The sequence below is a fragment of the Sturnira hondurensis genome, unplaced genomic scaffold (assembly GCF_014824575.4).
Source record: "Sturnira hondurensis isolate 20B ecotype Veracruz unplaced genomic scaffold, ASM1482457v3 Scaffold0014384, whole genome shotgun sequence".
In the NCBI taxonomy this organism is placed as follows: domain Eukaryota; kingdom Metazoa; phylum Chordata; class Mammalia; order Chiroptera; family Phyllostomidae; genus Sturnira; species Sturnira hondurensis.
Window position 1 is genome coordinate 11810594 of NW_028087015.1, and position 144179 is coordinate 11954772.

General features: G+C 42.4%; 1 protein-coding gene across 1 annotated transcript; it reads left to right on the forward strand.

Annotated features, from left to right (window-relative positions):
* Nucleotides 1-17835: 17835 nt before the first annotated feature.
* Nucleotides 17836-68762, forward strand: ICE1 (interactor of little elongation complex ELL subunit 1). Its single transcript, XM_037062972.1, has 19 exons — nucleotides 17836-18152; nucleotides 28246-28304; nucleotides 28842-28876; nucleotides 31192-31210; nucleotides 32185-32296; nucleotides 33755-33831; nucleotides 34760-34797; nucleotides 37043-37125; nucleotides 37339-37378; nucleotides 37463-37519; nucleotides 44490-44576; nucleotides 47438-47832; nucleotides 49243-53979; nucleotides 55149-55317; nucleotides 58063-58223; nucleotides 61155-61345; nucleotides 63340-63446; nucleotides 66447-66545; nucleotides 67698-68762. Exons 1-19 carry the CDS (start codon nucleotides 18069-18071, stop codon nucleotides 67877-67879), a joined length of 6732 nt encoding a protein of 2243 aa, XP_036918867.1. The 5' UTR covers nucleotides 17836-18068; the 3' UTR covers nucleotides 67880-68762.
* The last annotated feature ends 75417 nt before the right edge of the window (nucleotides 68763-144179 follow it).

Sequence of the window (144179 nt, forward strand, 5' to 3'; positions counted from 1 at the left end):
ATGGGTTTTGAGGGCCACACTGTCACATGTGCCTTAGGAACACATCCTGGTAACTCATGGTCTGCACACGCCATTCATGTTGAAATTTCCAAACCACCATAATAACAATACCAAATGCTGCTGCCCATCGTAATGGGTTTAGTCATCAAATAAAGGAAAAATAGCTCCATCTTCCCCATAAAAGGAGAGTGATGTGAAGTTTTGTCAGTTAGCACCTCATTGGATTTTATTCTCTCTCTGTGTGTGTGTGGCTGAAAACAACATAAATGTATTATCTTACAGTTCTTCAGGCTAGAAGTCCAGAATGGGGTTCACTGAGCTAGAATCAAGAAGAGCCATGTTCCTTCTGGAAGTTCTAGGGAAGAATTCCTTTCTTTGCCCTTTTTAGTTTCTAGAGGCTGCAAGCATTATTTGGCTCATGCCTCTCTTCTATCTTTAAAGCCAGCAATAACCAAACATTTTTCATGATGTCATGCTTCTGGCTTACTTTCAAAATCTCACCTTCTGCAGCCTAAATACTAAATTAAGCAATTAACCACTGCCAACTCACCACGTGTGAAATAAAAAGAGAAAGGGAAAAAGTGAAAGAAAGAACTTGGCTTATTTACTTTTACAGAACAGGAGAAGAAACTATAGGTAGTTACTATAACCCTTATTTTTACAAGTAGTCCCAAAGTCATAGATAATATTTATATTTACATAATTATAGTTATTTACAATTTATTTCATATTTTTTCATCTAGGAAATATCTCTGCTATTTACCTGGCAACTCAAATCTTGGTACACTTGAATCTTTTGGGTCCTGTCCGTATTGACTTGTTGAATCTTCTATTAGTCTTTGCCATTGGCTTGGCAGTACTAAGAAAGGTCCCTGAGAATGATCTGGATTTCGGCATGTCTCTCCTGGAGATCACAAAGTTGGAGAAATCACAAAGTTGGAGAAACAGGAAGCACAGTTTTTGTTAGGCGTTTGGTATAATAACAAAGGGGGCCACTTCCACTTGTATGAGTCCAGTGCTCATATATTTTGGCCACTGGGAAAATAGTTCCAGTTTTGGTCACCACTTCCAAGGCACATACTGCCTTCTATAGTATGTACTCCATTCTCACATGATGTCTCCTGATGGATGTCTCATATATATATTCAATAAGCCTGTCCCACCATTTTTAAAGGCCAGTGGCATCTGAATGATGGGGTAAAAAGAAAGAACACAGAATCCCATGGGAAGACACCCTCACTATATTTCTGTTCCTATAAAATGGATTCCTTGGTCAGAAGCAAGGGCACATGGGACACCATGGTAATCAATAACACACTCAGTCAATGGCAGTGAAGGCAGAGGCATTTCATACTCAACGTTTCTATTGCAATAAGGCAAATCACTGTTCCTGTCACAGTGGAAGGGTCTGATGTAATTACCTTCCCCTGGGTGTCTGTCTGATCTCCCATTCAATGACACGGTTTCTGACACTCGGTACTGTCACTGCTCGACAAGACAAGAACACAGAAAGGTTGATGGATTGGCCTTATGAAGAAAAGCCAGTGCTGTTGGACACATCCTTTATTCATCCACAGCTCGATGGCCATCTTGCTCCTGGGCCACTGGAAAAACTTAAGGTGACATGGAAAAGGGCTAGGTGGCTCTCATAGGTTGGCTCATCTTGTCTACTTAGTTGCTACAAAACTTCTCAGAAGTTGCTGCCCTTTGGTGAGCATTCCTTAGGACATAAATATCTTGGGCCTATACCTTTGTGCCAGATATCCTTATCACCAGTTCTCCAATCTTATCCCTTCCAAGTCCCTGAGCATCCAAACTCTATCAGCTTCCCATGAATCATTAAGGGTCTACACCTCTGGCCTTATCACCTTCCAAGTGAGACTTTGTATGAACTGCTTGATTTCTGCCCCTGGGAGAAATTTCCTTCTCTACTTGTCTACAGAGGCTAGCCTGAGAAGAGCTGTGATACACAGAAATCCATTGGGGGCTGTTCTCAGTACACCATGCAGAACTCTCTGTGAACAAGGCTCAGTGTTTTTCTTCCTCTGACAACTGGGCATAGGACAAGCCTAGAGATGTGGGCTGGTTAGCAGAAATACAGCATAGCATTAGTGGGGACACTGAGTGGGGAAGTCTTCTGCTCCAGCAATTGCACTGGCCTTCAAGACCTACTTATGTAACCCACGCCACCATTCTTCTAACATTGTTTCTGCAACTGCTAACTCTGACTAATTTGTAGCTTGCAGATGGATAGCATATTTGAAAAGGAATTCTAAGAACTAACTTCAAAAGAAGCAGACCCCAACCTTCAGGCATCCAGCTAACGGAGATTTGCTGACCTTCAGCAGCAGTACCAGGATGACACACACCTGACCACCGCTTGACCAGTTTCAAGATCCTTATGAGAATGGATAGTGCTGGTCTGCCCATGGAGAACTTTTCAGACTCCTCCCCTCGATCTCTTCTGTTTTTGCTATAAAAACACTCCTTCTCCCTCCTATAAAAACGTCTGCCTGCACTGAGATACTAAGGTGGGCTTTGGGATGAGAGTCCTCCATCTTCTTGGTTCGCCGACACTTGAATAAACCGCTGTCCTTCTCACCAGCGCCTTTCTTATAAGCTTGGCTTTTGTTGTGGCGGCAACGGAACCCGGGTTTTGCTCTCACTTATGCTCATTCTCACATGTCACTTCCATTCGACTGGGTGCTGCTAAGGAAGTCAAACTCTATGACTCCATGAGTTAGATCACACAGTCACACCATGTCCCACGGTTAGGCATTCGATCTCTGCTGATGCCCAGTAGCAACCAAAGCCATTTAAAAAATTGTTGTATTTTCCCAAGAAAGCATTACTTTGGGCCAGACGCCTAAGGGACATTATCTATCCCCTCTTAGAGCTCGTAATAGGTTCTAGGTGCCATGTGGTTTGTCCCACTGCGTGTGCTGGAAGACCACATGACTGAACTTCTTCCCTGCCTTCCCTTTTAAAGAAATTGGTAGACTTTTCAAGTTACTGGATAAATTGTTCAGAGAAGAATACCCAAATATGGTACATTCTGCCTTAAAAAAACAAGGAAGGAAGGAAGGGAAGGAGGGAGGGAGGGAGGGAGGAAGGAAGGGAAAAGAAGAGAAGAGAAGGAGGGAGAAAAGGAAGGAGGAAAGAAGGGAGATCAGCATCACAGCACTGAGTCAGTGGTGGGGCCTTAAAGACNTCTTCCCTGCCTTCCCTTTTAAAGAAATTGGTAGACTTTCAAGTTACTGGATAAATTGTTCAGAGAAGAATACCCAAATATGGTACATTCTGCCTTAAAAAAACAAGGAAGGAAGGAAGGGAGGGAGGGAGGGAGGGAGGGAGGAAGGAAGGGAAAAGAAGAGAAGAGAAGGAGGGAGAAAAGGAAGGAGGAAAGAAGGGAGATCAGCATCACAGCACTGAGTCAGTGGTGGGGCCTTAAAGACCAACAAATTGTCTTTCATTCTTCAATGTTGGGACCTATCTGGACCTGCAGAAACTTCACTAGCAATGGTAGCTCTGTATACTTTTGTAGGTTTTATCTTACCTGCTCTATCAAGCAGGTAATAGGGCAGTTCTTGTTCATCAAGTTCAATAAGCATGATGGTGCCTACAAATTGAACCAATGTGGTGCCCTATTATAGGGTGGTAGAATAACCAAATTTCTGATGACCAAATTGAGAATAAAAAGATTGATGTATATAAGAAGTAAGAGTCCAGAATATCTGATACATTTTGCCCAAACTAAAATTAACTTCCTTTCATCTTAGTTTAGCATGTTTGTAATCCATTCCAAAAGGTAATGTCCAGGTTTATTCTAATGTAATTAAGTATAAATAAATTAGAATTATTTTGAAGAGCAAATCTTCTCTTCCTGGGTCAGATTCTGTACTTATCCTTTTAGGCATGTAGGCATTGGACTTTGTGTGTCTAGAGGATATGGGGGGAGGGTAGGAACGGGCTCAGGGAGAACTAGCCTTTCTCCCCAGGTAACTAGGTCAGAGATGGATACCACTGACCTCACCGGTCAGAGGAGGAACTTCTGTTAACAAAGTAATCTCCCCATTCCCACTCTCCCATTCCCATTCTTAACTAAAGCATTCCTTGTATTTTATAAAGCTGAGCTAGTGATACTTCGAAATCAAGCTATTCAGCAACATGTATGACTACATTCCTATGATATTTTTGGCTTTGTCTGGCCTGCAGCCAGTAGAGCTAGGCAACAATTTTAGGACTAAGGAGGTCCTCTTCTGATTGTACCTGGAGTTGATAATGCAAGGCTTCAAGCTTAACATTTCCTTTCTTTGCAACCTCAATTCAGTCACCAGAGCCAGCACACCCCCATTTGTACTCGTACTCTTGTCCCAGTGCTCTTTATTCCCAGTGACTTCAGGTGACAATTTAAGTAGTCATTGTTCAATAGTGTGTCACCTACACCATTTCTCATTTTCAAATGGTAATTTGATCCTTGTTGCCCTCCAGTTCAACCAAGACACAGTTTCACGGGCTCATCCTTAAGGGTCTGCTGACCACAGACACACCTGCTGCTGAACTAATATGAGTACATTTAAAAAAATAAAATATGTGCTACATTTTAAGAAATAAAAACAATTTCAACCATCTTACGTAGTGTTGTGGACTGCTCTGCCTGGTTTCAGGAATTGTAACTCGACCCCCCTGTGGCTAAGGGCAGGCGACGACCTTTGGAATGTGAGCTACAGGAGATAAAGCTTGTCTCTGGTAGCAAATGCTGCCTCAGTTTCCTCTCCCTGCCCCCAAAACTTGGTCAGAAGTCAATGACGGGTAAGACCCCTCATGGTGGGGGGCAACCTAAGCCAGACTTGATTACGTGGGAGGCCATCATGGAAGGACTCGGGGGGCTGCACACAAAGAGGGAGCAATGGACTCTCACCAACCCCCCCAACCTCTGGCTTTGACATAGCCTGAGTCCCCATGTTCTCTGGGAGAAGCACTTCCTGCCTCTAATCCCCTTAAGCCTGAATACCCGTGATGGGGAATGCGGTGCAGCCCTGTGCTGGAAAGGGTGGGTATCGAGGGTACATCAGGCATAAGAAAGAATATGTTAAAATCCTGTGAAACTTGCTTTGTTTAGAATGCTGTCATTTAAATGATAAGGGTCCATGCAAGAAGTTTGTTCCTCAAAGTTCAATGGCTTGTTAGCTATCTGACCCTAACTGAGAATAAGCCCTCATACTTCTTTGAATGCTATCTATTGTTTGACCCTTACCTGTATTCTTGTACAGACAAACCCAATAAAAGCCCCTCAAGGAAGGGGCTCTTGGCCCTTCCCCTTTGAGGGATCGGCCACCTTTCCTCCCCAAGCAGATCAGATCATGTCTCAGTCATGTTTACTTTCATCTGTGGCACATGGGGGGATTTGTGAGGAAAGTCAGCCCCACAAAGTAGAAAGGCATTTAAAACAGAAAGTCCACAGAACTGTTGGACCCTGGTTGGCAAAGCGGCTCCAGGCTCCGGGACGCTGAAGGACAAAGCAGATCAGAAGTGGCGACCTGTGCCAAGTTGGGAAGGCGCAGAGTCAGAAGGACAGCATCAACCTGTGACTTTCAGTGCCCTTCTTTCCTGGCCATGCAGAGAAGCTCTAGGCATCATGGCTGCCAAGAACTCCCAACATCTAAACAATCTAGTGATGGCACAGGGAACACCCCTGGGGGAAAAGTCCCATCAGCAGAAACATGGCCTCCTTCTTCCATTACTTTTGTGAGTGCATCTAATTGGCAGAGGCTAATTCACCCCCATCATTCTAGCTACTATGAGCATGGTGGTGATAGCTTTCCACACTGTCTAGTGTGTAAAAGATACACGAGAGATGAAAGGAGGCTGCTGTTGCCAATCATCTCCACCCACCACACTAAGCCATGTTTAAACAATGAGAAATTATTTGCTTTAATTTTACACAATTTGGTCTATTGCATGTGGTTTGCATTTATTCACCATGTGTCCTTTCTGTCCCAAGTACAGATAAAGGCTTGCAAATTCAGTACCACTGGAAAAAGTCTGTTGTTTTCACCTATAATATTTTGTCTACACTTTGATTTAATTGCAATGAGTTAAGTTTTGATGTCCTAGTTATAGTTACTTAATCTGAACAACTAATCATCAGTTGGGCGGTTAAGTAGATGAGTGTCTTGCTCATTCCTTTAAAACAATTACTTGCATAGGGCTAAACCCTTTGTTTTTATATGTTATCTACATAAAGTTCTTGAAATAAGTATCCAGGTATAACTCAATTTCCCAGTGATATCTGACCACTAGGTGTTTTTAGGATGTCCCCATTTCTCTTTTATGACTTAAACAACAGTTTCTCTTTGCTCCTAACTCTAAGTTACATGACTCCGAAGTGAGCTCCTGGTGACATGGCAAGCTCGTGCCTGCATGCCCTTGCACAGGAACTGGCAAGGAGAAAAGTGGCCCATAAAATATGTCCCATGAGTGAACACATTAAAGAAATCTGGCTTTAAAACCACCCTCCTGAATCTGGTTTTATTTTACTGTTAAAGTCTCTAACACCATCAGTCACCTTAGCCATAAAGTGAGCCATTAGCCACCATGTCGCTCCTCTGAGCTCTGCATAAAGTGGGAACACAAGTGGGCAGGACAGTCACAGAGTCCACTGGATCACTGCTTGGGTGCCAGGGACATCCAGCATCCAGTCTTCCACCTTGAATAAAAGCACCTGATTCCATGTAGGTACCTGTCCCTCACCCACAAAGTCCTTGGGGCAAGGCTGTGCTGCCTGTGCTCCTTTCTGGCTGTGGGCAGGACCTGTGACCCAGATCTAAGCTTCTCCCAACTGCAGAGACTGGTTCAGGTATGGACACCTGACTTATGTGACGCAGGATTTTGGCATTGAGGCTAGGAGCAGGTACAGACAGCATTTCTTCCTAGCGCAATGAGAACCCACAGAAATGCAGAATAAGGAGCTGCCATCAACCACCACGTGGGGGTGCAGAGAGGGCCTTTCTGATCACTGAAACAGAGTTAAAAGGTCAAATCCACTGAGCCCTGAACCCCACAAGTCACATGAGCCAACACGCTCCTTTAAAATCAAATGCTCTCATTTAAATGAGGTTGGATTCTCTGTTAACTACAACTGAGTCATTTCTAAGTGATATAGCTACCTGGCATCAGCAGAAACGTGAGTTATTTTGTCTACTCAAGAGTGTCCACAGTTGCTTAACTTTTTGCAAAGAAGAAGAAAGCATTATCATCATTTCCTCACCCCTCTTCCTTTCCACATACCCTTTTAATTTGTTAGTTCTTGAAAACAAAGTTAGACTTGACAAGCTGCAATTCACACCTTCAGAGTTGGACGGGGATGTGATCCGTTTCACAAAAGTCCTCCTCAGATCTTAGTGCTGAATTTTCAAAGAGATTTCAATCTATGCTTAACAGGTATTTGAATTTGTTTTCTTAACATCTATAAAGTTTCTCAGTGGATAAAACAAATCTTCTCTGAGTAGAAATTCAGAATATAACAAGCATTCAACACGATGCATCCAAGAGATGTTTGGGGTCATACTTCCCTATCTTGTTTTTTTAATGGAAAACATTAAGTTAAGCAATTTTTTTAGCTCTAGTATATGTTGAATGATTGTCTACAAATCTTGGAGTTTCCACCATGTATGTGGAATGCACTGTTAGGGTTGAGCACCATTTTTCTTTATGTCAGAACTTGAGGATGAGGCCAAAGGAAAATTTCTGGCTGAAGATGTTTGGTATCATTTTATCTAAAATTCAAACAATTGCTAGACATTTATTTTAAATGAAAAGCAGTTTTTTTCCTTTTTGGCAACCATTTCCTGCCTGGATAAATTACTAAATGTGCCATATTCTCATGATCTTAGAATAAAACCATCCCAACTAATAATCTGAACCCTCAATTTCAGATTTAGGGAAGTTTTGAAAATTACATCTTTCCAAGGTAAGAAACTCAAAACATTACTTTTCCAGGTAACTGTATTGTGTGATTTTCCCTTGTACAATGCAGAAAGGAAGAAAACAACCTCTCAGTTATACGTGTCTTTGAAGCAGCACATCCTTGATTTCCGGCCTCAAGCTGGTTTCTTCTTTCCCAGCTTGGGACACGACACCCAGTCCCCCAGCCTATTTCCAGACTGCAGCACTAATGAAATCAAACAATGCCACTCCACTCTGAAAACTATTTAGTAGCTGCCCCTCGCACCTAACAACCTTGCAACCCTTCTTCCCTGGCTTCCAAGCTCCTGTCTGATGTGGTCTGTGCTCACCCCCTCACCCCAGTTCGTTGTGCTCTCCAGGCTCTGAGCTGGTGTCTGGTGCCTCGCCTCACCACGCCGCACTACTTACTCCTGGTGCGAAGAGTTGCTACTGCTGTTCCCACTGCTGGCAACTTTTCGTCCTCAGTGGGATTTTTGTTGCTATTGTTGTTGATGGAAATTATTTTTTAGAACACAGAGATCTCCCATTTACCTCCTGCTTTCACGAAGGTATAGCTGCTCTTACTACCAGCATCCCTTACCAGACTGTGTATTTGTTACAACTGATGAGCCTGCATTACAGTCACACCCTGTCCATAGTTCACTCTGTGGTTCACTCTTGGTGCTGTACATTCTATAAGTTTGGACAGATGTGTAATGACACGAACACACCATTACAGTATCCGAGTTGTTTCGCTGTCCTAAAAAACCCTCTGTGCTTCCTTAATTTATATACATCCTTCTATCCTACACCCTGGCCGCCACTAACTTTTTACCATCTCCATAGTTTCACATTTTCCAGAAGGTCATGTAGTATGTAGGCTTTTCAGATTGTTGTCTTTCACTTAGTAACATGCATTTAAGTTTCCTCCATGTCTTCTCATGGCTTGAAAGCTCAATCCCTTTTAGGGCTGAGTAATACTGTATTATCTGGGTATATCACAGTTTACTTATTCCCCTACTGAAGGACCTCCTGGTTGCTTTTGTGTTTTGGCAATTTTGAATGAAGGTGTTATACAGTTGCATGCAGGCTTTTGTGTGGATATAGTTTTCAATTCATTTGAGTAAATAGCAAGAAGTGAGATTGCTGGAGCTCTTGGTTTTTAACCTCACTGGGTTATGCTTTTATCCAGATAAATATTTATACAGATAAACTTCAACAACCACTTGTTAAATAATTGCCATGTGTGAGACATGACCTAGGTACTGGGGACACAGAAGAAAAAAAATGTGGGTCTCTCCTCCATGAAACATTTCTTCTATAGACAAAGCCATCAATAAGCAAGTAGATAATTTCAGGTGAGAACTGGGAGGACAAGGAAGCAGGAAAAGGAACAGAGATTGACCAAAATTGCTGCTCTGGGTAGATTTGTCAGGCAGGCCCTACGGCTGGGTGACACTGGAGCAGAGACATGAATGGGGTGAAGGAGAAAGGCCAGCAGACGGACGCTGGGGAGAAGAGTGCCTTCAGAAAGGAAAAGCACCACAAAGACCTGGAGGAGGTGGTGCCGACCCCAGGCTGCAGGTCGGAACCCCAGCGCCAGACTGAGGTGAGGAGGAGAGAGAGGTGGGGAAAACAGGGAGGTAACACATTTCCAAGGCTGGGGTTTTACTCTTTCTGGTCCAAGAGAAATCTGACCTGGCTTATGTCGAATGCATCCTTTAGATGAGCACATGGAACAGATAGGGGCACACAAGGATGGGAGGGAGGCCGCTGCGCATGATGTGGAGCTGCGGGTGCTCTGACTGCTCACAAACCTATGTGGGGAGACAGAGAGTAGAGTGTGAATGATCTGCCTTGGCCTTGGGAGGACGTGGGTTGTTAACTGGAATGGAGATGCTTAGGATGCCTCTCATACGTTCAGGGAGACAGCACACAGACCGGTGAGCGTACACCTATACTGTTCAGGCCAGAAACCCAGGCTGGATTATGTTGGCTGGTGTTTAAAGCTCCATGGCCAGAGGAAATCACACAGTGGGTGACTGGGAGAGAAAAGGAAGTGCAGGATAGAGCTCTGGGCACACCCAAGCTCACAAGTACATATAAATATGTCCTCAGGTGTGATTCATGACACCAGTGGGTCGTTTGTACCAAGCTTTGAATGAGGTTACCAGATCTCCCATTTAATCACCATCAAAAATGGTGGTGAAATGCTGTTCTCTACAGATGTCAGTGTAGATGTTTTGGTTAAGTAAGCAAGGACGGCCTTTTAGAGGATGATGAGCAGCGGATTCTAAGACAGAGGTGGGATCCTGGGAATTAGAGGCATCATAGAATCAGGTTATTTGCAGAGTGGGTCCAGAGAGTGTGAGGACAGGATGTGGGACACACCAGAAGAGGCTGCAGAGCCCAAGCCTTTTGGCTCAGAGGGCCAGAGCCTGGAGTGGTTGGGGAAGGATGGCCAGGAAGGCAATGACCAAAAGAAAGATGTGAAATAGTTGTTGTCTGCAGAAAACAGTAGCACAGAGAATGAAACTCTTGTGAAAATCACAGGAGAGGTTAGCAGAGGGTTTTGAGTGTCTGCTGGACTGAATGACATGGTGATGGGCACCCTGGGGGTGGGGACTCAGCCCCCAGTTCAGCTCTGCAAGGGCTGCCTGGGCGCTGAAGGATGTGAGTCCCAGCAGGTAGTACAGCCACCCTGGGTGCTGGTGGTGCTGCTTCACAGTGGCCTTCATTACCACGGAGTGGAACAGAGGCGCCCATCTCAAAAGGAGAACCACCTTCCTTGAACAGTGTCCATTAAAGACCCCTTCCTGCAGACTTGCCAAAGAGGAACGGCACCAGAAGAGTTAAACCTCCAGGCAGGTGCCAGGGGACTGGCCTTTGAGGCATCGGTGCTGGGTCTCTCACCATGAATCCTTCGTGGAGGCCTGCCTTGCTCCTGTCACCCTGTGCTGAAACCCTCTGTCTCTGCCTGGAGTGCTAACAGTGGACGTTTATATAAAAGCTTCTGTTCGGAAATGCCCTGGTGGATTTCCTAGAGCTGAGCCCCGCCTGGGCAGGCCTTCCCTCAAACTATGCTTGAGTCATGGCTCTGAGAAAGATGACCCCACACTTCTTTTAAAGGTAAAATCCTTGTGTTAGATGATGCCTTGGAGGATCCTCGGCAGCAGTGAAGTGAGGACAAGGGACAAGAGTGCCCTGAGAGTAGCTGCCTCTTTTTTTTGACAGTCTCTCTCCTTGACCAAACTCCTCAGAACTCTCTTCTCAATGAGACTCTCACTCCTGGGCCTCCATGGTCATCGCTGCATTGACGGATATGAGCCAGAATCCTGGTGCGTTAGTGTAACCAGAGTCCCCCACCCACAGTATGTGATTACTCTTGAAACCTGATCAGGTTCCTCCCCCTCCATTTCCAGGTGGTCACTGACCCTCTTGCACGACTTCAGCAAGAATCCTGCTAAGTCTGTTTAGCCAGAACCCTCTTACCCCTGATGTTGCATCTCAGAAACGTTCCATCCACTGACCCCACCAGCTCCTTGGCTACACACTCCCACTTGCCCTTGTTATATGTGGCATGGAGCCAATCTCTCCGTCTGCTGTTGCAAACCCCACGGCAGTGTGCCCTGCACCTAGCGTGGCAATCCTGAATTGTCTCCCTTACCATTTCCATCATATGCCATACTTTCTTTTCTCCTTTAACAGTTAGAATACTACTTTATCTTTAGCAGCCCTGCGGAATATTTGTGGACTCATCCCGAAGTTATCTGAGGGCTCCCTGGGCTCTTAAGAATCAGGGCCTCAAAGAGAGGAGTAATGTACAATAGGTGTGGGTGAGGTCGGGGTGTACCCACATGGTGAATGGCCTGGAGAGACAGGCAGGCAGACAGACAAAAAGGAGAGATAGGAGACCTGGTAGAGTAGAACCTGGTGAAAGGGAGAAATCAACCCATCAAAGCTGTGGGATGCCAAATGGTGGTGGCTTCTCAGAAGTAGGAGGGAAAAAATGAGTATAGGGAAGAGGTGGTCCTTCCAGCATGCTGAGTCTGAAAATGGTGAGGAATTAGCCCTGTGACTCTGGCTTGGGACCACTCAGTGTGGGGGCGGGGGGGCGGGGGAGCTAGGAGCAGACCTAGTTAGAAAGAAGGTGGCTGGCAGGTCACACATTTCAACAGGGCTCTAACCTTAGAGACTCATTAGAAAAGGGCATTTCTTTCCATGTCATTAATACCTTTTGCAAGCCCCCAGTGTGCAAAGCAATCTGCCGATTTCAGACAAGTACTAATAATATAAGGTGGAGACCAAGACTGGACACTGAGTGTGCCTTGGCCACAGCATGTCACTGGGGCTTCCATCTAAGTCCCAGCACTGTCACTTCCTCCCTGTGACATGTGAGACAAGCCACTTCATCCCACTGGGCCTGCTACTCATTTGTAAATTAACATGCACTCCTAGAGTTGTTCAAAGAAGCACATTCATCCATTTCCGGAACAAATGCTCACTGTTGCCTGCAATGTGCTAAGTGCTGCCTTAGGCTCCAAGTTTCCAGAAGGACAAGCGAGCCAAGTGCCTGCTCTCTATGCTCACCTTCTAGAGGGGTTAAGCGGGAAGTCAAGTCGTAGATAAAATAAGACCACCTCAGATCATTTACATTGGTTTTATTTTCTTCCTAGACTAATGGGATGCTCTTCTGAAGACAGTGAAAGAATACTGTCTGGGCAGCCCGTGCCTGGAAGGGCTGACGAGGTAATATTTAGGCTGAGACCTGAGTGATGAGAAAGCACCTGTCTAGAAGATTTGAAGGATGAGCAGGCGGCATGGGGTACAAGGCATGGACCACATCCAGCGGAACCTTATTGTCTGTGGGAGTCTGGATTTGGTTTCTGCTGTGTGGGGAGGCAATACAGTTTAATTCAGAGCCTGTCTGCCTCGCTCCTCTCCATTGTGTCACCTTTGTGCACAGCCAGATGCCACTCAAAACTGGGTGGCCAAGGGCAGAGGCTGAGCAGGAGCACACGTTTACTGCAGTGGGAGACTCCTTAGAGCTTCTCGGGAGGAGCTGGCAGTCCTGGGATAACAGTGACTGCTGTGGAGGGAGCAGTGGACAGATGTGAGGAGAGGCATCACCGACAGGACTCGATGCTGACATTCAACCAGTGGAACCTACTCTCATGTCAGTTGCAAGGGAGGCTGGGGAATTCTTGAGTGCCCAGGAAAAACCGAAACAGATGCTGGTGAGCAGCTGCCATGGTCTGCCATGGGTTTGGGACGCAGGAGGTGGCCAAAGCAGGCTGTGGGCATCCAGCTGCAGGTCCTTTGATGGTGGGTACAGCAGCAACATTTTACTCCAGGCTGCCCGCTTTCACTCTGCCTGGGTGCGGGGCACCAGGAACGCCTGCTAGGTGTCTGTCCTCCCTTTTGGTTGTCCTCATGGGTCCCTGGACAGCTCTTATTGAGAAGCTTATATATTTACTGCACAGAAAACCCCCACCTTTGTCTGAGGCTAGTAAAAGTGTGGCTCACTTCCAGTTGCCCTTTTCCCACAGCCCCAGGAATCTCCCACTACCTTTCACCTTTCCACGTGTGCCACCAATCACTGCAGGTACACATGGAACTCCATGAGATTCATTCCATGACCCCTCACTGGCCTAAGATGAAAGGACACACTTCTCTTCCCTCTCCAATACCCTTCTCTGGGTAAGGGGGACCTACCCCGGCATAGCCACTCCCCTTGACAGAATCCTTTCACCTGTCACCCTCTCTGAGCCCTACTTTTCTTCTTAAAATCCTGAAGGCCATCAGAAGCTCTCACGTGACAAGCTGTCCCAGCTGTCTGACGTTCACAAAATACTGTACAAGGCAGACTGAGCCTGCACTTCTGGAGAGAAGGTATTGCAAGTGTAAAAGGCCTTTAACATTGTGCTTCATCTTTAACTGTCTTGTCAGTTTTGCATTCTATTCCAACTAAGCTTGTTTTAAAATAAAAAGTCAGGATTCTTCTGACTTCTGAGTAAACTTAATCTTACAGGAAGAAACAATGTTTACCCTCCCCCTAGACTTGCATCTCTTGGAGGTGAGGGCAGGGGCTGTATGCAAAAGCGAGGGACATATTCTTGATCTCAGGGGACAAAGCAAACTGGCACCATCACCCGGGGGAGAGAGAAACACCGGGGCAGGGTAGTTCAGCCCCGAGCTTTGGTGGGCTGTGAATGGCAGGTGGTTCTCACAAAATGTCTCCTGTCATGGGATGCCCCAGAGGTGGCCCCTCCACTGACACATAAAGGGGCCTGATATGTCACCAGTAGGGCAGGAAATTAAATTTGGGTCTATACTACAGACAGGGAAAGATAGACATCTTGTGGGCACATGGTAGCATTGCCTCACAGATCTGGAAATTAATCTAACATAATCAGATAATATCCCTGAATTTGCAGACTGCTAGTATGGCAAACTACTTCACAAAACATCTCCTGAGGATGTACAAGAAAAAAAGAAGATGCATTAAATTAAAGGGCAGGTCTTCATAAAGCTAAGAAGAGATAGCTATCCACTTTGAATTATGACAAAACAAAAACACCCCCTTGGCTTCTATACCAAATCTATGAGCCATTTCAGTGAAAGCATATATTAATAAATTAAATATTCAGTCACTTCACAACTGTGTTATAGTCTAAAGAATTTCTTTCATGAAGTTGCCAAGGACCTGGAAGGTGATGATGTGGGTGTGGGGCAAGAACTGGACTTTTACAGACACTAGAGGCACAGGGAAGCCCCCAAATCAGAGTCCAAAATCTAGACATCCCTCTAGGTCTTGGAGCACTTTGACAGAAAAGCACAAAGTTCTGTTTTCCAAAAATAAAATAAAAATGCCATGAACAAATTGTTAACGACTACTCTCTCTTTGGTAGATGCTCAGAATTCAGCCCTGTCCTCATCACTTCTTAGCTAAATTACAGCTGATCCTCTGTAAGAAACTACCAGCTCACATGCGTCACCAGCTTAAGAATTTAAAGCCAGGCATGTTGTTCCAGAACCATTGTTCATCACTTTCTTTGGTATAGACATGTGTTTGTTTCCATCAAGATGACAAAACAGGTGTGGCCCACCATGTGGGAAAGAGGAACAATGTAGCTTTCAGCAATCCTCAGCTAGTGACCTACTCAGTTTCCTTTACTTCCTATAATTACACGTGTTTTTGTACAGACTAGAGGGTTGGAATGATGTTTACATTTTAAAAGGTTCTTCCAAAAAAAATGACAAAGTCAAATATGCAACAGAGCCTGTATGACTCCCAAAGCCTAAAATATAATACTTACTATGTGGTCCTTTACATAGAGTTTGTCCACCCTGCATTACACAAATACTTTCATTTCTTTCTTTAAACGTCTTAGAACTGATTTTGAGAAAGGTAGAAATAGAAACAAATGCACTTTCATTTTTGAACAGAAGTGTTCGTTCTTATTTACCTGTCATTTAATTGTGACAAATCTGATTCACTCTAATACTCATTGAGCACCTACTATGTACAGAACTTTGCAGGATTTAAAAGGAAAATTCTGCCCTACAACATAAAAACTTGCTCTACTCCAAGTCAAAATGTAGTGTTATAAAATATCACTCAGGGCTAAGGGGTGAAAAGGAGGCAGGCCTTATGTGGAGATGTGGAGGAAAAACATGGGCTCTAGAATACATGGACCACCACATATAGAGCTGGGAGCAAGGTATTCCGGGCAAAGGGAAGAGAAGGACAGGTTGTGCAAAAGCAGGAAGGCAGCAGTGGTAGGTGTATAGTGGGTGTAGGTGGATGGAGGAGAGGGGGATAAAGCTGTACAGTAAGCTGGTGCCTCCCCCACTGAGGTACTCCAGAAAAAAATTACTAATGTAGGAAAACTTAAATAAAAAGGAAGTTACTCTGAAACTCCCTGGGACCAGAAGTTAGAAATATAAAGTCATCAGGACCCACACAGGTCTCCTCTCCCCTGTCTCTAATGAGTCATGTGAACCCTGAGAAAGAAAACACCTACTAAAATGGGCTCTTGGTGGGTAACCAGGCCAAAAAAAAAAAAAGCAAAAAAGTCTAGCAGCCATTTCTACACAAAGGCCTTTCGCACAATCAGCACTTCAGGGGAAAGACTGCACTGAATTCCTGCCTACACTGTCTCTCCCATCTGAGCCAGCCTTTATAAAGGAGTTCCTGGGATCCTATTTGCACCAATAGGACTGAGGCTTTCCCCATCCAACCCAAGCTGCACACCACTGCCTTTGGACCAATCACAATGGGAGAATTTGGACTCCTCATTTACATGACAGGTCAATCAGGGGCTAAGGGTGGGGACTTCTGGCCTTAAAACCCTCAGAGCGCAACTTTCCTTCCCTCAGAGTGGGTTTCCTTGGCTGAGGTTAAATGCCCACGTGTCCCTAAGATGCAATGGGGAGTAGAGAGAGCAAACTACCAAACCAGTATAGCAGACCAATGCATCGTGGAGCAGAGCTGTCTAGCTGGAGAAAGGCCTGGCCCCAGAGCTGCCTCAGCTTGCGGTTTTCACAGCCAGGCGGTATCACAATTTAGCTGTTCTGCAGTGAGTATCACTCCTCACTACACCCAAAATTGAAGATTCCTGTTGGTGTCGGTCTTCCAACGTGTATCGGCATCCCCCTGCTCTACATCTGTTCATTTCTCATTTCCTGTTTAATCCCACTCTTGTTTTCTGCTCATCTGGATCAGTCAGTAAACTTCCTCAGTCAGGTACTGGGCTATCTTAGGTGTCAGTAAGAACTCTAGCTGTCAACCAGAGTGTAGGCAAGGGAAGAACTCCTGGCTGCTTTCACGGAAGGGGAGTTTCCAGTTGCAATTTCCATACTAAAGATTTAGGAAGAAGCTGGTAAGGTCAGCAAATCTACTTAGCACATAAAATGCTTGTAATGACTACTAACAGTTTAGACTATAACTAGACATCAGGGAAGCCAGGTTGGTTTCTGATATTAAGGATGGTAACTCCCTGTGATTATTGAGATTCTGGTGGCGGTGGATAAAGAATTGGAGAAACGAAAAACTGCGGTTCAAGTAAAAGGATCGGGGTCCTGAAGTTACCCAATAATTGTGGCCAGGGGAAAAATGCTTTTTGTTACCCCGATCCAGGAGGTATTAAGATGACACTTGACATAGGCTGGCTATTCACCATGAGCGGTGTCGGGGTCGCCAAGGACTAGGCCAGGCGCCGCTGCCTTCCGCACCCGGTGGGTGGCAGTGCCCACAGCGAGAGCTTCACGGGGGGTGCAGCAGGGATGGGCCTGTGAACCACATCCGGGAGCGACGATTGCGGGCGTGGGGGTAGGGTTGGACCACCGCAGGAGTGGGTAGCTGCCGGGAGGAAAAACATTCCTGGAGGAGGCAAAGGCCAACGACTGGGAAGGCCGAGATTACGCGATAAAGCCCACTGGGCGCGGCCAAAGAACTGCTCAGGTCCGCCAGTCGCGCGGAGCGTCGGGAACTGTAGTCCTCCGAGCTCCACCCAGACGGGCAGGACTCGGACAGCGCGGCTGCCTCCAGTTATAAATCGCGCACTTACCAGTTGAGGGTAAGGTCCTCACAGCGCAGGAGACGCCTTATATGACATCATCACGGGTCACCTCCCCTTAGTTGAAGATTTAGGTGCCTATAGAAAGTCTGTCATACACCAAGCCGGCAATAACACATTAACTCGTAAACAGTGGAGGGAGTGCACCTCAGATGCTCTGATTTCCCTGAATTTTCTTTTGTGGACGTGGCCCCCACCCCATCAGTACGGCTCTGTTCCCTATTTTGCTCCGGCGCAACCTTAGGCCACCCCAAGGAGAGGGGAGGGGCGGGGCCAGCTAGGGCGGGGCGGGGCCCTGGCTGGGCTGCGTCGCGTTCGGGGGCCGCGCCGGGTAGCGTTTCTGTCTAGTGCCCGAGGCAGCTCTGGCTCAGGGAGCCTTTAGTCTGCTCCACGGGGACTTCTGTGCACGGATGGACCCGCCCGGATACGGCGGGAAGCGGCCTGGCAGGCGGCGGCCCCGGCGGCGTCAGCAGAGGCGGTACTGGGCTGAGGCCGCGGGTCCCTGAGGCGTGCGGGTCCATCGGGCCCGGCGGCGACACCATGATGCCGGGCGAGACCCACTCGGCGGCTCCCGGAGCTGCGGCGGATCTCTCACGATGTCAGGGCTGCGCCTCCCTGCAGCAGGTGCGGCGTCTTCCCGGGGCCAAGGGCGCGGAGCCACTCGGTGGGCCCCTCTGGACGCGGGGCTGGGGAGTCTGGCCGCGGGGGTGCGTCTCTGCTCGCTGCTCCAGCTTCTTGGCGGAAGCTTTCCTCCCTTTCCCCCTGCCCGCAGGTTTTCCCTCATCTTTCTACGGTGGTTGCTTTGAGATCAACTTCCTTTGGCTTGTTTAGGATTGGAACCCAGGATTCATTTACGGGGTTGCGGTGGTGGGGTGGAGTAAGGGAATTCTTGGAGAGCCTTCTCATACACTTACCCAACCTCATGGCTCCCCAGGGCTTATACTTAGGTTGGTGAGTGATAGGTGAAATGCTGAAGGAATATTTTCTTCCGAGGCTTTTACTTGTCCTGGCTTGTTTTAAAATATTTACCTGGAGGCAGGTTCTCCTGCGACAGTTGGGTTGGCTGGGAGGGTCTTTTATCAAATAAAGGCATGCAGATGCTGGGAGTTTCTGGCTGTTACGTGGACTGTTCTGTGTACTGACTGAAGAGGGGTTACTAGTGTCTGGCTCCAGATCTTGTGAGGTTGTAAAACCAGTGCCAAGTGTTCGTTTCTAGCTAGAACCTTCTAGCTGTCTGATGTCAGGAGTCTTGTAACTTTTTAATATTAGTGTCTTTAATGTTAAATCGGAGCTGTCCACCCTCATACCTACTAGAACTAATTAAACGATTGTTTATTTTGTATAGTGTTCTAGGCAAGCGGGACACATAGTGGGGAACAAATATAGGTAAGATCTGTTGTCATAAGTAAGATACATGTATGCAAATAAGACTTTAGGTGGTCTTAAGTCTTAGGAAGAAAATAGAGAAGGAGTTGAAATAGTGGTCTTGTTTCTTGGCTGCGGTGGCAGGCAGGGTGTTTTTGAGGGAGTGACATTGGAGATCGTGGTGAGAAGGAGCAGACTGGAATAGGTGTGGGGGTGCTTTCCAGATAGAGGGATTAACAGGTGGAAAGGTTACTGAAGTGAGAAGGAGCACAGTGTCTTTGAGGAGGACAGGGTCTGGCTGGTGTGAGCGCATGTTGCAGAGGGGAAGATGGCTGATGAAATGGGACCAGAAAGGAATGTAGGATTGATGGGCCACCAAGAACAGCTTGTATGTGTGTGCGCGCACGCAGGTGTTATCTATGAACTGATCTCAAACATTTTAATCGTTGAGAGCAGGAGAAGGAGAAAAGGGACTCCTATACTGATACTCTGGAGTAGAAGGAGAACTAGTAGTAAAATCATTGAGTTAAGCTGCATATAAAGCGTTTACAATGTGGTTTTCTTTTTTATCTCTCCCAAACCTGGGAACATGAATGAAATTATCATGAGCCTTTGACAAATTATATTTATTATTTGGGCCAGTTTATTCAACAAGTATTTATTGAGCATGTGCTGTTTCAGACTGTATGATTACAGCAGTGAGGGGAAAAGACAAATATCCTTGCTCTCTTGGGCCTTCCATTCTTAGGAGGTGGGGGGAAGAGACAAGTTATGTGAGAAGGTAATAAATACATTGAAGGTAAATAGAGTAGAGAAGAGGGGCAAAAAAGTGGGGGAAGAAGGGACCAATAGCCAGAAAGAAACCACACAGAGAAGGTTATGTTTAAATGGGATTGAGGGGTGGGGCAGGGATAGAGAATAAGCTCTGTAGATTTCTTGGGAGAAAAGCATCCCAGACAGTGAAAAAACAGGTACGGAGGCCTGACACAGGAGCCTGCTCAGTGGGGAAGAGAAAGGAGGCTATGGGGTAGAGTGAATGTCGGTGTCTTCATCTGCTTCATTGGCCTGTAGTAATAGAAATTTACTTTGTCATAGTTCTGGTGGCTGGGAAGTCCCAAGATTAAGGCACCAGCAGATCTGGTGGTGGTGAGGGCCTGATTTCTGGTTTAGGACTGCCTTCTGGCTGTGTCCTCAGGGCAGGAGAGGGAAGACAGCGCTGAGCGTCTTATAAGGACGTTACTCTATTCATGAGGGCTTTGCTCTTAGGACCTACCTAACTAATCACCTCCCAAAGGCCTCAAGTCCAAATTCCATCACATTGAGGATTAGGTTTCAACATACTAATTTTTGGAAGGTGGTGGGGGGCACAATCTATAGCAGTTGGAGGATCTGAAGTTCCATAATGGAGGAACTGATCATTCAGGCTCTTGTAATCATTGTGAGGATTTTGACTTTCAATCTGAAAGAATAGTGAGCCATTGGACACTTTTGTTTAGGAGACAAACCCATGTGAATTATTCTGTTCAGCAGTGGATCTGACCTTCCTTCAAATCCTATTCTCACCATAGTAGGCCCCATTTTGCTTTAAAAGTAGCAACTGTAGCCTTCTTGTTGCTTAGGCCAGAAACTATGTCATCCTTAATTCCTCTCTCTCAAACCTGCTTCCAATCCATCAGTTGATTCTATTCACTCTGTCTTTGGTACCCATTCACTTCTCACCATCCCCACCACTTCCACTCTTGTGTGAATGACTATAATCTATTGCCTGGAGATTATTCCAGTAGCCTCCTAAGGAGTGTGCCGCCTTCCACCCTTGCGGTATTCCCACAGTTGGTTCTCAAAACAGCAATAGGAGTAATCCTGTTAAACCTCTAACCGCAGGCGTCTGCAGACTTTTTCTGTAAGGAGCAAGTTCATAAGTATGTGGTGCTGTGGTGCTCGTGTTCATTACTACTCAACTCTGCCATTGTCTAAAAGTAGTCACATGCCATGTTAAAGGAATGAGCAGGATGTGGTACATCAAAATGTTGTTTACAAAAAACAGGCTAAAGGCCTTAGTTTGCAGGCCTCTTCTTTATCTGTGGACACACCATTGCATTTGGATTTTCTGTTATGTGAATTTTTTTTTGGTGTGTGGGGGGGGAGGGTGAATAGAGTCTCTGGAACAAATCTTTATATTACAGAGTAAGGCTGTAAAAATAGATTTATGGCAGATTATAGGGGACTTTGATGGTTAACACCTTACCATTTTTGTTCTTAATTTCTGTCAGCATTATGGAGCCGTGAAGGGTTCTGCATAGTTACCACATAAGAACTGTTCTTACCATAGGAAAGCAGAGTGGATTGGAGGAGGTGCAACTACCTCTGGTAAATTACCTTATTAATGCATACTAGTGATAATAAAAGCCTGGACTAATTGAAATTTCCTAGGCCTGGGAGTGGAGGAGAGAAAGGTTCTGATTGTGAGAAACTGCGGAGTGGACAGATCTCGAGTCAGGGAGATAGAAGGGGCAGAGATTTAAAATCTGAGCAGCCGTGAGAACTGTGGCAGAGGCAAGAGAAAGCAAAACCAGGTCAGTAGAGGCATTGGAAGTGTGGGGCTGAGGATTTTCACCTGTTTTCACATTTGTTGCTTGTGAAGCACAGTGCTTCAGGGTACAGTAGCATACTTCCAAGGAATTAGATAAGAGGCCACATCGATGAGTGCTGAGTTCGTGGTAAGATTTTATTTGGTGAGTGGTGGGAATAGGAGAATGGAGGAGTATGTTCTTGTCACTTAAAAGAAACTTTGAAAACCTTTGTGGCAATTCGTGGGACTACATGTCATCCTGAGGAGTCAGTGAACGAAGACCAGCTGGACAATGAGGAAGGCGAGCATGGAATGGTGAGAAGGAGAAACAGATGTACAAGTAGTGTGTAGGAAATCAGCTTAGGAAAGCATGAGAGTTGAGAACAGGCAATTGGATTTGTCAGTGAAAGGTCAATTCACCACCTTAGGAAAGACATTTCTGCAGTGTTCCATAGTAGAACATCAAGTTCTGTGCTCCAGTTAACAGTGCAAGAGAGAAACCGAAGAGGTTCTATACAGAGAGAGATTAGTACCCTGCCGTGTAGTTTTAACACGCTGAAACTTCTGGATTTTGCAGAAAATGTGCAGGCATATTACAGGCACCTTCTCTGCAGAAGGCATGCACATTAGTGCTGTGACTTCATTCTGAGCTGTGCTGGGAGTCTGACTGTCGCTGTCCTGATTGAATAGTTGTTACTCCCACTGGAAATCTCATTTCATGTCTTACCCCTCCCTGCCCTCTTTTCCTTGCTGGTTGAAGAGATACAGTGTGTTTCGGAGATCATGCCTTGACTCAGAAGTGTATAGACGACCCCGTTGATGCACCTTTTTAACTTGGAGTCCAATACATCATCTCCCCTCTGTTTTCTCACCCTAACTGATCGCAGTGGCTCACGGGAGATCTACAAGTTAAGGTCCATACGGGTTGCCAAAATTTGGTGGTTATAAACCAGTGTGGACACTACTCTGGTGATCTGTACAATCAACAACAGGCTTAAATTGACTGGTTTCAAGTTGAGCTGCCATAAGTCATGTTGTTCCTGTGAAGGAGGGGCACTACCCGCACCCCCCTTTTTTTACCAGTTTAATTTGTTGTTGCAGAGCTAACCATTTTATCTCCTGGGGATCCAGATGAGAATTTGAAGCACATGGTTATACTGTTTAGCTAATGTAACTAGAACAGTTTTAGAATAGATGGCGTTTGGCTGTTTTTGGAGCAGATTTGAGCCTGTAATTTACATAAACTGGTCCTGGACTCACATTGATAATTTCCAGTAGTTTGACCTTCATCATTTGGAACTTAACACGTATGTCCCCATAGACATTGATTTGCAAATCAAGAGACAATGGTTATGTTACAGGGATGCTCGCAGAATTGTGTTTTACTCATTTAGCAAACATTTATTGAGGATCACTGTGTTTGTGATGCCGTGGTGTGTTTTGAACGGTCAAGAACAGAGGAGGCTCAGAGCTCATGTTCTGCGTGGGGTTACGCAGATGCGTGAGAAAGCATCCAGACATAATGCATAAGTACTTTGTTGGGTGATGTACAGGGTACCCTGAGCATCCAGACGGGACATCTGAAGGCTTCATAAGAGGAAGTGAACCTACATTGAGTTCTGAAGGACGATTTATAGTTAAGTAAAAGGGAAGAGATGTAAGGAGATTGTGTGGATGGGGACATGTCATGTTCGGAGTCATGGAGGGGAGAAAGTCCTTTGTGATGGATGGATTAGGCACGAAGTCAAAGGTAAAGGCAACAGAAAAGTCCAGGCTGGAGAGACTGGGGTGGGAAGACTCCACCCATGGGCCTGCCTTGCAAGCAAACCTTTCTAAGGATAGCAGTCTTCGTCCTTCTGTGGCAACTCTTTTGCACACAACTTGGGGCTGCTCTGGCCAGCTAGTGAGTAGAGACTAGGAAGGGGTGCTGCCAAACACCCCAGAATGCACTGGACAGCTCCCACAAATAAGGATCTTCAAGCCCAGAATGATAGTGTTAGAGGAGTAGTAACTCAGGCAATTTACTTTTGCCCAGATTATCTTTTTACTTATTTGCTGTGTGTCTACAGATTGTATTTATTTATTTAGTATTACCATTTCATAAACTACTCTAGCCAGTTCGCTGGCTTGCGGTTTGCCAGTGACTGTCCTGCTGCCCCCTTCCCTCGGCCGATGGGCGCGGCCACTGTGTTGATTCTACTTCCCCGAGAAGGGAAGGAAAGATGGGAAGCTTGGAGTGGCTTTCTTTTTCTCCAGTGCTGCATATTCACAGTGACACTTAGGAAGGATTGTGGATCAGATTTAAACAGTGACAGAAAGTCTGAGTAATGGGCTCCTTTGAGCATTGTGGTAGTGGCCCAGTGAGTAAGTGTGCAGCATAGCTTGAGGAACTCAACCCGAGGGAAAAGATAAAGAGAAGACGGGAGGAGAGGAGAGAATCCGGAGTAAATCTGAACCTTCTGATAGGTGTTGTAATAGAAATTCAAAGAAGAAAGCAGGGCTGCTGGGAGGAAAGCAGTAACCAAAGACACCAGACCACCTTAACCTTTTCCTTGAGAGAAGGGGTATGCCGGCCGAACCTCACTTCCTCTCCTGGAGACCAGGCAGCATTAGGGCACTGTGCTCGTGCCTGACGTGAATGTAGGTTGGAAGGGCCTCCAGGGGTCCTTTGAGTAGATATGGACTGCTCAGCATTCACAACTGTGAGATTCATTATTTAGAGATCTTTGTTGCGAATAATGTAAGTGACATTTGAATCAGATTGGAGAAAATAGAATGCTTTTTTAGGACACTCCAGTATCTGACCAAATTTGTACTGCCACCTAACCAGGCCTTAGGAAAAAAGTTAGTCAGGGACTAGATTAGAATGCTGTAGGAAACCGAGAAGTCATCTTCGTTTAGTGGGGTTATATTTCCTTGTATAATGCTATGTTTTGTGAATTTAGGGTATTTTAAAAAAGATTTTATGTATTTATTTTTAGAGAGGGGGGAAGGGAAGGAGAGAGAGAGGGAAATGTCAGTGTATGGTTGCCTTTCACATGCCCCTCCTGGGGACCTGGGCCGCACCCCAGGCCTGTGCCCTGACTGAGAATTGAACCAGTGACCCTTCGGTTTGTAGGCCCATGCTCAATCCACTGAGCTATAGCAGCCAGGGCTAGGTTTTTATTTTTATTAGTTACACATGAACATAGTTTAGAGAGACAGCTTGATATACAAAATTTGTTGCGATAGCCCCAGCCCCACTCATTCTTCCTTCCAAACAGACAGTGCTTTTAATTGTTTGCACAGTGTGTGTTTCATAATGAACTTACATGTTGTTAAAGAATAGACTCGTGTGACTACTTCTTGGTTTTCATTTTTAGGCTTGTCATTTGATTTCTGACTTCGGAAGGTGAGAATTGAGCTCCCTTTCTGCCCTTTGTCCCACTCTATCTGTCAAGCAGCCTTTCTCTGCTGTCCAAGTCTTAAGTGTAGTTAAGATTTCAGGTAGGGCACTAAGGCAGCTGACCTAACTATATGTTATTCACAGCTAAGCTCTCAGGTAAATTACGATTACTTTTCCTTTCCTGTTTTTTCTTGTTTCCCCCCGGTATTGATTATATCCTTAATCCAGTGTACTTATCTTAAACATGTTAAGAAGTGCTTACTTTATGCTGAGGGCTGGATTAAGCATTTTGTCTCATCCTATTTAATCCTGACAGCAAACCAGTTTTGTGGCCTCCTAGTGTTTGTCTCCTTATCTCTGCAGTTAGAAATAGCTCTGAAACAGGGAAAAGTCAAGTAAATTTGCCTGAGGTCACGCTGCCAAAAAGTGGAGGAACAGGAATTTGAATCCAGCTGTGTGTGACTCTGCAGTCTGAGGTCCCTGGAATGTCTCTGGCATAGTACTTTACGTTACAGATGGCATCTGGAAGCAAGGTGGGGAGGATGAGATCGACTAGAACTTGAAACAGAATGGAAAAAGGAAGAATCGGTTTTCCAAAAACACCATGACTTAAATGCATGGTAGAAAGCAGCTCCATACACTTGCTTGCACTTCTCTGACAGTTAGGTCTAAATATCCTTTTAAATGCTTCCATTCCGGCACATAATTCTGTTGTTTTCTTCTTAGGGGAAAAATTCCCTCCTGAGCCTTCAGCTCTAATCTGGCACTCAGCTGCCTTCTTAGATTCTCTTTACCTCTGCTCTGTGCCCCGCATTGTCCCCTGTTTATTGATCCATGATTTTGGTGGAGCCTGTTCATAACCTCCAGTACCTCTCTGAGCAAGGATGTCAGGGAAGTAAGTTTATGGAGATTTTGCAGATTTGGAAATATGTATCTTACTATCACTATTGACTGATAGTTCGTATAGAATTTTACTTGGGATTCATTTGTGTTCAGAATTTTGAAGGCTTGCTTTCTGGTCTCTAGATTGCTGTTGAAGTCTGAAGACATTCTGATTCCACATTCTTTGTATATGACTTGTATCATTGTCTTTTTCTCTTAGGATACTTAGAGGCTCTTTGCTTTGTCTCTGATGTTCTGAAATTGTATACTAATGTGTCATGGTTTGGATCCTATTTGTATCCGAGTGTTAGGTCCTTTAATTTGGAAACTTCTGGCTTCATTTCTGGGATTTTTTTTTTCTTGAACGTCAGTATTTTGATTATCTCTGCATCTTTTCTATTATTCTCTCTCTTTGGAATTCTTATCATTGGGTATGTGGGACCTCTTACCCTGACACTCAATAAAATTGTTTTTATTTTTCTTTATCATTTTCCATGTCTGTGGTTTGTTTTATTTTTTTTTTTAAGATTGTATATATTTACTTTTAGAGAGGGGAAGGGAAGGAGAAAGAGAGGGAGAGAAACATCAGTGTGTTGTTGCCTCTCACGTACCCCTTGTTGGGCACCTGGCCCGCAACCCAGGCATGTGCCCTGACTGGGAATTGAACCAGGGACCCTTAGCTTCGTAAGCCCAGAAGCCCATGCTCAATCCACTGAGCTGCACCAGCCAGGGCTGTGATTTGTTTTATTTTGGGGGACAGTTTTTTCAACTTTATCATCAAATCTTTTATTTTGTTTCCTGCTTTTAATTAATTATAATAATTTTATTGAGATACTTATTTACCATAACAGTCATCCTTTTAATGTCTATAATTCAGTGGTTTTTAGTATGTTCACAGTTATCTCATCTTGTCACCACTATGTATTGTGAAATAGGCTCATCAACACACCCCTGTGTCCTTGCCAAGGAACTTCTTAAATTTTGGGTGGTGCAGAAGTAGGTTCACAGTTGTGGGTACGTGAACACAAAGTTTATTCTTGTATTATTACTTATTAATTGTTGTATTTTTTCATACAAACAAGGAAACCTACTTCGGCCCCACCCTGTAGTAGCAGTCACTCTCTGTCCTCCATTACCTGCCACCCCCACATCCCACGACCACTAATCTGTCTCTGGAGTTGCCTGTTACGAACGATTTATGTGAGTGGAATCATACAGCATATAACCTTTTGTGTGTCGTTTCTTTCACTTAGCAAAATGTTTCCAAGGTTCATCCGTGTGGTAGCAGGTGTCATTCATTCTTTTTCATCGCCCAGTAATCACACTGTATGTCTGTATGCCATCTTGTGTATTCATTCTTCAGTTGATGGGCGTCGAGTTTATTTTTACTTTCTGGCCAGTGTGAATAATACTGCTATAAATAAGAGTGTACAAGTTTGGCCTGGACATGTGTTTTCAATTCTCTTGGGTATATACCTAGGAGTGAAATTGCTAGATCATATGGTTAACTGTGTTTAACATTTTGAGGAACTGCCAAACTATTTTCCATAGCAGCTGCACCATGTTATATTCCACCAGCAATGTATGAGGGTTCCAATTTCTCTACATCCTCTCCAGCACTTGTTATTGCCTGTCATTTTGATTTTAGCCATGCTAGTGGATGTTTATAATCTTAATTTAAAGAGCTTTTTCTTTCAGTTTCTAAGAGCTCTGATTATTTCGTTTAAGAACAGCTTCTTGTTTCATGAATTTAATTTATCTCATCGTATTAATTTTTTTCAAAGCTTTCTTCTCAGCTTTTGCTTACTCCAAGGTTTTTTTTTTGGCTTCTTGTGTTAGAAATTTTTCTCTTGAGCTTTATTGCAATAGGTCGGGGTGGGCCATTTATGGATTAAGTAATATCTGATGTCAGTACCAATAGATCCTATCTTCAGACTGGTTAGAGTTCCTCAGATCCTCAGAGAAATTGTTTCTAGTCTCTGCCTGGAGAACGTAAAGATTGGCTGCCACTGTCTGGGAACTTAACGGGGAGAAGAAGCGGGTAGCCAGTGTGCGTAGGTGTACCCTGTCCCTCTGTTCCTGTTCTAGTCCACCTGCTCCAGGTGTTCATGGTGTTCCAGGAAGGGAATTCTTCAGAAAGCAGAGCTCCTGCTAGATGGGGGAGGACGAGTTTCTGTGAGGCGTAGCTGGGAGGGAACCGGCGTTACTGATTTCCAAGCTTTCTGGTGTTACGCATTGTAAACTGGGTGCACCACACTGAAATCAGGTGCGCACCACACATCTGTACAGCTGCTTCGCTCTCGAGTTCATCGTTCAGATAAAAGAGATTCATAGAGACAGTGTGGGCTCAGCATATGTCTCTGTGTTACACACAATGGAAATAATATTGACATATTTCTGTGTTTATGTAAGTACAGTAAGCAATATGTTTATAATAAATGACGTTACAGTAAAATCATATTTAAAGTAATTTGCATGAAAACAAGGAGCTGACTATAGTGTTTTTTTTCTTTCAGAATTTAAATGAATATGTTGAAGCACTAATTACCTTGAAGCAAAAAATTATTAACACAGAGTGAGTATGTTTCATGTGTTTGGCTGAGCTGTATGGGCCTGGCAGACAGGCTGAGCAGAGGCACTGTCAGACCTCTGGGTCTGGAAGGCGAGCTGAGGTTTCTCTCCCCAGGCCTCATGGTCTGATTGTAATTCCACTGCTCTCCTCATTGTTGACCTTCTGTTAGTGGCTTCTGCAGGACTCGTGGCTTGGGAAATGATTTTTGCTAAACTGGACATTTTATAAAAGTTCTTTTCTGTCTTCAAAGCCTTCTTAGCTTTAGGATACAGTCTCAGATTTCCTCCCAGTATTTCACAGCTGTAATGTGAGATTTAATTTTATTTTAATTCTGTAGAAGTCACATAATTCATAGGCTCAGATGTTAGATCAGAGGGATTTGAAGTGAAAAGCTCATATATCAGTGCACTGTTCTTAAGAAATTTAGGGTAATGCATGTATATATAATTAAACAAATTCATTGCATAGGAAGAAAGGTACCATGCATGTTTTAAAACATAGTTTTAACATAACAATTCTTTTTTGTTGTTGTTGTTGCAGTAATTTGTTAACAGAATATCAGAAGAAATGTGATGATATCCTTTCATTGTTTTTTCCTTTGAATTTTTAAATTTACTTATTGGTGACTTTTTTAAAGAAATGTAAGGTATTGGCACTATCTTTTGGAGGGCAGTATTTACAGGCTTAAAGTAGGAAGTATTTCTAACAAGCATAGTAAACAGCTGGTATTTTACTGTTATTACATCTTTCATGATAAAGACTGCTGGTCTCTTTATTTTAGCATTTATTTTATTTTTGTTACTGATTTCGATTTTCTTACGGTGTCATAAGCCTTTTACTGAGTGGGTCTTTTCCACTTGTACCAAGTGCGTGCCATGTGCTCTTGGGCTTACGGTCACCCTTTGCTCAGGCACTCGTAGGGCACCTGTGGCGCGGTTGGCCTCTGCTTGGAGAATTCCCTAGCAACGTGGAAATAGTGTGTAGACTTGATCCTTCCTCATCTTGTGTGAGGGCGCTTACCCTGAATTACTTCTCTCCCATAAAAATAAAATTTCTCATAAAAACACATACGTATTTTCAGAAGGTCACTGAAGTACAGCTTCAGCTCCAGTGTTGGGCAGGTTCTGCTGTTCACCTTCGGCAGTCCCTTGAGGCCAGCTTCAGTGTCGCTTCTGGTACCCTGAACCCTGTCTGTGTTGTTGCCGTCATCCCTGCCTTGTGTGATGAGGGAATAAAGTCAAGGCATGATACTGAGATCTGCTTTTCATGCTTGATTTTTTTTTACATTAAGAAATATGTCATTGAACTTTCTTGTGCCTTATTTGTCGAAACTACCAGTCTGTTTACCTACGAATGTGCATTACTGCAAGAGTAATATCTTGCTTATAAAAACTGCACAGAAATTTACTACAAATACTTCTAATTAGCTGCATAGGAAAATAGGCAATCACTTCTATGTACTGACCATGTTGCCACTGAGATGCTCATTACTGTATGTGTTTATTATGTCATTTTTGGAAGAAATGGCATAATCTTTTTGAGGCAAATTACACAAATAAGCAGAAAAATCATTTAATTTTCTAAAATTTGCAGAACTTTAAAATCAGAATTGTTAGAATAAGTTACTAAAATTTGGTAAAACTTTAAATTCTTGAATTTCTGTTCTATGATGTGGTACTCAGCTTCTGTCTCAACTGTAGGAAAGTAGGGATTTAAAAATATATATATTTGGCATTCACCCAAAATATGTATTTGTTGAACCTCAAGTATGTAGTAATTTGTTGTACACCTTGAAATACTAGTGTTGCAGAGTTAGTTTGGCTTTCTAACTTGATTTCTTACTTTTTTATAGTTCTGACCATTTCGTTGTTCATTAGTTCCTCTTCCTAAAGGGCAGAGTGTGTTTTATATCAGCAGATGTTTTTTGAGCTTTTTTTCAGAGGCCGCAGTAGTTTCGGATGAATTCAGTATACTCCTTAGTCTTGAGAAGCTTGTACTCTGCTGGGGGAGGATGCATACTTACTACAAGCAGATGTGCTGCATTGGGGTACGAGCAGGAGTCGATGGGAGATGAAAACTTGAAGGAATTATTTTTTGCTATGAGCAGGAAATACTGGCAGCCTGAGATGGAAAATGAAGTTTTCAAGTTGTGTAAATGTGAGGGAGTTTGTAGATTTTATGTCCTCCCTGTCTTCTTTCCTTATTACTCATTGAATGTAGTTTCATATCATTTTAGTAAGAACTTAACTCTTGTTTGATGGATTGAAAGTCTGGACTGTTTGAGAAGTAAAGACGGGTTGTTTAGGGTTCTGATATATGCAGGATTCAAGGTATTTTTGACTAGTTTCATACTGTCTTTATTCTTAGAATTCAATTTTTGCATAATTTTTAAAAGTAATTAATCAATTAATTTATTTGTAGAGGGAGTAGGAGGGAGGAAGAAAGAGGGAGAGAAACATTGATGTGAGAAAGAAACATCAGTCGGTTGCTTCCCGTATGTGCCCTGACCAGGGACCAAACCTGAAACCTAGCCATGTGCCCTGACCGGGAATCTAACCAGGGTGACCTTTTGCTTTGCAGGGTGACACCCAACCAACTGAGCCACACTGGTCAGGGCTTTAAATTTAATATTAATCATATATTTAATCAGCTACCTTTTTTATTTAGAGAAGTGAATATTTTGACTCTTGGTACATGTTATAAATAGGAGTAACAGCAAAACTCTTTATCACGGTTATATGTATGTTGTAGATGAGACTTTGAATGTTGTATTTTAGGAATTATGATCTTGCCTATATGTACATTGAATACTCATTATTTTTGAGTGAGTTTTGTTTTCAGCCAAGTATCACTAGATAAAATGGTCAGAGTTTTCTTTAACAAGTTCTACAGCTGCAGTTTGCCAGAAGGTAAGCTATCTGTTTTCATTGTTTTTAACAAAGAAGGAGAGGCTCCCCTGCCTTCTTTTTTAAAAAAAATATTTTATTTATTTTTAGAGAGAGGGGAAGGGAGGGAGAAAGAGAAACATCAATGTGTGGTTACCTCTCACGTAGCCCCCACTGGGGACCTGGCCCACAGCCCAGGCATGTGCCCTGACTAGGAATTGAACTGGCGACCCTTTGGTTCGCAGCCCGCGCTCAATCCACTGAGCTACACCAGCCAGGCTGTTTTCACTGTTGATTTCGGTGAGACATTCATCAGCCTAGATTTTTAAGCAGATTCGAACAGAGTGCTATATAAGATTGATGTGTTATTTGGAATGTTGCTTTGATGGTCATGATAAAAGAAGATTCATGTTTTCTTTACTACTGTCCAAATTGAAGGTCTTAAATTATCGCCTGGTTTGACCTTTCAATAACTTACTGATTGTGTTGCCATTGAGATGAAGCTTATTAGTGTATGATTATTGTCATCTACATGAATTGGACTGTTTAATGGGGTTATCTTGTGTATTTGAAACACTTTAAAATAGACTTTTGTAAAGATTTAGCAATATTTCATACTCTGTGTTGATCACTTAGGAGAAGACGAAAAATCATGGCTATAAACCGAACCACAAAATCGCCTGTCATTTAACTTGAATAAAGAGGGGTGAGTTCAGTATTGGAACAGCCAACTTGCTTGGCGGATTGCCGTTTAATACGTTCTCCAGCAGGTTGAGAATCTGCTGTTTTCTGCTTCTCAAGTGGCTTTTTGATGTACTTTTATTAGAACTAGACTACAGTGCCAAAGAAATAAAGAGCAACATGAGGATCATTTTGATATTGATAGAAAGAATACATTTAAAAAGAGAGTCTTTTATTCTTTTTTTGTTTCAGTTTAGAAAATAATTGAAAATCACCAATGGGTATATTTAATAATCCACCGCCTTGTCCATTTTTAGAGAGAATAGTACTCTGCATCACCAGGTGGAACAGATGCTTCAAAAAATCTCTCCTCTGCAGAAGTGTCAGGAAGAATTGGGATCTTTAAAAGCTGAGCTAGAAGAGAAAAAGGTACCTGAAGTAATTTTCCTCCGAAGCTTTGTCTTCAATTAATTAAGAGCTAATAATTCACTGTTATTGGGGTAAGGGAACATTTTCTGTGCTAACAAAGGATATAAATGCTAGTTAGGATTCTCTAAGTGTATTATTGTACTTAGTAAACATTGAACTAGCTGATTTATGGCTTGGTCCTCGTACTCATCATTAAATGTGTAATTCTGTGTCATTATGTTTTTTGAAAGGGGTTCTAGCTGTGAACTTGTGGTTCCACATGTCCTGCATTGCCTTTTCATTTTTTCTTTATGTAAAATAGCATGCATAGAAATTAAAGATAGCAAAATCATGTTCTCCATTTCAAGATTAGATTGCAGTAAGTTTATTTAAAATGGTATAAGCTTGTTTTTCTTCAGACATTGTGGTTTCCTCTTTATAGGAGTCTTACAAGAGAATTCATGGCTTTTACAGTTAAGAAAAATAGAAAGCAATAAAGTGAGGGGGTTTGCCTAAGAACAGCTATAGCCAAGCTGGGATGAGTCTGGGCTTCTCTACCTCTTTTCTCAGCTTGTCACAGGTAGTATTGTGCCTCTGAGCCCTCAAATTGTGGCATTTTAGTAATGCCACGCACCCATTTGAGGTCTTACATACTTTAACAGGATTGATTTTCTATTTTTGTAGAAATTCTTTATTATGTATTTGACTGTGCAATGAAAGTTTAAAAAAAAAACCACAACTGTGATGTTGAGCTTGTCTACCTCCCCTTGTATGACAATCCCATCAGCCCCATCCGAGAGGAAGCAGGAACTGGAGTCAGAGCTGAATGATGTGATAAGCCCTCCTCACTCACTCGCTCGCTCGCTTGCTCGCTGTGACTTTGGAAGTCAGTCATCTTATGGACCCTCAGACCCCTCCTCTGTGGAGGAGGTCATAGAGCCCGTCTCAGAGCTATGGGGACGAAAGAAATGAGTATCCTATACACGTTATGTTATGATACAAAGCTATTCAATAACCATTTCTCATTCCAGTGTAGCCATCAGGGTGTATGTATTGATTGATGGCAACACATTTTTTCCAGTTACTGTTGAATATAACAACATATTTTATAGTTTTAAATAGTAGTAACAGTTGTTTACAGTAGTAAACAGTTGTTTATATTAAGCTCTAAAACTTCTTTCGGTTTTGTTGAATTTTGGTTGAGGTAAAAATATTAGCTATTCAATATGAAGATTTGGAACTGCCTTAAGATTAATATATTTTCAATTTTATAGTTTTGATTAGATTATTAAACACACTGATAAGGATCTGCTTATATCCTTTAAAATGTTCAATGAATTGTACTTTGGTTTCCCAACATATTATTCATTTGGTTAATTTCATACCTTGAAATAATTTAGCTTTTCAAGCTCAAAATAAGTTATTCTGATAGTCATGACTTTCAAATTGACAGTATATATCGATTTCCTTTTTTTTTAGAGTTCCCTAAAGTTGTATCAGGATACTCATCAGGAATATGCTCGTGTAAAAGAAGAATGCTTGAAAACTGATGCTCAGTAAGTAGTTTGCAAATGGCTGGAAATAGGAATTTCATCTTTGAAAATTCTTAAATGAGTGTTTCTCATCTGCGTTTGGGTTTGTTGGCTGTTATTAACTTTGTGTTATCTTGAACGTCTCTTAGCCTCAGTGCCCACATCTGCCAAATGGACATTATAACTGTCCTAAGGGTTATAAAGAATTAAATAAGCCATCCCGTGTCAGAGAGCTACACAGAGAAAGAACTCTGTAAACGTGTTTATGCCTGTGTGTGGTGTGTTTGCCTGTGTGTCTGTGTGAACATTGTCCACTCCTTTCCTCGTGCCAGCACTTGAACAGGTATCGTGCAGAATGGGCGTCTTTGTTACCATTCATAGAACAGGAGCATCCTATTTGATGATTTTAAGTTTAATACTGTATTCACATTATCCAACGAACTTCTGAGCTACACGTAAAGTAGTTTAATGTTGATGTAGCAGTACCTCAGAGATTCTTTCTCAGAGGCTTACCTCCCTTCCCTGATTCAAATTCATCCTAAAGTGAGCACATGTCCCCAGCCACGCCTCTCCCACGGTGAGCACTCCTGCCGTCCGTGCCTGGAAGTCATGTCGTTGGTTAGAGGCCGCACCGATTCTAGGGATCGTCAGACTCGTCAGCTCAGTGGATAGATGAGACCACTGTGGTTCAAAGAGAAGAATACAGATTTCTTTAATCCATTTTAGAACTGTTACACACTGAACAGCATACTGTTTTTTCTTCAGTTTGATCTACCTTCAGAACCGTCACTGGTAATTTTGGTGATTGATGTGTGATACTTGTTGTGACTGTCTTACTTTGTTATATAAATTTCAGTGGTTAAAATTAAATGTAGCACAAATTGTAGTGTATATATCTTTTTCTGCTACATATATATTTTTTACCATTTTAAAATACGAAATCTTATTTCAGGAAGAAGAAACTAGAAGCCAAGGTGAAGAAGCTGGAAGGTAATTGGCACTCTTGTTGTCTAGCTGCTCACAGTAACTAGAAGAGGTTGTAGTATTTGGCTAAGCAGTTGAGTCATCGCGGTTTCTTCGATGGTGCATCCCTGGGTGACTTTGTTAAGGGCACCATAAGGGAAGAAGTTTGAGTGCCGTATTCCTTTCAGTTGCTGGATAGTAGCATGAACGTGGAATGTGGCAAATCCTTGAAATGTTGTTGCACTCAATATAATAGCAGCCTATTTAGTTGCTCTTAGGTCATGCATGTTGGGTTCTTGCTTGACTAGCGGGGTTGGGTTAGCTTGTGCTGGTTTACTTTTACTGTAAAGAGCAGTGATTAATAAAAGGACTTAATTTTGAAATTTGAGTCTCATGGGGCTTTCTCACTTTTTCCTAATGAAATCAGTGGTTAGTAGAGAAGGTCACTACTTTCAGTCCCAAGAAGGTAGTTATGACAACATCCATGGGGAGGTGGCCGTGAAGTTCCCTGCTTTGAGGATTGTCACTTTGTCCTTGGCAGGCAGAGTGCAGAGGCGCCATGTGAGGATCTGGTCAGTTCTCCTGGGGCAGCTAATAATTCCTTTCAGGAATTGAATGCGAAATCTTTTCTTCTGTTTTCTCCCTCTTTCACTGGGGTGGTTGGGACGTGGAAATAAGTCTCATCCAGTAGAAGCGAGGAGCACTCGGTCAGGCCCCTGCCCGGTACGTGCTTCTTTCATTCCCACGTGGGCACTAGCAGTCCTCCTGACCTTCTGTGGCTTACTGCCCCTGCCGTTTGCTCTTTCTCACGCTTAACAGGGCTCCGCCTCAGAGAACGGAGTGGTTCGCGTTTAGAGTATGAAGTGGGGGTTTGAGTGTGGTTGGATCAGGGCATGAAGATAAAGAAAATAGTCATCAGTTTACCTAGATTGAACCTGATTTTTTTAGGCCATAACTCTTATCAATATTTTGGTAACAATTTTTTCTTTGATTTGCTTGTTGCACAAACAGTAGTATGGCAGCAACTACAACAGCACTGTGTTCTTTCTAAATATTGCCTCTCTTGCTAGTATGTGAAGGTAAGTGTCTGTTCAAGGAGATGTTTTTAAAGAGGTCTGAAATGCCTCTTTTGCAGCTTTTAGAACAGAAATTCCTTTAAGGCAATAGTGTAACCTTTATTTTCTACGTGACAAAAATAGTTTTTGTAGTAAATGACAGGGCATAATAATCGGGTAAACTGATACCCAGCCTTATCAAAATGAACGGGGTAAGGATTGTTACTCCGGTGTTTTATGGGATGCTCCTTTTCGTGATGATTGTGTCTGAACGATCTCAGGTGAAGCCAGCACTGCTCAGACCCTTACAGTGCTCTTGGACTTGCAGCACCTCGGAACCTGAAAACAGGAATGAACGAGGGCTTCAGATGCAGAGGCCTGCTACAAAAATGCCTTAAAAGTACAGTTGAACCTTGAATGACTCGAGTTTTAACTGAGTGGGTCCACTTGCACTCAGATTTTTTTCATTATATACTGTAAATACATTTGCTCTTTTTTATGATTTTTAATAACATTTTCTGTAATATACATATATAACATATAAAGTATGTGTTAAATGACACTTTATACTGTTGGTAAGGCCTCTAATCAATAGTAGGCTATTAGTAGTTACATTTTGGGGTATTGAGAAGTTTTATGAAAATTTCCCCTACTAGGTGGTCGGTGCCCCTGACCCCAGTGCCAACTGTAGATCTCTGATAAAGGTATTAGCAGTCACAACTGTTAGCCCAGGAAGGAGTAACAATATAGTAAGCATAGAGAGGTTTGTCCATTTGCCCAAATAAAGAGAATTGTATTAACAGTATTTTAAAATCTGTAAACCTTGAATATCACTGATTGTTGAAGAATAAGGAGTGAGGGGGCCGTGGCATCTCCCTCTGTGAAGGGCATGCATGTTGGGTTCTTGCCTGGCTAGAGGGTTTGGGTTGGCTTGTGCTGGAATTGCAAAGGATTTTTAGGGCCTGTGCCAATGTTATGGTTTTGTAGCTAATAGAGATGATATTTAAAGCTAAAAGTATTTCTGCATTTATCCCTGATTGATAAAATACTGAAGAAAGTGATTTTTACAGAAATTTTTTCGAAGTTTTAAGAAATGAGAAAAACTCTCAGTATTTACAGCTTTGAATGTTTTAATGGTAGCTGTAAAGTTTTTTAGTGGTAGTTGTAAAGTTCATACATTCTGTTTCTTCTTACTTCCATGCATTCTTTAAATAAAGAGGCTGCTCTCAAGCAAACTCAGGACTTCAAGCAACTAAGGAATGAAAAGAAAATACTTGAAAAGGAATTTAAGAAGACGCAGGTAAGAGATACCAGTGCACACACATGTTAAATTTCTGGCCTCAGGGCTCCTTAGTGTCCTTTGTAAAAATGCAGTTTCCCAATCACGCAGGAGGCAGGAATGAGGCCCCTGAGGAAAGTAGTGGCTGTGCCGGTCAGGTTGCCTCCCCTGCATTAGGGCCAGGATGGCGGCACGACTGGTCAGTGCCAGCTCTTTCAGTGTTTGTTTTCACAGGAACGGCTGGATGAGTTTTCTAAGCAGAAAAATGAAAAGGGTGAGTATTCAGTTAATGGCCTACAGAAAAATTCTGTTTTGATATCCAGTATTCTTTTTAACCATTGTTCCCCCACATTTTTAGAGTTGAAACACATTGGAACACAAATTTCAAGTGATTCTTATGGAAGCATAGATAAAAGTGAGTATATTCCAAGTTCTGTTTTTATTTCTGTTCACTACTTTCAGTGGTTTGGGAGCTTCTTTGTTGCTCTTAACCTGTGGCTGTGAAAGTTCCAGGGCTCATTAGATGTTTTATGGAAGAAGAAGTCCTGTCCTATCTCATGTCTCCATTGGATTCCTGTATATTATCACCCTGCTGTTTGATGAAATAACACAGGGAAAGTAAACATGAACAAGCAGTATTGTTTGGGAAATGACAACTAGTTAGAGATATAATTTCCACACTTTTCAGAAAATAAAAACTAAAGGATTTGGGTTGGCTTATACTGGAATTCATTTACAATTTATCAAGTTAATTTCTTAGGTGCCAGATATATAAAAATTTTTACTGTCAGGCAAGAAAACTGGAGTCAAAGCCATATAAGTGTATTGTCGGAAGACAGAACTTTAAAGAAGGGCACAAGTTACAAGGACAAGGGAGGTGACAGATGGACAGGTGTGTCTTTTATCCCAGAGTGGTCTTGTAGATGAGGAGGCGTGACCCTGAAGTTAGAAATTAGGGGCTTCCCTTTAGTATTTCTGTTCATTCACTGGGTCACCATTAACCTACCTTCCTTTGTGTTTTTGTTTTTCTTTTTTAAAAGGGAGATTATGAATTTCTGCTCTGTCATCTCTTGCTTTTTTGGTAGGGATACATTTAAAATGTAAATATTGGTGTTTTCATGTCACTATTTTGCTTTTTTTTTCCAAGATGGATATTATTTAAACCACTTACATTGTTTTGTACAATAAAAAGTGTCTCTTTAGAAGTCTTCATCTTTTTTCTTCGTTTAATTTTTTTTTTCCAATTCAGAGCACAAGATCATTTTTTTCTGTGTGGTTTAAGGCTTAACAGTTAACACATTTCAGTTATCTGGGCACTGATTTATCACTGTCAGTGACGTATAATTCATGTGCTTTTTGACTCTTCTGCCTGCTCTTTGGTGTGGAAAGTGAAAGTCTTAGTAATAGATGTTGCTGAGAGAAGTAGAAGTCTGGACAGCACTTGGCTTTCCCAAGTAACAGTCAGATGTTCAATTAAATGTTCTCTCTTGGACTAACAGATTTGCTCTAGGATCCGGCTATTCTTAGGCCTTACTATTTCAAACCGAACCCTCCTACCCCTTACTGTTGTTGACCTGTGTCCGTACACTCTGTTTCACTTTCCTCAAAGAACTTGGTACTATCTCCAAGTAAAATTTTGGTTTGTTTTGATCTTCTCTTCCTGTGGGGACTGGGATGTTGTTTGTTGTACATTTTACTTTTTCTGAATAAGTGAAGTCTTTAGGAGTCTGCTGATAATTAAGTTGTAGACTTGGATGGGTTTAATTCCTAATACTCAAATGTAAATTTAATACTTTAATGCTTCTGACAGAGATTTACAAGTTAGGCAGAAAGAGTGTTGCTTTCACTTTTGAAAAGGCTGCTTGAGTGCTGCATTTGCCTTTCCTTCCTTTCGAATCCCAGTAAAAATGGCAGAAAATAAAATACAGCTCTTTATGTAAAGTAGTTGGTATCAGTTGGTGATGAAGCCCCAAAGTACAGAGAAAATAGCAGCTCTCAGAAAGCAAGTTTCTATGGCAGAAGCCCTGTGTTTCCTGGAAGCAAAGCTGGCAGGGAGAGGGAGAAGGAGCAGGACACCAGCATTTTGCCAGGCCATTGACTAATGTGTGAAGAATGTACAACCTTCTGGGTTCAGAAACAGTTTCTGACATTTGTCCACAGGCTATGGCATGAAGTTCAGCTGTCTAAAGTGTTAGTTATGCCATGTGAGGCACCCAGGGTATGTGCAAAAATTGGGATTGTGGCTGCTTTGAAGGATAGCTGCTTCTGGTCCCAGAAAATGAGATGTTTACATATTCCATGGAAGTCCTGAACAACTGCATTCATCTGTCCCCCTTCCCTTTAAAGGCAGCGTCCTATATGCCAGGGGTCCCCAACACCCGGGCAATGGACTGGTACTGTCTACGGCCCCATTAGGAACAGGCTGCACAGCAGGAGGTGGGCAGCTGGTGAAAGAACAAGAGCTGCATCTGTATTTACAGCCAGTTCCCATCACTTGCATCACTGCCTGAGCTCCGTATCTTGTCAGGATCAGTGGCAGCATTAGATTCTTACAGGAGCCCAGCCCCTACTGTGAACTGTGCCTGTGAGGGATCTAGTTGTGTGCTCCTTAGGAGAATCTAATGCCTGGTGATCTCAGGTTGAGCTGAGATGCTGCTGCAAATACCGATTATCATTAGCAGAGAGGTTTGACTGCACAGAGAGCATGATAAATCAATTGCTTGCAGATGCGTATCAAAACCCTATCAGGGATATAGGTCAAAACAAAACAAAACTAAACCAAAAGAACCCTATCAGTGAGTGTGAAGTGACAGTTAAGTTGCATCTGGTGGCAGGTTAGAAAGCCATCCCCTTCCACCACCACCCTGCCCCAACCCCCAGTCCATGGAAAAATTGTCTTCCCTGAAACTGGTCCCTGGTGCCAAAAAAGTTGGGTACTGTTGCTGTGGGCTTATGATGTAGGAACCTATATTTATTGTGAGCATAGGACTAAATAATGTAGGCTGAAGAAATGTACTCTGGCTATTAAAGATGTCCTGCCTAAACTTCCATCCAAAACAGAGAAGAGGCAGTGGCAAAAAAGAAAGGCACCAAAGCTCAAGAAGACGTAGTACCTGAGGAGACAGTATGAAACCATGAACCATGTTCAATGTTAAAAACTGAGTTGTATCCTTAGAGGAAAGGCTGCTGCTATGAAATTAGAATTGGGGTTCTGGAAAACTAAAATTACAATTGTAGAAGTATACTCACTAGAAAAGCTGGATTGTTAAATGGACAAATATAAGTGTCTCTGAGACCTATCGCAGGTGTCTCTGACAACGTGGTGCAGAAGAACAAAGGAATAAGAGGTATTAGGGGAAATGTAAGAATCTGAATAATAGAGCAGAATGTTGTGATAGCCATCTGTTAGAACTTCTCAGGGGAGACAGCCTAAGGAGAAAAGGTGATCAAGAAATACCAGAAGGAAACTTCCCAGAGCTTGGCACAGATGCAATATTTATATTGGAAAGGCATGCCAAATGCTGAGCATGCCCTTTGTGAATGATCTTTATCTCTGATGTATTTATAGGAAGTATATTTAACATCGAATGAAATAACAGAAAAAGTAATATACAGAGATGGATAAAGAAATTCCAAACAAACCCTAACTTGTAAGCTGTAATCTAAGACAAAATAGTTTAAGCCTGGAAATGACTTCACATGGGTTAAGAGGGAGTATCTGGATTGATGAAATGTGCAGTTCACCAAGGAGAGACCACTGTCATGGATGAAAAAGCATGGAATGGTCGAACTAAGTGCTTGGAAATTCTAGGGACAGTTGCCAGGTCTGTTTCCATGGGAGACCTTCGTCTGTTTCTCAGTAATAGAAAATCATAAAAAATAGGTAGAATTGGAATCATAATTGCAAAAGTGCTGATTTACATATGATTCTTTTAAACCACAGGTTTATAATTTAAAATACTTTTAAAACATGTAAAAGCTGACTGTTTACTAATAACTCATCTAATCCGGTATATTAAGATATTGAAGTTTAATAAGATACTACTAAAAATACTCTTCCATGCCCCCCAGAAGTCTTTCAAAACCTACCTGGTAACTGCAAACACATAAACACAAACAAATCCCTTTTGGGTAACAGAAGATAAAAATGGAAATACAAAACTGTTTGGAAATAAACAACAATAGGGCGGCATTTATTAAATTTTTGAGATATTGCAAGTATGGTATTCAAAGGAATGATTTGTGGTCTTCAGTGATTATTTTAGAAAGCAAGAATTACAGAAAATGAATGGCTAAGAAGGCAGGAAAATACAAGGAAGCAATTGATGAAGGTGAAAACAAGTTAATGAAATGGGAAACAAACAATTGCTTTGAGACCATTAAAAACCAATTGCTGGATCTTTGTAATGCTGGTGAAATTGACAGGTCTTTGCAAGTGTGATTAATAAAGGGAGGAACAAAAAATCTGACAGTACCAGGACTGAGAAACCTATAAAACTGTAGCTGGAGAATCTTAATTCACAAATTTATATTCATCTTTGATCATGTTGAGGATAGGACTGTTTTCTAGGAAAACATACCAATGTTGACTCAAGAGTAGTTACTGCAAACCTGAACAGAAAAAGAAACCCAGAAGAAATTGAAAAATTAGTTAAAGCTCTAATGCCATAGAAGATTCAGGTAGCTTACCATTACACTCTATAAAGCCTTCAGTGCAAACTAAAGTCTTTATTATTTATTTTAAAACTTAGAAAAATATGCAGTGCTTTCTGTCTCATTCTCTTAGACTGGCAAAACCCTATACCAAAGTCAGTTGAGAATAACATGCGCACATCCTGAAGACTCAGAGCTTTGCCACTTAGGAATATAAGTCAAATTTTAAGGACTCAAATCTAATAATTGCGAATATAGACAAATTATGACTTAAGGATTTCTCTGAGGAATATTGCAACAACTGGGTAAGAGAAAAATGATATCTCAAGCACACATTCCTCATAAAAATAATGGTGAGGTAATAATAGAATAAAAACATTTGCGCTTGAGAAAGGGGAAATGTACAGAGCAAGGTCGTGGCAAGCATGCTTCCATTCTTTATGGGAGGCCTCTAAGAGCTGTGAATACTAATAAAGAAGAGTCAACATTGTCCAATTTCAAAAGATATGACTAGATAGTTGGAAAGTCTCAGCTGGAAAATACAATACAGTAAAAGTGTAGGAGCTCAGGAAAGTGGTGATACACAGTGGTGGTACACAACATGTCATTAATGAATCTTTTAGAACAGGGATTGAATAAGAACAACCCATTCTCAAATGGCAACAGAACCCTGAGAGGTCTAGGAAAAGACCTAAAAGCAGTGTGCTGTGCCTCCAAGAGGAAAATTATAAAGCACTGCTGAATTGTGTTAAAGTAAATAAACATGATGTTTTCAGATTGAAAACTTCAATATCAAGGAAGGTTAAGGATGTGAGTTTTCCCAAAATGTATTTGTAGATATATGGCCTCACTCAAAATCTCATTGAGGTTTTATATGGGAAAGGACAGGCAGGTGCTGAAGTTTTATCTGGAATCAATAGATGTTTGGAATAATGTTTTTGAAAAAAAAATCTGAGCAGATACTGAAACAATGACAGTAAAACTTGTGACTAAAGAAGTGTGGTATTCATGTGGAAACTGACAAGTCAGTGAAATAGAAAAGTCCAGAAATAGTGACAGATGCTTTAAAATACTGGGTAAAGGTGTGTGGTTCGGTTTAATGAGGGTTTCTCTCCCCACCTGAGTAATGAAGCCACAATAAGCCCCCCCCCCCTTTTTTTGCTTTTGCTTTGCTGGGAATGGATAGCTCTTTTATTTGTGGATAGACGTAATGAAAGAGTGCTCAAATAGAATAGGCGTAGCTCTGGTTAATAGCCTCCATAAGAATAGAAAAGTAACTTTTTTTCTTTTTTTTTAAGGTTCCCTGTTTGCTGCTTTGGGTATACGTAATAAGCAGGGATCCTGGTCAGGTCATTTAAGCAAAGGGGATTACAGTGTTTGGAAGCAGGCTTTGGGGTAGGTTAAACCACAATGTAGATAAGCTGCTTGATCACAGAATTTGGAACTCGAAAATGGGTGTGTCTTGCACAGGGTGACCATCAGAGGTTGACTGGCTCAGGGGAGGTTGGAAGTGTCCAGCTTTTCAAACCCACCCTGCGCGTCTGTCCTCCTCTGTCCTCCTCTCCTGCCCTGGACCCTCTGTCTGAACCTCATTATTTGGTGTGATGTGGTTTGCCAGCTTCCATAGATCTGACCTCTTCAGAATTTGTGATTCCTTGGAGACATTTTGGTTTAAAAGGTTTGTCTTTTAGCCTTTTGAAACTGGGCTAAAGATTTCAGTATTTTTAATAAATGCTTCAGCTTAATTGAAAAACATGTTCAAGGAAACAACAGAACTTGGAAGTGACCTGAAGTTGCCTAATGTTTATAGCTTGTTTTTAGGTGAGTTTTAATTTGTGTGGGATGTCATTTTATGCAGATTTGACCACAAACTATTGATATTTTTATGAATACTCTTTGCTTTGGAAGTTTTTTTTAAATTTGTATATTTACTAATGTTAAACTCACTTTAAAACCATAGTTGATATTCCTGGTTTATATGAGTTTTATTGGCCATGTATTAGTTACAACTACTGTTGGCCTTTCAACTTGAAACAGTGGTTCTTAACCATTTTAGGGATCCAGACAAACCCCTTTGAAAATTTATAAAAATTCCAAAGCTTTTGCTTTGCTCATGAGAGCGTATGCTTCTCTGTGTGCTTATCTTGTCCTGCCCATGTGCTTACATGCACACGTTTTTGTCTCTCACCTCACTCTTCCTTGAGACCACTAATGGCTTTCCTGTGATCCCTGAGGCCCCCAAGTTAGTTACAGCACGGTCGACTTTGAGGCATTTCAGTTAACTTCATGTAACTGAGGAGATAGCACTCTCCTGTTCTTTGCAGAATATGTAGAGTCCAAACCTCTAATATCAGTCATTATACCTGCCTCCTTCCCCAGTCACGTACCACTCTCTGTTGAAAACTTACAGGCCAAAGGTTGATTTGTGTCACACCAGCATAAAGGTGATAGAAGCCATTAACAACAGGTGTATTTGGCCTTTTGACTCCCATTCTCCCTCCTCTCGCAAATAAAACCGAAGTCTGTATTCAGTCGTCAGTATTGGGCTAGAGCATTGCAGACCTTTCCATCAGAGGCTGACTTAGTTGTGCACAATGGTTGAATTTGGGGAAGATGTTTAAGTTACTTAGTTTTCTAAATTCCTAATAAGCCCTGATTTCACAAGACTATATTTTGACCTTGCATAGATTGAGCCAAATAACGTATCTTCAATACTTTATTCTTTTTCCTAGGAAAAGTAAAACTACTTCTGAAAGAACTCTGGCTCTGTATAAACACAACACACAGAGTACCTGGTGAAAGCAGTAGATGTCTCCCAGGTGAGATATAGAAGCTTCCAGAAGTACGTGTTATACATGAAAGTAGAAATGTTTACCTTGAGTATTATGTGCCTTTGGTTTTTAATTTCTTAACTCCCATTGAAGAATGAACTAAGCTAGAATGGGTACTCTTAATTATATAAAACTTCTTTCCTTGCCGTGTTACTTCTGCCAATCTCAGTAAATGCATTTGAGTTTTAATTTTTAATAGCAACTTTCGTTAGAGAACATACAAAGAAGTTGGCAGGACCTACAGTGGAGGCATATTTAACAGGTGTATGCAAAAACAGGACAAACAGCTTTTCCAATCATACGGATTCCTTTCATCCACCAGCAATTTAGCTTAATTTGTTTTTCATGTAATTTACCAGTTACTTTGGTTGAAATTTTAGTTATAGTCTATTCTGCATTTGTATTCTCTTAGGATACAGATACACAAAGAGGGATGGGTAAAAACTGTCACATGAGGTTGTTATTGTACAGCACACATAGCTAATGCGTTTTCAGAGATTTGACTTAATCTGTGGTGTATCTTGATTTGCAGTAAAAAGCCACGGAGGCTTTCTACCACATTCTGTTACACTGTATGCAAAGATTTGGAAATAGATATTAGTCACCTGGAGTGGATGGGGAGAAGATTGCTGTCTTACATAAGATTGAAATGTTTTTTAACTATTTTTTTGTACAAGTGTTTTCAATCAGCTTGAATTTACAGGTATTCAAGATCTAAAATCTGTAGAAACTTGCACCTAGTTTTTCTTCTCAGGCTCTCAAGGTGATGTTCCCTAAGAAAAACGTGCATAGGCAAGTTCCTGATTCTTATTTATGTGTGGGTTCCTAACTTATGAGGCCTACAGACACATATTTGTTGGGATCACCTCCTGGATAAAACTCTGATAATATGACCGTGTAGAGCCTGCAGCTGCTAAATTAGTCTCTCCAGTTTAGAATTTATTCATCTGTTCAGACAAAAGCAGCCTGAGATTCATTTTAGTCTTCTGTGTTAGTAAGTTGTTCTACTTTATTATAAACACTTGATTTTATGTTGTTAAAGATGTTTTTAAAAGGGATGTTTTTAAAGATGTTTTTATCTTTCATTTAATAATTTTATGTTTATTTAAAAACATTATTTAAAGGGGTAAGTCTGTTCCTTAATGTTAGCTTTTTCAAATAGAAGGGAAAACATGCTATCTTTAGAATTTTATACATATATATATACGTATATATATATGTATATGTATATACACACACACATACACACACACACACACTTTTCTTTTCATATGAGAAAGGTTGTAAAAATAGTGCAGAAAATTTCACTTGTTACTCCAAAGTTTAACATTTTCCATCACCAGTAATCAAAACCAGAACATTTAGTACAATACTGTTAACAAAAATAAACCATATATGACTTTCATCTGTTTTCTCATCGGGGTCATTTTTCCTTTCCAAGATACCTCATTACATTTAGCCATTATTCTTTCTTCCATCTCCCCCAGAAGGACAGCACATCTATTTTTCCTTGTCTCTCGTGTTTTTTTACTTTCGGAGAGTACGAATGATTTTGTGGGAAGCCTATCAGTTTGGGCAGTCTGATGTCTTCTCACATTAAATTAAGACTTGTACCTGTGGGAAGAACCCCCACAGTGGTCATACTGCCCTCTGCCTTGGCTGCTGTGCCCAGAGAGAGGGGATGTAGAATTGCATTGTCACTGGGGATATTAACCTTGGTCAGTTACTTAAAGTGGCCTCTGCCAAATTTCTTCATTGTCAAGTTACTATTAGTTATCTTTTAGAGAGATACTTTGACACTGCAAATACTCTGTTTCTCTCCAACCGTAGTGTACTGATTTATAAGCCTTCCATGGATGTCACTTGCCATATTGACTCTTTTGTCCAGTGAGTTTTATTGTATTTCCTTTGTTTCTTTTGTATTTATTAATTGGGATTCTTCTGTAAAAAAGAGCTGTTCTTTTCACTTACCAGTATAGTTGTATGGGTATTTATGTTATGCATTATAATTCAGTTCTGTCATTATGTATTGTTCAGATTACCCTGGGTATGGGATCATCTTCTTCCGGTTGGCTGGGCCCCTTTTGCGTACCCCACCCCATTCTGAGTACCTCTTTACTTTCTGGCACTGCAAGATGTTTCAGGTTCGGCTTGTGTTTCCCTTCCCTAGCTTTGTGATCAGCCACTTCTCCCAGTACCCCAGAGTCCTTCTGTAAAACATATTTCCAAAGCTTTCAAATATGACAAATAGATGCTTCTAATTATTTCCTAGAACACTAATTAGCACCATTGCAGTTCACCAAAATCAAGACTCAAAGGCATTGGCTTCTTATAGTGATTTTTCCATTGCTTAGAATAAAAAGCCCCAGTTCCTTAATTAGAGCATTGTATAACTGTGGTCATGGGGTAGGTTTGATATCAGTGGATATTAGATCTCTTGTCTGACAGAGAATATTGTGTTCCCTGTCAGCCTGCATGCACAAAGCTATTTTCCCCCCAGAACCACTGTTCGTTAGGGTCGTCAAGAAGAGTGAGCAGGTAGGTCATCAAGGCCCAGGGCGCTTAGATGGCCGAGGGTGCTTTTGCACCCTGCACCCTGCTGTGGAGGGTCATGGACATACCACCCACACGTCTACCTGCCTTATCCTACGGGTCGTGAACAAAGCATACCTAACGGGTGTGTTCAGGTTGTATAGGACAGTTTTCAGGAAGGGCTTTTTAAAAATATGTGTTTATTTGGACTTAATATTGCAAGCATTTTAAACTGTTAGAGTAAGTTGGGATTTTTTTAAAGTCTTCTCAATATCGTAAATATTGGATATTTACTTTGTTTATTTTTCCCCCCACAGCAAAACCTGCCGAGGAAAAGCCTAGATCCAGAGAGCCTGGGGAAGATGGTGTGCCCACTCGGGTTGGAGGCAGTCCTCCCAGAGCCTCTGCAGTGCAGACGTGTCTGGCGGAGTTGTCCATGGAGATAGAGGGTGACTTCTCCCCATGTAAAAATGTGGGACAAGAGAGGCCCAGTGAAGCAGCTCATCCTAATGAGGACCGGCCTCCTGAAGTTGTAATGCCAAGGAATGATGAGGACAGTACTGAGTTTTTGCATGGCAGTCGCTTTTTTGATGAAGATCTTCAAGCTGCAGTTGACTTCTTCAAGCTTCCCCCTCCTCTTTTGTCTCCTGTGCCATCACCCCCTCTGGGGTCCTTACCGCACCTGGGCACCTTACCTTCTTCTCTTGCACCTGTGAGTTTGCGTCTTGAGCTTGACTTACCAAATGGGCATAGTGTTAATCTTACTATGTTGGCCATACTCAAAGAACATTTGTGGTACTCCGATTAGATTTTATCGGGGAGTGTTAAGAGAATATAAAAAGGCCTGTCAGTGCCCTTAGGATCAACATATATTTTTTGTTCTTTATGTTATGGTTGATTTTTTGTCTATCCACAACCAAATTATAAGTCTCCTGTAGAAGGACTGAGTCTTAATTGTTTCTTCTTATGTCTCATGATGGGCTTTTAGCCAATATGGGATGAATGAATTAAATACATGTTTGTAGCCATAGATTTTTTTAAAATATTTTATTTATTTATCTTTTTTAGAGGGGAAGGGAAGGAGAGAGGAAAGAAACATCAATGTATGGTTGCTTCTCGTGCATCCCCTGCCGGGAACTGGCCCCTGCCAGAAACTGGCTTGCAACCCAAGCATGTGCCCTGACTGGGAATCGAACCGCGATCGTCTGGTTCGCAGGCCTGCGCTCAATCCACTGAGCTACACCAGCCAGAGCTGTAGCCATAGATTTTTTTCAGAGATGGTAAATCCATGTGTATAGCATACATTAATGTAGGTTACTAAATTCCCCACTTTGACTTCATGAACTCATCCTCTTTGTGTGTTTGCAGAATGGTTTATCGTAATTTATTAGGAAGTTTTAATAAAATGGATTTATATACTTTTTGACTTAAGGAGCAAGTAAATAACTTTCAATTAGTTCCTTCATTCAGGAAACACAATGCAATTCTATTGTGTTTCAAACATTGTGCTAGGCTCCAGGAATGCAGAGGTGATGTAGGGAATGGTTGCCACTTAGTTGGATCTTGTGTGGTGGTCAGACCATACAAGACCATGTGCGGAAATGTGTGGCAAGAGTTGTCCATGGGTAGGCACCCGGAGTGATGGCCCAGTTGGTGCGTAGAGGGTAGTGCTTTGGGCTCGAGTCAGGTGCGAGTCAAACGACGTGGAGCAGTGACTAGGAGGTGGAGATAAAGAGAGGGTTGTACTCTCTAATATCAGAAGTCTTTTTGACCAGAAGATGGAGAAGTAGTTGAGAAATAGAATTTTTAGAGGTTAGGAGAACAAACTGCACAGGAGGCCACATGTGGACTAGAACTTGGAAGAACCCATTATGGGAGAAGAGGTGTGAATGAGGATAACTCTCGGGGAAAGATGGGCTCTTTGGAAAGGACAGATGAGTGTCATACTTGTGATTGAGACTTTCCTACCTGTTAACAGTGGTTCTAGAGAGTAAACTGCCTGTCTTCACATATGTTAAAGGGTCTTCGGGAAGCATGTACTTTTTTTTTTAATGCATTTAATTGATATTTTAGTTGGTTGAATTAGTATTTAATTAACTAGTATAACTCATTTATTTTTAAGGAAACCTACTTTGGAGAGTACACAGATTCCAGTGATAATGACTCAACCCAACACAGAAATCCTGCCGAGTCTAATTCAGAAGATGATACATCTGACACACAGGACTGTTTTGGCTCACCCAGGAAGAATAAAGGAAGTGGTACATGGGAGGAAAAGCCCAATTCGCAGGAAGCCACCTGCGAAGCTCTGAACACATTGGAAATAAATGAAGTGACAGCTGTTGGGTTTGGGGCACTTACAGCAACATTGAGAGAACCTTCAGCCACATTCACCTTAGCTCATGAGGAGCACTGGGCATTGTCATCTCAACTCGTTAGTGGTAGAAAAAGAGGCATTTTAGGTGAGGCAAAAGGACAAAGAGAGGTTAGGGAGATGCATAAATCAGTGCAAACTGAGGAAACACTTTGTAAACCCACCAGAAGTGTGAGTGTTGAGAGGTTGTCTGGCAGCCTAACACAAGGAGGGGAGGCAGCCCTTGGGAAGTCAGACCTGTGTTATTCTCCCCTTGGCAAGAGGCCATTGAATGAATTTACAGGATCTGAAGGAAAAACTCCGTTATCCAGAATGATAGGATCACCCAAATCAGACTTTACTAAGTGGACACCAACTAATGAACTCACGCATGAATCAGATCATATGTCAGTTTCTGACCATCTTCAGGGAATATCCAGAGAACTGGAAAAAGACAGAGAAGGGCAAGGTTTTGTTTTAGGAGAATCACCCGAACCTGAAGAAGATTCAGATGATGTAATGGATGCAACAGAGCTTGATGTCGAAGCCAAATTTTCTTCCTCTTCTACCTCAGGAGCGTTATCTGTCTACAGCAATTCCCAGTCTTCCTCTGGGTTGAAGTGTGGTCATGATAAACATATCCCTACTGAACTGTGTCGTTCAGAACAGAAGTTACTAGCTAGAACTTCAAACATGTCAGGTCTGCAGTCTGAGCCACTAGAATGTTCTGCAGGAGCGAACGACCTGGAGAATAGCTTCCATGCTCTGAACCCTGAGTTGGGAGCATCCGATTTTCATGATCAGAGTAGCAGTGGCAAAGAATGTACAAAAGTTGCAAAAGGCATGACCAAAGTATGTGCCCTTCCTCAGTCAGTATTTATGAAAGCCATGAAAGGTGGACAGTGTGAAAGTCAAGGTCCGGGAGGTGAGCTCACACCACGTCAGTCAGATTTTGCACCCTTAGTAGAGTCTCAGTCTGGCTCGATTAAGAGTGGTTTTGGTTTTGTTAAAAGCACTTCTTGGCACCATAGTGATCTGTTAAGGAGAAGTAGTGAAGAAAGGCTGAGAGCTGAATCAGAACATGAACAAGAAACCAACCATCAGTTACAAAAGGCAATGCTGTCCTTAGAAAAAAGAGGGTCAGCATCATTGTTGTCTAACCAAGTGTCGGTTATCACCAAGCAGGCCAGGCCTGAAAGGACGCAGAGTGCTAGATCGGGAGCTTTGAGACTGCATAGGGGTGAACCTGCCTTAGCAACAGATAACGTGGATAGCGTGTCATCCCTAGCAAGATGTGGAGAAAGGGAGGAGCCGACCCCGATCATCAAGGGGGTGGCTGCTACAAAAAGGTCTTCACCAGAAATTTCCAAGTCTTGGAGAAAATTGGATTCTGATTCTCCAAGTGGTTCTTTATCAGTAGAAAATTCTCATTGTTTCACAAAGAGTAAATTATCTCTTTTTCCGGAAACTATCCCAGTCCCAAACCAAAACGTGACAGAACCTGCAGTGCAGGCAGAGCTACAGGAGCGGCGTACGTCTCTGAATGCCGCTGGTCTGGACTCACCTGGGATGGGTGCAGGGAAACTTCCTCCAGCTGCAGAAATGGCAGTGTCCGGAAGTTTTTCTGTTGAAGAACTACCCTGTGGGGAGACGGTCAGATCTGGTGGTAAAGCCCTGGCCATTTCAAAGGACTCGCCTAGTAGAGAGCAAAGCCCAGAGGGGTCTCTGGAGCAGACCTCGCCAACTCCTGGTGGTGCTTCTCCTGAAGGTTCAGGCACCACAGGTACTGCCTTTTTACCAGAAATCAGCAGAAAGGATGAAGAGACACATGCCCTCCCACAAAGTAGCCATCCAGGTCCTCTGCATTGTTACACAGGCATTCGGGAGGTGGGGGGTGTTGACACTGAGGTGGAAGAGAGTGAGGCCCCCAGCTGCAGTGAGGGTGAGAATGAGCCCGAAGCCGGGACAGGAAACCAGCAGTGGGGTGCTGCCGAGTCCTCCAGAGATGTGGGGGCTGCACGCACTGCCGCTCCCGAGACCAGGCCTTCCACGGAGTTGGGCTGTCTGACCTCAGCACTGCAGGACTTCAACATCTGCACTCTCTCTGAGATAGACAGACTGTCCACGTCAGATGTCGTCATGTTTCTTGAAAGTTGTCAGTTAAGAGATTATAGTTCAGGGGACTCTGTTTCAGAATATTCTAACAAAGAAAGCCTAAACAAAGGAATGAACAAAGAGTCAAAGCAAAGTGAAACATCAGGAGAAAAGTACAGAAAGCAGCTCTGTGATGATGAAGAAACACTCAAAACCTGTGAAGAGTGGATTGAATCTGAGGAAGATGATTGTGCTTTAAGGGATGCGAGTCAGCTCACCCAGTGTTCCCTGGAAACGCTGTCAGAGGTGCTAACCAAGATTGGGCAGGAACTTCAGTCCAATTGTGAGGACTCAGATGGAAAAGATGCTGGTAATTTACTGCTCTTCAGTATACACGACAGCCTGACAACCGAGCACTCAAAAGAACGAGTCTCACCTCAGCAAATAAGCAGCTCCTCATTGCACCCTTCAGATCCACCCCCACCAATAGCTGGCTTGGGTGCTAAGGGCAGTTCTCCCCCCAGTGGGGTATCTACTGTCAAAAGCACTCAGGACAGGCTTGAGGGTAACTCAGTTGTGACTGGGCTGATGGGCAGTGGAGGTGAGGTCCTGTCAGAACTGGTGGAGCTCCCACCCCAGTGCTCTGACTCAGGAGCTGGGCAGACAGCTGAGCCCAGTGCTGGTTGTGAGACAGAAGGATCATTTCAGTGTCAGATATCTACGGTGACTTCTGAAGTTATAAATGTGCTGGTAAATAAGGACCAAAATTTAGTCATCGAAAAGGGAGACAACTGGACCATCATAAATGGGGTAGCCCTCATGCCAAATGTGGACCAGGTCATCCTTTGTGACACTCCTGGAGACAACCCTGCTTCCCCAGATGGAGAAGAGACGGGAACTGGTTTCATCTCCCTTACTTCTGTGGAGAAGTCCCCAGAGACCAGCCACCCTGGCTCTCCACTTCAGGAGCCCCCGTGTGGCAGTAATCTTCCATGTACCCCAGAAGATATTTCCAACAGTGGTCAGAGTTCCAACTTCGATAAAAGTCGTTTGCGGAATAGACCTGTTAAACCTAGCGTAAGGATTAGTTCTGAAATTTATGATCAGATCTTTGAGTCTCAGATTGTTGCATCGGATCACACATATTATAACTCAAAATTGGAGCCATTTGTCAAAAACAAGAATCGATCAAAGATTGCCAACAAAGACCAGTCAAACAAACTGGTAAAGACTTCATCATCCGGCAGGGTTGAAAGTAACCCAAGTGAAGTTTCTCAGTCACCTTCAGCGGACAGTGTTAACACAAAAGCCCAGAGACCCCAAACTCAGACCATTCTGGCCAATGCTGACACCTCAACCCCTATGGATTGTTCCGCTGACACTCTGAATAAAATACGGCAGGAGGTGGGGCCCCCTTTGCCACCCCTGCTTGCTCCTTTGATTGCCACACCTCCAAGGACCTCACACCCAATTTCTCCTCTAATATCAAGTTCCAGTCCCTCATCACCCACCTCCCCTATTGGCCAGCTTTCTCCATTATGTGAGATCCCAGTGCCACCCGTGATGTCTCCTTTGCTGGACGATGCAAGGCGTGCCTCCCCTTCGTGCACATCTCCATCCCCATCCGCTGTATCCACTGGGGGGAGGATACTGTCATCTCCTCTGCAGTTCTGTGCCACCACCCCAAAGCATGCCCTTCCTGTGCCTGGCAGACTGCCTCCCTGTGCATCAGCCCACACTACTGTGGCTGGGCCCCAAGAGAATTCCGTTAAAATCCTTGACACCATGTACCCAGAGTTATCTGCCAGAGCCCGTACTCTCAACATCCTCAAGGGGAATATTCAGCTCACGCGAGGGCCATCCACTGACCGGCAGAATCTGCCGGGGCCCGTCAGCGCCATAACAGGTTTCAAAGCAATCAGCTCCATGTCAACTGCCTTTGTCAAAACGGGGGGCAGCTCTGGTGGTGATTGTAATCAGGATAAGTCCAGAGATTTGGGTACTCAGCAGGATTCAAGTGGGAAAAGAACATTGTCAGCATGTATACTGAGGAGTGCTAAAAGATTGCGCCTGGACAGTGGGTCTTCGGAATCAGAAGGTGGGAGCACCACTACAGAAGGAGTCCTTAAGCCCCCCTGCAGGAACCTCCCTCAAGCTGAAGTTGCAATAACAGATGAGGAACCAAGTTCTGTTTCAGCTGCCAGTTCAGGTTCACAGTTGCCTCTGAACCCCAAAGAAACTGTGGAGTCCCACGATAAAGCCATAGCTGATGCTCTGAAGAAGATTGCAGAGTCCTCCTTTGACCTGTTGCCTGTCATTCGGAGTCATGTGTATGTGGGAAATATCTCCAAAAAGCCTGTGATGAGAGATCAAGAGAAAGAAGTTGTCTATGACTTCAGCACAACAAAGAAGGTAGGTGGTGGCTTAGGGATTGCTCATCTTCAGGGGCAGGCTGTCTGCTGTCGGCAGGATGGCAGAGTACGCCAACAAAAGTTTCAGTTCAGCTGTTGACAGTTATGCATACAAACATCGAGACCTGTACTTTTATTTCCAGCCAGAATTTTAAACATTTGAGATGTGATTTGACACTAGAGATTTGAAAATATTTGTTCATCAAATAACATTTTAAAGAAAGAGTATCTGTCAGAACTACAGTAGCATATTTTTCATTGATTCTGACATGTTTAAAGGCTTGAAATTATTTACTTGAAAGTATCAAATGATTATCACATAACAGCATTTCATTCCAACAAATTGTGTTATAAACACACTTGCAAGTTCAAGAGTCTTTCAGATAGCCAGAATGTAGATCTGGTTTCCCCTTCTCCCTCCGTTAGTGTATTTTGCAAATCAAATGGGAGCACATGTTCAGTTTTAAGATGAGGGTTGTGCCTATCTACTGCAGTTTCTTAGGACTGGTATAGGCTTACAGTTTCTAAATAACTATGTTGACACCTTGTGTAGAAGGCTTCAGTGCTACACGATTGTACTACATTGGTTACCTGCACAATTTCCTAGTCAAAGTGGTATAAATACTTTTTTTAGACCACTTACATTCGGAAAGCATACAGAGCAGTGTAAGTAAGTTTGAAAAGATACTTATTTTCAAATAGATGCATATATCAAATTAATGCTTCTCTTCCTGAACAAGGAAAATGTTACCTGATGTTTGACGATCTAAGCAGGGTAAATGTGTAGAGTGCACTGGAGTTGAGAAAACAAGAAGGGAGTAGGATAGTATGGGTTTACTATACTTGCACACACACAAATTGCAGCAAAAACCAAGACACTAATTGTCTAGAGTGGTGGTAATGACAGCCAAGTGTGCTCAGATCTGCCTTGTAGCACGTGCAGCTCCGCTGACCACAGGCAGCTGACAGATGTGGACTTTCTCCCCAGAGCCCCTTGGCTTACCTGCTAAGCAAGTCATTACCAGTTACTGCCTTCTGCTACCTTCTCCGATAGAGTGCATGTCGTGTTTTTCTAGTAGGTACTAAATTTTGTGACTTTAGGCTTTTCTTTAGTAGGCTAAGGATAAATATCAGGCTGCATTGCCTCTTCCTTTTTTCCCCTCACTCCAGCATTTAGCAGAGTGCTTGCTTCACTCTATTCTCTCCGAACTAAAACTTCAGAAGACCTCTCTGGAGCACAATTACATCCATGCGCTCTGCAGAGTGTACGTGGGTATTTGCCGGCAACTCGGAGACGTAGAAAGAGCTCGCTTGTTCTGCTACAGCCTACTTAAGGAAGGTATGTTCGCATGGCGGCTTATTTGTATTGAACATATATTGTTGCCTTTTCACCTCATTATACTTGAATCTGTATTTTGAGCTGAGCAGCAGTTGCTGTGTATTTTTTTTTAATTGTGCATTTACCAGAGGGCATGTAGAGCCGTAGGTATACCTGTCTATTCCTGATTTCCAGTAGGAGAAGGTCTTCCTTAAACTTGTGTCAGCATTTCACTTATGTAAGATATGGGATCTCTCATTACTGTATACTTGTCCTATTCCTTGTACAGCTACTTTAGAATCAGATGTAGTTGACACAAGATAAAGGAACGATTAAAGTAAGAGACAAACTACGGTGCTGTGTCATCACCTGGAAAGGACAGAAAATATCAGATGGATTCATTAGCTCATGAAAAGAAGATCATTAGAAGTGGAAAGGCGGGCTGTCCTATGATTCTCTTTTTCCCTTTTCTGCTGTTTCTTCAGTCTCTACTGATAATCAGATTAGGAGTCATTCTTCATTATGTCAGATCATCATTTTAAATAGTAAAGTGATATAAAAATGCAATTCAGTATTATATCAGAAAGTCTTAGGTTGCAAACATTTACAATTTTTTATTACCATGTTTGTGGGGCATATAAATCAGGATAATTGAATATAGCCGTCACTTCTAGAGTCATGAACAAGGCTGCTGTGTTTATTGCCCACTTCCTTTCTTTGTTTAGTCTTTCAGTCACTGATTTATTCAGCAAATATTATGGGTCAGGGCTCCAGTGGCAACCAAAGCCAGATGTGACCATTCAGTGGGGCCAGTACATGGAAACAGTACACAAGCAGACATTGGGTTTTATCAGCAGTGGGTGGCAGAACGGAGAGGGCGTGACTCTGCTCAGCACCAGCTGGATTTCTGACTTTTCCTTAAACACAACCAGCTCCTCACCTCGGGTTCTTGTGTTACAGGTTTCTCTCTTGATAAGCTTTCTGTACAACTTTGTTATGTCTTGCTTTGTGATTTCACATACGTTCTCAGTCTTTCTTTATCCCTTCGTCTCCTTTTCCTTCAGGGCACTTACCCCGCTTACATTATTTGCTGTCTCACTCCTCCATTAGCGTGAGTAGTGTATAAGAACAGGAATTTTGTTGGTCATGTTTCTGCCATATTCGTACCCCAGAAAAAATGCATTGTGTGTGATCATTATCTGTTGAATGAATGGATTGTCCTGTGGGAGACTGATTCGAGAGCACCTGAGGGTTTCGGGGAAGCTTTCCTTGTCAAAGTGACTTTTAAACTTGAGATGCAAAGATGCAAAAGAATACTTACGAGAAAAGTGAGGGAGAGAATTCCAGGCAGAGGGAACAACATGTAGAAAAAGTTCTGGGACAGGAAGAAGTATAACCAGACAACCCAAGATTTCAAAATTAACAGACCAAAAATTCTAGCCCTGGCTGGCGTAGCTCAGTGGATTGAGCGCGGGCCTGCGAACCAGACGATCGCGGTTTGATTCCCAGTCAGGGCACATGCCTGGGTTGCAAACCGGTTCCTTGCGGGCTAACTACCAGCAGGGGATGCACAAAAGGCAACCATACATTGATGTTTCTCTCCCTCCCCTCTAAAAAAATAAATAAATAAATAAAAATCTTAAAAAAAAATTGTATTTTATGCCCTGAGTTACCCACTCTTTAAACACATTTTAATGTTAGCTGCAATAGAACAGAGAATCAAAAAGATGTGACTTCGTGCCAAACAGGATAAACATCTTCATGTTATCTGGGTATAGCTGTGTTTCAAAACATGTCGACTTTCTTATAAAATATTAGTTCATCATATGACCTAGAAATTTCACTCTTAGGCACTTATCCAACAGGAGCAGAGACCAGTCTTCAAATGGACTAGTGCGCAGATACTCAGAGTATCTTCATCATGTCCCATAACCAGAAACAGATGTCCATCCATCGGTTAATGGAAAGCAGTGGAGTACTGCTCTCCTGAACAAAGGAGCAGACTGCTGATGCGTAAAGCAGCATGGCGGAACCACAGGAACATTACGCTAAGGGGAAGCCAGGCAGAAAGGGGAACATGTGCCCTGTGTAAGTTAGGCAGACTAATTTAAGATGACAGCAAACAGATCAGGGTTGTCTGTATCTGGGATGAAGTGATCCACTGGAAAGGCCAGTCCTTGGGAATTTGGCATGATGTCAGTGTTTTCGATATTGATTATGGTGGGGATTATGTGGGTGTATTTATTTGTCAGAATCCATCTGTCTACTTAAAGAGTATATTTTATTGTATGTACATTATACTCAGTTAATTGAACAAAGGCCAAGCCACAGTGTGGGGAGAGGTATTTACAAAAAAGGATTATCATCCACAATTTATTAAAAAAAGATCTCTTCATATCAAAATCTCTGTATGTTCTACAAGAGAGTTTTTTTATAAATGCACAAAAATATGGCCCAAAATGATACTAACCAAGTGGAAGGGTTCTGGGACTTGGGCAGGCTGAAGAGAGGGTAGTTGCCCTGTCTTCAAGATTTAGAGTTTATTACTCTTTTCATACAATGGTTTATACACACATGTATTATGTTTCAAATTTAAAGAAAGTTTGCCAAAGGGAAGGAAGGAAAGGAGAAGCAGAATTTTAAACTGAGACTGGGCCTCATCGGGTTGGAAGCCTTGCAAGGCACAAGTGAAATTACTAACATGTATTCTTAGTTTACTGATTTGATCAGACATAAAGGTGTACTATCTTATTTTCTTTCTTACAGATTTCCCAGAGTCAGAAAAACTGACTTTGTTCATTGCAAACATGTGGCATGATATATTTATCTCTCAATCAGTGATTAATAAGGCAATGCAGCTAGTTGCCAGGCAACGTGCTAAAGGAGAGGTTCTGAATTGTTTGAGAGCATTTCTCAATTGGGAAAAGGTGAGATTTATTTTTACTTCTTGTAATACCATACGTTGTAGGTCTCACATAAATGTTACTTGGCTTTGTATTCGGTTTTGTATTAGTTGATAGAGCCTTTTAGAAATAATACATTTCTTGCATTAGATCTTTTAAAATATCGTTTTAGCCTTTTGCATTTTGTTCATTAAGTATGCATGAGACCCTTAGGGAAGAATTGTAGACCTGTGTTTTACGGGAATTTAAGTTTATTTTGTGCACTAATTTATATGACTGATGAGACGGTATGTATGTGTGTGTAAGAGCTCCTAAGAGAGCTGAAAATAATTTGCTTCTACAAAGCAAATTATTTGCTTCTAGGTACTAAGAAGGGTGAAAAAATTGGTATCTCGGCTTTTTTTGGTTGAGATTATTCTGAATTTGATATTTTTATTTTTCTTTGTACTTAATAGAATTTGTATTTGTTGTTAAGTATTTTATTCCCATGTTTACTTTTACTACTTTATTTCCTTAGTAATTGATGTGCTCTAATGTAGCATCTAGATTTTTGTTTCAGTAGTTTCTGATGTTAACGTGTATTAAGAAAAAGGCCACTCTCCCCAGGCTGCCTGCAGGACCACTTGGCCCCTGTGTCGTCCTCCACTGTGCAAAGGAGCCTTCTCCTTTGGCCTGTTCAGGATGAAGCCAGGTGTGATGATTTGATAATAAGACACATTTGTGAATAAGGTAGAATTTTAATAAATGTATTTACCCTGTATCAGATTAAATAAAACATAAAGTCAAAGCCTGAAAAAAGGGATATTTGGGGAGAAAATACTATTTTAGTGCAACACTTCCAAATTCTCTTAAAGAATTCAACATATCTAATAGACAAAAATCAGTAAAGACATAGTGGAATTCAATAACATAAAAGGGAAATTTGAATGAAGAATATGTATTTTTTCATATGCCTGTGAGACATTTACAAAAACCATTTATGAGTTTGTTCACCTGAAAACCTTAATTTTTAACAAAGTGAAGATTATACACTCACAATTCTCTAGTAATCAATAAAATTAGACAAAAATAATTCAAAAAATTTTATAAAAATGACTTGGAAATTTTAAATACGTAGTCCTGGAAAATGGAAAAGTGAAATCACAATTTTTTAAAGTCACTGAAAAGAAAAACTTTTGTAACAAAGATGCTTGGTTTTTGAAAGCCTATTAACATAGTTTAAAGGTGTTATTAAACAAATAAAGTTGGCTGGTAATCATCTTAAAAACTAAAAGGCTAAGACAGAATCTAGAAAAAATGAGTATAGTTTAAGAGGTAATAAAAGTAATCAAGTAGAGAACAAAAAAATACATAGAAGAAAAATGTTGCTTTTAAAAATACAAAACTGGTAGCTCAGAGTTCAGATTAATGGAAAAAGAGAAAAGCAAAAATATTCAAGATTTTTGATGAAGAAGAAATTTAAATTTAAAGGATAATGACTGAGAGGAATACCACTTGCAACCCCAGAGCAACAGATTTGGAAACCTAGGATGATTTCTTAGCAAAATAAAACTGACCAAAATTGGTTGTAGGGATAGAACATTTAAATAAACCTGTTGTTTTTGGTGATCATACAGGAGGTAGAAAAGGTGATTAAAAGTGTACCGTGCAGTCCTGGCTGGGTGGCTCAGTCGGTCAGTGTCCTGTACCCCGAAAGCTTTTGGGTTGGAGCCCTGGTCGGGGCACGTGTGGTGGGCAGCCCGTAGGTGTTTTCCACATCAATGTGTGTCTGTCTGTCTGTCTGTCTAACTATCTCTCTTTCTTTTTCTTTCCACTCCCTCTCTCCCTCCCCCTTCCTGTCTCTGTATAATCAATTAAAAAAAAAATCCTTTAGTGAGGATTTAAAAAAAAATAAAAAAGCACTATACAGAAAGCATGTGTAGGTTACACCTGAATTTTATGTCATCTTTATTTTTTTAAGATTTTATTTATTTTCAGAGAGAGGGGAAGGAAGGGAGAGAGGGTAAGAAACATCAGTTTATTGTCTCTTGCACATCCTTAACGGGGGCCTGGCCAGCAATCCAGGCATGTGCCCTGATAGGGAACCGACTGGCAACGCTTCAGTTCGAAGGCTGGTGATCAATCCACAAAGCCACACCAGCCAGGGCTTTAGTTCATCTTTAAAGAACCAGGTAATCCCATTCCTTTAGGAATAAGAAAAGATTGAAAGGCCCCTGTTCATTTTAAATAAAAACCTAATGACACAAGAAAACAATTATCATTCTATTGCTGGTATTTACCTAAGAGAAGTCAAATTTATGTCTACACAAAGACTTGTGTGTGAATGCTCATAGTAGTATCAGCTGTAGCCTAAAGCTAGAAGTAACCTGGATGTCTGTCGGCTGGTGAATGAGTCAGCTGCGGTTTATCTGTAGAATGGATTACTCCTCAGCAATAAAAAGGAGCATTCAGACTAGTACATGGAAAACTTGGATAAATATTAAAAACATGCACAGGTGTGAAAGAATACAGGTAACAAGTGTCTAGTACTGTCATTCAATTTTATGACTTTCTGGATAAAGCAGGCTATTCAGAGTCAGCAAAATGACAGAATTTATAGTATTCTTTAAAGTTTTAAAATTCTTAGTATAACTTTATAACTTTAAATCTCAGATTAGAGTTTCTGAAAATTTGCATTCCAGTCTGGATTGCGCCTGATCTCTTTTCTACGTGACTGTTTTCTGTCTCGTGCTTGGAGCTTTCTGTCTGGCCGGTCAGCCACCATTCCAGCATTATTTTAGGACACATGCCATAACTAAGATGAACATTTCCTTCTTCAAAATACAACTTTCAGAATGTCTTTTTTAAAATGGAATGATTATCTGATGTCTATTTTGCTCTGAGGTTACGTAAAATGTGTTACACTTGAATGAAACTCTTAATAAATTTTATTTTTAAATTGTTTTTTGTTGCTAGAATTCTCCTGCAGATGTTGGCTTCATGGTTTCTAAGTTGCTTCTGACCATACAGTTATGTCCAAAAACAGAATTTCAGTCCAGTGAAAGATTTGGTGAAGACCTAAGTGACAACACTTGGGAGTACATATTTGCCATTGACCTGCTCTGCTGCCATCAGAAATGGGTTTGGACACATGATAACATTATAAGGTACGGAGCTGTTTTCTAACTTCCAGTGAAGTTGGGTTATTTGAATTGTAGGGCAGTGTATGGAATAGTTGCTGACATGTGGTTTGCATAATTTTTGCTGTGTGAGGCAGCTGAAACATTTCCAAATGACATTGTGATCTGGATAAGAGATAATAAAACTACCCTTAAAGTACCTGTGTCGCTATTGCATCTCTTCATTTTATTCTTCTGTGGTAACTGTTACTGCTGTTCATTACAGTCTCTTCCTCCTGTCTCTCCCAAGGAGCGGGACTCCTGCAGGAGGCCCTTTGGTTCACTGGCAAACTGCAGCGTGTGGGACAGCACCAGCAAACGCGTAGCCTGGAACGTAATGACCATTATGTTAACATACAGATACTCTGAAAACCCCACATGAACAGAGGTGTTCAAAATTCCAGGTTAACAGCTCTTCTCACCTGGGGTTTCAGGAGAGAAATAAGTGACGAATTAACTTCTCTCTCTACGTCTAGAATTCTGACACTGGCTATGTACCATCTTCGGGAAAATGAAGAAGATAGTCAAAGTTCTGTTCTGTAGTTTAATTTTCTTGGAACTCTGATTGAGGAGAGCTGGTTCGAAGGCAGTTATGACATTGTAAGGGATTCACCAAGGACTGATAGTCCATATCCTTGAGATACTGGAGGAGTTTATTCTATGGAAATTGGTTCCCTTTTTTCCTCCTTAATGGTAGGGAATGATTAGATGTCTAAATGTCAGCAATAAGGAATTGAATTATATAATGAAATACAGCCATATTGGAAGAGCTATAAATGGATTCGTAGGTATTGACATGGACGTATTTCATAGTCTGTTGCTAAGAAAGTAACCGAAGTCCTTCCATTTCTTCTGTGGAATGATGTGTGAGTGCCTACCAGGGCCTTTCTATTCCGGTGACTGGATGGAGGAGACCATCAGGGGTGGTGCCAGTCAGAGGTGTTTTGTTGAAGGTCCTGCCACAGGTGGTGAGGACAGAGTGTTGAAAGTCAGGACATCTGTGGGAGTGACTCCAGATGCTGATTCCCGAACACTGGTTACTTCCACCATGTCTTTTGCATACACGCACGTACAAGTGCATGGAAACGAAGCCCAGAATCAGAAGAGTGATTACTGAGATGTGTCAGTGGGGGTGCTTTTGGTTTACATTTTTCTTCTGTTTGTCTGCATTTAACTTTTTTGATACAAATACTGTCTAAGAAGTAAACACATTTTTGAAAGAGAAAGTAGAAAGGAATTGGCACTGATTTTTGAGATTAGAAAGTTTCTTTAATTCATCGAAAGCAGGTTTTTTTTAATTATTATTTCTGATGGTTTAGTTCTTTTTACAAAATAGCCTGTTTCACCTTGCTCCTCCCATGGAAGCTGTTGGCTATTAGAACATAGGAGCTGCTTTGATGCCTGGAAGGCCAAAGTGAAAATCAAGATTCCTCTCTTCCAGTTCTGTAACTTGGGGACATTGTTCAGCCTCTCTGTGCAAAGTCTTATAAAAAAAGGGGGGGGGCGGCGGTTAAAACAGAACAAAGATGCAAACATGGTTGTTTATAGCCTCTTTCAAGTCAGTGTGGGCACAAATCTCCTGAATACTTGCAGAGTTTGTGACCTTCCAGTGTCTGTTCTCATTTTAATTTAAAAAGTGACACCTTCAGAAGTTTCTCTTGTTCACTAATTGTCTATCTCTTACAGACCATTTTTAAGATAAGTTCTTTTTTTTTAAGATTTTATTTATCTTTAGAGAGGAAGGGAAGGAGACAAGAAGAGAAATATCAATGTATGGTTGCCTCTCATGAGTTCCCTGCTGGGAACTGGCCTGCAACCCAGGCAAGTGCCCTGACTGGGAATCCAACTGCGATCGTGTGGTTCACAGGCCCGCTCTCAATCCACTGAGCTACACCAGCCAGGGCTTAAGATAAGTTCTTAATATTTGGTGATGGTGAGCATGCATACTTTCATATGCATGTGGTATTGTTGTTACTTTACAGCAAGGAGCTGTGGCCTGTAATGGACAAGTGGATAAAACACAGAAAAGGACATGCGAACATTGCGTATATTCCTGATGTTATCATCGCATCAATACTGAGGCTGATTGGTGAGTTTCTCCCTGATTAGATTTTTTCTTGTTATTGATGATATTCTCAGTGAGGGAACCGAGTATATGATAATGTATGTTAACTGAAACTTCACCATAATGATTGATTTTGTGATCATTAGAGTAGATACTTTTGCACTTAATCTATTCTCCTTACTCATAGTCTTTCTTTGTAAATAATTGTTTTTATCTATCTTTGTCAGAGATAAAGGTTTTTAATGTTAGAACATTTTTTTATAATTGAACTCTTGCTTCTAAAATACTAATATTAATATAAACACATGTACACACTTGAATATACACACCAGAATAAATAAATTGTTATAAATTGTACTGTATTCTCATTTGGTTTCTAAAATAAGGCTATTTCTCCTATTGTTCTCACACCGTATTTTTTTCATACTTGCCCGGTAAGGATCTCTTTGTGTACTTCCATAAGTGGGAACTAGCTTTGTTTTCCTCTAGGCTGAATATACAGAAATTAAACCATTGTTTAAATGGGATACACTCTTTCATCTCAGATCTAATAAGGAGGGACCTCAGTGAGCATTTGGTTCTTTTTCTCCCTAAAACCACAGATCTTTATTTTAAAGTTTTACCTATTTTTTTTCCTTTTTGCTTCTCTAGCTGCTCTCTAGGCTGTGCAGAATTATTAGAGATGAGGTCTGTTCGTTGTTAGCAGACTCTGTACTTCAGTTGGCTTCTCTCTCTGCAGCGTACATTCATTGGTCCTGAGCACACAGCACAAGGTTCATCTGCCTTCTGCCTTACGGCCCCTAGGTACTTGGTGATAGTTACCGTGATTTTCAGGTTGCTTTGGGGTTTTATTTAATTAAAGCTTCAAGATAATACCATTTGAAGTAAAGTTTGAGAATATTTATGTAAGTCTTAGAAATAGATCACAGTAGGAAATGTACTATCTCTGGTTAGTTTTGTCACTATTTCAGCAAATATGCATTTCTACTCTGCATATTTTACATTGAGGCATAGGAACATAGTGCTAAATAAATAAATGATTTACAACAACAACCTAGTTACAAGGCAGACATCCAGTTCTCACTTGTAAGTAAGTTATTAAACAAGACAGTGTGAGAATCAAAGGCTTGCTAAAGACTTCTTTGGAATTAGAAGATAAAGGCACAAAAGCTGAAATGAATATACTGCTCAGTGAATTAATGTCTCAAAACACATTTTGCTGGACTCCTCAGTTCGAGAGGCCCTGAAGGACAGTTTCAGTCCCCGGTGACATCAGTGGGACACAGAGGAGCCCCCCTGGTGGCGTTTGCAGCAGTCGGCGTCTGTGCGTCCAGGAGTTCTGGTGTCAACAGCACCTGCTCTTGTGGATTCAGGAATGTTCTCACTTTGAACTAATTCATCTTAAATTACAGAACCTTTCTGAGAATTTTTGAAAGTAGGAGAGATGTTAAGTCTATAACACATGTGTTGACTGAGGTGAAGTATCTATAGAACTTTAAAAAGAACGTGGTGCTTCTTGAAGTCGCACTTACAAAATATGGTACGGTTTTTCCAGTAACTCTCGCGGTGCTTGTGTTCTGTACTCGTTGATTATAATGCGAGGAAGTGAGTGGAGGCCTGTGTTTCTGGTGGTCGGCTGTTTTGCTGCGTGGAAGCAGCTTCTCTCGGTCGGCTCTGGCAGAGGGGCAGCCCCACGTGTGGTTCTCCTTCAGGCGGCTCGTGTGAGTCTGTGCTTACCAGGCTTGGCTCATTGTCCACGTTGCCTGAGGAGCTTTTTTAGAATACAGATTCTCTGGCTCCACACGTAACTGTACAAGATTATGTAAATACTTTCGATTATATATCTTAAAAAGTAACCTATATGAGAATGAAGAAGACTGTGTCGGTAGCTTATCGAAAAATGAGAATGTGTAATTGTGGGGAGAAAACCTGACTTGTAGTTTTAGTCAAACTCAGACTAGTTTATTCTTTTAAATCACTAAATTCTGCCTTTTGAGAAAATAATTTGTAAAATGTAATAGTATGTGTTATGTAGAGTAATATATATATAATTACATAATTAAGAGTTGCATATATTTAATACACTTATATGAGAATTATCGGTAGTGTATAAATATAAACATGTGGTTCAAAGGATGGATAAATAGAAAGGAAGCGTAGTGCCGAAAATAAGAGCAGAATCGGGACTAGTGAATCCTGCGTAGGCCTGCAGGTGGGCCGGAGCAGACCGAGCTGATGTGCCCGGGAAAAAGAGGTGTGGAGAGGGCTAGAGGGGCAGCTGGGTTGTTCTAGTTGTGGCTAAGCTTTGCTTGCCCTGGTTATCTGTTGGCGTTGAAGGCTGACCCTGACAGAGCATTTGATAGGTGCTGAGAGCATAGCGTTGGGCAAATGGCCGAGGGGAAGGGCAAATACAGGTGAGGCAAACTCTTTAGACCTGGTGGAGTCCTGAGAAGTGGTGTTAGGGTTGGATGTACCCTCCCACACGTGCCTAATGAACTTGGAATTTGAACTGATTCTAAGGAGAAAGTTCTAGAGAACCTTCTTGTCTTGGAGTTTCTGAAGCCAACATTAACAGAAGAATTTAGTGAATAATTTAATTGATAGACCATGATTTAGTAAAATCAACAAGTCACAGTGATTATTCATAAGATAAAAGAATTGTACCTTCCTCCCATCTAAGTTCTATCTAGCTGAAACCATTCATTCTTCTAAATTCCCTTTATTTATTGTAACTTCACTGAGAAAGTAAAGTATCACCTATTACCTATAAGTGTGAGTAAAAGAGATGACTGTTCCTTTTGATCACTCCTGTAAGACAGATGTTATTTTATCGAGTTCTGATCCATTACTGTTTAACCTGTTTTCACTTCAGAACAGGGGTACCCGTTTTAACTTCAGTTCAAGGTCATTAAACCTAATGTACATAATCTTTTACGAAAGAACAAATTTTAAATTCGTATGAAAGCTTAATCTACACTGAACCAAAGGTTATTTAGATTTTGTTTTCTTTTTCTTTTCCCCTAGGTCGTTTAGGTCAGCTGGGTTTGAAGGAAGGGTTTCCATCTGCTGTGAAAAACATTAGTTCGGTTATTGGTATGTTCATACAGCATGCCCAGGATGAAGGTAACACTCCTGTGAACACGAATCGCGCGCATGCCTCTCACTGCACCTGACTGCGTGCTCACTGGGTCTGGGCGCCGTGGCCCGCCTCTCTCAGTGCGGGGCAGCTGAGGTCAGGGCTGTTTTAACAGCTACAGTCTGGCTGCACTTTCGCATTGACATTTCCTTCAGAGTCCCAGCTCTTCACCCAGTGCCACAACTTCCTGCTTACTGAAATTATTAAAACGTTTTTTTAGTCACTGTCTTTCTTTTATCTTTAGACCTTTTTTGTTGTTGTTAGATCTTTCTACGATCCCCACTCTGTTTCTCTAATTGCTTTGTAGATTGGGGGGAAGTAATTTTAAAGCTGCAGTACTATCTACATTTTCAGCATTAACATGTGAATGTGTGGGTTTTGTGATTTTTTGTTTATTTTAAATAGTAGAAGTTTGCCCTGTTGGGCATCAGTCCTATCCATGATAGAAATCTGAAATATATAGTTAATAATAAATTTTAATGAAATAACTCCTGAATTTTTCACCTAAAGTCTTTCAGTGAAATAGACTTTAGCTAAAATTTAAATTAAATTGCAATTAAATAACTCCTAAATAAACTTATATTAAATGAGAACTCTGATATACCTTAACCTATAACCTAGCTATAATTTGCAGTTGCAAGGTATAATTTATAATCCTATACTATAACCCAGTATGGAAAAGCATGGTACAAGGTAGTTTTTCATTTGTTCTCATTTCACTGTTTTTCATTTCCAAAGTCCCTACCTAAATATGTCCAGTGGATAGTAAATGGAGTCATTTATTTGATGAGTGCTTTGGGATTCACATTTTCTTAAAAGATAAACATTGGAGTTTGGTGCTTCCAGAACTGCTTTGGGAAGCATAGCCGATGTTGGTGGAGAGAGGCCAGGCCAGTGCTGGGCCCTCCAGTAGCACGCCGGCCAGCCCTGGGGACCTGCACAGAGCTGCTTTTGTTCTGTTTGTTCCCTGCTTGTGGACAGGTCTTCATTTTTTCATTATGGGTCTTGTCTTTTATATTTAGTTTTCAGTGCTGGCAGGAAGTATTCAGATTTTGAATAATATTCAGTAGAGCACACCATTACATTTTTGAATAAAAAATGCGTTTTTATGTGATGATGGATGTGAAAATTCTTTTCAGATATTCCATGGGGTATACAGCTAGCAGCCGTGTACGCCCTTTGTGACTTGAGCCCCAGCAATCCAGCAGAGATATCCAAGATCCTGGAAGCCTGGCGCAAAGACACCTCGCACAGCGTCCCCTCTGCAGTGGTCAGCTCCCTGGAGGAAGTCAGTGCATTGTGTGCAGGGGAGCTCGGCTAAATCGCCGCCCACCACTGCACCTAGAGAAGTGCCTTCACATATCTTGAGTATAAACAGATTAATGAGATTTCCGAATGTAAACGAAGGTTTCACAGGAAAGATGCAGAAGAGAAAATGCCAAGAGGCTCTCCTCACTGTGTGGCAAGGAGACCGGAAAAATGCGCAGCGGCACAGCTGTGTTTCCCTAAACCACATGCTTAAATCACGTAAGGCTGTTGTGAGTACATGACAGATGGATTGTGTTGCGTCCTGGTCAAACAACAAAAACTTGAATTTAGCCCTTTTTGCTGCAGAAAGTGTCCTTTCAGTCGCTTTTTGAAATTGAGTGGCATTTTATAATGAATTTAATACGAAAGCATTGATTTGGTTCCTGAGTTAATTCTGGCCTTTGTGCTCAAATGACTGACGAGGAAAAACTGTATTGGCTGAAAAAGAACTAGAAGACTCTTCCAGGATCTCAGCTGGAAGTGGGCTACAGAAGTTTTTCTCAACGTGTGGTGTGCAGCTGATCCAAGTAAACGGGGGGCCTCTAGAAACTCACTGTGATGCGTTTCCTTCACAGGAATTCCTTAACGGAGTTCTTTAAACTGGTTAACTCTGTCGGGAGAAGGAGAGTGAGGAGCAGAAGGCGCTGCGGGCCCCGCCTCCACGGCGCGCACCTAGGGGCTCGGAGTTGGGCGCTCAGAGCTCCCCGCCTCGGGCCGCGGACAGTGCAGTGCGATGATGTGTGTCACATTCGATGATGTTCCGCTTTCGGAATTTTAGTATTTGTACAGAGGGAAGGGGTTCAACAACTCCCCGTGGTTCTGACTTGTCTTATATTCATCATTTCCTAAATTTCTTGTATGTGTTTTTTTTTATAATAAAAAATAAAAGGAAGCCATGTACATTGTTCTGATCGGTAAAGGTGATACTTGGTGTTACTTCCACTTTCACTGCAGATGGAAGAAGACGGCCGTTCCAAAGGAGACGCCACTTCAGGGTAGACACGCTGCTTTGCCAGTGTGTCAGAGATGCTCTTGGTGATCTCAGATGCCAGATAGTTAAGTGTTGATCAGCTCTTATGATTGGATGTTTATTGAATTACAGTTGCTGCCCTTTTCAAATTATATTTGACAAGTATTTTACATCTTTGTGTTTTTAAAGTAATAGCAAAAACCTGAGATGTGTGAACAACTCTGTAATTCTTTGCAAGCTTTTGGTTGGTGCCTTCATCCAGTATTCATTGAGCGTGTGCTCTGCCCTGGCCCCTCACGCAGAGGAGCTGGTGAGCAGGCCACGAGCAGCAAGTCCCAGAAAAACCCTAAGCAATTACCCCAGTAAGTCAACAGTTGGGAATTTTGGTGAGTTCGGTGAGAAAGCGTGGAGGTTTGCAGTAGAAAAGCGGGGTAGTAGACGCTGCTCTTTCTAGGTGTTGATGGAGGAGGGGCCCTTTCGGGAGGTAACACTTGAAACACTTGAGCGAGGAGCAGAGAAAAGGAAGCCAGCTTTGAGAGTAGGGGACACGTGTCCCTCCCGGACAGGTAAGTGAGGCTTTTTAGAAGGAAAGAGCCTTTTGTGTACAAGAAGGTGGCTGGCTGATACATCCAGAACACACCGTTCAAGTGTCATTCGTCTGATGGTACAGATTATGCCAGTCCCTGGGACTGCGGCAGCCTTGGGCTTATTCACAGATTGAGCAGAGATGTCATGTATGAGATTACAGTTCACTGGGGCTGCTCTGTGGCAAAGGGGTGAGAGAAGGACGAGGGCGAAGCAGAGGGACCTGTCAGGAGGTAAGGGAGAGAGTATGGTGTTACATGAATTTCGTATGTCTCTTGGAGGTAGAATCAATGCTAAGTTCTTGAACTTGGATGAGGGACAGGTAGGAATCAAGAGTCAAGGTTACTGAGTTGGGTTCCATGGGGTGGACAGGTGCACAGGTAAGTGGTAGGAAATAAAAATCCTAGGTGCTGGTTTGGGACTTGGACATTGTAAGACATCCAAGTGGAGGCAACAGGCAGCCTGTACAGGTCAGTTTGGAGTACAGGCAAGATGGGGCAGAAGTTAGGAAGGCGATAATGTATGGAGGCTATTTAAAGCTATGTGTGTGCATGAGAGAGTGAGTGTGCTTGCCTAAGAAGGAAAGGACAGTAACTTCCCAGAGGGCAGAGGAGGAAACAGCATTGGGCCAGGAGGCAGTGGTGTAGTGGCACCCCGGCAACTGTTTCCTTGCAGGAGCCAGAAAGATAGTCCTTAGTTATGCTTGAAGCTGGGAGGTCAGGTGAGGCACGCCTGCCAGGTGATGGCTGTGTTTTGCATCCTGTGGATGTAGTGACCTCAGTGAGCATCTCCCGTAACAGTTGGCCTAGAGCGGTGCCAAGTGAAAGGGAAGTCGGGAAGAGCAGAGCCGGTCAGCAGGCAGTTTTTAGAAAATTTGCCTAGTGGACGGATCTGTCAAAACTTCAAAATATTTCTTTTAGCCTCAGCAGTTTTGTTTGGTTTTGGTGGAGGGTAGGTAACACCTGACATTTTCTATTGGTTGCCATTCTTTGGGCCCTCTGGTGTGTGGACTTTGTTGTCATCTGCTGTGTTTTGTGGCCTGATGGTGCATAGGCCTGAGCTCACCTTTGGCACTGTGTCATTCTCAGAGGGTGAAGCAGTTTTAAGCTGTTCGTAAATTGAATTCCTGGTGTCCAAGCAGAATGTTGTGGGGTTTTCTCATTTAAAAAACTTGTGGATGAGCATTTGGACCTGGAGTTGGGTGCTGCTTTAGGCTAGCATAGGAGTCTGTGCACCAGGAAGCACGTGGGTTCTCGGGCCAGCTCTGGTCTGACCACGCGTGGTGGTAGCAGCCCGGGAGCCTGAAGAACTGTTCCGAATGAGGTAGTGCCTCTGAGGGAGAACAGGGGACGTGTGGTCAGTGATCTTTATAGACATTTGAACCTTCCCCACGCATGTGCCTGGGACGTCCGACTTCTCTTCATGAGCACAGAGTTGGCCCCTAGAAGGTATTTCATGCTGTAATTTCCCACCCTGAGGCAGCTTGTGTGACATCCCTTGTTTAAGAGAGGATGTACCAACAGGGAGCAGGAGCTGCTTGTGGGGGTGGGAAGAGCTGCTCCGTGGCCATTAGAGGGCACTGCAGACTCGCCTGTGAACTACAGTGGCCAGAAAAGCGGTGCACACACCTAGGTGTGCAGTTTACAACCTGAGAGCCTTGCTGTCAGGGAGCCGTTTCCATTTATACTTGGGGTATTGAGTGGAGTCACTGCCAACATCTTGGCCCAGTATCTCCAGAAGTAAATGTTAAAGGAATGCATGTCAAATAATGGTATTTGAGAGAATATGCCCCTCCACCCCCCCTAAAAAAGAAATACTCTGCCCATTTGTTCAGATTCTTTCCTGGATATTTATTTAATGATCCTAAGCAAAATGCTTTCACCAGAAAACCAGCAGTGTCAAGTGGGTAAGTGATACTGGGAGGGAAGCCCGTATGAGCACCGTGACCGGCCATGTGCTAGAGCAGTTAAATCAGCGTGCCCACATTGAACACACTCAGTTTTTCCCAGGTACCATTTCCAGTACATTCTCCTGTAGAATCATATTATAAAGAATCTATAGTGTGAATCCAGCTTATAATGTGAGTTCAGTCAACCTAAGACTACAGATGCAAGAAAGGGTTCATTGAGGAGTGTGTGAGTGATTTCGGGGAGTTTGGGAGTTTCGAAGTTAAGGCAGCTGTAAACAGTTGTCTGCTTGCTGGATACCTGCTTAGAAAAATTTATTGTTCTCAGTTTTCATTGTGAAACAGGAAGCTCTTTTTCCTGCCCCTGGGGAGCATTTTAAGGAAGACATACTTTTATACCATGACATTTCTGTCTTAATAAGGGTGTGTGTGTGTGTGTGTGTGTGTGTGCAGCTCAGTTAAAGTGTTCCATGTAAACAAAGAATTGTGGGCAAGGCGTCATTGAGAGATGCTACAACTCAATTTTATGAAAATGAAAATGTCTGCTTTCCTTTATGGACTTTGGTTTTTTGTGAACAATGTTTGGGCCTTGGGGGCCCTGCTTGGGCTTCCCCTGCCTCCCAGTCCCCTTGGAGCCAGGGTTTACAGTTGAGGCCAGGTGGGCCTCTGATTTCCCTGCTGGGGGAGGCCTGGGTGGTGGTCCCCAGACCAACATTTCTCAAAGGGCACATAGCCTCACCGCAGACCCACCGACTTCCAAACTGAAGTCGTGTCGTGGAGGGAGCCCCCCACAGTTGGGAAACCTGAGAGCTGCTGCTGCCCTGTTCTGCCCAGGCATCTGCCCCTGCTCCAGGCTCTGCCCTCCCAGCCACTCCTGGCAAAGGGTCTCCCATTGTTCCCCTTCTTTGTTAATTTCTGGCAATTTGGGAGGAAGTGGGGGAGGGCTTGGTAACCGCCTCCCACCGTCTCAGACTGAATCTAGTCCCTGTTTTTACTTCTTTGGTGTGTTGTCTGTAAGAATATTTTTTTTCTTAACAAGTAGTCGTTAAATGCTGCTCTGAGGAAATAGTCACCCTAAATCATGAGTGTACAACTGGCAGAACTCGAGAGAACAGGGTGCCGGATTGCACACCCTGAACCTAGCACACCTTTGGCACTCAGAGTAACTGTCCCTTTTGATTGTCATGATTTTATATGTAAATTTGTATTATTACATATTCATTTTAATAGTTTAAATTGTAATCCAATGTATTTTATTACCTAATCTTTTCATGTTAATCATGTGTTGTATGCGAGTAGTAAATTAAAAATTAAAACAGGTCACACACTGGAATGTCAGTTTCTATCCCTGTCACTCAGGCCCTGCTCTCAGGGGCCAGCTCTGTGTCCAGGCTCTTGGCAGTAGCTTCCGCCTGCCCCACCCTCTCCCCTGTGCAGGGTGGCGTGGGTGGATGGGGATGCTGCTCACTCCTGACTACTCCTGATGTATCAGGAACAGCAGGCCCACGCCCACTCTCCACCCCTTTTAATCCCTGGGGTCGACAAAACATGAGGCGGTTTGTGCTCATCTCCCTTCTCTGCTTCACCTTCCAGTGTGGAATTGGGTCCTACATGCCCATGTGTCCCTTTGGAAGTTGTCCCCTAGGGTGGAAACATGAGGTGTCCCCTGATGAAGGGAAGGCTTCAGGTTATCTGAGGAGCTGAATCATATTTAGCTGTCCAAAGTGAGTTCCCCTCAGAAGCCGAAAGTGCCAGGAAGTCAAGTACGGAAGGCTGTTCTTTGGCCTCAGGATCCTAGATGCTGGAGGAAGGAGAAGGATACCTGACCTCCAGTCAGCCCTGTGCACCTGCCCCACAGGGCTCTGTGTCCCGCTGGTGGGGCTCACAGTTCTGGACTGAAGGGTTGGCCAGCAGGTGGCGTGTCGTGGGGTCTGAGGCCACTTTCTCCACACAGCTTTCACCCCACGGTGGCTTGTGTACCTCAGCTCCTAACTCAGGCCCGTTTTACGGTTCCCTGAACACCAGTTAGAGTCTTAAAACCAACCCTAATAAAAGTGCACCAAAACCTCAAATGAAGTAACCATTCGAATTGTTGAAGAATAATCACATTTAAAGTTTTGTTAATAGCTCTGTAAGAAAAAAGCATCTAGTAATGTTTCAGGGGTTGGAATTTAGAGGCAGTGAGTGTGTGATTTATGATGAGGCGACCTCAGAGGGGTGCCCCACCTTTTGGCATCTCTGGGTCACCCTGGAAGAAGAGTTGTTTTGGGCCACACGATAGATATGCAAACAAAAACTGATGAGCAAAAAAAAAGTTTTAAGTAAATTTATGATTTTGTGCTGGGCCACGTGGTGAACACCCCTGAGTGTGCCAGGTAACTGCATCACTATTTTTATTCCAGACTGTATTTAAAGCCGCTTTGATTATTCGGACTAGTGCAAGGGTCCTCACAATCAAGGTGGTCTGAAATATAGTGGAAGTTGGCGAAACAGTTGTCAAACGGGGAGACCGAAAGCAGAGTTCCCCTCCCCGGGGCACCTCTCACATACAGTAGGGAAAGCCTCACCTTGCCCTGCCCTTCAACCACTAGCAGATAACCAAGATCTCACTTAATATTAATAGAAAATGACAGTCATGTTGCCAATGTTTGGACAAAGCAAATCTGGCCTCCATAAACTTTCTCCATAGAAAGACTGTTGGTAAATAAATCCTCATTGTTTCTGTGGGGCGATAGGCCTTCTGACCTGTATCCCTCCCTAGATATTTTTTTGCTGCTTCATCTGCCAGGGCGGGGAGTGTTTCTGGAGAAAGGAAAACATTTTTGCAGAAGAGGCACTTGGCCTACCAGGGTTTATGCTGCTAAGTGGAGCACCCTGTCAGCCCCCGCACCTGGCCTGGGCAGGGGGCAGGTTGGGAGAAGGCTGGGACAGCCGTGTGCAAGCCACACTGTGATTTCGGGAAGCTCCAGTCAAGAATTCAGAAGCTGGCACTGTTTGTCTCCAGGTTCTGCTTTGATCGCACTCTGGGGACATTGAGGAAATGAGGAAAGGGATTTCGAGGTGGGGGAGAACCTGCTATTTGTAGGGTGTTAACTTCCTCCAGAATCTTGTTAATGTGGAAATATCTAGAATAGCAAGAGTTGGGATCCCTTGTGACAGGACTCTAGGGTCAGGTCTCTTCTGGAGCTGTGCGATCAGCTGAGGGAGAGATGCTGGAGAAAACTAAACACAGTCCTGGTCCTCACCGTAAAATGCAAAAAGAAGTGCATTATAAAAGGTCAGGAGCACCTTTTGCAGGTTAGCTTTCCCAATGGCAATTTCACAGTGACACATTCAAGAAGCAAGGGTACTGGGGAGCCTCGTTCACGGAAGACAGGAAAGCAGGACACGCACAGCCCGTCGTGCAGGGCACTCAAGCCCCCACTGTGGCTCTGCCCCTCTGAGTGCCTGCCACCAAGGGCCAGCTTTTATCTGCATATAGAAAATCTGTTTGTTCAGTTGGCAGTGGAGCAGAAAATAGAATTGGTAAGACACTTGCTCTTGACCTTTCCCACTTTGTATTTTTTAAGAGAATGGAATTTAACTCCAGTCATCTTGGCCATCACCCGGAATAATATTTTTAATGCACCTTTTTCTTTATAAAACTTCTTTGCATGAGGAAATAAGTTTTCTGGATTTAGATGCAATTTTGAAATGCTTAACTAATTTCTATATAGAAACATAGGCATGAGAAAAATTAAGATAAATACAGTTTCATAAACTGTCAGTTCATCTTGCCTTTTTTTTTTTTCCTTTCTGGCTTTCCTTAGCAGTGTATTCCCATGTTATAATGAATTCAAAATAATGTTGCAAATGGTTTGTTTTTACTCACAGATTGAGCTTTGTATTTGTCCTTTACCTGGCATCCTTTTCTCTCAAATTTCACAAAACCCTTATGCCCGATTCCAAGTGTGTCGTTGTTGATTGTTTTGTTTTTTAATTCCCTGTGTTTTCAGTGGGAAATGCATCTGGAAATACTAGCGGTCCCCTAGCTCCTCCACTCTCCTGAGGCCTGCAGTTCCCTACTTGCCTTCCCAGTAGGGGGCGCCTACACCTTGGTCATGAGCCCCCAACCATCCACCCATCCTTCCACACCCATGTGTGGAAACACTTTTAGGAAAGAAAAGAAACCAAAGGACATCGAGGTGTATTTCAGATTAACCCAATGCCCTCTTTTTCCCAAATGTGTTCCTGGTGTGTTTTAAGGAGGAAATTTTCATGAAAGTAAAGGCTATGTAAGCTGGTGGGAGTTTCCAAAGTGTGGGAAAGGGCTTCCAGCAGAGACTTTTCAAAGAAGTTGAATTTCTTTTCTTCCTTTTTAGCATAATGACATTGCAGTTTACTTGGAATTCTTGTGGCAAAAACAAGATTGTATGCACATCTCAGATGCAAGTCAAGTGGGAAGCATCTGTATTCTTTCGTAACTTCACATAGCTCTTTGCATCCTGGGACTTGGCTTTTGTCTTACGTAGCTTTGATGAAGCAGGACACTTACACTATAAGTGCCATTTTCCTGAGTCATCCAAGAAGTTCTGATGAAGACAAAAACATTTTTTCTATAGAAAATACAGACAATACCCCTGAAAAGTGCTCATTCAGGTCATGAGATTTAGAACTCGAGTCATTTTAGCCCAGGACATGTTTCTTTGCATTAGCAGAGACCACACAGCACATTGACTTATTCTGGTAGAATTCTGGTGGTTTGTTAGTTGACCACTGAAACGGAATTATTTTGATTGCTTTCTTTTGCCTGTTGTTTATGGGCTTTTTCGGGGCGGGGGGAGATTTGCTTTATTTTTTACATTTTCAAGTGTATTAGAATAATACTTTTAATGATATAGAATCTGTAGAGAGATTTCCTTTTTACTGGTGTTGGTAATGTTTTGCTTTTCTCATAAGTCAGTCTCGTGTTGCTTCTTTCTATCTTTAGTTATTTATAAGAGTTCTGTTCAGCCATTGTTCAGGTGGTTCTGAAGGGTGGTGGTTCTGTAATTTAGTTGCAGTTTTGATGTGGTCCTGGAAGAAGAGGAGCACAGCATTTTCCATGGTCCACCATCTTGGCCAGAAGTGGATTCTATGTCCTGAGAATTTGCTTCCCATGTAGAGGAGCTTGAAATGCAAGGAGCTGGATCTCAGGACATCATGTAATGCTTACAGCTGCATTGGGCCAGTTGTCAAAACCTGTGTTAACAGCAAAATATTTCTGTTCCATGTTAAGACCTTAAAAATCAGATTTGAATATGAGTAGGAGGATTGACTGTGGAGGGGGAAGGCATCTTTCTGCCCGTGAAGATGCTCTGTGCCTTGACAGATATCCACAGAACCTATGGAAGAGTCTAACTGAGAGCTGAGCATTTCAATGTGTGTAAATTGTATGTAAACTTTTTCGTAGTGGGACTTGGACCAATTTTGCCATGCCCATCCCCTCTGCCCTGGGTTTAGAGAACAGACCTGAAACTTGAAGTTGCCATTTCAAGGGAATTCCTAGGGGGAAAAGGCTGATCTTGAGAACCACTGGACAGCTAGCTCTGTGTGCTCTTGCCTTGGGCCCTCTGCCCTGTGCAGTTTCCTGTGATGCAGCCTCCTCTGGCTCAGGAATAGCAGGCTAATGAACTCAGCTGCACAGCTGTCCTGGGGGGAAGGAGAACTGTTCTCACCCTGTGGAGTTCCAGAAAGAGGAACTCTAAACCAGCAGGGATTGTTAACTTTATGTGTCAGCGTGGCTAGGCTGAGGGGCCAAGTTGTTTGGTCAGATACCCTTGGACATGTTGCTGTAAAGGGACTTTGTAAATGTGATTAACATCTACCATCATTTGACTTTAAATAAAAGAGATTATGCTGGATACTGAGGGTAGGCCTTAGCCAATCAGCGGAAGGCCTCAAGCACAAAGACTGAGGTTCCCCAAAGAAAAGACAATTTTGCCTCAAGACTGCAAATAGAAACCCAGTTTGAATTTCCAGCCTGTTGCCTTGTGGAATTCAGACTTAAAACTGCCACATTGACTCCCACCTGGATTCCCAGGCTGCCCTACTTATTTCAGACTTGCTGGCTTCCTTAATGACATGAGATAATTCCTTAAAAATCAATCAGTCACTAGCTATACAAATAGCTATAGATTAGATAGATATAGATACAGATGGACATATCTAGATATTGATATATATCTAATGTATGTGTAGAGAGAGGTTATATCTGTATTTCTCACATACCTATTCGTCACCTGTCTACCTACAATTTATTAATCCAGGTTTTCCAATGACACAGAACCGATAGGACATATGTCAGCCAGGATACGTGGCTCTGTGTGTCCAGGAAATCTAGAATAATACAACAAAAGTAGTTAGAATTATGGTCTATATATTCAAACAAACTCAAAAAGACTGTGGAAGCTTTGATTGCCAATACATGCTAAAGATTTATTTAAGGGTCTCCGAGCTTGCAACTTGGAACACAGCTAGGGAAAAACTCAAAATGTCCTGAAAAATAAAGAAAAGACTTCTCATAGTAAAAAGTGCATTCTTGAGAATAATCAGTCCTACATTCTTGGCCCTAGAATTGTTCCAGGGTGGTTATCAGTCAGATGTCAGGCAGTGTGGATGACGGATGCCAGGTGGTCTGAAGGATGTGGCCGGGAGGTCTGGTCAGTCAGGTGGCCTGGATAAGGGAGCCCTTCAGGAGGTACTCAGAGGGTTAGCTGAAGGTCTGATGTATATCCAGAAGTATATGCAGGCTTTGGCACAGGACTGGAAATTTCAAAAAGTTGAAGTTTTGAAGTTAGAATGGAAACTTTCCTGATACCTCAATCTTCATAATATTAATAATCTTAGCATCTTGGTTAAAGTGACTCCATTGTACGTATTCCCTATCTTCACTCTTTATAGTCTATATCATCTATATCTATACTATATATATATCGAGATACCTATATTAATATCTATATTGGTATCTATATCCATTAATATCTATCCACCCATCCATTCATCATCTCAGGGTTCTCCGAAGACACAGAAGCACATAGCCCTGACTGATACACGTTCCATTTGTCTGTATCTCTGTGGATCCTGGGCCGACACATCAGCCTGTTTTCCTCTGCCCCAGCACAGCATCCTGAGTCAGAGGAAGCAGGTGGCTCCATATGAAAGGTCATTTATTTGGGGAAAAACCTTCCGGAAGTGATTGATGAAGGTGTCTTCCAGCTGGCGTACTTGGGGACAGGAACATTTATATTTTTGAAACCAGATTCCCTAAAACGGGTGCTGCATTGCTCATCACATAATCCTTGATGATATACCTGTTCATTATTTCTTCAGTGAAGAATGGTGGTTGGCTACAACACTGTTAAACTGCAATCTTCCCATCTCAGGGTCTGTGGGCTTTTTAATAATAACGTGCCAATTTCTGTTGAGGGCAATTCCCTTTTGATTATTCTAGTGTGAACTCAGCAGTGGGTGAAGGTCAGGTTCTCAGTCCTTATAGGTTTGGTTGCTGTATTGTGACTAGAACCCTCATGGGGAAGGGGGACGGAGGCTTTGTCCACACTATCTGGACCGCATCTCCCTGGTCACACCTGTGGAAAGAAGATACCAACTAAGCAGGGCTTTTGGTGGCTAACTGAGCTCAGATTTTTTAAAAGCAGAGCATAGCAGCCATTTCTGCATAGGGGTCTCTTATACAAACTTCACTTGAGGAAGAAGCCTGCACCAAATTACCTGCCTCTGAGCTCAACTGCCTGCCTGCACTGTTTTCCCGCCTGCTGAACCAACCTCTATAAAATTCCTGGAACTCTATTCCAACCAATAGGACTGAGGCTTTCCCCCACCCAATTAGAGCTGCGTAGGTATATCCCCATCAACCTTACTGACCAATCAGACCAGCAGCTCTATTCTGAGCAATCAGGACAGTGCCTTTTAGACCAATGAAACTGTGACAATGTGGAGTCCTCATTTGAATGAGAATGAACCAATCAGGAACTAGGGGTAGAGACTTCTGTCTACATAAGTCAGCTCCCCTCTGGCTCTGAGAGCACACTTTCCTTTTCCCCCAAGGACTGGCTCCTCAGCTGGAGCTGCAACACCGAAGGTGTCTTGCTGGAGCAGAGCAGGCCAGCACAGCGCAGAGCAGAGCTGTCTAGCCAGAGAGGGACCTGGCCCCAGGCACACCTCACAGCCTTGCTGTTTTCACGTCTGTGCTCTATCACAATTGAGCTATCCATATTTTGCACTGAATAAAGGTTTCTTCTTCCCCACACTCCAAATTGGGGATTCCTATTGGGCATGGAATTGGTGCCCATGACCATCAGTTGACAGACCAGGTCAATGCAGGCATGTGATCCCATTCATCTTCATGATCGCCCACGCCACCCCTCCCCTCAAGATTTATTATGCCCTTTGCTTCTGTGTTCCCAGATCAGAAGTTCCTTTCAATAGTCACATAGTGCTTTTTGAAAGCCACACCATCATCGGTCTTATGTGTGTACACTGCACCAGCAGCGGTCTGTGACCCTCGGTGTATCAGATAATGAGCAATTGTCACTGGCACATACTTAAGACGATTGCATGCAGTAAAGTACAGCATAAGGAGTACAGGCAATAATGTGATTACTATGTATGGTTTCAGGTGGGTATTTGAAATATCAAGGGCAAGACTTTAAAGTATATGATTGTCTAACCACTATGCTATACAGTATACTGAAAATAATACAAAATAATATTAAATATAAACTGTAATTGGGAAAAAAAAGGGCTATTGCATCCAAACTGGGAGAGACCACAGGCTCCAGAACAGAAGGAAGGTAAAGGTAGGGGCTTGAGGAGGAAGAAGGCAGTAGGAGCTGCTCTCTGACTCCTGATTCCTCATAAGAAATTTAAATCTCCTGCTGTGGACCATGACGGGCCCCACCCTGCCAAACCCCAGACAATCTCAAGTGCTTCTGCACCTGCCACCCGCCTGGCCTCTTTTCTTTCCTTTTTTCCTTTCTTTTCAAAGATGCCCAGATGGGGGCGCTGGTGGAACCAGAGGCCTGCCCATCCCTGCCACCCCTCATTTTGGAGCTGACACATGAGGAGCCTTCATCTCCTCCAGATCAGTTTCCTCTGCTGATCCTTAGTGTGTTAATTTCACTGTCTCTACACATCACTGGCCTTAATTTTACCTGTCACACTGGGTTAACTTTTTGGCAGGGCCCACGGGACAACTGCCATCATCATTTGCTCTTGCTTCCCCAGACTTGTCTCCACCCACTTCCCCCACCCCCGTCCCCTACTATAGACCTGGGAAGTGACTACCCACCTTGATCTGCCCAGTTAGGAATTTGTGATCGGATCCTGTGTGGTTACTTTTGGTCACTGGGCTTGCCAGGTCTGCTATGTGTCCTCTTTATGTTCATAATATGAACACCTCCAGAACCTGCTCCGATCTACTGGGTTGGCCAAAAAGTTCCTGTGGTTTTTTTTCATGAAATAAAAGACACATTTTCCACTTTCACCAATAACTTTATTGATTTGGTTGTAGAGTGTCAGTTATCTCCTGCATGCTAGAGCATTGATTGTTCTCAATTAATGTGTCAATTTGATCGCTGCCAACTTCAACTGGTCCACCCATCCCTGGAGCATCACCCAGCAAGAAACCTCCAGCACGAAACTTCACCCACCATTTTTGACACATTTGATCAGTCACAGTACCTTCTCCATACACTGTACAATTCAGTGTTTTGTTTTGTTTTTTGAATTTCAGTTGCATTTTTGCCTTTCTTGAAATAATAAAGCATAATATGCCAAAAATATTACATATTTTTCCATCTTCAGTATTGAAATGGCTACACAAAAATTCACCAGTTTGGGGAAGTTTTTTAAAAAAGTCACACTGATATGATAGCTGTCCCAACACAATCTTACAAAATTGTTTCTAATGAAGTTAAAGACAGCTAAGGGCTATGAGAGCCAATTTATGGGGGGAAAAACAAAGGAACTTTTCGGCCAGTAAGTAAAGGATCTGAAATTGGCCCCAGGCTGTGGCTGTGTCCTTTGTCACACTGTCCCTTCCCTAACTAATTAAGTTTTCTGTTCTCTCTTGTGGAAAATCTCCTGAACCATGGGGAGTGGACTCACTACCTGATCTCTGGTGTGGCCAGGTCGGGGCCTCAGCAGCACCTTCCTGAGCAGCCAGCCAGTGTTAGAAGCTGCCGTGTTGCTTTCTGTTCTTTTCAAAGGCCCCCCACCCCACACACAAAGATCAATGTTTCCCAAATAGGAAATGTCGGTCTATGTGGAGAGAAAGCAAGTTGGAAAATGCCAGTAATCTCTTCCAAGAGCATCTGGATGCGAGACAGAGGCCTTTTGGTTCTATCTGGAGTGCTGATAGAAACAAGAGAACTCTTCAGAAAATGATGTTGAAGGTTGTCTTTAGGCTCCCCAAGACCTTACGAAACCTGTTATTGTTCATGGGCCGGTGTTAGGTTCACTCTGATAACGTCAGGACGTAGAATTCACACAGGAGCCCCTGATAGTTATAATGGGGAGGTGCGCTAGGGCGAGGGAGCCTGGCGCAGCATCCCCGCTGAGGTGGGAGGTGTGGGAGGAGCAGCCGGGGGTCTGTGGGCCCAGGGGCGCTGGGGAAACGTGGACTGGAAATCACACCAGTTGTATAATTTCCTCCGTGCTGGCTGTTCACTTGTCGGCAAGCAGTTAGATTTACCTGGTCTGGAGTTTTGAAAAATGGGGATATTAATAACTTTTTGACAGAGGCATACTAATGAAGTGAGATAATACACTGGAATTGACCATGCATGTTGTAGGTCAGTGTGCAAATTTAAGTGTTTTCTGGTAATGAACGATCCACACCTGATATACAAATATCACTTATACAATACAAACTAGAATATTTCACTTGCCCATTTCCTGTCTAAGCAGAAAACACATTTTAATTTGTTTGTATATGTGAGATGCTTGGGCCAAGCACTTGAATGTGGTCTGGGAGAAGACAGATTTACTGCAGCGTTCACGTCACATGCACGGAGCTCCATGGGCCCTCGCCACCAGCCCGGAGCTGACAGCCTGCACGACGCGGAGGGTTTCCTCAGGTGTCCTCTTCTCGTTTAGAAGACTTAATTGGTGGTTTTCTCATTCTGTTCTTGGAAAACTGGGCAGCTGATGATATCAGTTGCAATTGTAGGATGCGTTTTAAAGCAGGCATTTATTTACATGGAGTGCTACTGCCACAAACAAGCTCATGTAGACCAGGTGTATTTTCACAAGCCCTTGGTGGCTGGGGCAAAAGTAGGCCAGTGCAGCATGCCGGCCATTAAACAGTGGGATTTCCAGGAACACCGTTTAGATTGATGTTTTGAATAGTCTCACAAATTTCTTAGTTCTTGGAGCTACCTTCACTAACAAGATGAATTGTTAGTTGTTTTGAATACTAATGCCAAGGGTATTTGAATCTGTTTGGCCAAATTCACTCTCCTTCCAAATATTTTTTGTAATGTTTTTCTTACTGCTGTTTCTCTGAGGCATGCGTTCTAGCCTCTAGTTACCCTCTGAGGAAACTGTGGAATGATAAACAAGGTGGGAATTCAATCACAGTGACACCACTGGTCAAGATCTATTTTTTTCTTATTTCCTTAAGGACTCTTGTCTGGGTCTCTGCAATACTTGGTCTAACTCTCAGACACGGTTCTCCTGAACACCCCCCTTGAACTCACCGATACTCAGGCCTCAGTGAGCTCTGCCCCGTCCTCAGAGTCCTGCTCAGCACAGTGATCGTGTAGCTGCTGGGAATTTTTCTCTGTTTTTGGTCCTTTCTCTCGATGCCCCCTGACCTGACCATGGCCTTCAAGTTTCCCTCCAAGTACTTCATTCCATCTCGCTCTTTCTCTCCCTCCCTCTGGCTCAACAATCATTGCTTTGGCTTCCCTCTCTTCTTCTAAATCAGACTTGATCTGTTTTTCTATCCTGGGCTATAATGTGTCTATTACTCTAGCTGCCCTTGCTGCCGTCGTTCCACACCTACAAGTGTTTGTGAGAGAAATGAAGCCATGAATCTTATGCTCCAAATGAATATTTCTCTTAATTATAAAACCTAATTTAGCTGAAGAGGGTACAGTGATACAGGCATGCTCATATATTATTGGTGTCACTCTAAATGGTTATAACTCTTTGAAAATAAATTTGACAATATGCCTCCAGAGCCTTCTCATTAATCCTCTTTAACCCAGTGATTAAACTTCTGAGAACCTATTCTATATAGCAAATCTCATACTCAAGCATAAAATTATGCCCAAAGATATTCAGGATAGCATCATCCATAATTTCCCCGAATGGAAAAGAGTCCAAACATCCCATAATAACAAAAGATTTTTAAATAGAGTTAAATACACCATAATATTATAATAAGAAAAATATTAGTGTAAAATTGAGCAGTAAGATAGAAAAGATGCTTAAGGACCAACAGAGAATGTGCCATCAGGATAGAAATAAGTTGAGAGGTGGGACCTTCGGCAAGTTTGAGTGATGTGACCAAAAGTCATGTGGGTGTTTGGTTATATGTAGGGCCGTGCAACAAACCACCTCAAGTCTAGTCACGTAAATCAGCAATCATTTTATTATGCTCACAAATCCCCTGGGTCAGGAAATTGTGTGGGCCTCAAAAGGACGGTCTGAAGTCTTACTTGGAAACACCTGGCTGGCTGGGGTGATCTGAAACTGGAGACTGGAAACATCCTCACTCAGACACCTGGCCTGCAGGCTTGGGTGGCCCGAAGGCTGGGCTTTGCTGGGTCGGTGGAGCAGATTGCCCACCCATGGCCTCTCCCCGTGGCTCAGGTTTTTCACGGCATGGGCTGTGTTCTAAGAAGGAGCTTTCGAACAGGGAACACTCCAAAAGACCACATGGAAGTTCATGACTTAAAAACCTCACTCCAGAAGTCATGTAGTGTCACCTCCACAATATTGACTGACTGAAGCAGTCACAAATCTGCCTGACTTAAAGGGAGGAAACATAGTCGCAGCCAAAGGAGGAGTGTCAAAGACAATGTGACTTTTTTTTGAAGTGCCACATTGAAAAAGGAGTAACAATTTTTTCTTTTGCTTGCAAACATGTTCAGCACCAAGGTGTGCCAGGTGTAAGTAGATGGAGGAAATGTCACTGCTAAGAGTGCCTGTGGATCAGATCAGAAACTTTAGAAATTAATAATGCAACTAGTCTCTTTCCCTCTGTCCAGGCACCTGTGCTTAGTCTTAAGAGCTCACAACACAAAGGGACTTTACTGCCAAAAGATTTGATGCACAGAAGATCTCAGATGGAATTTCTAGGAGAGCTAGGGAATAAGAAGAGTAGTTCATGTTGGATAGTCTAAAAACATTTCTATCTAAAGGTAGAAGGAATTATATCACATTATTGGTTTCTATGATTCATTGGTAGAAAACATTTTCTTTTCTGTTAACCTTTGAAGACTTTTACTCAGAAATTAAAATTCACCCTAAGAGTCCTGAGATGAATCAGTCTATCATTGAATGCTCACTGCTTACAATCCTGGAAAGATTTTAGGAAATGCACATGGATATATTATAGATCTGGTATGTTTGCATCCATCTGACTATTCCAGGTAAAAGAAAAACACACAGGAGCAGAGTCAGTCGATGAAAGTGGCTCACTTATATCATGAAGTTGTTTTAGGAAGAAGTGAAAAAGTAATGAGGTAGCCTGTCATGCCTTAGCAATTATGGAACAATTGTCATTGGACACACATTTTAATAAGGCCAGTGGTAACAGCAAAAGGTCTGAACTTCTACTCTCCCCACCCCAGTCCAGCTGTAACATGCCTTAGAATAGTACCCTCTGACATTGACTTTGATTCAGACTCAGAATCTTTCTCAGTCAGGTAATTAAATTGGGCACACGAGCTAAATTCATCTGCACAATGGAATACTACACAGCAGAAAGAAAGAAGGAGCTCCTATCCTTCACAACAGCATGGACAGAACTGGAGAGTGTTATGCTAAGTGAAATAAGCCAGGCGGTGAGGGACAAATACCATATAATCTCACATATAAGTGGAACCTAATCAACAAAACAAATAAATGAGCAAAATAGAACCAGAGACATTGAAATAAAGAACAAACTGACAGTGACTGGAGGGGAGGAGTGAGGGGGATAACAGGGAAAAAAAGGGGAAAGGTCAAATCCAGGAACATGTGTGAAGGACCTATGGACAGGGACAATAGGGGAGGACTGAATGTGAGAGGTGGGAGTAGGTAGGGCAGGGGAGAGTGATGGGAGAAAAATGGGGTAACTGTAACTGAACAACAATAAAAAAACAATCAAAATAATACATTTATTTTAGGGGGTATGTTCTCTACCTGAGCATATATTCAGAGGCACAGGGAGTGCAGGGTACTTTTTTGTCCACCCATGAGCACGTGTCTGTTCACTCGCACAGAGGCAGACCCCCGCTCCAGCCCTGGCCTTCACTTTGTACAATGAGCTCCTCTTTTTCACCTCCTCACCCTTCCCCACACCCAGCCCTACACACAAGCTGCTGGACGGGGTCCCAGAAGTGGCAAGGCCAGTGGTACGGCGCGCGCCCTGGTGGATGCTGAGCAAGGCTGCAACTCAAACTCATCCTTGACTCCCCTTCTCTAGGCTGAATCTCCAGAAGAAACAGAGAATAAATGGCCATCTGTAAGACTGGCTTGTTTATGTTTCTCTGATCTGCCATTTGCTTTCCTAATTACAGTTTTCCCTCCCCTCAAAATCAGATTATTAAGTTTGAGGTTAGACTGTACATCTTGAAACCCTTTACCTTTCCCCAACCTGGCATGCTTCAATGAGAGGTGGGCAATTCCTAAGAATACTAGGTGATGAAGCCTAAGAGACATCTAGTTTCACAAAAAATTAACTCTTTAGGCTCTTTGTGACACAGAAAGAGGCAGCAAGAAAAATTAAAATGTCTTGTTACATTAAGGCGATTGCTTGCCCTGGCTGGTGTAGCTCAAGTGGATTGAGAGCGGGTCTGCAAACCACACAATCGCGGTTCGATTCCCAGTCAGGGCACATGCCTGGGTTGCAGGCCAGTTCCCGGCAGGGGACTCACAAGAGGCAACCATACATTGGTATTTCTCTCCGTCTCTCCTTCCCTTCCTCTCTAAGGATAAATAAATAAAATCTTTTAAAAAGTGCGATTACTTGGAAGACGGACTTAATGCAGCACGAAGTCACGGTCGAGCTAGGACTCTAAGAGTCAAATTTGCAGGCTGACAAAGGAAAGGTTCCCTTGAGGCCATCGATGGTGAGCACCTGATTCCCAGCACTGTGGCTGCTCACGGCTGCAAGCACTGACCAGGACTGGTTGTCCAGTGGCCGGGAATGGAACTGCCTGCTGTGCTGTGCTGCGCGATCTGTGCCCCCTGCAGGAGAGACCCATCCTCATGTTGAGGTGAATTCTGGCTGGTACCTGTCCCTCCTCCATGCAATGCCTGGCACTCTGCTTGGCCTAGTGACTTCTGTGCATGGTTTGCATTTGTTCGTCCCCATTTGAGGCAAAGCTGATTTTAGTCTTAATGGAGATTTTATGGTCAAGAGACTAGTAGAGCCAAAAAGTCCCTAAATATAACACGATCCTATCTCTTCATTTACATATAAGGAAATTGAAGCCTAGTGAGGTGACATGGAGGTCCACTGGGGCCGTTGAACATGCAGGTTAGGTGATCAAACAGAAATAGTTTTCCACAAGCCTGATCGAGAATAAAAGGAAGACATCACTCACAGAGGACTGACAGAACTCATGGTGGCATGCGGTAGAAGGAGACGGTTTCTATCAGAACTCCGTGTGTTTGCAGGGTCACTGAAGACAAGCATTGTTTAATATACTCTAATAATTTTTTCCTTTCACAGATTCCAAAGGACAATTGAATGCTCAGTGCTCATGAGTTCCTGGAAGGGGCCTGGGCCTGTGGACTCTGTTCTCCTGATGGCTAGGCAACCTGGGAATTGTTTCCCAGGGCTGTTATAACAAAGTACCACAAACTTGATAGTTCAAAGCAAGGGACATCTATTGTCTCACAATTCTGGAGACCGGTAGTCTGAAACCAAGGTGTTGACAGCAACGCACTCCCTCTGAAGACTCCAGGGGATGGTTTCTCCTGCCCCTCCCAGCTTCTCATGGTGGCCATCAATCCTTGGTGTTCCTTGGCTTGTAGGCACGTCGCTCCATGCTCTGCCCCTGTCTTCACTCACTGTCCTTCTCTGTGTGGCTCTATTTTCCCTTTTAATTAGGACACCAGCCATTGGGTTAGAACAAGGCCTAATCCAGAATGACCTCACCTTAAACAATGACATCTAAAAAGATCATTAAAAAAAACCAGAGTCACATCATAAGGTTCAGGGAAGACTTGAATTTGGGGGAGACTCTCCCTAACTAGTATGGACCCTGTAAGTACTTACCTTCTCAAACTCAGGTCCTAAGTCCCAGTGCCCCTCGGTTTTGCTCATCTTGCTTAACTAACTTATCCCTTTTCTGTAATTAAGACCTCCCTCAAGCAGTAATGGATTTGGTGGTAAGAGTTACTTGAGAGCTGTAAAACAACTAATAAGAAGACAAAGTTACATCTGCACTAGCACAAACTAGTTTTTTTTATTTTTTAAAGAGTAACTAGGAAATATATACTTTTCTGGTCTAGTTGGGTGAAGAAATCATATCAGAAATCCACCAAAATATGTTTTCTATGCATAAGTCATGAGACCTGAATATTTAAGAACTCATATGCTTTTCCTTAGCAACATCATTCAGCAGACCATCTCTCTCCCCAGCTTTGTATGAAACTGTGCTGGTCCTTGTCTGCGTCAGCCAGTAGGGGGTTATGCTCTGGGCATTTGTCTTTTCAGGACTCTCTTTGAGAGCAATCATAGAACATGACATGTTTCTTAATGTGTCTTAAGCATCATTATCCACTTGCCTTGACAGTGCCATCCATTGTTGTTACGTGGGACCTAAGAGCTGGCATCCAACTCACCTGTACTTGTGTGTATAAAGTCTTTTCCAGCAGTGGATAAATCTAATTATAGCCTCCTCAGACTCATTGGGTTCTGATTTTCTATTCATCCTTTTGTGTCATTGTATTTTAGTCATTTCTTGGGTTCTCATGTTCATATTGTAAAATCAAATTTGCCTCTTAGCAGGCCGAAGTTTGGTGGCCTTGAACTCAGTATCCCCCCAGCACCATCATCTTCCAGGGGCTTGTGTATCATTTCTGACTTATTATGTCCCTTTCTTTTCTTTCTTGATTCAGAAAGATAGGACTATTTAATTATTTTATTGGGAAATTGGGAACATATAGATTGCTTTTTAAGTGTGTTCTCTTTTCAAAGGACTATAAGATGAAGGTGCACACATCTGCAGTCTATAAAAGGCCTTGAGGATACATCTTTTCAATAGAGATTATCTTTTTATTTGCTTCAATTAAAAACAGCAGTATTCCCTGCTGCCAAATAACTCACCTGGGTTTCATCTTAGCACTATAAATAAATAGAACAGGCCTGCATCACAATGAGCTTCTTTCAGAGCTTCAAGGCAAAGGGTCTCAAAAAAGCTTCCTACAGACCTCCAGTCAGTTGCACTTCAAGACCATAGGCAGCTATTTCTCAACATCTTTAGTCTCAGCCATCTGTTTGTACTATTTCCTGTGACAGGGGCCCTCCTGCTCTGTGTCCATTGAACTCAATGAACTCAAGCTAGGCATCCAGGCTTGTTTCCCATGTTCATATAGTGCATAGTTGTCTTCGACATATGGTCCAAGAGAGGGAACACACCACTCTACCAGTACCTCTGTGTTGGATGTGGTTGGGCACATTTACTTCCAGAGGGCTCAGGGGGAGCTCTCAAGAATGTGGGAGGTTAGGAAAAAAGAACAGGAAGATGGCAGAAGCAACCTACAAGCTCCAGAATGGTACTTATGGAAGTGGTGATGATGATAATGATGGTGGTGATGATGGTGGTGTTGATGGTGCTGATGATAATGGTAATAATGGTATGATAATGATGGTGATAATGTTGATGATAATGATGATGGCCATGGTTGTAATGGTGTAATGATAATGACAATGGTGGTGATGATAGTGATGAGGGAAATGATGGTAGTGATCAGAATGATAATGATGATGGTGATGCCTATGATTTATAGAGCTTACTCCATTTCAGTTACTTACTTCTAATTGAATCTAATTTAAGCCTTAAGTCCTAGGATGCAGTTACTATTATTAGCCTGTTTGTTGACTCAGAAACTCTTCTTAATGGAATCTTACTCTTCTTGTTTGGGACAATTCTTTTGGAAAAGTCATGCTATAGACACTTGGAAAGCCCTTCTCATGGATTTTTTCTCACATGTGTTGAAGTCAGGAATGATTTCATGTGACTGTAATATGACTCCATAGGGTGCAGAGGTTGAAGCTGAAAATAAAAATGTTTAGGGGAAGGTGAGGGAAGAGAAAAAGGGCTTCATATGCCCTGACCAGTGTGGCTCACTTGGTTGGGCATCATACTGCAAAATGAAAGGTTGCCTGGGTTTTGGGTTTGGTCCCTGGTCAGGATGCATCCTAAAGGCAAGCCATCAATGTTTCTCTCCCCCCCCTTCTCCCTCCCTCCACTGTTTCTAAAAACAAAGAAATAAAATTTTAAAAAAGAATAAAAAGGGCTTTACACATCACCCTTCACCAGGAGTATCACAGAGCCTTGTGTCATGAGATTTAGAGGGGTTCTCTCAGGGTTACTGGCAAATGTGGACTGAGGTAGGAATATCATCACTGATTGAGATTCTACTGTTCCTGAACTGGACAGAGCTCCTTCTGACCGACCAGAGTGAGAAAGGAACAACTCAGGGCAGCAATTACATGGAAAACACCAGCAGAACCAGCTTTACCTGCTTATTCTCAGAAGACTAGAGTTGAAAGATGCTTTGGATCTCGTTATCCTTTTTGCTCTGAAGAACCTCAAAATCGCTCAAAATCTTGGAGAGAACAACTTTTTAAGGAGAATTAAACCCAGTTGATTTCTTACCTGATTTTTTTTTGTGGTTCATCCACTTTCAACCCCAATGGGAATTCTCTGACTATAAAACCGTCTATGTTTTACTTAAAATCTATATAATGTTGTAATGTTTTTACTTTTAAAAATGTTTTTATTTTTAAAAGTGATAAAATACTGTATGTTTTATATTTCATGTTAAAATACTTGCACAGGGGCTAAACTATAGTTTTTTTTATTTTAAATTCTCTTTTGTCTACTTCATGAAATCTGCCTTTATGTCATATGTAAGATATAACATATCTTACATATTTATTTATATGTAAGATAAATATATATTGTGTCATATGTAATGGTGACATAACTTACATATTTATTGATACATAAGATAGTATAAATATATCTTACATATTTATTTTTTAATCACAGTTCAACACCACTCCTCTCTGGCAGAAGTCAAAAGAAAGAATCCATTTTCATGAAGGTCCTGGGATTCTCTTTTCAGGTACTGGTGTCTGAGTCAAAAGACACAACTGCTCTGTGCAATGCTTGACCGGTTCTTGGTGAATGACTTCAGGAAAGTTTTTTTTTTTTCAGAGTGGTCCTGCCCTTCTATTCCCAAAGAATAGCAATATCCCTTTTTTTATACCCAAAGTTTCATTTATTTATTTCATAAAACTTTGTGTTTTTTAGTGCACCAAATGCAGGTGGCAGAAACAGAATCTGTTTTGAATCACCCACATCAAAACCCGGTCAAGAGAGTAACTTAGAGGTTCCCAAAGAACTTATTTCCAACTTCAGCTATTAATTTGTGAAGTTCTTATGCTTTCTGGTTTGGCATTTGAAAACACACATTTTTCTCTTTTTTTGACAAAATATAACACATGAACATAGAATGTACACATCATAAATGTACTGCCAATAAATGGTTACCAGGCGAGCAGTCCTAGGATACCAATGTTCAGACCAAGAGATAGAGAACATGGCCAGGTCCCTAGGCTCCTGGTGCCTCAGAATCATCACTAACCCCCATGTGACTTCTAACATCTTAGAGCAGTTTTGCCTTTTTTTAAATTTATATAAGTAGAATCATATAGCATAATTATTTTGTTATTGTTTTTTATTCTATTTATATTTATAAGATTCAGCTATGTTGTTATATGAAGATATATGTTGTTTGTTTTCATTGTGTCATGATATTTCATGATATTAGTATTCAGCCACTTATTTATGCATTTCACTATTGAAGGACATTATAACAATTTCCAGTTTGGGGCCATTATGGATAAGGTTGCCACAGATACCCTCATTCGTGCCTCTTGGTGTAGATCAAAGAGTACGGTGGTTGGGCCAAGGGAAGGCATTTGTCCAAATCCAGTAGGTAGCACAAAACAATCTCCAAGCTGCTGTGCTAATGCTTGTCACTGTCAATATTTTAATAGACTGACAAATAAATTAATTAATTTGGGGGGGGTAAGTCCATCATGGTCTCAATATCTATATTTCCCTAGATGGCTAGAAAGATTAAAGACATTCTCTTTGGTGAAGTGCCTGTTCAAGTCTCTTGCCTGTTTTTTCATACAGCTGTCTGTCTTTTTTATTGTTGTTCTCATGGGGGTTTGGATGGGAGGACTTTGGTGGTTATATGTGATGCAAATAACATCCATAATACAATACAATAGTAAACTTATACAAAAATAAGCTTATACAATAATAAGCTTGCATTATTATTCTGTTAGTAGTGTACTTTTTTCCATTGATGAGCCTATTTCTTTTATGTTTAACACAGCTCTATTTATCACTCTTAATTTATATTTTTTATTACTCAAGTCATAGAGACATGCTTCTATGTTATTTTATAGAAAATTTATTGTTTGTATTTCACCTAGAAGGGATTCTGTGTACTGCATGAGGTAGGGGTTAAGATCTGCTCTTTTCCAAATGGCTATCCCATAAAGTTAACACACCCGATGCACCACCATTAATTACTCTCAGTGCCACCTGTAGTTAGCTGCTGATACCACATAGTTTTCCAAAAAGGTCATTCAGTTTTTAAAAATGTGCTCATCCTCTGTCAGCCCTGAAATATCTCAGTTATGGTTGCTTTATAGCAAGTCTTGGTATCTGGAAGAGATGATTTTGTTCCTTGTTCTTTTCTTTTATTCTTCAATTATAGATGTCCTCATCTCCCTCGTTACTCTCCCCTGCCCTACCCATCCCCCCACCCCCACATCTAATCCTCCCCCCATTGTCTTTGTTCCCTGTCCTTTTCTATTGGACTGGTTAACCGTGTTTTAATTACTCCACTTCCCTCCCCTATTAGCTTCATAGCTATAAGCTCTTTTTAATCCAGCAATTACCCTAGAGAAAGCAGCAGTCATCCTCAATTTACAAAGTCTAACATAAATTAATACTTTTACTTACTTGCACCTAATGTAAGAAACTTAGGATACCTTACCTCCAATTAGCTTCTGTCTACCTTATGCATTATTGTTGTAATTCATTTTAATTCTATATTATTTTTATTTAATGGAAACTCTGTTTAGATTTACTCCCAGTTTTAATGTCTGCACTCCTTTCCATTCTCTCAGTTCTTATCTGAAGTATTTTTTCTTTTACTTGAAGAACATCCTTCCACACTTGCTTTTTTGTGGTTCTCAGGCTGATGAATTGCACCCACTTTTGTTTGTCTGAACATGTTTTAATTTCACTTCCATTTTTGAGACATTTTTTTCTAGAATTTAAACGAATTTGCATTCTTGGCTTTTGTTGCTGGTGTTATTATTTGAAGGTAATTTGTTATCTCCTGGCTTCATTATTTACTAACAGTCAGTGTTCAATCTACTGACATTAAGCTCAAATAGTCTAAGGAATTTGCCTGGGTTCATTCCCGCTGGAGTTCAAACCTGGTAGGAAAGGGCTGTTCTGCCATCCTTTACCTATCACAGGGTTTGGCAAACTTGTTCTCTGAAGTGTCAGAGAGTCCAGAGTTTAGGCGTTGCAGGCCACCCAATCTCTGTTACAATGACTCAATTCCACCTTTGTAGTGGGAAAGCAGCTGCAGACAATATATAAACACATGAGAGCGCTCTCTGTTCTAATAAAATAACAGGCAGTGGGATGGATTTAGTTCATGGGCCATTGTTTGTGGACCCAGATCTTTTACCTTGTCATTCGGATGGTGGACCTTAGCTTGTGTTATTTTACCTCATTATGGTACAAACACTCAGTATGTACATGTCAACGCTGGGTAAACTCCAGCCTATGGGGATACATGTTATTCTTTCATGTTGAGCCACCACTGTGCTGACAGGGGAGAACATGAGGCTGGTATTCATTTAAGTCTTCCATTAAACAAAAGACTTTTTCTGTTAATGGAGGCATCCTTCAGCCTTACATCCTACTTCCAGAATAAGCAGTGACCTCAGAAGGGTTCCAAGCATCATGATTTTCAAGGTCATTTCCTTTCAGATGCTCCGTAGGAATTCTCCAGGCTGTATTCTCTCTCAGCGCTGCAGGATGGGGCTGTGTGCGTCCTCATTCTGGCAACCACTGCAGCCGTCATCGTGGACCGGGGAGATGCCTGACTTCCAGTTACAGAAAGTACAGCAAAAGGAGACAGGCAACCCAGGGGACACGGCTGGCAGGGATGGAAGGGGCACTGGGCTGACCAGGCAGACGGGATAACGTGCTTGATCCTTTTCAACTCCTGTTTTAAAAATGTACTTCAAGGATGGGTGGAGAAGGAGGAGCAAGGCCTTCGTTAGGCTGTTAGACTGACAAATACATGTTCCAGGCACCCTCCTAAGGTGGCCTTTGAACAACCATAATAAAAAGTTACTTGAGTTCAACTATTGTAGGTCTTTGGAGTTAGTGAAGAAAGAGATTAATAAAAGGAAGATGTTATTTTACTCCGAGTGTGAAAAAATCCAGCAAGCATCTAACGTCAGATTATCCAGCTCTGCTCTGCCTGCCCTGTGCCCCATGATGATTCTCTTCAGTGGGGCAAGATGGGTCGTTCTATCCACTGAGCTCGTGTGTTTCCATTGTTCTCGGTGACAACAGGGGGCTCAGAATGGACACGTGGGTATCGCTGTGCAGAACAGAGAAACTGCCTTAAAAGGCAATCAGTTTTCCTCGGAGAACAAAGGTGCCCAACGCTGATGCTGAAGGGGAGCCGCCTTTCCCGCCGTCTTCAGAGTTCGATTTCATCTGGCTTTGCTCTCTGCCGCCGGGATTCTCTGATGTGAGAGGCAGGCTTGTTTTCGGTGGCGGGAGTGACAGTGATAAATCTGTCCTATTCACAAGGCACTCATTTGCAAGACTTTGAAAGCACATTGTAAGTCCCGGGGGAACATCTACCTTTCAAACGCCCCATTTGGAAGGAGGGATCTGTCTGTTGTTCGGAGATCTTCAGGAGGTTTCTGCTGAATGGTAACATCAAAAATAAAATAGTAAAGAATGTTGAATGCTAACAACACCTGGATGGTGCACAGAGCAAGGACTGGACCCAGACTTGTGTCGGTCTGGGTCCAGGCAGAAAATACAAACTCACATAGTTCAGGATACCCAAAGGGAAGGTCTGTTCTCTGTGAGCTTGTTTAACATAAATGACATGGAAGACGACTTTATTTTAGACTGGGAGGGCCAAGGAAGCACAGTGTCCCTCCCTGACCGAACTCTAGTCGGGATTCTGAGCCCTCTTCCCTGAACTCTGGCACTTGCATGTTCATGTCCATTTGTATCACCCAGTCTTAGCAAAAATTCTGCTAAGTAGCCTTGGTCAGAATTCCCCACCCTTCGTCCCTGATCACCCTGGGCATCTGATCAGATTTCTGATCACCTTGCTCTGTCTTCAGCAAGAATCCTCTTAGGTCGGATGGGCCAGAATCTCTCTTGGGCTACAAGTTTTCACTTTTCTGGGTCGTATTCAGAATTAAGCCCAGTCTCTCCACATTAAAAGCCCCACTGTGGTAGTGTCTGTAGGTGTTCCCTGAATAAAGTCTGCCTTGCTGTCTTAAACAAGTGTCAGGATTTTTAAAATTAAAGTTAAGGAAAGGGTTCCTATCTGAGCGAAGGTGGAGTGGTGGCAGTGACCCCTGTTGCCACTAGAATGTCATCTAGAACAGGAAATGGATAAGAGAAAACCAGGCCTCGCCCTTTGCCCTCCCTCCAGTCTCCTGGCGGTGCTTCTTATTCTCGAACCCGGAGGAAAACCTGCCTACCTGAGAGCCTTGTTGAAATGGTTCAGAGGGTCTTGTGTCGTGGGAGTGAATGTGGAACAGTGAAGAAGGCATACATGGTAAGTTCCAAGGAGACTGGAGACCCGCCATACTTGGCCTTTCTGTGCTTCCTCTCTGCCACCCTAAGAATCTGGTCTTTGCATGGTTTGTGGGAGTAGGTGGGGGGGGGGGGGTTGCTATATGTGTCAGCTCCTGTATATAAAAAACAACCTGAAGGTTTTAAAACAGCAAAACACTGAGAATGCTTATGGCCATGTCTACCATGTGACAAGACTGTTAGAAGTGTGATGTACCTATTTAGCCAGTTTAGAGTTACTGCCTCTGAGAAATAGAAGGAAAGTTGAGAATCAAGGCCCCAGGGCTGCTTTTCATTTATCTTTGCATCCCCAGATTTTTGCACTATTGAGGTATAGCCATCAACAGGAGAAACTGTGTCCAAAGTCAGGCTGTCCAGATAAGCTTGTCTTCTTTTGCAAAGAATATTTTAGTCAGAACAGGCTCCACATTTTCTGCAGTGACTCTGACACTATGAATTTGATTATGAGATTGGCAAGTAGCTGGAACATTCTGGAAGCCTGAAATCTGCCCTTTCTGGCAGCAGCAGGAAAGGAGAGGTGCTGAAGTGTGTGGGTGAAGGTCAGGTCTAACCACAGGATGATGCAGGCTGAGATCAAGGTGGGGCCAGCAGACAGACCCAGTGAAGCTGATTGATCTTCAGAGATCTACCACTTCTGCTTCAACCCACCTCCTCTTTAGAATGGCTGTGTCTTTGCCTTCTTGTCCCCCGAGTGTGCAAAGGGGGCTCCCCAGCTTGGTCAGCCTGTGTAGAACGCACACCTTGGTTTAGGTAACCCAGCTGCTGGTCACTCGTCCTGTGTGCTGTTTGTTCACTTTGCTAAGTGTTTTGCAGACCTTACAGGTGCCATCTCACGCCACTCTTTCTTGTCCCTATGACCATCTAGATACAATGTTTCAACTCCAAAGTCAGAGACCCATTGGTGCCAGTGGTAAAGATATTCCTGGGGAGGAGGGTCTTAGAGTTCATGTGATTAGAGACCACCTGTCCCAAAGGCTGGCATTAGCCATGATTATACCCAAATGTCTCTAATTCACAGTGAAATAAAGCTGCATGGGTGGATTAAGAATGGGAATAACATAACAATATTCCCAGCTAAAGGCCAGGGAATGACTTATGTTCAATGATATGTATTCATTTATCTTGTCCTAGAACTGTGCAATCCAGTGCCAAGGGGAATGAGCTATTTAATTTACCGTCCACAAACACCTGGCATATTTATAGTTTTTGCTGTTTGTTTGGCTTTACTTTTCATAAGTCATTAGACCATGAGTGGTTTTTTATACTTAACTTTCCTCCAATTCAGTAGAACTCGTTCCATCAGATTGTTCTAAGTGAAGCTTCCCAAAATATATTTTATTTGAAACTGAGATTAAAATGTATATCAAATAAAATTTACCATTTAAAAAACTTTTAAATATATATTTCATCAGCTTTTGGTACATTCACAATGCTGTAAACCATTACCTCTATCTAGTTCCAGGATATTTCATTGCCCCAAAAGGAAACTCTATACATATTAGCAGTCACTCTGCATTTCCCACCCACCTAGCCCCTGACAATTACAAAGCTATTTCTGTCTCAATTGATTTGCATATTGTGCACATTTTTTTCAAGAGAAAATACACAATATATGGCCTTTGTGTCTGGTTTCTTTCACTTGATATAATATTTTCAAGGCTCATCTATATTATAGCATATTTCAATACTTCATCCCTGTTTTGTAGAGAAAATACATGGACATACTGTGTTTTATTTATCCAGCCATCATATGATGGATATTTGGGTTGTTTCCATCTTTTTGGCTATTGTGATATGCCTATTTTTTAAAGCACTATTTCTGTGTTGTTTTTGTCACAGATTTTAAAAAATACACAACTTCCTCTTCTAGACTACAACTAGATTCCACTTCTTTGTGGTCTGTTAACTAGGATTAAAGAATGGCCTTTGTTTTCTTAGTATCTCTTTTTAATTTTTTAAATTTATTGATGAGAGAGAGAGAGGAAGGGGAAGAGAGAGAGAGAGAAATATTGACTTGTTATTTTACTTATTTATGCATTCATTGGTTGATTCTTGCATGTGCCCTGACCAGGGGTTTGATCTGCACTTTGGTGTATCAGGATGACACTGTAACCAGGTGAGCTACCCAGCCTGGGTAGCTCTTCATATCCCTTTTGGACAATCAGGACAGGGCAAGGCATCCAGAAGGTAACTGACTTCTATAAAATTGTGCCAAGGACCCGATTTCTATAAAGTTGTGTAACAAATGACCCAGGTAAGAACATAGGCTTTTGGAAATCTTTTGAAAGTTGACATGTGAGATTCAACTGAAGTTAACCTCTTTGCAAATGTCTCTTCCCCAGCTATTCACACATTCTACAGCTGCCCCAACCCCACATCACTATGGAATTATGGCCTGACTTGTCTGAGGCCTGAAGACGATGCTTCAGCAGTAGATGCAGGCGACAACAGGATGTCACCCACATAGACAATGCTTCAGCAGTAGATGCAGGCGACAACAGGATGCCACCCACATATATCCCTGTTTGGACATGTGAATACTGGGATCCTGTACTTGTGAGAAAGAAGACAGAGGCAGGGTTTGCATGGGAACCAGTTCTATGTTAGAGGGAGCAGAGGAACAGCTCTGATTTTTCCATGTCTTAGTGTTGGTCATGGTTACTTGACTTCTTTTCCATAGGCATTGTGGTCTGGATTATTGTCCTAAGGGCCATCCTGTGCATGGTAGGAGGGTGAGCTGCATCCTTGGGCCTCTGTCCAGCAGATGCTAATAGCACCACTCAGCCCTTCCCTAGTCATGAGAGTCAAAAATGTGTCTAGACATTGCCAAATGTCCCTGAGGAGGCAGAGTCTTCTCTGCTTGAGAACCACTGGGTCACATAGAGTAAACAAACTCATTCTTCCCCAGTCACTAAGCCTGGTTTTTGGTTGGAAGAAGGGGACAGTCAAACACTGAGAATTTACAGGTGGAGGGAGTTACTGTCTGGAGAGAGGAAGCATTCCAGTTGGAATGTGTGTTTATTTAGGTTCAGAGGGCTGACTTATCTGGGGACACTTCTTAACAGAGCGGCTGATGATAGTCTCAGGGCTCATTACTCCCAAATTGCACGTCTGTCACTGCTCATTAGAAGAGCTTTCATTAGAAATTCGTTTCTGGTTTATACCCTCTTTGAATAGAATAGTGAATGAGGTCACAAGGACTAATGGCCACTAGCAGCCACTTTCTCCTGAGATTTCTTCAAGAAAAACAAATCTCCATGTATTCTGAATGACAGCCCATAAAATAAAAATACTAGAGGTGGCAGGTCATTACCAATGTGACTTTTTTGTGGAAATAGTTGGGTGAACTTTCATGTTCCTTTCTCATGATGTCCTTGGAAGATAAATGTCAGATGGGCAAGTAAGGCGTCCCCACAGACTCTTTTAACCTAAAACACTAAAAAGTTTTCATCAAATTCTTGGCTCTGTAAGTCACCTCTGCCTTGATTTTTCTTCTGGTGGTGTTGTCCGTGTTGACTGTGCAGGGGGTTTCTGTGCAGTTTTCGGGGAGGATGTGTCCCTCCTGAGTTCCATTTGGGTGTTCCTCCATCACCCGTCTTGTTCACTGTTCTTCTTCCACTCTTGGCTTCTGTGTTTTCAGTCAACTCATTATAAACTGTTTCCTTTCACCAAAGTCATATTTCCCCCCAACATCCACAGAGCCTGAGGGAGCCATGTAATAAACGCACAGAATCAAACCCCATTCCTGTCTCAATACAGCCTTTCTATTCAGAGAATTCTGTCTAATGTATTTTCTTCTAGGATATTTAGACATTGCTTCTGCTCCAAGTTATTCTACCAACTCCCTTCTGCTCTAGTTCAGACATGGACTCTCCCTTGTGGTTTTGTCTTTTTGTCACCGGCTGATGAGTCAGAAGACCTGACATCATCTACCACTAACCAGCTCTGTGACCTTGCTCAGACCACTGGATGGGTCTCTTCTCATTGCTTCACCTGAAAAGGCATGCCGCTGCCTTCTTCCCCTGAGGGACAGTGAGATTAGGAGCTGATGGCTTTCAAAGTACTTTGTGAAATGGAAGTATAAGTGGAAAGTTGTGTCTATATTTCTCTCAACTTCCCTCATTTCCTGAGTTCACCATGGACTGCTCTTTCTATCACTCTGTCTGGCATGCTTTCTTTATCCTATTTGCTCCTAGCTTCTTTTAGATTTCTACTTATTTCCAATTTCTCATTTGTTTGGTGTACTATTCTCTTAAAATCATGGAATTAAATGCAAATTCTAGAACCTCTGCCTTCTGAAATGTCCCTGATACTGACGGCTTACAAAAACCAATGTCTCTCAAACAAAAGTAACCATTTGACTCAAATGGATGGTCCTCCTTCTGGATGGAAAATTTTTCTTCAGATATACATACTTCTCTTATTTCCATCTCAAGTGGGGTAATCATGCCAAGAAAATAGCCTACAATCTCCAGTCTTTCCTCATCTTCTCTCTCTTTCTCGTGTTCCTTTGTGGGAAAAGGATAAGAGGAGAGAGAGACCAAAAAACACCCCCAAACAAAAACAAAGGTGAAGAGAGATTCAATCTCATGTGATGTGGAGAAGACAGTATCTAGCCTAGACTCATCTCGCACGTATCCTCCTCACAATGGTGTCAGTGGCTTGGAGCACTGTGGAGAAGTGCTCCACCTCAGCAAGGTGTTTGCTTATCAGCTGGTGGTCTCTGCGCAGGCCTAAAGTTAGGGAGCGAGACAAGCCTGCCAGAAGTCTCTAGTCTTCCTACTCAGCTCACCGGTGGTTAATTTCTTCATGACTCAGCTTCAGAAATAGCTTCCTGGTGTCTTTACTCTTCTGTATTTTAATGCTAAAAAGAGGAGTATTTTAAAGTTGTTTCTTTTTTTCAGTGAAATGACCCTGGTAAAGCAACTTTGTTGGAAGCCTCTGAGCTGCAATATCCATCTCAGACTCAGAGACATGTGGAGTGGAGAGATTTCATTGTCTTTCACATGCGGCAACTGCCCCAACCCTGTTTTCCTTTTCCTCCTTGTGCCGTTCAGCAATCACTGCTCAGAGTTCGTTGGCAGAGGAAACTGTTTCTGTCTCAGTGAAATTTCACAGCCCATGTGGCTTTGATGATGCATCAGCCACAGTGGAGGAATTTTCAGTCTTTTTTTTTCTCAGGGGTACAGAAAGGGAAGGCTGTCTTCTGCGTCAAATGAGGCATTCTTTCTCTCTGTGGTATCATTCTTGCACAGTGGCCTTGAGAGGGCTTTGATTACCAGCATGATTCAGTCTAGTAACTTTATTTACGCTGGATCATTTCAACCATTAATTAGTAATGCAACGTCTCTATTGTGAAGGCAATTACTGAGGGATGGCATTGCTTGATCAGGAAGCAGATTGTCACCGTCATTTCAGTTGCGAGTGCAGCACAGGCCCTGCCTGACTATCACATAGGGAACAGGGTCTTTGGGCTTTTTCAAGAAAACTGGGCTTTGTAATCTCTCAGCCAAAAAAGGATAAAGGACGTATTGCATTTTCCATTTTGCAATTAGTTTAAAACCTCTAAAAATAAGGAGAGTTGGTATTCAACAAAGTTGGAGATGGAAGAAAAGAGGAGATAATGACCTTGGGGTCAGAATGAGGTAAAAAGCAAACGGAGCACAGAAGCCGAGCTGTCTCTTCTAGTGAAGAGAGAGGATGAACTAGCAGGGCATTTCTGGAAGGGAGTTTGGCAACAGCTGCTCAAAGTCTGGGAATTCTGCATATTATTGGACCCAGGAATTCTATTTCTAGGAAGTTATTCTGTGGAATAAAAAAATGTGGGTTATTTTATTTATTAAACTGTAAGGGCGTGTATTACGGTGTTATTATTTTTTAAAAAGACTTTAGCTATTCATTTAATCGGAGAAAGGGAAAGGGAGGGAGAAACAGAGGGAGAGAGACATCAGTGTGTGGTTACCTCTCACGCACCACCAAACAGGGACTTGGTCTGCAACCGAGCCATGTGCCCTGACTGGGAATTGAACTGGCGACACTGGTTCACAGGCTGGTGCTCAATCCACTGAGCCACACCAGCCATGGCTATAGTGTTCCTGATAATAAGAAAGTATGGACAATGTAAACATAACAAGGTTGACTTATTATGGTATGATATAAAAACATTTAGTTTTATAAAAGTTATTATGCTTATTAGGTAAAACCAAAAAGGTTTAAAAAGTAGTATATGCAACTACAGCAATAAAAACACAAAGATAGATATATAGACTAATGGAATAGAATTGAGAGTCTAGAAATAAACCCATATGTCTATGGCCAATTGATTCTCGACAAGGCTGACCAGACCATCCAGTGAGAGGAAGAATAGCCTCTTCACTAAGTGGTGCAGGGACAAACGGATGTCCGCATGCAGAAGAGTGAGGTTTTCCTCTACTTCACACCATATACATGTTACGTGAGCATGGAGCATGGAATCATGTATGATTCCACTTACATGAAATACCCAGGACAGGCAAGTCCATGGAGAGAGAATGCGGACTGGTGGTTGCCAGGGACCAGAGACAGGGCAGAATGGTCGGAAACTGCTTAATGATGGAAGGATTTTACTTCAGAGTAATGAGTATATTTTCAGATGAGACAGAGGTGGTGACTGCATAACATAGAAAATGTACTAAATGCCACTGAATTACTCACTTTAAAATATTTAATTATATGTGAGTTTAACTACAATATACTGTGTTTTTTTTTTTTTTTTTACAAAAAACAGAAAACAATCTAGCCCTGGCTGATGTAGCTCAGTGGATTCAGCACAGGCCTGCAAACCAAAGGTTGAGGGTTCTATTCCCAGTCAGGGCACCTGCCTGAGTTTCAGGCCTGGTCCCCAGTGAGGGGAGCACAAGAGGCAACCACACATTGATATTTCTCTCCCTCTCTTTCTCCTTCCTTTTCCCTCAGTCTAAAAAATAAGTAAATAAAATATTAAAAATAAAAATAAAAACAATCTAGGTAATATTCCATTTTTGGTAAAAATGTGCACACACACACATACAGGAAAAAAGGCTGAGAGACGGTTCATTTGTCAAAGTGCTAACAGTGGTTGTCTCTAGGAGGTGAAATGACAAATTGCACAGCAGGAAGGCACAGCTCGGTGCTGGGGCCTGGTCCACAGCAGCCTGGCCACTTCCTAGCTGTGGACCCTGGACAAGCTCCTCAGCCTCTGCCTCAGCGTTGCTGTGAGGGTTAAATTAGATAGGGTTCAGCACTTGTCAATACTGGTTGGCTATCGTTTTTTAAAGAGGATTCTATTTTTTCTTAGTTTGTTTGTATTTTCCAAATATTTTATTGTACAAAATTGAAAAGAGAGCTTCATGGAGAGAAAGTGCCTCAGTCGTGCAAAGCCACGGCACTGGGATGTCCTTGGGTGAGAAAAAGGAGGAGAGTGGTTGGTGTGACACAAAGAGAATTGTAAAACAGGGCCTTACCAATCCACGCACACCAACTTTTAGCATGAATGTTAAATCTTGAAAAATGATGGCGATCGAATAAAAAGTTTCCAATGGATTTTCTTTTCTGGGAGGCTCCCCTTCCCTTCCCTTCTGCTCCCTTCTTTTTTGGGCTCACGGTGGGATTTCTGAGCCTCCTTAATTAGGACTCCTGGCACCGTGCAGCTTAGCACCTCCACTCCCCCTTCCCAGCTTTCGTGACAGCTCTTAATTACACGTCCGGGGGGAGTGCACAAGAGTTGTGCACACACCCCCACAGGAGTCCTCTGGCCTGAGGAGCCGGCCAACTTATTCCAGCACATGTTCCTGATCGACACCCACCTGCAAGACTCCTTTCTCTGGCAAAGAGAAACGGAGGGTCTGAGAAAATTGGGCTGGGAAGCATCTGTTTAGTGATTTAGCATTTAGGAGGACTGACTGAATGATATAAAGATCTCAGAAAGGAAGGGTCCAGTTCAGGTCTGGAGGGAGTATTTTAAAGCCATTTGTTAAAAGGACCCTGAAGTTCACAGAGTTGAACCCAGTATCAGTAAACAACAAGAGACATGATGGCAAGGGGAGGTGATGGGGTCCTTTTTCACTGTTTTCTAATGTCACTGCAGTGGACTGTGACAGTATGAAATGGATGGGGTTTCTTTGAATGTCCAGGATGTTGCCAAGACTTACTTGGTTTCACTCTGTATGGGGTCAGCGTGCATCCAGCAGCCGAGTGTCACTCTCTGACTGTCTGGGTTTTCACTGGGATGTCTTTGATTCATCTTAGTTCACTAGAAACTGAGATTGTTCTGCATGTCCACTGGCCCCCTGGGATACCTAGGCTGAGAACATGTTCAGAAGCAAAAGGCATGGGGGTGAAAAGGCATTGCAAAGAGGTTTCCCACGAAAGATAAGGGGGCCGATGAGGTAATGCACTGGAAATCCTCCCAGATGCTCCCTTTCCTGCTCTGTGTTTGCATGTGAATCACTGAGTCCCGCCCATAGTCCAGAGGAACAGTGGGCTGAGGGCTAGACCCCACTTCTGAGGGGAGTATTTATATCTACTTATATCTGCAATATTGGGAACCAGTCTTTGCTTTATTGATTTTCTCTATGGTATATAAATTCATTTTTTAATTAAATGTGTTTGACAGGCATTGATTCTTTCCACTCATGTTAAAAAAAATCCCCAAATGAAGGATTTTTTTTTTCTTGACCTCTGAGTGGTTTGATACAACGGGCACTTACTCTTCCTGGAAATTTTATCTTCCTTTGCTCCCTGACCCTTTCACTGTGTACATATCTCTTCATGCTGCACAAAGGAGGGTCAGAGAAGAAGACAAGCCCCTCCTGCCACCTAAGTGCACATGCCTGGTCTGTGACAGATGCAGAGGAAAATCCAGAAAGCCAAAAGATACCAGGACCCTCTATCATGAGAGAGAGAGAGAGAGAGAGAGAGAGGAGTCCCTTTTATTGAGAAATGGCCCTGGTCTCCTTTAAAAGCACACTGGTCATTGTCTCTATCAATGGCAAAGGACTAAAATGCCCTATCCCCTTCCAGGTACCTGTTTGGTGGAGAAACCTATCCTGTCACTCTTTTTACCTGGCTACTCTGCCTGCTAGTGGTATTAACTAGGTCCACAGGGGCAGCAGCTCTCCCAGCTCTTCCCTTTGTCCTGTCCAGCATCCAAGTTGAACTGTCTGCCCACCCTCTCCTGGGTGGTGGTTGGAGGGGCACCTACAACTCAGGCTTGGTCTGAGCATGGTGAGCCATCTGCTGGCTCCCTGAGCTCTCTGACACTGAGTCAGGAAGGACTGGGGTTACCAAAAATCATCAGGGCAGGCACAGACTGGCCTTATTCTGCTTTGGGCATGCTGTGGGGGACAGCTGTCATGGTGGCCATGCAGCACTGAGAAGCCTGCTGCTTTGTCTTGTGTTTGGGCTGCTATGCCTGAGCCACATCTGGATCCTCTTACTTCACAGTGAGCAAACCCTGACTTTCATAACACGGGGAGTTGGAGTGACTAATACCAAAGGTCAGGGGCCAGTGCTATACCCCTGGAACCCACTAGCCACGGGGCCTGGGAAATTTCTGCAAATCCCTCTATTAAGTGCACATGCTCAGATAGCTCCCATGGCACAGGGTGGCCATGTAGACTCTGTGCCCTCATGCTTAGAAAGCCTGAGGTGCAGAACTGAGTGCATGAAGTGCTCCTGTGCCTGTGAATGGTTAGTGATGGCATCATGGGGCGGGGGGAGCCCTCTCAGAACCTTGTCTGATGTTTAAGGTTCCTTCTTCCCAAGTCTGTCAAAATTCAAGTTCATACCTGGGGGATCCATAGGGTAATTCTACTTGGTTTTGGACAGCTTCTGGGAGACAAAGTCAACCTACCTAGCCTGGAGTGGGGGAAGAGGTAAAATCCAGAATGGGGAACTAAACACTCAGCACTGGGCAGGTGGGAAGACCAGCCCTGTGGACAGATGCAGGGCCATAGGCACCAAGTCATTCTGTGTCTTGGCTAAAACCCATTTGCCTGTGTCATCAGCAATCTTGGTTTTTGTTGGGTGATCATAGCTGTGTTATATGAAATACTTTTTTAAACTGTCAAGCTCTCATGAATCTCCTTGTGGTTTTCAGTTGATGGCCTCTCTCAGCCATCTTCCTGGCCCATCTCCATTTTCATCCACTTCCCATCTTCCACCTTCAGCTGACCTTTCCCCCAGCCTTTGCCTTGGGAGCCCAGGCCATTCTAGGTCCCCAGAATCAGGTGTCATGTGTGTCTCCTGAAGGACCATGAGCCATTTAGTGTTCACACCGACTGGTATATTTGATGTAGAACAGGGGTGTTCATTTAGGCAGCAGTTGTGTGGGCCAGTTTGCATACGTGGCCACGCTGTCTTAAAGATATTTATTTGTCGACATAAACTAACTGCAGAATAATGTAGGACAAGTAGACCCTAAGTGCAGCGGTGTCCCTGTGTAAGGTTTAGGGTGCCTGGATCCCTGAAACTGACATGCACCTTGAGTTTTGGCAGCCTCTTCCTGTAAAAATTTGGGTCAGAATCCCAGGGCTCGGCCAGCCTCCCCATGCATGGGTGTAAACTGACAGCGGCAACCAGTGACTGCCCTTGTAATGGATTTGTTCTGAGCCTCTGCATTTTGCCCTAATGTGATTTGGTTCAGTTTAGCTAAGTAGAAAAAAACTGCTTTCCTGGCCGGAATTTTGAATGGTGATTCATCTCTGTGGAAGCACTTATCATTCAAAACAGTCACAAACAAAAAGGAGGCGTTGGAACCCACGAGTCCCGGGCAGTCACCAGCCCAGGAGGCCCAGTTGTAACTGCAGCAGATGTGAGAGCAAATTAAATTTACAGCTCATTTGTGCCCCTTTTCCAGGGGCGAGCTCTAAAATTTGGTAGTTTACACAAGTGATTATAAAGTGTGGGATGTCTTTCTTGGAAATGGTTATGCATACTTAAGAGTCATTAGAAGGTCAGAATACATAGGTGCGAATACCAGGAAGCAGTGCTGCTTGCTTTGGGCAAGTCTGCTGCAAATAGATGCCTCTAATTCGGAAGGAACAGGACACAGGGAGGATGGCATGCGCAGATGGTGCAGCGTCAAGGTTAACTCAATGTGGGGACATCAGGCAGCATCACAGTGACATTGGCTCCGATGAGTGATAAAGGGAGCTCATTTTCACGCTTCACAGCCCAGGCCTTTCTGCCAGCCGAGGTCCAGGAGACATCAGGGGTGGTGCAGCACTATGTGGGTCCAGATGGCAGAGGGGTGACGCTACTGCCCTGGAGTGTCACCAAAAGGTTTCCACCTCTTTGTCCAAGTGTAGAGCACAGCAGTCAATGGTCCAATGGGGGCTCCATGCCAGCCTCTGGTGTCAACACCTTTACTCAAAGGCTGCACTTTGAACATTTTTATGCTTTCAGAAATAGCACTTTTAAAAAGTAATTTCATTGACCCAGTGCCACGTGAGGTGGCTCCTGGGATGTTTTCACTGTGGAGGGTCCCAGGGGAAAATTTTTCTAATTGGACATCTGAGCAGTGAGAGTTAGAGACCAGGCAATTGAAGGTCAAATGCAGAAGCACAACATCTTGTTGGCTCTGAGCCATGGCTGGGCAGCTACCAGAGAGTCTGCAGGGAGCCCACAGGGAGCAGTCCCCCCCATGCATGGCAACTTCAGGGGTGATGGCTGCCCAGGTCCATCCGGGGACATGTCCCTGCTAAGAAATGCTCTGTCAGCTCTTTTTCTGACATCTCCCTCACCCCTGCTCCACGCTCACTCTCCATCTCATGCTGCTTCAGCCCCTTACGCTTTCTCAACCTGTAATTACAGAGGACACAGTCCTGAGTGTCCCAACCTCTTTGAGGCTGGACAATGGGCTGTTGCCTCGAGGGAGAGAACTGGCTGGCATCCAGCTGCAGCTCCACGACTCATCTTCAGTTTTTAAGGAGCTGATTGAAGGATTCTGGGGTCTTGAGGTTGTTCTCCAAGTAGTGTAGCAAATTCCTCTGAAAATAGGTAAGTGAGTCAGACCTTTCTTCATTCAGATTAATTAGAGGAGAGACCAGTCTTAAGCAGCTGGGCTTTTCTTATAAATGTTTTTGTTTTGTTTAATAGAAAATGTAGCTGTAATTTTTCAGTCTGGACCCAGTGCCACGTGATAGAGGCCCTGGCTGCAGGGGAGGCGTTGGAGCCAGCAGGCAGGAACCAGGGCTTGTAAGGGTTCTGCTTATGACAAATGTTTAGAGCTGATTGGGGAAGAGAAGTTTTCAATCACTTTTGGTAATAATTCTAATAATTTGATCATTTTTTTCCTTAGAGAAAGTGGAAAATGTCAAGAACCCTGACTCTGGGACATCACCTTTTATGAGACTTGGTGATGTGTCTCAGTGAGGCCCACAGAAGACAGATGGAGAGTCAGAATGTTGGCAGCCTTGCAGTGAGTGGGGCAGAGGGCTGGTGGATAAGGAGGTGCCGGCCCTGCACTGAAGCTCATGGCTCTCCTGAGAAGCATCCGGCACCTTTGGTGAGCATGGCTATGGTTTTCTGCCCCCTATTTCTCCTCTGTCCAGCCTCAGGTCTCAGTCAAAGAGCCTTACACATTCAGTTAACATTACCTTTGCATCAAGTCTGTAGCATAATTGGTTTTCTTTTCTTAAATCTTTACAGAAGATACTTATGCTTCTATATCAGATTCCATGAACACTTTTTGAGCACCATGTGGTAAACAGCCTTCTGGGTGCTGAGGTCATGGGCATGAATGTGATGTAAACAAATGAATTTCAGCTTTTGGGAGTGTAACTGTGACTTTTACCAGGGTCAGTAGGAGATAGGTGAGAGATGAATAATGCCCATGGGGATGGGAAGAGAACCCAGAGGTGTCAAGAGGCTGAATGATCCATGAGTTGGATTGTGAAGGGAAATAAAGAAGGAAGAGCACTCTGGGGTCTCACTAGTATCACCCACAGTGCAGAAGAGGGGGTGAGTGATCCAGACACTTACTCAGTGGCTGCGGTTTAACTCTAGCCCAGTGAACGTCGCTAGTCCTACAAGGTATATCATCAGCACACTCGTTTGGAGAGAGACAGGGTGCAGGATGTGGTTTAGCTTTGATTACCTCTCCTTGATAAAGGGATATGTCAACTAAGCACTTTTAAAAAATTTTCTCTTTGAAATGTTGCCCATTCCTGCAATTGCTGAATATTGTTATTAATTTCCATTCAATCACACCGAGGATTTTCTTTGATCTGCTATTAGTTAGTCATCCAGCAAACATCTACTACCTGTGGGTAGTGGAGTTTGTACTTTCTATGTTGGCAAAGATCCCAAGGTCCATGCCTTCTGGGCAGGGTGGATTGAGAGGAGAGAGGGGACCACACTCCCCTTGGGCACCTGCCTTACTTTGTGGTGGTTACTTTGTGGAAGCTTGGGTTCATCTTCTAATGAGAGAGTGAGGGTCCCAGGGCTCGAGCAGCTGCCACTGCCCCCTGATGAGTTGACTTTTCAGGCACCTTGCAGAGAAGATTAACTACCAAGGTAATAAAGGCAACTGCATTTAATCATTTTCCTAATTAATGCATTTATTGCAGCTCCTTGCTGCTTTTCAAGCTGAACGTAATGAGTAAGAAGGAAGTGAGTGTCATGGGGATGCTGGTATTTTCACCTAAAGGTTAATTAACCTGGATATTATCCGGGAGATGATGCTTGCCCACTGCTGGTGGGGGGATCACAAGGATGGCGCTAAGCGGGCATCAACATTGCATGTAGAGCAAGGTCACAGGAAGTGAGAACTTTGGCTGATGGCTGTTGCCTTTGAAAGAATGTTAATGTGAGTATTGATTTAATTCAATGCTGAGCACATTATATTTGGAAGTTTCTAGTAAATGAGAAATGAAAGAAAAGAGTTGATGAGCAGGACCATAAATTGAAAAGGTGCCTCTATGCTGGAGCTTGAATGAAAATGGACTTACTGTCCATTTGCGTATTGATTTGGATTCATATCCGTCATCTACAGCCATGCTGGGGCAAGGAGCTCTTCTCGAATAAAGCCATCGATATAAACCTCAATGGTGAATCCTTTCGATGAGCTGGTGGAGCTTCCTAAGCAGTGTGTTGGTGCATGGTATTGGTGAAATGCCAGTTTCAAATTTCAGAGGGCACAGTGTCCCAGCTCCATAAAAGTGCCCTGTGCTAGTTTTTTAAATCAGTGACAATGCTTTAGTCATCCTGGGCCACCCCCAAATTTGCAACACAAGCAGAGAAAGAGCCATGCGTCTCCTGGGGAGAGCTCCCTTTTGACTGAAGATGAGTTTACTATGCTGCATAAAAAGATTAGTAAAAACAGAAGTAACAGTATCTCCCACCAGCCCACAAAATTAAAAAAAACCAGGATGGAGCATAATTGAAGGGAATGAACAGCAAAAGCCTTTAACATAAACATACTTAAGCTCCGAAAATGTGCTGATAAAAATGTTATCCTGGAGAAATAATCACAGATAGGTATGGATATTTGCAAATCCTGCAAGTTAAGGGCTCAGTCCCTCCAGACTGCCCCGGCTTCAGTAACCCATCACAGGTCCCAGTGTGTCTTCTGTGTTCTGACCAACCCTCCCCAACCCTGTCCTCAGGTTTGATAATCTGCTATAAAGTCTCATAGAACTCAGGGAGACACTTTATATTCATTCATAAGCTTATTATAAAGAACATAATTAAGGACACCAACAAACAGCCAGATAAGCAGGCACACTGGTGAGGTTCCCAAGTGTCTGTCTACGCACAGGAGCTTCCGTCTCTATAGCTTTGGGTAGACCATGCTCCTAGCATGCAGATGCATTCCCGAACTCTGGGTCCTGTCATTGGAAAATTTTTTCAATGGAGGTTTTATCATGTAGGCATGATCCATTATTAACTCTACGTGCAGTGCCTCTCCTCTCCCCAGGCGAGGCTAAAAGTTGCAAACTCCTAATCAGAGGTTGGTGTTTCTGGTGAGCAGCCCCCATCCTGAAGCTCTCTAGGGACCCTCCAAGACTCACCTCATTGGAAAAGAAGATGTTTCTGAAATGGAAAGGGTTAGGAGTTCAGTGCCAGGAACTGAAGATGAAGGCCACATATTGTGTCGCAATATCACACCAGTCCCAACACAAATCATCTGTGTAACATTGGGCAACTTGCTACTCTGTGCCTCAGCTTCCTCATTTGCAACTTCACAGTGTTTCTTGGAGCTTCAAATGAAATGATGTATGTGAAGGGCTGAGAACAGTGCCTGTCCCACAAAAAGCCTTCACCACAGCTATTATTATTGATGTTGATGTTACTGATTAGAGACCCGGTGGCACAGTGATTGAAGATTAAGTTACTAAAGCGATGCTGATCCTTTGTTGAATGCAAAAATGCTCACAGTTTAAGTGGAAAGAGTGAGCAATTTGGCAAATAAAGCATTGTGTTATTGTTTCATCTTATATATACCTATGTATAATACATATGTATTACATATTTTATGCACTATATATGAGTTATCCATGTATATGTTTAGGTGTATATGTATCTACATGTACACATGTCTAGTATACACATAGATATGATGTGCATGTGTATATATGTACATATATAAATGCTACAAGACTAAACCTGGAAGCACTGTTAGCAGTGCTTCTCTTTGGAAGTGGGAAATAAAAATAATTTTAATTTTTTGCCAGTTTTCAAATTTTCTATAGTGAAAATGCATATTAATTTTCAATTAGAATAAGTTTGTAAAGATAATATCTATTTCATTTAACTCAAATCAGATTTCAAAATTAAGAGTTGAGGACTAAAACAAAAAACCCACTTATTGTGAAAGAACACTGTTCACATATCTATATATAAACATACAGCCTGAGTTTTAATGTTATTTGTGTCCAGTGATGTCATCTAACGGAGGACAGGACAATGAGCAACCTAAAAAAATGGGCACCAGTGGCTGAGAGAGCTGGGACATGAGTTGGTCTCTGTGTTCCTGACATGCTAAACATTGTGAGCGTGTGTCCATGTGGTGTCACTGGCACCACCGGTTTGCAGAGCTAGGTGGCCGTGCTGCAGTCCCAGGGGCAGTGTGGTCTTCTGGAGGCCGATGTGGGCCATCTGGATGAGAAGGAGCCTGCTGTCCCCTGATCCCCATAATGGATATCTTTGCCCCTTTGACAATGATTTCTTCCTGATTGGGAGAAGTCAAACAGTACAGAAATATATGAATGAAGAGAAGTATACTTGCAACACTTTTGAAATTATTCATAAAGCATTAATTCACAAAGTGTTAATAAAGTATCCTATTAACATTTTTAAGACAAAATTCAGGCTGCAGTGTTCAATGTGCTCAAGGCTATTCCTTTATTTAAAAAACAAAGCAAAAACAACATCTGAACTGAATCTAAAGTTTGGAAATACTAATGATTTTTCTCTGAGCTGACCACAGAGGATAGCCTTAGTATAGTGGATGGAGAGTGGCAGCTGGTCAAATAATACACAGGAAATAGGAAACAACTGTATTTGAACAACAATAAAAATACAAATAAAAACAAATAAGAATTTAGCAAAGTTAGCTCCCCTGTGGATTCAATCGTCATTAGATATAGCACTTAAATGAAGATAGTAAAGTAAGAATAAAATTTTACTCGTTTCCACTTAATGGTAAAAAAATTCCATCTATAATTTCTGGTCATATCAACAATATGTGCAGTGTTGTCAAAGGGAAGAGAGAGAATCAATGTATCTGTAAGAATCATTTTATAAAATATTCTTTTAAAAAATCCCATTGTCTTTGGGATCCTCCAGCAAATTCTGCTTATAAAAGAAGAAAGAAGAAGGAAGAAAGGAAAGAAGAAGGAAAAAGAGAAGGATTGATATGTGTCAATCCCAAAAGCATCATATTTTTTTTACAAAAAACATATCCCTTTTGTTTAATTGAGGACACTACTACTTTGACCAAAGCTGTTTCTTGGCATAGGAATTATAAATGCATCATACTTTCATTTTTCTAGCCTCTTAAAATTAGGAGAGATTGTCCATTAGTTTAAATATTTAGCTCTGGCTGCTGTAGCTCAGTGGATTGAGCATGGGCCTGTGAACCAAAGGGTCACTGGTTGGATCCCCAAAAAGTGCACATGCCTGGGTTGTGGGCCAGGTCCCCAGTAGGGGATACACAAGAGGCAACCACACATTGATGTTTCAACCACTTTCTTTCTGATTCCCTTCCCCTCTCTCTAAAAATAAATACATAAATTCTAAAAAGTATATTTAAATTTATTTACTGTTCTCATGCATTTTTTATTATTATATTCTTTATAGAAGAAATGGATGTTTCAAAATTCTGCTTGGGCCCAGTCTGGCTTAACATAAATGGCAGCCATTGGCCTTCTCTCAGCTCTCACTGGCTTCAACCTGTGTGTGGCATTTGAGAAGTCAACCTTGCCTTCTGATACATCTGTCTCACCCTTGCTTTCCACGTCATGGACTCTGCAAATTTTTCTTTTTATGTTGTCTGGTCTTTCTCAGGCTTATTTCCCTTCCTCCGTTCCCAGAGGTGAAGTTTTTTCCAGGACTCTATGTCTGAGCCTCTTGTCTCTTTGACATCTCATTTCATGTAATGCAATTGGCTCTCACCTGTGTGGATGTGTCTGTTCTTGACTTCTGGCTCCAGTTTTCCTCCCCAACTCAGTGTCTGTGTTTACTTAGTCTAGGGAACACCTCCATCTGGTTCCCACAAGTATATTCAATCTCATCAACCAAAATGGAATTATTGTCATTCTTTTCATCCCCACTCTTCCTTATTTCTCACCTCTTTGCCAATGCAATTGTTTTTTGATCCTCCAGTGTGTTGCCAGTTGGAGTAGTAATTATTGTGCATATTTGAATGCTTACTATGACTCACACTATATCATAATGAATATACTATACCACAATACATATGAATGCCTACTATGATACTTTGAGCTACCTGAGTTATGTGCTTCTCAAGCTTGCGGTTGTAAACACATTATACAGCTTCTTATCTATGACTGAGTAGGAGAGAATTCTTCCTCTCAGATTTATGATCATATTGCTTTGTGATTAAAAGTCTCCACTTGCAAATTAAATTCCAAATACCTTGGCCTCAGGTGTTAGCTACTTTGTCCTCTCCTCTCCTACTCACCTATCTGCTCCAGACAGATTAAATAGCCTGCTATTCTGTAGATTCCATATAGGTTTCTATCTATGAGATCTGATTCACTCTTCTTTTTCTGCCTAGACTCTTCTTCAACTTCTCCTGCATGTGTAAATCCTTCTTGTTAATTAACATACCTAAAAAGACATTTCCAGAAGCTACTCTTTGACCTTTCCAAACATATCTTGTGCTCTCTTCCATGCCATGTCCTTGGAAGTGTCAGGACCTCTCTCATATTACTGGCTAGCATCTCCCTGGTGTCAGAGAGATTCTCTTGCCTACATAGAAATAAGTTACTCAAAGGTAGAGTCTGGGACTAACATGTGTTTGCATAATTGGAACAAGATATCACTTCATTCAAGGATTTACTCAGTGAGTAGCAATGCTAACAATGGTTAGGTCAATACTGTACTTAGGTCAGAAGGCCTGGTAGTTAAGTGTCTGTAGTTTCTTAAGATCAAACATTGATTTATAAAGAAATGTAAAATTATAATGAACAGTTTGATGGTATATATTCTATTCTGATAAAGTACTTTTGGTTAAGATACGGTGTTCACTTCTTTCTACTATTCCTCTCTAGTATTTAAAATAGGATAAAACTTGGAAAGCCATTGGCATTGGTGTTTTCTGTCTGAGAGTCAGCATTTCCTCAATGACCTTTGCCTCATGTTTTAGAATTCTGAGGCCAATCTCCATCTCTGACCCTGACACTATCTGACAATGCTCAATGTTGATTGCAACCAAGGCCTACGGTTGTCTCTTGGATGGTACCTGATTGAATAAAAACATACAAAGCTGAAGTTCTCATAATTTTCTGTTTCCAGATAGCTCCTTTAATGATGGGAAGTGAGACACTTGAGGGGACTTAATTAGCATTTAAAAGAATAAAATCTTGACATTGTGATTTAATAAGCTTAGTGAAGCTGTTGTTCTGAGTATTGTCACAAAGATGATATGAGCTGGAGTAGAAACTTTCAGCTAATATATATATTTAATTCAGTAAACTCTTGTTGAGTCACAGAGACAGACTAAACTGAACTACATGTTTAGTCATGAGAAAAAAACTTTCAATGACATAGATGAAGACATGTGTTGTAGTTAAGACCACAATTGTAAGGTCTGAGGCGTGAGGATGCCCCAGGTTCCTTACTTTGCTGCATTTCATTCCCTTCATCTTCAAGTGTAACATTGGTATCAAATTGGCAGGCTGTTGTGATAACTCCATGAAATAGTAAGTGGTCATTATGTAGCCTTATGTCTGGCCCACAGTAGGCACTAGATTAATAAATGCAGAAATAATAAAAATAATATAATAGTTGGAAGAGTCAGAGGCGATATCATGTGAGCTCAGGCTAAAGAGTTTAACATTATCAAGTGTGGCATCGAACAATGCCCTAGATAAGCTGGACTTAAATGATATATATATAGAGCCTTTCATCCCAAAGAAGCAAAATACGCATTCTTTTCAAATACACGTGGGACATTTTCAAAGATAGACCACATGATAGGACACAAAATAAGCCTCAACAAATTCAAGAAAATTGAAATCATATCAAGCATTTTCTCTGACCACAAGGGACTGAAACTAGAAACCAACCTCAAGGAAAAAACCCAAAACATTCAAAATCATGGAGATTGAATAGCATGCTATTAAACAGTGAATGGGTCAAGAATGAGATTAGGGAAGAAATCAAAAAGTTTTTGGAAACAAATGAAAATGAACTCACAACAAATCAAAGCTTATGGGACACAGTGAATACAGTCCTGAGAGAAAAGCTCATACTGATGAAGGCCTACCTAAAAAAGATAGAAACATTTCAAACAAACAACCTAACCCTATGCCTACAAGAACTTGAGGAACAACAACAAAGACAGCCCAGAGCAAGGAGAAGGAAGGAAATAACCAAGATCAGAGCAGAATTAAGTGACATAGAGACTAAAAGCACAATTCTAAGAATCGATGAATCCAGGAGCTAGTTCTTTGAAAAGATAAACAAAATTGACAAGCCTTTAAGTAGGTTCATTAAGAAAAGAAGAGAGAGGACACAAATAAACACAATAAGAAATGAAAGAGGAGAAATTACAACTGATACCACAGAAATAGAAGGGATTGTAAGAAATTACTATGAAGAACTGTATGCCAAGAAATTTGAAAACCTAGGTGAAATGGACAAATTTCTAGAAAAATGTAATCTTCCAAAACTCAATGAAGAAGTAGAAAGCCTGAACAGACCAATAACAGCAGATGAAATTGAAGCAGTGATCAAAACACTCCTGACACACAAAAGCCCCGGACCAGATGGTTTCACAGGAGAATTCTACAAAGCATTTAAGGAAGAACTAACCCCTATCCTTCACAGACTATTCCAAAAAACCCAAAGTGATGGAAGACTCCCAAAGTCTTTTTATGAAGCTGGCATCATCCTAACCCCAAAACCAGATAAAGACACAACAAAGAAAGAAAATTTCAGGCCAATATGGCTGATGAACATAGATGCTAAAATTCTCAACAAAATATTGGCAAATAGCATCCAGCAATACATTAAAAAGATCATACACCACGACCAAGTGGGATTCATCTGAGGGATGCAAGGATGGTACAACATTCGCAAATCAATACAACATAATATATCATATAAAAAAAAGCAAAGACAAAAATCACATGATCATATCAATAGGTGTGGAAAAAGAATTTGATGAGGTGCAGCACCCATTTGTGACATAAACATTCAGCAAAGTGGGCATAGAGGGAGCATTTCTCAACATAATAAAGGCCATATATGAGAGACCTACAGCCAACATCATACTCAATGGGCAAAAACTAAAATCTTTCCCACTAAGATCAGGAACAAGACAAGGTTGTCCACTTTCACCACTCCTATTCAATATAGTATTGGAAGTTTTAGTCACGGTGATCAGACAAGAAAAGGAAATAAAAGCCATTCAAATTAGAAAGGAGGAAACAAAACTGTCACTGTTTGCAGATGACATGATAGTGTACATAGAAAATCCTATAGACTCCACCAAAAAACTGCTTGACCTAATAAATGAATTTGGCAAGACAGTCGGATACAAAGTCAATATCCAGAAATCAAAGGCATTTTTGTATACCAACAATTAAACAACAGAAGCAGAAATCAGGAAAAAATCCCATTTGATATAGCAACAAGAAAAATAAAATACCTAGGAATAAACCTAACCAAGGAGGTAAAAGACCTGTACTCAGAAGACTACACAACACTGAAGAAAGAGGCAAGGAAGACATGAACAATTGAAAACATATACTGTGTTCATGGATTGGAAGACTTAACATCATTGAAATGCCCATAGTACCCAAAGTAATTTATAGATTCAATGCAATACCAATTAAAGTACCAATGGCATATTTTACAGATATAGAAAAAACACTTCAAAAATTTATATGGAACCATAAGCGACCCTGAATAACTGCTGCAATTTTGAGAAAGCAGAGCAAAGTAGGAGGGATCACAATACCTGATACCAAACTGTATTACAAGGCCACTGTAATCAAAACAGCCTGGTACTGGCATAAAAACAGATAGACCCATGGAAAAGAACAGAGAGCCCAGAAATAAACCCAAGTCTCTATGGTTAATTAATTTTTGACAAAGGGGATAGCAGTATAAAAGGAGTAAAAATAGTCTCTTCAACAAATGGTATTGGAAGAGCTGGACAGCTACATGCAAAAAAATATAAAACTTGAGCATCAAGTTACACCATACACAAAAATAAATTCAAGGTGGATAAAAGATTTAAATATAAGTTGTGACACCATTAAAATCCTAGAGGAGAACATAGGCAGGAAAATCTCAGCTGTTTCACTCAGCAGTATTTTCACTGCTACATCCCTTAGAGCAAGGGACATAAAGGAAAGAATAAACAAATGGGATCTCAGCAAAATAAAAAGCTTCTACACAGATGAAGAAAACAGTATTAAAATAAAAAAAGAACCAACCCCATGGGAAAACATATTTGCCAATGATACCTCAGACAAGGGTTCAATCTCAAAAATATATAAAGAACTTATACAACTCCACTCTAAGAAGACAAGCAACCCAATTAAAAAATGGGCAAAGACTTGAACAGACAATTCTCCAAGGAGGACATACAGAGGGTCCAGAGACATATGAAAAGATGTTCAGTATCACTAGCTATCAGAGAGATGCAAATTAAAACCACAATGTAATACCAAGTCACACTGGTCAGAATGGCCATTATCAACAAAGCAACAAACAACAAGTGTTGGAGAGGATGTGGAGAAAAGGGAACCTCAGTGAACTGTTTGTGGGATTGTAAACTGGTACAATCACTATGGTAAACAATATGGAATATTCTCAGAAAACTGAAAATGGATCTGCCTTTTGACCCAGTAATTCCACTGCTAGGATTATATTTTCAGAACCCTAAAACACCAATCCAAAAGAACCTGTGCACCCTAATATTCATTAACAGCACAATTTACAATAGCCAAGAGTTGGAAGCAACCTAGGTGCCCATCAGTAAATGAATGGGTCCAAAAACTATGGTACATTTACACAATGGAATTCTATGCAGCAGAAAGAAAGAAGGAACTCCTACCTTTTGCAACAGCATGGATGGAACTGGAAAGCATTATGCTAAGCAAAATAAGCCAGGCAGTGAAAGACAAATACCACGTGATCTCACCTTAAACAGGAAACTAATCAATAAAATGAACAAACAAGCAAAATATAAACAAAGGCATTGAAACTGAGAACAGGCTGACAGTGACCAGAGGGGAGAGAGGAGAGAATTTCAGGGGAAAAGGGGGAAGGGTTTGTAGGAACAATTATAAAGAACACATGGCAAGAATAGTATGGGAAATATAGAATCTAAAGAACTTGAGACACGTGGTTATAAACTAAAGGGGGGAATGGTGGGGGAGGGGGGTGCAGAGTGGAGGGGAATGAAGGGGGGAATAGAACAACTGTAATGGTATAACAATAAAATATATATATTTTAAAAAGAACACATGGACAATAACAGGGTGGGTAGAAACGGGAGGGAGGTGGGGAAGGCTGGGGGTTGGGCTGGGTTAGGGGGAAAAGGCAGAAAACTGTATGTGAAAAACAATAAAACAAGAAAAAAAGAAAGAAAGAAAAAGAGTTTAACATTATCAATCAGGCATGAGCAGCAATTTATAGTTGTCAGCAGAGGATGATTTGTTCAAAGCAGGGTTTCATGGTAATTAGTTTTGCAAAAGTATAAACAAGTCAGCTGGAGAAGAAAAAAACAGAAACAGTATATAATGGCAAAATCCACGTATGAGTAATGATATGGAAGTGCAAATAAAAACAAAACACAGACTGAAGAGACTTTAAAGAAGAGCTTCAAAAATCAACTGGTAAAACATGAGAGGAAATTATTAAGTAACTTCTTTCAATTAGGAGAGTGAAAAATAAAAAGTATTTGGAGGCAGAGTTAATTGGGGAGTTAACTCTGAGGCAGAGGTAACTTAATGCGTAGTATTCAGTCTATTGAGTTAGACACAATTGTGCAACATCAATGCAAATGAACGGTAGAAAGTTGGTCATTGGGACTAAAAATTTAAGAGGCAAGGCAGGGTATTTAGATCCAAGGTTTGACTCAATGGCAAAAACCACATGAAAGAATGGGAACTGTAAGACAGATGAGTAAAGGGGAGCAGAAGCTAAGAATTCCATGACAATCTTGTAGTACAGGGGGACCCAGTGGGAGAGAATTGCAAGAAGGGAGGTATTGCCAAGTAATGTTAAAGCCGAGGAGTGAAGACCAAGTAGAGGCCTCTGGGCTGGTCAAAGGAGGGGCTGAGAGCTGCAGGGGCATTCTTAGTGCAATTCTGCTAAATGAGAAGATGGAAAGTCAGACAGTGCCTTGCTGAGGAGAGAGAATGAGCGACAAGGAGCTTCCCTCAGTGCTGCACTTAGTGCCTCAGGTCTGCAAATGCCAGATGTTTATGGGTATTGGAATTCCTTTTGTGTGGTTATGGTGGGGCTTTTTTCTCCCCTAGGCTTGAGATTTTTTACTTTGAATGAGATATCCAAGTTATAAACTTTTATAAAAGCACCTATGGGAAGATTCCCAACATTCTGCTCATTTCCTAAGAAAGAAGATTGGTTTCAGTCCATTACCCACATGGGAAAACAGCTCTGATAAAGTTCTTGGGGCTACTTTTCCCAGCCATGCTGTACTTAGATAGTGCTTTACCCCTGGACTTTGAAAATGACAGTTGCAAGGTGTAGAATTGTTCTGTGTGTATGTGTGTGTGAGAAAACAGTAATCTCACAAAAGGCAACAGCTTTTCAGAGTTTAGTTTCACTTAAGAATTAACTAGCGTGCTATACCAGGATTTAATCTCTCTCTTTCTCAGAATGTTGAGCACATCTGTTCTCAGAGACAGCACTCTTCTTTCCAAAATCTGGGAAGGTCCCCAAGGCCTTTGCAGCAGGTTGGGGTTTCTGCAGGCTTCTCAGACCCTGTGCTCTATCTGAAGTACAAAGTGCTTGTGTCTGTGAGAACTGGTCAGATACAATCTAGAGTCATAAGCAAATGGGCAGTGGGGGAAGCTACAATGCATTAATAACCCAATGCATTATTTCTCTTGTGAAATAATACTTTCACAGCGCTCTTATAAATGAGGAAGCTAAAATAGCATAAATGCCAGAATGGAGAGCAAAATTCATGATTATCTTTCCTTCTACAGAACTGGTACCAAGTACAATTTAATGGTTGATTACATAGTATGGATGCATATTCATACCCTAAAAGGTTGAGTAGGTTTGGGGGCAAATGAGAAAGCTGCAGTCCTGGGAGAGGCCATGTGGAGCTGGTCAGCAGAGTGGAGTGTTGTGTAGGGAGATCATGGTCTGTGGCATGGGCCTGAACTCCCCACACAATCTGCCAGGGGACGTGGTGCATCTCACTTGCTGAAATTATTGGGTGGGTTGTTGAAAAAAAAACAAAACCCAAAACAAACATGGTTTTCTGGGGTCTTGTTTATTCACTAGGTGATTAATAACAATTCTCTACTTGATCTAAGTTATCCAGATAACAGAGAAGGAGGAACTGAAGGTAGCCCTGATGATAAGCTGTGATGGTCAAATTGCAGAACCATTTATTCGAAAACAGCAGAGAAGGCCAGAAGTGAGCAAGTAAAATACCACACTCTGGGCTCTGCTGACCTTTCCTTTCATCTCCTACCAGTTTTCCAGAGGCGATCTTGGTTTAAAACACCCCAAAACTTGAGGTTCCCTGATATGGACAGAGTTTACTCCTACTAGATAGATGGAAATTTCCCATCTGTTTTATTGGATTGCCACCACAAAGGATAAATAGGTCACCAACTGTGACTACATTTATTATGTTTTCATTGTGTATTTCTTACACCCTTCTAATGTGATTACTGCGCTAAGACCCAGACAGTGTCTGCGGGCAGCTTACTGTGTCCTCCAAAATTCCTTGTGTTATATCTGCCAGCCATATGCTAAGAAGAAACACCATCTATAAAAAAATGACATTACCCAGTGTCACACATCTCACCTTGTCTCTGAAGACACAATGGTTGAATAGCTGCTTCTCTCTGTGGGAGAGATAGGAGGAAGTCCACCATGTCCCCAGACCTTGCTCACTCCAGGATGCCTTTGGATGTATGAGGAGACACGCAGGTGGCTGGGATTTCAGGACCAACCAGGGGTTGTCCAGGTGGTAGGTCATTACTATTGGCTGCCTCTCAGACTTTTGGTGCTAAGCACAGAGCAATGCTGAGAACAGACAGGCAAAGCCATCTGTGTGAATCCTAGCAGCCTGCAAGACAGTGGCAGCTAAGTGTGATCATCTTACCTTGTTCACAAAGGTCTCCTTTTGCTAAGTGCAGGAGGATGGATACTGTGGTTGGTAAAATTGTAAGTAAGCAAATATTTACATGGTAGATAGATAAATAGGTCTCATGAACATAGCTGGCTTTTCTCCCTATGGACTCACTCTGCCCTTCTCTTGTCCCATGGTCTTCATCGTTGCCTACTTATTTCCGGCGATTGCCCTGGCTAGCAGGTGGAGCTGAGCAATGCCAGCTGGGTGACAATTCAGGCACACAGACTTCTGTCCAGCTTTCCCCTCATGCTCCTAGGTGGATGGGGGGACACAATTGTCCAAAGCCAGGATTTTGAAAGGGTCAGTTTCAGTTCTTTCCCTTCCTACCTATGTCACCCCAAGCAAATTATTTAGTTTTTCAAGGTTTCTGTTTCCTTACCTGCCATTTGGGATTATTTCTAGTACCCTTATCTTGGTAGTGGTGTAGGGATAAATAAGATAGTCCAAAGAGAAAAGCTCATTCATCATTTAACATCAAAGAAATGTTATGTTTGTTACCTCTCTTTCATCTGTCAGTCACTGTCCCCTTGTCACTGTCCAATGAATCTGTGAAAAATGTGTATAAAAAAGATTTATGATGTAGTTGTTTAACCTTGCTATTTCTAGTCATTCTTGGCAGTAGCTACCTTAATTTGCAGGAAAAAAAATAAAAATCTCAATACCTAAATCCTACTATGACCTTCCTTATCTTGCTGCAACCCCCCAGAACAACCACACACTAAAAAAATCTTGGAGTTCTGTGGTTTTTATCATAGGAAAAGCTGATGCCTACATTGATGGTGAGAGTCAGGCTTGCAGTGTGTGACTTATGGTGGGAGTGTGAGGCAAGAGGAGGCCCGGAGAACCATGGTCAGCTGGTGTTTCAGGGTCTTCAACCAAGGGTCACTTCCTTTGACTTATACTGAGGGGCCTCTAGCCTGAATTCTGAGAATGCCAGTGATTGAAAATGTTAATGGATCCCAGAAAAAAAGGAGGTGAGGTTGGAGCAGGGACAAAGCTGCATGTTGCTTCACCATGACTTCAGGTGACAGGCCAAGAAGAGCAACAGAGCCCAAGAGAGTGATTTTCACAAGTGTGGAAGAACTCTAAGGCCAATACCCAAGAACCAAAGTGGGGTGAAGGCCTTGAAGTGCCATCAGCACTGGAGGAAATGGCATGAAGTTAGAGGTGGGGTAGTTGAGAGAGGCCGTATGTACACAAGTGGCTGTTGGTTTGGCCATCCCTCAAGCATCTTAAACATTCAGCTGTTCAAGCTGAAAAGTTAGTCCTCATTATCTTTTTTAAAAGAATTTGATTATTTTTTAAGATCAGATTAAGTAGAAAATGGGAAGAGGCAAGATTTAAAAGAAATCTTGAAAGGAAAGGCTGTAAAAAATTCACCGGCTGGGGAAAGGGAAGGTCATGGAGAAACATTACATACTCTGCTGGTTTCCAATCCTAATCCATGAATCTATATTCACATCAGGTCGGCCTGTATCTATGACTGCCAGAACAAAGATATCTAGTGCCTGAAGATTAATCATATCTTTAATGTTCTGTAGCTTGTTCTGGGAGAATTGTTGGTAATTAAAAACTGTTTTAAGCAAAGTGAAGAGCTGAACGATGGATAGTGTAATTTGAACTAAAAATTGGAGATCTCTGCTTGGATAGTTTAAATGACAACCCTCATGAGTAGTGTGCGTGGGGAAGCTAATTTATTCGAATCACCTCATTCTGACGATGGAGACATAGTCCACTGTTTATGCCTGAATAGCCCCTAAAGTTTGAGAAGCGCTTAGAGGGCATGCACAGTGACATGTATTAAGGAGAGTGGACTGGAAGGGACCACGGATTAGTTCCAAAGGAGTCCTGAATGTTTGGAACTCAAAACAGGTGTTCAGATATAAAGATAATTTAGGGGCAGCTTTATTTGTTAGCCCAGGCAGCTTCCCAAAGTGTCAGCGCCCTTTGGGAGGTGATTTATCTGCTATGTCAATCTGGCACCAGAGCTGTTTGCCAGTTCCTGCTGAGCAAGGCCAACACCCATCCTTGCTGATGCATTTGAGATGAGAAGAGGCTTTGTAGTCTGTCGTTAGGCTTGGAATGGGACTTTGCATGGAAAAGTTAACAAAGATTAGTGGTGTTTACCATTGTTTCGATAACGAATGGAGAAAATAATGACCACCTGGAACTCAAACTAAGACAGCTTTCATCTGACCCTTTTATTTTTGGCTCCTTTGCTTTGATTTGGAGAGCAGTGTGGCTGTTGCCACCAGAGTCACTGCTGGAAGTCCAGGGTGTCCAGATAACATGGTAGCCAAAGCTGCCTCCTGGAGGACACATTTACAACAAACAGACAGACAGCGATATGTGAGCAGTGATTTACTAGTAAACAGAGTCAGACAGGTGCAGGGGCAGATGTTTGACAGAGTGTCCTTCATTTTCTGACCGGTCTCCTTGGAAACTCGTAAGAAAAGGAAATTAAAGCATACTTTCTCATCACTCTGGTTCTGGTCCAATAAAAATATTGGCTCATTCTTTGTTTCGGTGCCTGCTTCCCTCCAAACAATGTGCAAATAATGAATAAGGTATTGATTTAACTGCAATGGACCCCATTATTCGTCTAGAGATTAGTACACATGAGACAGAGTCTGACACATTTACAATAAGAAAGAAACCTTCAAGGAATGTGGAATTCCACAGGAAGACCTGGACATGAAGCTGGACAGCAGCCTCCCAGTTGTGCTTGTATATGGGGCAGATCATTACCTAGTTCCTGGACCTTTTACAAAATTGATATGGTTATAATGACATCAGCTATCCGATGTCAAGAGGTAGCAGCATCTTTCATTCTCATTCTGGCCCTTTCTCCTCGGCTCCTGCTAATGAGTGCACAGACCTTGTGTCTCTCAGACTTTGACCAGGCCAGCTCCAGCTAAGTCCACGTAAGATGGTGCATTTGGCACAAGGTAGGAAGCGTGACTCATTTACTCTGTCACCAGTTCTAGCTAGAGTTGGGGAGCTACACAGCGAAGAACTGAATTAACGTGACTCCAGCACACCATAGGCACAGCACTAGGAGACTTGGCTCAGGTATCTGGCCTGACTGCTTCTCTGTTTTTTCATCTATGAAGTGGGGAGAAAAATAACTGTCCAGATTGTTGAGAGGGATGGGGTAGGACACTGACCTGCCTGCAAAATGCAATATGTCAGAGGGGCTGCTCTTGTTGATTCCAGTCTAAAGGAGAGGACCCCAGGACTGTAAATATGATCATTTATGGACACTTTCTAAGCATCCAGGATGTGCCATGAACTGTGCCAAAGTCTGGGGAGATAAACTTGGAAAAGGCACAGATGCTGTCTAATGTGATGGAGTCACAGGTGACCAGGCAGGAAGATGGGCCTGAGCGGGGGAGCATGGCACACTATATCCTAGGGCTGCCTTAACCCAGGACCACACACCAAGTAGGTTAGAACAGTCAAAACTTGTTCTCATGTAGTTCTGGAGGCCAGAAGTCCAAGATGTTGGATTTCCTTCTGAGGGCTATGAGGGTGAATCTCTTCCAGGTCTCTTCCCTGACGTCTGGTGGTTGTCTGACAAGTTTTGGGTCCCTTGAGTTCTAGATGCATCACTCTAATCTGTCTTAATTTCCACATGGCCTTTCTTCTGTATCTTCTTCTCCGTACCAGGACATCTGTCCACCATAGTCCAGGATGATCTCACCTGGACATCCTTAATGTAATGATACCTTCACAGGCCTTTATTAGGGTCACATTCTGAGGCTCCAAGGGGACCTATCTTATGGGGGGCACCAGTCAGACAACTGTCTGGAAGCATCGGTGAAGTGTAAGTTTCTCAGAGAGGCAGCCTCTCAGCTGAGGTGGAAGCCCTGAGGTTGTTGGAGATTGGTGACTGGGACAAGAAGTGTTCTGTGAGAAAGGTACACAGTAGAGGCCAGGAGAGAAGAGAAAGAAGGAAACACAGTGCTAGTAAAACAACTTCTTTCTCTAACACACGTTGGGGAATCTTAGCACTGGAGGAAACATGGAAAGTCTTATTTTCCATATCTTGGTGATAGATACACTTTTCTGAATTTTGGAAAATCAATTCTGGAATGATGACTTTTGGAGGCAGGGAAACAAGTTCATATTGAGGCTATTTCTGGGTAAATCTGTTTATCTTTCTGAATTGCAGTGAAAGCCTTCTGCATAAACAGGACCCTCGTATGGACATTGAGGCTTGTTGGAGCTTGGGTGGCCTAACAAACAGAGGGTCGCTGCTGAACAGTAGTTCATTTCACGTGATTTCCTCCTCTTCCCTTGCCCAGTGTCATATGCCTATTCTTAGACAGCCTCTTAAATTAGAATTGAAATAAAAAAATTGAAATGTAGATATTTCCAGAAGAATGNTGCTCTTTCTGAATTGCAGTGAAAGCCTTCTGCATAAACAGGACCCTCATATGGACATTGAGGCTTGTTGGAGCTTGGGTGGCCTAACAAACAGAGGGTCGCTGCTGAACAGTAGTTCATTTCACGTGATTTCCTCCTCTTCCCTTGCCCAGTGTCATATGCCTATTCTTAGACAGCCTCTTAAATTAGAATTGAAATAAAAAAATTGAAATGTAGATATTTCCAGAAGAATGTCTCCTTCCAGACAAAACCTGCCCTGTGAAAACAAATGTTATGATTCTTAACCTCATTCCATGAACCAATTTCAGAATGAATACTTAATGAACAACAGAGAAAAAGAGTTACAATAGCCAGCTGAGCACCCCCAGGTACACAGGAGGCATGCTGCTGTGCCCAGGAGAAGCACAGGAATGCCTGTGCTTGTGGAGTAAGAATGTCCTCACCATTCCTTGCAAACTTAGGCCTTTCTTTTCATGGAATAGCTGGTTCAGCCTCTTACACATTTTTAGGACTCATTTCCTTCCCTATGATAATGTCAACTACATCTGTCATATTCTTTTGGGGGAAGAATCTGGGAAAGTTCCTCAACTTCCAAGAGGCATATGATTTGTGCTGAAAATGAGAGAAGATGACCCCACAGTTCCTGGGAGCATAGGCCCTGTTGTCACAGGTAGTCCTTAAATTGGTTGGCCCGGAATGACCAATGGTACAGAGTCCTCCTTGCTTTACTACAGAATGTGGCCCAGCTGGGTGTGAACCCTCAGCTCGGGAGTGGCTGGTCTGTCTGCAGGTACCCAGAAGTGCTCTGCATGACAAAACATGCTAATGATCTGAGGACCCAGGAAGCCCAGGAGCTCCATAGCCCCATACACACACCAGCTGGTTCTGTGACCAGCAAGGTGCTCTACCAATTAACTGAAAAATATTTTATACTGGACAGAGTCTAAAAATTTTAACTTCATGATAAATGTAATCTTGGTTGGAGCCACATTACAAGGAGCTGCAGAGTTCTTTTTTACTTCTAATATTTTTTTAATTGTTGTTCAAATACAGTTGTCTCCATTTTTCTGCCACCACTTTCCCCCACCCCACCCACCTCCACCTCCCACCTTTAATCCTTCCCCCCTTGGCTTTGTCCACATGTCCTTTATACATGTTCCTGACAACCCTTCTCCCTTTTCTCCCATTATCCCCTCCCCTATCCCCTCAGGTTATTGTCAGTTTGTTCTTTATTTCAACGTCTCTAATTTGCTTGTTTTGTTAATAGGTTCCACTTATAGGTGAGATCATATGATATTTATCTTTCATCTCCTGGCTTATTTCACTTAGCATAATGCTCTCCACTTCCACTCATGCTGTTGCAAAGGGTAGGAGCTCCTCCTTTCTTTCTGCAGAGTTCTTTGTTTAAGAGCCCTTCTCTTATATCACATCTTTGTGTTGCCATTTATTCTTTCCACTTTATTGATAATTACCTGGGTACCACAACACAGCCCTCTGGTCTTTGATTTGAATTATTTGAGAACATATATACACATATGTACAAACACATCCATGTCCTGGCTAACTGCAAAGATTTCCATATTCCTAAAACATGAGCAAAACTATGTATTTGACAAGTTGTTGCAATTACAAATAAGAGAGACATTATTTTTAAAAAATAGAATTAAAATGCTTTTCAAGTTTTGATGACAAGTTCCTAGAGACCATGAAGAAAATAATTTTGTCCGTTCAAAATAGGAGTCACTTTTCTTTTGAGAGCATGGACCAAAGTTCATTCCGCACCTCAAATAGGACAGAATTTTAGCAAGTGACAACAGGAACAAATTAAAACAATCCATTTGTACTCGTGGGTAATTAGGAAGCCATTTATTGATGACTCAGTGTTCTGTGTAGGCAGATATTGATGTGTTTTTTTAATAGAGCAATTATGCCATGCTAGTAACTTTAATTTTGACATCTCAATTGTTCAGAACATTGTGTCTTTTACTCTGTGTGTCATAAGTGGCTGTAGTTCATAATTGTATTAGACCCAGTAAAACTTAAAGATGAGTCTTAAAAACCAGCTGCAAAATAAAAAGTGGAAAAGATGATACCTAAGTGTGGATTAACCCAGCATCCAGTGGCTTAGGTGGGTTCCTTAAAAACAGAGTTCAAAACAGAGATTTGCTGATGATTTATTGAGGACAGCTCTACAGGGAAATCTGAGAGGCAGGGAGTATAAGCAGGTTAGAAAAGGAGGGACACCCACCAAGCTGTGCTAATAGGCAAAGTCAAGTTGTGGTCTGACCCCCAGGGATGCTCTGGAGCATAAGTCGACGGCTGAGTTGTACTTTTTAGGTCATGTCAATTACTCACTGGTCCCAGGCCACACCAGGAAGGGCCTGGGTAACTTCCCAAAGGAAGCCGTTCTAGCCAGCCAAGGACAATTCTTCAGGGAAGGTGATAGCTGTGAAACTACCAATCAACACACACAACAGATGTCAGGGTGAGTGGGGTAGGGGTGCTAGCTTGGTAAAGGGGATCTGGGTGGGACACATATTGCTTATGGCAGTCCATCTCATGCAATGACCAAATGGATGATTCTGTGGTCACGGGGCTTGGGAAACCTCCAAAGTGGGGCTGATGAAGAAATCACACCTACCACATTCACAGATGGCCCTGAGGCCATTATGTACAATGTTTCCTCTTCTACTTCCAGCCCTGAGTTTTTCTCCCTCTTAACTGGTGCTTTGGGATATCTAGGTGAACTGCCTGGTATGTTGATCTGATCCTCATCCTTGATGAATCTGAGGCTCTGGTGAACAAATCTTTATTAAGCTATTTACTGTATTTACCTATTACTTTTTAAACTGTGCATAGGACACCAAGAAACACCTCTGTATATTGCCTAAGAGCTATATTGATCTCATGGTGCCCAAACTAACTTACCCCTGGGACTGAGGTAGATGCTTTCTTATATGGAACCCAAACAATCAGATCAGGCAACAGCCTTTCCTTCACACGCAGAAGGACTCATCCTGTGTCCCATTGGCAGTGTCACCTCTTTTGATGAAATGACATCTAGACTCAGGAGTAAAGACTGAGACAAAACTGTTGAGATGGGAAATACAGTTTTCCCAAGTGGGTCATTGGGAGTGGTGGTGGGTGGGTCACCTTATTTCTTTCCCTTGTTTTCTAAGTGCAACAATTTCACCTTTGGAGACATGGCACCAACTTTCTTAGGTAAGGCTTCTAGAAGCAGAGTCTGAGACAGAGATTTAGATGCACAGAAGCAGTGCCCCTCAGTAAAATACTGTAAAAGAGAAGGCACTTCAGAACAGGGAAGGAGAAAGCTGAGCAGGGTGGTCTCAGGAAAAGATGCAGGTTGGGGCATGGGAGCTGTGGAATCTAAATCACACCAAGTTGTTAGCCCTTTGAGGCAGGAGACAGTCTTTTGTATCCCTTATCAGTAAGCCACTGGCTATGGGTCAAGGCAGTGGAGGATTTAATTTCCTAGCTAAGGTGCGGCTGGTAGGTGGGTACCAGCCTAGTAAAGAGGACCTGGCTGAGGTGCTATAGTGCTTACTGTATCTGAGTTTTGTGGGTTCAGATTTTACTCCACCACTACTGGCTGTGTGTTGTGTTAATTAATCTCTGCGCCTAGTCTAACATGCCACACAATAAGGTCTCAATACTGTTAGCTTTTATTACTGCTATTTTTGACATTATGGCTGTTCATTATCCATTTAATGTATTTTTCTCAAATGCTGAGTATGAACCAATTCTTTGGTTTATTGAAGGCTAAAAAAGTTAAAACTTCAGATTAAAATATGGATGAATTTTACTATGTATGGTTGAATATTTAAAGGCATGACTAATGGCTGCAAGGTCAATTCTAAAATTTTCTATATTCGGTTATTCTTATAAGATGACACAATTACTCAATACTCATGCTGAGTAAAATAATTAATAGTCTGTTGAACAAAGTTTCTCATTATCAAAACATAGGAAATGAATATGAGATATACCAAAGGTCTGGTTTATAGGTCAGAAGAGTTTGATCACATGCCCATCCATTCTTGACTCACTGTAAAACCTTAACAAGATAAAAGCCACCCCCCATCCCCTGTGGTTTGCTTATTAAATGGGGACAGAGAGAAAACTGCTTTCTCTGAATGTTAGCTCAACCTGGAACTTGTTGGCTATAACAAACAGAAACCCAGTAAAACTAGCTCAAGAAAAGGGAGATTATTTTAATTTCAGGAAGTTCATCAAATCCTTGATTTTACCATCAGGAATGTTGTGGCAGTTCTTTATAAATATAATTCATATTCTAACTTCTCAGTCTCTGTGTTTCTTAATTAAAATCCTCATGAAACAGAATATGATTGACAGCTGACTAGGTCCAGTAAGCTGTAGCTGAGGGAGAACCCATGTGCTAGAGCCTGGCCGTGCAGCTTCAGGCTGTGAATGGGATGTGAACTAGAATGGAAAGTTAAGCAATGCAGATAAAGTTGATTAACAGTTCTGCTTTGAGAGTGTGCCTCGAGCTAGTCATTGTGCTATCTGCTTTGTTCTTAGTAAATATTTCTGGATAGGTACAATGAGCCTATAGTTGGGGAGGCTGGGAGAGACTAGGTTAATTTCCTAGCTTTTTGGTTGATAAGGCAGAGATGGGATAATAACTTTACCTGATGTCTTGAAGGGTCTAAAAAAGAGAGATCTCTCTCTAACACAGCTCTTCTAAGGTTTACCAGTGTTGGTGGAAATGACTCACCCACCAACTTTGTGGTAGGTCACCATCATGCCAGCTTGTATAAGCAAGGCTTTCTTCCGGCACCTGGGAAGCTTTCTGTCTATCAGGAGGTCTTTGCCCACTACAAGCGTACACTGAGTTAATGTCTCATGTCTCATCTAGGCCCATGTTTCATTCTCAGGTCTCTCAAGGCTTTCCTGTCCTATACACAAGAACTCGTTCTCCTAGCGTTAGCCTGGGGCTAACTATAGGCCACCAGTTCACAAAGAAGCCAACCCAGAGTGATCTGAAGCATCCTTCAGCCGATAGCAGTGTTATGGGGATGGGAGGAGGCTGAGGGCAGGTGTGTTTCCATAGCTCAAGTTCTTGGGGATGAGGGGATGGCAGCTGTAGTAGACTGGGACTACCTGCCAAGGAGATTAGCTCCATCCTAGAGAAGGGATGAAGTCTTGGCTTCCAGTCCTAATCCTGCCCCATCCTGTTCTTCACTTTCTGGTTGACTGGGAGCATGTGTAGTCATGTAATCAGCACATCATTTGGCCTCTAGGTTCCCAGGGACATTTGTCTAGCTCAGGCCTTCTTATCTCTCTGCCTATCATTCCCTTTTATGCCCCCCGCCCCCACTGCCCTATGTAACTGAGAGTAGCTTTACCTTTGACCTTATTTCTCTACCTCTCACCTTGTCCTGGAACAAAATCCACCACTCACTCACTAGTAACAGGTTAGAAGGGGCAAGTGGGTCAGGTGATAAGGAGCTGAGAAATGAAAAATGAGAAAGCACAAAGATCCTAGAAGCCCATTCATTCTCCAAGGCCTGGTAGGGGCTGGTAGGGGCTGCAGTGCTGCTGAGACTTGGCAAAGCCTCTGTGTTTTCCTGTCACCATCATGGGAAAAGCCAAAGGCCATCTGCCAAGGCTCCACATGGAGGTCTAGTGGTCCCCTCAAAACATCCGCTGTTTTCGAATGGGTTTTACAATCTACCCCATTATTGACAAAAAATACTTGAAGACAATAGGAATTATTTGGATTTGAGTCTGACAATGAACAATTCTTTGCACAGCAGAGGGGAGTGAGGGCTGAGCCAGGCCTGTGTGCAGACACGGCTGTTCCAGGATGCTTTGTTCCCTGGCTCCCGGGGTTGCAGCCGGAAAGGTCTGGGGCTGCAGTGTGACTTCACTGACGAACGGAACCTTCTAATTGTGAGCAATTCATTTAAAGTGTGTTTCATATACTTTGAGGATTATAAGTATTTATATAACTTACATCTTATTTCAGGAATGCAGAAACCAATTAAACTGTCTTCAGTGTCAGATTGGTGCTGGAAGATGTGAACAGTGACATTTTCACTTGTGTTCCACAAGTTAGAGTGAAAGTAATAAGGATCTAGGAATGTTTGCTTATAACACATTCTGTGGGAATATAGCTGCTCTCTTAAGGAATTTCTGCATTAAGAGAGTTATTTTTCACTCTAAGTTTAAGGCTTACATTTTGTTTCAGCACTCTAAGCCATTAGTACTGGGATGAATAATCTAGATAAGATAAAGCAATCTTGTTAATTAAAAGAATAGTATGGGAGATATAGAATCCAAAGAACTTGAGAAACATGGACATAAACTAAAGGGGGGGATGGTGGGGGAGGGGTGTGAAAGGTGGAGGGGAACGAAGAGGGGGAAATGGGACAACTAATGGCATAATCAATAAAATATATAAATAATAAAATAATAATAAAGATCAAGGGGGGATTATTTAAATTGTATCTATTCAGCTAAGGGAATAGGAACAGCTTTTGTCTTCTTTATAGAAACTTTAGCTCACAGCAAACTATTCAAATGTGAAATAAATTTACTAAATACCTTGGGTGCTTCAAGGATTAAAGATGAATTTATATCATGGAAAAAAGTTCCTCTTTGTTAACTTTTCATATTGTCTAAGAATTAGATTAGGAGCTTCTTTTCCCAAAGGTCTCAGTAAATGAGGGAGGCAGCAACTTGATCGATGCCCTTGGAGCAGAAGACAGCTTCTTCAGTCTTGCATCCAGACCTTCTGCAATCAGGGCATCCTCCAATTTTCAGCTTTCAGGACTTCTGGAAAACCAAAGGTACATTTGAAAACAGTCAGCTTGACCAAATCAATCTCACATCATCTGCCTAAGACACTTTTTCTAAATGGCACCAAATCACATTGGAGACAGCAACAAGCCACTAGGCCTAGCCAATGGCAGCTTCAGGCACTGTCCATCACTGGGAGTCACCACAAGAGCAAACCACACCACCCCAAAAATTCCCCAAAGGCTCTCCCTGGCTCTTTGAAAATGACCTACTGAAGAATGAAACAATGACAGCGGTTTTCCTGACACATGTTCTGCTGTATAAGTTGTCTGGCTTGTCTCCCATCTTACTATATATATCGTTTGTGAAATGAGCTGGCAAATGAAACTCAAATCATTAAAAGTTTTTATCATTTAAATAATTACTCATCATTGAATCATTCATTGACATATGCAATGCTGTATTTATTGGACTGCTACCACATACAAGACATTTTGCTTTGTGCTAAAGGTTGGTGGGACAAAGACTAGAAAGGCGTGGAGCTTCCTGGTTGCCTAGATAATAAGCTTGTGTGTTCAAAAAGCCACAACGTTTTACACCTCCAGATTACTCTACATGCAGTGATACTCATTATTCCAGATACCATTTTCGAAGCTGTTTTGTAGGTTGATTCTGAATACATTTTAATCAAGTAATTTCAGTTAGCTGCTTTTACTAGACTACTTAACTGTATGAAAAATATGCTTTTTTCATATTAAGTAATAAAGTTTACCACACATAGGTAAAATACAATTGAACATCTGCAAAAAAACAAATGCTATAAAGATTAGAAAGATGATATTATAATAGTAAGCATCTTTCAGTTTTATCTACAACTTATCTTCATTTTCTTCCATTTTATCATCTGTATGTACACCATGTACATGTACTATTGCATAATAAGAAATCAACTTATTTTTAACATTAGAAACAAGGAGAAAAAGTATTTATAGCCAGTTCTATTTTTGGAAAGAAGCTCCCTGTCACTAACAATTGGCCTGTTCTTCCATTTTTTAGTTAAAATTGTACTCATTCATACTTATAGTCATGTATACGTATGATTCTTCAAAAATTTACTAATTAAGAGTATTTTTTGAGATCTCACCATGAGATAAACGTCAAAGCCCACATTGCAAGTGTTTTGGACAGGGGAGCTGGATGGGTAAAGAGATGAACCAGGAATGTCTTTCTCTGCCTTTGCTTCAAGCAAGCAACTCTTGTGGGCATCAGTGGTATTGATTTCAAAAACAACGTGTGGGATTTATCACAAGAAGCTATTAATCCATGTTACGCTCAACTCTCTCAACTACCACAGTGATTCTCCTCACATATCTATTCATGATGTTGCCAAATGTCTCCCCTGACATTTAACCGGGCCTATTACCGAAATCATAAGACTCCTTTCTGTTGCAGCTGCCGTCAGCATCTTGGCTTGTCTCTCAGACCTGGGAAGGTTAATGACTGTGCCCCAGGCATCCGTGTGACTCACTGCAGCAGCTGATGCGGCAATGCATTCGGTGGTCCTTGAAACGTGCATTCTTTCCTAGGGTGCCTTTCTTCCTTGAGAAAGAGGTGCTGGCAGTTTGTCTGAAAACTGAGTGTAAACTAATGTGTATTGGGAGAATTACAGTTGAGATCTGTCAGTTTTTCCATCCCTGACTAACCTTGGACTAAATGAGAAACAAAAGCACATTTCATCATCTATCTCCAGGAGTCCCTGACTCTTCTCAATGGCCCACTGAGTTGTTGGATGCACTTCCTAACATAACCATTTCTATTTCCTTACTACCCTAAAAAAGCTTCCAGACTTTCTTTGTATTAGTTTCAGCAACCCCAAGTGATAAATAATGATAATGGAGCCTTGAGCAATGAATTGCATTTATGCATGGTACTGGTAATGGGGTATGCTTTCACTGGTATGTGGTTTTGTGTCTAGTTAATGTTGGAAAACCACCTTGCAGGTTTTCTGGAAGCTTCCACTCTGCAGAGGCAGTCCGCCCCCACCCATACAATGCTGTAGCAGCATGAGTGCTTTTGACTTGACATCCTGTGTGGCACATGGAGGGCAGGCGTTTTGTGAAGTTCACAATCCTAAGTGTCTTTGTGCTGCTGGGGACACAAGCGGAACCTGTGAGGACAGGCATTTTGTGGACTCTGTGCCCCTGAGGGCTCATATTTCATCTTGTCCCCATGCAGGGTGTTCCATTAGCCCAAGACCTTTGCAACAATTGTCAGCCTTTGAGGGTGAGAGAAACTTCCCGCTGTCCAGTAAAGGCACAGACAGACCGGTGGTCCTTCCCAGCAGGTGTCAGTACCAGAAGCGTGAAGAGGTCTCCTTGGGTGCGTGAGATGTGCTGCTGCACAGGCCTGTGGCGTTGCAGAGTGTGATGGGACTATGAGTGGTCTAGCCAAGCCTGTGCATCTTACAATCAATGTGCAAGGGGTTTGGCAGTGTTTTATAGAAAGAGAGTAAATATTTGCCTTTAGCTGGAAGGGTGAAGACATGGCGTTCAATCTGCAGCCCTCATTTAAAATAAACGGGGGCTCATTTCTGAGCCCCATGGCCTTGTGGTCAACTCAAGTCCTCTCCCTCTGGAGCACCACAGTGGCGAAGTCTCTCATGTTCCAGGACATATGCAGGTAGCCCTGACTGCATGTGGGATCTGATGGCATTAGCTGGTGGTGTAGAGCATGGTCTCTCTCAACCTTTTCCACATGCCAAAGAGGGCCGAAGAGTATGGTGATTACCAGAGGGAAAGGGGAGTGGAAGGATGTAGAAGAGTGTAAAGGGCAGATAAATGGTGATGGAAGGGACTTGACTTGGGGGGGTGAACACACAATACAATACACAGATGATGTATTATAGAATAGCACACTTGAGACCTATACAAATTCTATTCGCCAATATTACCCCAATAAATTCAATTACAAAAGAGTTATTGAGATTTCTGATTCCTCGGAGTGGGTGGGTGCTTTCTATCAAGTGTGCCTTTTAACCATCTCAATGCCCACCAGGAGGTAGGTGGGAAGAGCTTTACATCTGAGGTTCAGGAGAGTCTGGTCAGGGGTCTCGGGTCATGCAGGAAATAAGTATGTGGTTGGGTTCTTGCAACTCTGGGCCCATACACTATTCATTCTACCTATTTCAGAGATCACATCACAGGGGCTGCGACCACAGTGACACATGCCTGGGATGTCAGGATTGTCTTCATCTGGGCTGGCATGGCAGAAGAATCAGTGTTGTTTTGTGCCTGGGAGTAGGGAGGTCCTTCTCACTTTAAATCAGGGGTCTCAGTCCTGAAATTCCAGTTCCTGGAAGGTGGAAAGCCTCTTGAATTTGCTTTCATGGACAGAAGAGGGCATCCCAGGCTTCCTTCCTCTTCCTTGACTGGTCCAGAGCATCTTGTGTGGGAACCTTAGTGTTGAACCTTTTCTATTCGTTTCCCTTCAGTGCAGTTAAATGGTCACAGTTTAGCATTTATCGAGTGCTGTGGTTGGGCAATGTGTGCCATCATGTTTACAGACTTTCTTACTGTTTCTATCTGCCCTTCTATTTTTTTGGTGGTAGCCTCACCATCATTATTACTGCTAATAAAAGAGTAACACCAATACCCTATATACAAACAGCTTGCAGTCCACCCAATACTTTCCTGATTGCTCTCTCTGATGTAAAACACTTAATGATCCAAATAATCCTCCATGATGATTGGAAATTTTGGCCTAAAAAAAGGATCTCTAAATAAAAGCTAAACAGCACTTTAGGACTGGGAGCAAAACTCTTAAAAAGNTTCTTACTGTTTTTATCTGCCCTTCTATTTTTTTGGTGGTAGCCTCACCATCATTATTACTGCTAATAAAAGAGTAACACCAATACCCTATACACAAACAGCTTGCAGTCCACCCAATACTTTCCTGATTGCTCTCTCTGATGTAAAACACTTAATGATCCAAATAATCCTCCATGATGATTGGAAATTTTGGCCTAAAAAAAGGATCTCTAAATAAAAGCTAAACAGCACTTTAGGACTGGGAGCAAAACTCTTAAAAAGGTGACAGATTTTGATTGCTTGTGATTGATAAATAGGATTTATAGTGCTGAATTTTGGAAAACAGTATTTACCAAATTACCGTCTTTGCTTTAGAAAACTAGGCTTTCTTTTTCTTTTACACAAAACTGTTACAAAAGAACAGGTTCTGAAAGGAGAAAGAATCAGCAGATGAAGCACTTACAGCAGAGAGAAGCTTTTATAGCAAATGCTATTCTTGGAATTTGGTTGTTTTTCTTTGTGCGATAGTTCATTTTTTCTTTCTTCTTTTTGTACACAGCATTTTATTAAATGACATTTTGGTAAATTACTGGCTTTAAATGTAATTATAAATTGATGGAACTGAATTATAACCAGCCTAATATCATTATTGTGAGAGAAGCAGGTGAATGATGAACAAACAGAAATTATTGTGGCTAGTAACTGTGGCCTACATCAATTTTCAGTCCTGCCTTGGCTCTGAGCCTCTCTCCACCAAAGAGCTGGGTGTCTTGTGCATCTGTGTGAGCTCCCCAATTTCATCCACCATCTCTGTGAAGACCCCAGTGCTGAGGAAAGCAGAGCCTAGAGAGACACAAGCAAGCTGAAGTCTTCCCATCTTTTTGAAGGGGCCAGATTCTTGATCATGCTACTTACAGCTCTTTGTCAATTCATCAGGACATATGCAAATCCTAGAATGTGTTTTTTCTGCCTAGAAAGACTCAAGTTAGGAAGAAGCACAGCCACACATGGGGAAACAGTGCTATCAGTTGCTTCTACTACCTCCTCCTTACATGAAAATAGGACTGCCACCAGTTAGTTGGAGATGCCTGTGTGTGAATGAGAAAAAAAAACAATCTTCCTTGGCACCAGAACTGTGTCCCATGCTGGGCACATAACCTGAGCAGGTATAAGCAGCAGCCTTGAATGAGTCTGGTGGCTGCCATGACAGTGCCCGGAGCCATCTTCTGCAATGAAACAACTTCCTTCTCAGGTGCTGAGTGTGCTGCTCAAAGGCAGCCCCCAGAGCTCATCAGAGAGACCTGCCTTGTTCAAGGTCACACCCACTTCTGTGGGGACCTGGATTTCAGGGCTAAGGGGTGTTTTAACTTTGGGTAACTCTGAAAGCTGTTCCCAGCCTCAGGACTCAACATGGGTGGTCTGGGGTTTCCACGGGAGACTGCATCTCATCCCAGTTTCTTCTTCAGCCCAATCCTTCCAGTAGGTCATGACTGCAAGACGGCTTGCTAGTAAGCCTTCTGTGTGCTAATCTTTACCCAGAGCCAGCTTCTTGGGAACCCAGCTGGCAAAAACAATCTTACCTCAGAGCATTTCCCCAGCTCCAAGCTTGGTTGGAGTCTGCATCTCAGAAAATGTGGTCCTAATTTATTTTCTAAATGTAGTCTATGATGACCTGGCTGGTGTACCTCAGTGGATTGGATGCAGGCTGTGAACCAAATGGTCACTGGTTCAATTCCCAGTCAGGGTACATGCATGGGTTGTGGGCCATTTCCCCAGTGTGGGGCATGTGAGAGGCAACCATACATTGATGTTTCTCTCCCTCTCTTGCTCCTTCCCTATCTCTCTCTCTAAATATAAGTAAATAAAAACCTTTAATAAAAATAAATGTGGCCTATGATACTTGCAAAATGCTAGTCTCGTCCTGTCATCCCTTACTTAGAATCTTTAATGGGTTTGTCTTTGTTCTTAGGGACACACCACAACCTTTTTCATGTGGTCACTAAATAGGTTAAGAGTAAAACTTGCCATCCAAACTGAAATCATTTGAGCAGTACAAGAGAAAACAAAAAGTACTTTAACCTTTGTAATTTAAAAAATGTGTGTTTCCCAAATGATAGTTGATTTTATTACATTGGTGGGCCTCTAACATAATTCTATTAAAAAATTAAATTATATAAATATTCAAATAATTTTCATTAGAGAAAAAAATTATTTTCATATTATAATCTTAACATTAACATAATATTAGCAAAATTATTTTTATGGTAAGTATTAACAAACTTTATCAAAGATTTAGTGTATTTATCTCCAATATTAGGTCATTGATATTTTTCTGAGTAATGTTTTTAATACAGTTTTATTTTTTGTAATATTTTCAAAAGATAGCTGTAACATTCTCTCAACTTCTTTGAGTATGTTTATGAATTATGCACCATAATCAATTCAAAGTGAAATTCTGATTCACAGATTTTTATTTCAGTAGCTGTTTGCTTTTACCATGATATTTTGCTCCATCAAAATTGTTCACATCCTTACGCAAAACAAATAAGTTCAGTGTTCAATTTTTAGGTGTTTATGTTTAAGAACATAAACAATAATGTTTCACCTTTATCAGAATGAACTTCTAAAAGCTTTTCTTTGACTTTATGAATTGCACAAAACATTTAACATTTATTATAATTATCTGGTGTTGTATTTGAAGCATTTGACAACATTGGTATAAAACTACATCATTGAACTGTTCGCAAAATTTTCTTCTGTTAGGGAGCCAACCTATTAGAAATGTCTTCACTTATTTGTCTATGCACAAGAACACTTGAAATTGAAAATAGGCAAAAATTAATTTAGAAAAGAGCTCTATGACTGAAAGTCAAGGCACTCAGAGTGGAAAGTCACTTCACCTTCTGCAGCTGCTTGTGTTCAATTGGCACCTTCAGGCACCATCTCATTAAGACGGCTGACAGGCCCGCCACAAGCTTGTGTCTTTGATTTTTCTGTGGGCTCTGATGTGAACTTGTTCCTCGGGGGCATGGTGGATGGCCAACATGGGCACCTATTTTGTGTACACTGTTTATTGACCATCAACATTCTTGAAATATAGAAAATTTTCATTAAAATCGCACTTTCAATTTTAGCTCTTTGCTGTTGAATGTGTTTAATGAAGAAGTAAAATAAAATTAAAAAGTTGCATATTTTTGCAATAATTGCAATCTACTGGGAAGCTGTACATGAACATTCAGTTGCTCTGGGTCAGAGAGTGCTGTCTCTATTTCCTGCACCTGCTTTGAGATTCCCACATTCAGCATGAACCTGGCTGATGGTAGCATGGAGACAGGCTGCATCCTGCAGGCTTCAGCAAGCAAGTGGCAAAACTGGAGAGTAAATCAATAGGTGATAGGTGACAGAAGAAGCAGGTTTACACAATGGTCTCATGATAGCTTAAGAGAAGAAGGACTTAGCCACTTCTCACGCTCTGTGCAAGCATTTGTATCAACCAGTGCTCGCGTGCCGCCCTGGAAGGGAAGGCCATGCACATCAGACTGGAGCAAGCATGCTCACAGCTGGAACCACGGAGAAGAGCTCTGCACAACCATCCATTTCATTTTGGTGCAACTAGCAATAAAGATACTGTGCAAAAATTGAAAAAAAGGGAAACAAATACTAAGTCAAATGTCCACAGTCAGGACCTTCCTTTTGCAACTGGGACATAGGGTCACACTACCTCTCAGACCTTGCAGGTTCTGGCCTGTATTGACCTCTTCCACTTGATGACAGAAGCACTTGTCACCAATGTAGGTGACCATGTGACCCATGCCTGACTACACTCCTACATTTCATTCCTGTAGGCACATTGACCGGGATGGATTTGATTCGCCATTTTCTCTGTCCCTGACACATGAACAGTGCTAGAACATATCTGTTAAACAAATCAAAGGAGTTATTTTAGGCCCCAGCATCTGGAGTCACTTCCAGAAGCTCAAGTCTTCCAAGTTGAGGCCCCATTCCATGGCTGCTGTGTCCTGTGCAAGTTTCTGGCCTAGAGTTCAGGAGCAAGAAAAATGGCGAACACTTTACACTGGTGAGTGTCTGTGGTTTATTCTCCACTGTCAGATACAAGGAAAGACTTTAAAATGGAGATAAGTCTTACAAGTTATACCTTAGATATGATGAAATATGCTAGCAAATGAAAATTTAACTACATAAACATACATACATACTCACATATAGTTTGTCTATATTACATATTTATCTCCTGGCCCTTGCTGACTCCCTTAGACTGTGACCACTTACAGTCTCATTTCACCCTCAACACTAGTTTATGGGAGTAGGAGTGGAATTTGAGAAATAATTCTCACTTCCCAGAGGTGCTTTGCATGGTTGTCACCCAGGCAAGAACAGACTACCTTTGGGACTCCACATCTTTGGTTTTGGGGGCAAAGGGTCTTCCTTTATGTTGCATATGCAAGTTCACACATATAAAGAAGGGCATGCATATATGCTGAGTGGTAGCCAATGACTGGACTGTGATTAAGCCATTAATGTCCTCAATTCCAACCCTCCCCCCCTTAGTATCTGCAAACCACATTCCTCCTGTGTTAGGTGCTCCCTCTCGGGCTCTGTCCGAAGGACTCACACACTGGCATACTGCTGGTCCCAGTCTCCAGTTTTTTCCGTAACCTGATCTCTGTGGGTCACCTCCCAAGGTTCTGCAGCACCAGAAAAAGTATGATCTAATAAAGCCTTTGGTTTCTAGCCCTGGGAATGTTGACCGATCCTTCAGTTTCCACCTCTGCACCATCTCTGTGTCCTCTTCTGCCTTCTCAGCCCTCCACAACCCAATCAACTCCCTGCATTTGGGTGTCACTATTACAATGACTGGCAGGCTTTCGGTTTTCTTCACTGCACCCTGACTGATCCAGTATTCTTGAAAATAAATGTAAGAATAAGGATGAGACTCAACTGGGGAATATGGTTGAGGGAAGCTTTTTTCAATTGGTGATATTACTGCTGACAAAACTCAAGAACTATGGCAGAGATAAGAGCAGGTGTTTTGATTCAAAAGATGTGAAGACTTGAGCATATTTACAAAGTAAGAAAGTCAATTCTGTACTAGGAGAGAGGAGGCAAAAATAGTGAGAAAGAATATTGGTCACATCAAGTCCCAGAAGGATGAACTTGACTTAGAAAGAAGGGAACAATAAGGAAGAAGGGAATGAAAATGTGTTTGCAAGTCAGAAGCAAGAGAAGTCCTACCCATGTTCCTAAGAAATAGGAATTTAGGCTGTTTGAGAATGAGGCCATTAGATGGGGTTGGATTGATAAAGAAAGTACAGTATATGGCAGCTGATTGGGAAAATGGCGTAGAAACTCAGGATTTGGTAGATGAAAAGATGCAGAGAAGCACTGAGGTCAGGTGCTTCAGATGGCGTGATGTGTAGTGGAGCAAATGAGAGTGACAGAAAAGCTTTGGAGCTCCAAGTAACGTTTGTCAGGGGTGGATGACAAGGAGGACACCGAGGGAGGGCAGGGGTGTCACACATGTTTTTTTAAACCTGTTTCACATCAAAGGTCTCCCGCCCTTTCTCACAGCCATCTAAGTTATTGTCGTTTTGAGTTTCTCTGTCACCTCAGCAAGTGCGTGAGCAAGTCTCGAGGGGCATTTCCAGGGTAATTTTCTTCCTCACCAAGTTCAGCCCCCAATGACTTCCTCAGTTTCTCAGGATGTATTTCATGAGGCCCAAGGGACACAGGTGGCTTCACTTCACAGTGAAGGAAGGTCTCAAAGTAAAGGTAGTTTGGAAATGTGTGTATAAGTATACTCTTTTCCAAAATTAAATCCGGATACTTTTCTGACTTATAATTTTGTCAGGCTGTATTTTGAAACTCTCACCCTGCTGTCCCCTGCCCACCTCTGCCACTGCACTTTGCCATTTTACCTAAGTGAACCTATAAATGTAAGAAGGGAGTTCACTTTGACATGTAAGCAGATGAGTCAGAAGAAACAAAGAAATCAAACCACCTTTCTCATCTAAACCCTTCATTTAAGTTCCTTGAGGAGTATTCAGAACACTGACAACTGTTTAGACACTCAGGGCTCTTGGTCCTAGACCTGACTTCTCTCTCCTGGTTCACGCGGGTATCTAACAAGAAATGTTTACTCTTCATCACAGGAATTGAAAGTGGTGATGATACGATTAGAAGCATCCACTGGAGATAAATTTCTAGTTAGCAGTTCCTGTCATCTGGTTCACCCCATCTTTGGGGATCCAGAGCTTCAGCATGTGTCCAGTATCCTGCAGGGAAGGAGCCAGGAGCAGCTCCACTTATGACAGGTCTGTCACCAATCCCTGTGGGGCCCCCAGGACAACAGAGGCTGTTTCTGAAGAACCACAAACCTGCCACTCACACTGAGTCTTGGTTCCATTATTATTAGTCCCATGTGACTTGGTATAGCTCTGACTATATTTTATATTCTTTGCTCATTAGTCGTTCCACTTGAAGTTCCATGTAGAAAGGCAAGAGAAAGAACATGCATGATACAATATACTACAGTATCTAGGAGTGTGTGTGTGAGAGAGAGAGAAAGAGAAAGAGAGAGAGTGACAGCACTTGGAAGGAGACCTTGAAGGTATTGCAATGATGAGGGGTGTACATACCCCTTCTGACACTGCACCATGGGCACTCCCATCCTCCAGGGAGGTGAACGGCAGGCTCTTGGAGGCCTTCCTCTCAGAACCCTGCTGCTTTGTCCTCACTCTTCCTGAGGAGTACCTATGCCATCAAAACAAGCCATGGGTCCACCCTAGAATACAGGCTATGCTCTTATGTTGGAGTTTATCTTTCACCTCCAAGGTTCTGGCTCTGTGCCTCTTTAGAGACAAGTAGAAAACAATTTTTTTCTTTCTGTTTACAGCTGCTGACAAAACAGAGGGAGAGAGAGAGTGCATTGCCACAGACTGAAAGCAGAAGAGAGCCTGTCCCGACCCCTTTCCGAAGTCTTCCTGAGAACCCAGCTGCAAACTTGGGCAGGGGCACCTGAGCTCAGGGCCCCTCTGCCCCGATCTCTCTCCACAGCCATGGGGAAGGGAGTGGGAGGTTCTGCCAGTGTGGCTCTGGCCACCTGGTTTTCTGGACAAGCCTGTCCAAGGCCTCTGAGGAATCCTACCTGTCAGTTACTCAGTGGTCATTTAAAAGCCCTCTGAGGAGGATTGATTACTGAGGAAAGGGCACATTCTAAATCAAATCAAACCTTTTCAGAGACAATAGGTGTCTGAGCTTTGAGGGCATGGAGACTAATGCACAGGAAATAGGATCAATTTAAGCTCTCAACTGGGCCCTGCAATTGAGGGCGCTTGAAGTGCCCCTGTTTCAGGTTCACCAGCCATGGCCATGTCTGAAGGGCCCGGAACAGCTAATG

What these genes read in the sequence shown, in the direction of transcription:
- ICE1 (XM_037062972.1), top strand. Translation starts at nt 18,069, where the DNA reads ATGATGCCGGGCGAGACCCACTCGGCGGCTCCCGGAGCTGCGGCGGAT. An exon ending in CTACAGCCTACTTAAGGAAG is followed by an intron (nt 55,318 to 58,062) that starts GTATGTTCGCAT and finishes TCTTTCTTACAG; the next exon opens with ATTTCCCAGAGTCAGAAAAA. An exon ending in ACACATGATAACATTATAAG is followed by an intron (nt 61,346 to 63,339) that starts GTACGGAGCTGT and finishes GTTACTTTACAG; the next exon opens with CAAGGAGCTGTGGCCTGTAA.